Source organism: Coturnix japonica, chromosome 2, assembly GCF_054131305.1.
Source record: "Coturnix japonica strain WE chromosome 2, WE-NBRP24, whole genome shotgun sequence".
Classification (NCBI taxonomy): domain Eukaryota; kingdom Metazoa; phylum Chordata; class Aves; order Galliformes; family Phasianidae; genus Coturnix; species Coturnix japonica.
Genome location: NC_140664.1, coordinates 31,522,779 through 31,666,957, shown reverse-complemented (window position 1 = coordinate 31,666,957; position 144,179 = coordinate 31,522,779). Strand labels below are relative to the sequence as shown.

Genomic DNA, 144,179 nt, shown 5'->3' with positions numbered 1-144,179 from the left:
TCTATTCTTTTCAAAATATCTTTGAGCCTAATGCAGTAGGTACCCTATGGCTGACTACAGCCACTAGGACTTTCCCATCTGGCCTGCCATCTTGTCTGTAGCAGACAGAGACCAGATGTTCAAGGAATTAAATTCCTGGGGACAGATGAACTTCTTCCCATGCCTTCCCAGCCTGGTATGGAGAGAAACACATCACTACTGTGCCCATCACAGCTGGTGTGAGAACAGGAGGGTTAATAGAACTGTTTCTGCCCCTGCCCTGGTCTGTTCATTAAAATCCAATTTAAAATCTTAAACGCCTCCTTGCTTTCTTATTGAGCACCTAGATACATAAGCAAGATAAGGACAGGGAATAAAACACAATAACTCCTTGAGTGCCCTCTTGCCTCAGGCTAAAGCTCTTCATCACATAGTACATCAGAAGCAATGTATACAAACCCACATTTAGCTCAGGATGATTGTATGTAGCCGCTGCATGTAAACAGGAAGCTTACAGGACCCAAATGCAAATGTGGTATTCCCCTACAATTTATTCTTTTGTTGATACCTTGATGAGTAATTCCAGGAATTGCAGGGCATGGTGAACTGTATCTGACTTCTGACCCGCAGGCCCTATGGGTACAGCAAACTATAGACTTTTCTCCTTGATGGAAGCCTTTTGAGCAGGAGGAGCTTAGAGTAGATACCAGTAGAAAAGATCCCTCAGGCTGCCCAGGGAGATAATAGAGTCACCATCTCTGGAGGTGTTCAAGAAACATGTAGATGTGGCACTGAGGCACGTGGGCTAGTGGACATGGTGGTGGTGGGTTGATGGTTGGGCTAGATGATCTTAGAAGTCTTATCCAACACTAATGACTCTATGATTCTACAATTCCTTGGTCCATCACAGAATCAATCTAAATAAGCATTGCAAAAGAAATAATGTACATTTTTTTCCAAAATGCCAGAGCACCATATGAGTGATACAAACACCATAAAGGTGTATTAGGAAGGTTGAGGAAAAGTATTATTTTAATTGTTAAAGGGAAGGTGGCTTCAGGGAGGACTCCCTGATCACCAGTGCCACTGAGGTCAGCCGTTGGCACTTAGCAAAGCCAGCACTATTTGTGCCAGTTTACCAGTGGGTGTGATTGATTAGAGCTAGTTGAGCTTGCTCTGTCCAGAGCAGGTGCAGAGCAAATTTGCCCTGACTCAGTCAATTAACTTTATCAGAGAATCAGAATGAACAGTATGAATATAATAACTGTGTGCTACTATGCCTGCTCTCATGCTACTAGCATAGTCCTGAAGTCATCACTAAAAATGGTGCCCAAATCTTGCAATGTACGGACACTTCAGCTCAGGTTCATCCCATGTGTGGACAAAAGATTTGTGAGCTCACTGGAGCTATGTTCCACTGAACATGGGTTTCATTCAGTATAGAGAAAAGAAGGGAGATCAAAATAGAAAAGCAAAAATTGGACCAAGAGACCAGATGTCCAAATGGCCAAAGGGCAAACCTGGTATGTGCCAGGTGACACAGAACACTGTGTCACATGGGTGACAGGTTTACCTGAGCTGAAGGCAGTGCTGCAGCATCCATCTTCCATACTTCTGCCATTATGCCATGAAATTCCTACAGTTTCCAGTGACTAGAATTAGTAGAGGGAGACCAAGAAAATCCCATGCCTAAAACACAGGGACCTTCAAGCAAGCGTCCTCCAAGCCTGATGGCCATTCAGTCTGGTGTGAAGCTGTCTTCAACTAAGTCTTCTTGTAGGCTGCTTGTTTTGTTTTTGGTCCAACCAGTACATTAAGCTGGGCTTTTTTTCATAGAATCATAGAATTAACAAGGTTGGAAAAGACCTCCAAGTTAATCCAGTCCAATCATCTACCTATCACCAATATTTACCCACTAAACTATGCTCCTGAGTACAACATCTAAATGTTTCTTGAGGACCTCCAGGGATGGTGACTGCAACATCACCTTGGGCAGCCCATTCCAGCATCTTTCAGAGAAGAGATTTTTCCTAACATCCAACCTGAATCACCTCCGGTGCAACTTGAAGCCATTTCTTCTAGTCCTGTCTCTAGTAAGCAGGAGAAGAGGCTAAGCCCCACCTTGCCACCATGTCCTTTCAGGTAGCTGTAGAGAGCAATAATGTCTCCCCAGAACCTCCACCTCTTCTCCAGACTACACAATCCCAGCTCCTTCAGCCCCTCCCCATAAGAGTTGAATACACTCCTGGATCTCAATGTCTTTCTTGTAGGGAGAGGCCAAAAACTGAACACAGTACTCCAGGTGTGGCCTCACCAGTGCTGGGTACAGAGGGATGATCACTTCCCTGCTCCTGCTGGCACCATTACCTCTAATACAGACCAAGATGCCATAGGCCTTCTTGGCACACTGTGCACACTCATGATCTGATGAGAATCAACCAATACCCCTAGGTCCATTTCCTCTACACAGTTTTCCAGTCACTCTGCCCCAAGGCTGTAGCATTGCCTGGGGTTGTTGTGACCAAAGTGCAGCACTTGGTCTTGTTGAACTTCATCCCATTGTCCCCAGCCCACCAATCCAGCCTGTAATCCCAATTCTTGCATTAGGAATTTCCTGCATTATTTGCTTGCATTAATTTCCAGCATTAACCCAGTGTGATGCTGTATGTAGAGGCAAGCACAGGGCTGAGATATGAAGCAGCCGCCTATGCCCTTTCCCTGAGTGCCTTAGTAGCTCACAAGTCCTCAGGTATGATCTTATATGTTCTGTAAATTAGGTGTACCTAGTCTTTCCTTAGGCCACGTCATTTGTTTTCGTGCGCATTTGAACTCAAATAAATCAAATTGTTGTCCAAACGGATGGCCAGCAAGATAAGTCAGACCATCACGGACTGAATCAGTCTGAAATATGTTCAGATCTCACTGCAGACTTGCCTCTTGAGAGATGACTGTCACCTTCGTGCATTCAGCCTGAAGGTCTGTGGAGCCCCTTGCCTCCAGCAGCCCTCTCCTGGAATAATCCAATAACTCTGCATAGGAAACAACAGTAAGTCTCTGTGACAGCCCAAGGAGGGGCTAAGGATGCTAAATGCTTCTGTCAGCCCTCAAGCGTTGGCTGGTCACTCGTCCTTACTCTCAGAAAGGAAGTGGAGTGTCAGCTCCGTGGTACCTGGGCTTTTCTGGGTATTTCAAGCCATGCTACAAAATGCTCTGAATAAGCCAAAGTTTCTCTAAAAGCTGAGCTGTATTACTCTGGGATTTTTTTTTCTATGGAAAAGGACTTTATCCCAAAGGACTAAACTACCAGCATGGTGAAGAGCAACACTAAGGCTTCCACCTCACCTGCCCATGCCTCACTGTTCTTTCTTCATAGAATCAGAATCATAGAATGGTCTGGGTTGGAAAGGACCTCAACGATCATTTGGTTTCAGCTGTGGGCAGGGTCATCAGCCACTAGTCCAGGCTGCCCAGAGCCACATTCATCCTGGCTTTGAATGCCTCCACAGGAATGGGGCATCCACAGTCTCATTGGGCAACCTGTTCCAGTGCGTCTCCACCCTCTGAGTGAAAAACTTCCTCCTAATATCTAGCCTATACCTCCCCTGTCTTAGTTTAAAACCATTCCCACTTGTCATTCCCCCTCCTGTTTATACACTCCCTTCAAGTGCTGGAAGACCACAATGAGGTCTCCCCAGAGCTTCCTCTTCTCTAAGCTAAACAAGCCCTGTTCCCTCTACCTTTCCTCACAGGAGAGATGCTCCAGCCCTCTGATAATCTCAGTGGCCCTCCTCTGGACCTGTTCCAAGAGCTCTGCATGTTTCTTGTGTTGGGGGCCCCAGGCCTGGACACAGTACTCCAGATAGGGCCTCACAAGAGCTGAGTTCAGGGGGACAGTCACCTCCCTCTCCCTGCTGGCCACCCCTTTTTAATGCAGCCCAGAACACAGTTGACCTGCAAGCACACACTGCTGGCTCATGTCCAGCTTCTCATCTACCAGGACTCCCGAGTCCTTCTCTGCAGGGCTGCTTTCAAGGGTTTCTTGCACTTGGCCTTCTTGAACCTCATTAGGTACACACAGCTCCACTTTCCCAGCCTGTCCAGGTCCCTCTGGATGGCTTCCTTTCCCTCCAATGTATTGACTGCACAGCTCAGCTTGGTGTCATCTGCAAACTTGCTGAGGGTGCACACAATGTCAGTGATCTTTCCCTTGGTGTGGCTGCAGTGAGGTGGGATCCTCCAGTCTGCAGCAGCAGCTTTCTGCCTACACACATGGCAGAAGCGGGGCTGAAGATGGCTGATCTCATCCCTGGATCAAATTGCAAGCTCAAATCCCATTGTGATGGTTTGGCTCAAAAGCACCATGAGCTTGTGTCACAGCGCTAATCAGAGCTAGGCACTGTTACAAGGAGCTCTCCTCCCGGTCGTGATCTCTGCTGTTATTAAAGGATGTTGTCACTTTGAAAACAGGGTTGTTCCATCTTGTAACGAAGCATGGCCATATGGTATATGAAGAATGAACACAAGGAATCAAGAGAGCAAAAGCAAGCAAGGAAGAGAAAGAGGGGAAAAAATACAGAAAGAAAATGAGAGACAGAAGGACAGAGACAGACAGTCAGATACCAGTGAGATATTAGTTCCTCTCTTCTGTTACATGCCATTTCCCCAAGCCAGCCTGCATCCAGAATCACTGCATTGTCCTACAGTAAAGGAAAATAAAAAGAGTACCCAGGAGAAAAAAATGTGATATGAAAAAGGGAAAAGTTCCTCTACCTCAGATTATGTGCAATTCTAGGCAGTGTAACCATGAAACATGGGCTGAGGCATCCCAGTTTCTGTGAACGTGCTATGTTTTAGAGGATGTTACTCTTGGAGCTTCTAAACTTCATGATATAAACAGCAAACCTAATTCTGAAAAAAGCACCTACCACACCTGATTACCATAACCAGGAGCTCACACCTTTAAATCAAAAGTCAGTTGAGTTGGAAAAGGTTTAAGTTTTTTCAATAAATTACTTTTTATAATGACTATAAAAGTTATATAGCACACAGAGGCTTGCTCGAGGTAGATACTTTACTGTACCCGAATTGCTGGGAATACTTCCCGAGACATAAAGCTGACAATCAGACATCTGAGTGTGTTTGAAAAACATCATCTACCTGGAGATTAAAGTGTGAATTCAGCAAAGTAATCCAGAAAGGAAATCTTTTGTTCTTCCTTATTACTTCGCGTGGCAACAGAAGTGCTTAATGGGAAAAGAGCTTATACCTTCATTCAAAAGTAGTTGAAATACAGCAAGAATCTGAAAACTAAATTATTTTTCTCTCTTAAATATATGGATTTTTACTCTTACTGAGCTGTATTTCAGCACTTCTTCATACTTTATGTCCATGATAACTTATTAAACATATAAAATTACCTTATTTATAGAGTAAAACAGAGTTTCTAGCAGTAGTGCCTGTATTTTTCAGCACAGCTATGTAGATGTGTATAGATTGTAGATGAGCTTTTAATTACAAGGGGAAGGGAACTGCTAGGAATAAAAGATGTTTGTTGTTCTGTGCAGAAGGGAACAAAAGGTGTGATGATGCTAAGTTAGCAAATACACTGAACTGTTTTTTTAAGCGAAATAAAGCAGTCAGGAAAAAAAAAAAGCCATGTAGTAAGAATTGTTGAGAGAAGATCATAAGGAAGATTGAAGGGGGAAGAAACCGAGTATGTGAAACTGAGCATATCCTTAGGATGTGCCTCATAAGGAGAGAAGGGAATTCACTAATGAACTTATCCAAACTACTGGCAATTATTTTAAAGCATTTCTGGAGAATTAGTGAGCTCTACGAGGTCTGAAAAGAAAGGGGAACTTGTTACTGGTCTTTAAAAATGGCAGGGGAAGAGGAAGAGAAAGAGTGATCCTGTCATCTACCATCTGGTAAGCCTAACTTCAGACTGCAGTAATATAGTGGGGAAAATATTAAAAGGTAAAAGTCCTGAGCAGTTAGGGGAAAATGGATCCGCAGCCAATAAACAGCATGGATTTATAAAGAAGGGAAGAAAGGCACACACAGGCATTTTTTTCTTCCTATAATTGCAAAGTGGTGACTGAAGGGAACACAGTAGGTGTAATATACGTGCCTACCAGCATATAGATTTGGATGTATGGGCTTCAGTAAATTAAATAAGATCCAGTAGTGAGACCAAGGAAAAAAAAATCCAATGTAATTTTTGGACCTGTAACACAGAGGCATCGTGTCATATAGCCAGGAAGTGATAGATGTCTCTCTCAGTACACAATACTGATGAGATAGCACCTCGACTGCTGCTTTCAAATTTAAGTACTTTCAGTACCAATAAAAGTGAACTGGAAGGAGTTCAAGAAGCATGGAAGGGAAGGGAAAGGAAAGGAAGGGTCTATTGGCAATGAAATATTAACTGAAAATAAACTTCTCTAGCTTGGCCAAGTGGAAGTGAGGAAGGTAAGCTCAGTGCCACACTTGTTAGAGTGGAAAGATTCCAATATAAAGAAAGTCGGACTGAGTGTGAGCATAGAAGATGGACAAGGAGTAAATATCAACTGTTCATGGCCAGTGCTTCAGCCTCTACCTTTGCTGAAACCCATCCTGACATTTCTTGAGAGTGTTTAAAAGGGACAGAGAATAAAGACCTAGTGATTAGATAGATCCGATAGGGCAGAATTCAGGCTGAAACAGATTCATAAGCACTGCAGATTGCTCTTTCAAATCCAGGGCATATTTGCTAAGGAAAAATGCAGTGGCAAGTGTGGTTTCAAGGGATGGAAAGAGGATAGGAAAGTGGAGAGAAGGGAAGGGGAAGGAAGGAAGGAAGGAAGGAAGGAAGGAAGGAAGGAAGGAAGGAAGGAAGGAAGGAAGGAAGGAAGGAAGGAAGGAAGGAAGGAAGGAAGGAAGGAAGGAAGGAAGGAAGGAAGGAAGGAAGGAAGGAAGGAAGGAAGGAAGGAAGGAAGGAAGGAAGGAAGGAAGGAAGGAAGGAAGGAAGGAAGGAAGGAAGGAAGGAAGGAAGGAAGGAAGGAAGGAAGGAAGGAAGGAAGGAAGGAAGGAAGGAAGGAAGGAAGGAAGGAAGGAAGGAAGGAAGGAAGGAAGGAAGGAAGGAAGGAAGGAAGGAAGGAAGGAAGGAAGGAAGGAAGGAAGGAAGGAAGGAAGGAAGGAAGGAAGGAAGGAAGGAAGGAAGGAAGGAAGGAAGGAAGGAAGGAAGGAAGGAAGGAAGGAAGGAAGGAAGGAAGGAAGGAAAGACATAGCATTTATTTAAGATCTTTTGGTCTTTCCTCATAAACCTTAGGATAATGCCTCAGTGTGTGTGCGCCCAGTGCTGCCTCTGAAACTGGAATACCACCAGGCTCTTCTAGCCTATTTCAAGTACATACATTTCCTGATGTGAGACCATGTAAATGTTTAGATAAAACTTACAGAAAGTCTTTTGACTCTTACCCAAGCCCGTCTCTTACTCCCCAGGGTCCAGCTTCCAAAACAGCGCAGCCAGACGGCAATTCCTCCCGGTGCCCCCAACCCCACGCCGACCTTTCCTTGCAGCCCTAAACGAGCCCGGAGCCTCGCAGGGACCCTGCACTGCGCCCGCTGCCCAGGAGATGGTGCTGTGGATTTTGGATCGAGAGCGCCGCGTCGGGACCGGGGCTCTGCCAGTTGTCTGCGGGAAAGGGGTCGGTTAAAGGCAGGGGTCTCCCCAGGGACCCTCAGCTGCCACCGATCCGGCAGACTTTTCATTCCTTACTCCAAGGGCCGCCCATCCCTGAAGGAGCGGGATCGCACTCCCTCCCCAGTACGTTTCATCTGTGCCCCGCTATAGATTCGGCTCCCTGTGCAGCTCTCCCTTCTCTTCACAGCTCGGGGATGGGGAGATGCTCCCCCCGCAGCCCCTGCCCCGGGATGTCCCGCCGGGCCGGGGCGGAGGGGAACGCTTTTCTTCTCCCCTACACGGAGCTCCTGGTGGGATTGCGCTGTCCATGGCTAAATAAATAAATAAACAAATAAAAATAAGAGAGAGAGAGAGAGAGAAAGAAAAGAATGAAAAAAAAAACACCTTGCCAAGCTGAGAATTCACGGATTTCTGCGGAGACGCCTGTGAGGGCTGCTCACTAAGAGAGGATGAAGCGGGGCCGTCGTTTGCTTTATTTTTAACCCTTTCTTTTTCTTCACCCCGAACTTACATAAAGTTTGTCAACGACTGTGTTCACACGCAGGGATCTGCTGTGAGAGGGCAGAGCACCCCCCCGAGCCCCGCGGCTGTCCGGTCAGCCCGGCCCCGGAGTGCGGGTTTGGAGCCGGGGATGGGCGGACCGGGAGCTGCGTGACACTCGGCCTGAATCCCACCTCAGCAGGGCTTCTCTCCCCTCCACCCGCAGGCAGAGCCGTCAGACAGCGGGCGGAGAGAGACAGCGGTCGGACTTCTCTCTGCCGGCCGGGCCCCGATCCTTCCTGCGGCTACCGGCCTCTCCTGCCCCAAAATAACGCGCAACCAATGGCAGAGGGCCACTGTGCAATTAAAGCAGGTAACGAGGAGCTGGACAGATGTGTTTTCATTGCGCTGTAAGATAAACGCGATGTTAAATGCCTGACAACTTCCCAGAAGCAATCAGCAAAAGTTTACGAGTGCATAAACCTCAAAGACCATTCCTCGGTATTTTTATAAGCCCCGCATTTAGAGTTCCTATAAATTCTTCTGCCCGCTCCCAAACTCAAGTTCCTGAGACTACAGAACAGCTCGGGCAGAGCGACGGGCGACGGGGCGGGCAGAAAGCTCGGACGGACGGAAAGAAACAGTAGACGGGGAGAGAGCACCTGGGGGAGAGCGGAGAGGAGGAGGCCGGGAGTGCCACCGGCCCGACGTTGCGGACCCTGAAGGGTCAGGCAGAAGGGAGGGAGGGGTAGTGAAAGCGATGAGTGAGGAGGGATGGAGCCGGAGAGCTCTGTCTTCAAAGCTGCCGGCAGTGGAACGTTCCCCTTAGCCGTCACATCGGAGTAACAGCGTCCGTCATCCTCAAGTGACCGCCTGATTTTCATAAGTTGGAGCTGATTAAATATATATATATATTTTAAATAATAATAATAAATAAAATACTCTGAGGTAATAAACGCCTCTGTCGACTGTCCCAAGGAAAAGGAAGTTGCTAAAGGGGAAAAAATTATCAAGGCAAAATGCCTTTGGATCGCTAATGATGGAGGTTAAAGGGTGGCAAGGGGTGGGCAGCTCGGTGGCCGCTCGCTTGGCTGGGGACCAGGGACAGGGGCCGGGCTGGGGCAGCCCCTCCTACAGGGCCCGTCTCGCATGGCCGTGCGTGGCCTGGGGACGCGCGGTGCCGGGGTGTGCATTGTACGGTCCGCATTGTAGTCCTGTCCTCGCTCTCTGAAATCTCAGTCAATTACTCGAAGATCCGCAGCTTGGCTCCTTTTCATTCTTTCCAGGTGAAAATTCAAACGTTTGCTGTTGTCGCCTGCTCCTTTCTTCCCTGAAACAAGGCACCCAACTGTTCCCATATTACCATTCAAAAACAGGTTCTGTGGCGAAGCTCATTTGTGAATCTATTACAGAGATTAATAGATTATTTCTCCTTTTTCAACTAATTCTCAGTGGGGAAATTTAACCATATGGTAAGGAGAGAATTAGAATTTCATCACATTAGAGCAAAATGTAATGAAAAGAGTCCAACACCTGGGGCCAACTCCGAAAGACACAATTAAAAGGTTTTTAATGAAAGCGGGGAAACCAAAAAATTTCATAGCCCTCGGTAATTCTGCCCCATAAGGATGATTTAGTGGAAGCGTTGGGAAATATTGTTTTTACTGATGTCGCCGGAACGAAAACCCGACGCTAAATAGTGGGTGCTCCCTGAGCGCACCGCAGTGGAGAAGCAGAGCGGCTCTGAAAGGGGAGAGGCGGACGGAGCCCGGCGGGAGGGGGGATGGGGGGTGCGGGGTCCCGGGCTGCCAACGGAGCGAAGCTCCAAGGGAGGGACGGAGAGAGGAAGGGCGCTGTGAAGAGTTGGGAGATCGTCTTTAAAAAGTTTAGTGGGTTCGGGGCCGTCTTGGTAGGTTCGGGTCTTACTTGGTGGGTTTGGGGCTTTCTCTGCCCTCTCTCCTCCCCGGACCGAGGTAAACGCCGGGGATTTATCTTTCCACAGGGACACGGGAGATAAGCATTAGGAAGCGGCAATCTGCTGCTTGGAGAGGAGGGGAACCTCCTCGCGGTTCGGTCTCTCTCTGTTAGTGGGGGTGGAGAAGGCTGGGACCCCCCCGCCCCCGCCCCCAGGAGCACCTCAGCTCAGGCTGGGCCGGGGCTTCCGAATTATTTATTTATTTTTTCTTTTCCCTTCCGAATGGGGGGGGGGGAGGGGGCTCTGAGTGGATGTAAACGCGGGGGGCGGGTGGGCTGCGGGGGGGTGGGGGGGGGAAGAGGGTGTCCCTCCGCCCGCACGGCCGAAGCAGCGGGAGTCGGGCGGCTCCGGCGCGGCGCGGGGCTGCAATTTGCTGAAGGAGGCAAAGAACATCCTTCGATCTAAGTAGGGCTTTTAGTGTGCTCATTGATGAGTGAAAGTCGCCACACATGTCAAGCTAAAGGCAGTTGTTGGGTTACTAACAGGACACAACGTCTTGCAAACATATGCGTTAAGCTGTGTATACAGATGGCAGCGAGAATAATGGAGCGGGCGCCGCTTATAAAGCTCGGGCTGCTGCCTGCCTGCAGACCTGGGAAATGAAACTATTCAGACTCGGGGCCAGATAGCGCCTGGGATTGTTTGTTACCGTTTTAATCCTATTAATTAAAACGTTAACCTGATTGGGTAGAAAGCTCTGTCCCAACAGGCGACTCTTCTCCATAATAACCTACTCTCCGAGATAATGATGTAAAAGACTCCCCCGTCTGCGGCGGCTGCTGGTTGATGGGTCCGGAAATCTCTTGAAGGTGAATCCAAGCAAGATAAACGGTGGAAGCGGCGCGGCTGGCAGCGCACAATGCCCCAGCGCGGCGCCTGCTGAGGGCGAGCCGGAGCCGGAGCTGCAGCGGGAGCCGCCGCCACCGCCGCCGTATCACCGCCAGCCACCGCCGGAGCCCGGAGCGGAGCGGGGCCACCGAGAGCGGCGCAGCCCCGCCGGGAGCCGGGAGGCGCCTTCCGCCTGCGGGACGCCGGGGAGCCGCCCGCAGCGGCGCGGAGAAGCCTTGGAGGAGCGGGCCGGGAGCTGAGGGGGGCGGAGGAGGCGGAGGCGCCGATGGAGCGGGCGCTGGGGCTGCCCGCCGAAGAGGACCTCTTCCACAAGAGCCTCGCCGCCTCGGCCAAGCGCATGGAGTCCGCCTTCCGCTCGCCCCCGGGGCTCGACCTCTCCCACCCGCGCGACCGCCAGCCCTCGCCGCTCGCCTGCTACGAAGCGCCGGAGCCCGAGGCGCTGCTGCAGCCCGGCGTCGGCGGGGACCCGCTGGCGCTGCCGCCGGGCTCCGTCTGCGTCAAGTACGGAGAGAGCGCCAGCCGCAGCTCGGTGGCCGAGAGCAGCGGCGGCGAGCAGAGCCCCGACGACGACAGCGACGGCCGCTGCGAGCTGCTGCTGCGTGGCGCCGGGGGGGACCCGCGCGACGCTTCGCCGGCGGCGGGCGGCGGCGGCGGCGGCCCGGGAGGAGGGGGGGGCGGGGGGCTGAAGGCTGCCGAGGGCGGCTGCTCCAACGGGCACGGGCACGGCGGCAGCAAGAAGTCCAAGGAGCAGAAGGCGCTGCGCCTCAACATCAACGCGAGGGAGCGGCGGCGGATGCACGACCTGAACGACGCGCTGGACGAGCTGCGGGCCGTCATCCCCTACGCGCACAGCCCCTCGGTGAGGAAGCTCTCCAAGATCGCCACGCTGCTGCTGGCCAAGAACTACATCCTCATGCAGGCGCAGGCCCTGGAGGAGATGCGGCGCCTCGTGGCTTATCTCAACCAGGGCCAGGCCATCTCGGCCGCCTCCCTGCCCAGCTCCGCCGCGGCGGCGGCGGCGGCGGCGGCCGCGCTGCACCCCGCCCTCGGCGCCTACGAGCAGGCGGCGGGGTACCCGTTCAGCGCCGGGCTGCCTCCAGCCACCTCCTGCCCGGAGAAATGTGCCATCTTCAACAGCGTCTCCTCCAGTCTCTGCAAACAGTGCACGGAGAAGCCTTAAGCCGCGCCGAGCCCCGCCGCCGCCGCCGCCTCCTCCGCGGCCCCGGGGAGATGAGAGGGAAGGGAAGGGCGCCGGGGGGCCGCGGCCGGGCCGGGCCGGGGGTCGCGGGGGCGGCGGAGGGACTGAGAGCCGCCCGGGTCCCCGCCGCCCTCAGATCCGAGCGCTCCGCGGGCTCCGCCGGGACGGGACGGCCGCGGGTGGGGGCCGGGGAGGGAGAAGGGGCGGCGGGGGGCGAGCCCTGCAGCGGGGAGTCGCGGGCTGAACCCCGGCGGGGCCTCTGCGCGTCCGGACAATGGGGCGGCTGAGAAACAGAGGCCGGGAGGGAGACAGAACGAGGGGACGGGAGAGCGGAACCGCGTCCCGGCCCGCCCAGCATCGAGCGGTCCCGGTGATGGGGAGCGGAGGTGAATGGGACAAATCAGAGAAGGGCACGAGAACGTAGGCTTTTTCTTTTTTCTTTCTTTTATTTTTTTTCCTTTTTATTTTTTAGTTTTTATTTTTATTAGCATTATTATAATTATTCTGAGCCAGGAAACAAACAAACTTGAAATGTAAACTTCTTATTTAAGCGACTCGCAGAAACAAAAGAGAGACTGGAGCGTTGCTTGTTGGAAGACTTTGGTGCTTTTGGAGCGTCTCGAAACTTTTGATCCCGTGCAAATGCGCAAAGTTTTGGTGAGAGTGATTGAAAAAAATATATATATACCGAGAAAGATATAAAGAAACAATGGGAAATAAAAGAAAGAAACGATCCTTGATCCGAACCCGTCCTCCGTGTGTGGCTGAAAAGCACCGCGTTTCTGAACGAGGGATCTGTGCGCACCTCGTCCTCCCCACCCGCAGCGCTGTACAGACGGGACGTATTTATTTGTTCTTCTTTGGGTGACCCTCCCGCCCTGCCGGTAGTTCTCATGTGTTAAGGTCAGGGGTCTTTCTGTGCGGTTACTTTCTAATGCTTCTAAAATTCTGTTTATGGATGAACTTTAAAACTGTGTGCCAAGTGTTGAAAGCGTTTCTTTTGCCAACACCGTATAACCGGAACTGTTGCTGTACCCGAGCTGCTGAGGTTTCTGAAAGGTCATCTTGGATTTTATTTTCAGTTGCATCATCCCTGTATTTCAATTGAGCTTTAATAAATCGCTTCAGTCCAAAAAAAATAATGACAGGAAAGGTGTATTCTTCGTGGCTCGGCCACTGATTTGGGAAAGGGTTTTGCGTTAGGGCAGGTGAGGGTCGTTCCCTTTGCCCGGGCGCAGAGCAAAAGCTGCTACGCGAATATCGCCAATGTTTCCCAGGGCGCTGTGTTTGCAGAGGTGTCGTTTGGACCGCTTATAACGCGTACGTAAATGATTCCTTCCGACCGTGGATGATATTCTTGAAGTTGAAACACTTGAAAATACTTTGGGCTGATTTTCCGAAGCGTGTGGAGTTCTTTTGTTTTTCGGGGGGTGGGGAGGGAGGACGGGGTGGGGTTGTGTTTTTTTTTAATGGGGGGGGGAGGAGGGGAGGGGATGGGGGGGGAAAGAAAGATGAAAAGCAAGAAGGAGCTATTTCCCCAAAGTGAGCCTTCCGCTTGAGTTTGCATGGCTGGGTGCTGCCTCTCTGCCAGTTGTAAATCCGGATTTTGTAATTCTTCTTTTCTTTCCAACCCCGACTCCTGCTATTTTCCACTCCTCGCAGATAATATAAATTCGGACTGTCAGGTTGGATGGCGCAATGGGAGCCGTGATGGATCTGTTGGCAGGTCACGGATGTGTAAAGAGTGATATATATTAAATAGGTCAATCAGATGATGACAGCAATGTACGATCGTTTGTATGTGTATCTATGTCGGAAAGAATCTTTATTAAAATATTTTGAACAAACGTTTGTAATCGTGCTGTGCTTTGTGTTAAACATTTACCTCCAGATTTAAGGAGGTGTACGAGGTTGGGGGGAGGGGGTATGTGGAGGGATGGCTCCTTTCCTTTGCTCCCCAGTGCCCCCCTCCTCCCCCCAACCCCCGGCAGCCCTGGGGTGCCTCCGGACGAGGGACTCCTGCTCGGAGCGCTTCCCCCTTCCGTCGAGCCCCGACTGCCACTCCGGACCCCCTTCTTCCCGTCCCTAGCGAGTTTTGGGGTCTCCCCCGCCCCCCATCCGGCCCGTGTCCTCCGTACCTCCGCTTCCGTCGGCAGCCCCGCATGGGGGAAGGGGGGTAGGGGGGGAAGGGGATCAATCTTTTCCGCTCCACTTCCCATCAGAAAAGATTAATCAGAACCTGTAACTTTTCAGGAAACATAACTGTAAAGTGCCACGGAGCGGTGGGAAGGCGGCCCGGAGAGGGTGGGCAGCTCAGCCCCCAGGCGCCGGGAGCAGCGTCTCTCAGCATTTGCGAGACAAAGGCTGGGTGCGTCTAATTATGATTATTAAAACAATTTCCATGACGATGTCTAATATTATGTTAATTTGAAAACAACTGTGTATGAAAACTGTCGACTATAATACCTAAATTCATTTAATGAAACACATCGTTAAGGCAATTAAACCTCCTGGATGTGATTAAGGAACATAATTACGACACTGTTCTGCGCCATAATTGGGTGTCTTTAATCAAGGGGTAAAGTGATCAGCAACACAGCCATTAGTTTGTATTGTTCCGTCTCTGCTGTCCATCATTCTGATTAGGAATTAACCACCGCCACCAGCTTGGCGTGGTGCGTGCCCGTGTGTGTGTGTGTGTGTGTGTGTGCTCACAGCATCGGGGAGGCATTCGCCTCAAGACTCAGCGCTCGGTACCTCTGCTTTCCGAGAGGGCTGCCTGCGGCCGTCCCTTCGACGGGGTCACGTCGGGGCGGTGGATGCCGGAGGAACACCCGAGCTGGGCCGGAGGCTACGGGGGCTGCGGGGGCTGCCACTCCCTATCGGGGCCGGAGGGGTGACAGGCTCCCACCTCCGCTCCTTTAACCTCTCTTCTTCCTCTCCTGCAGATGGACGTGGCCGAGGTTTCTCCCTCCCGCTCCCCAATCTTGGCTCCGCCGGCGGGGCAGAGGAGGGAGGAAGAGGAACGCCAATGCTTTGCCGTCCAGGCCGGCCCTGGGTGTTCTCTTGTCTCCTCCAGGCTTTTTCCGAAGGGGCAGGGAGGTGAGGGGTGCTGCCACCCCCCGTGCCCCCCTGCAGCGTCCCCGGGCAGCGCTGGAAGAGCTTCGCCCACCCCGTCTAACTCCTGGCTGATAGAAAGCAGCGTGGCCACTTCCTAAGAGCCCCCCATGTCGGCAGCCGCACAGCGCCGCATCTCCCCTCTCGGGACCCTTCCCCGGTCCTTACCCCGGCTCTGAGCCCGAAATGGTCCCAGCATGAGTGACATTGGCTTTCCTAATGTAATGACTTATGAAAGATATAATCATGTGTTAAATTGAATCCTCCGCTTAACTGTTAATGGTGTGCTCTGGGCACATTTACGTATTAGATGCTATGGTAACTAATTACCACTAGAAGAAGGGATAATACACTTTCCAGACTTTGACAAATAATTATGAGTGTTCACATCCCTGCTAGCAGCAGTGGCGGCGGATCCGCTGGAATGAGTAAGTGACTAAATGAATGGGTAAGTGAACTTGTGTGCATGGAGGGACCGCATAACGGATAGTGGTCAAGTGAGTTTTCTTATTAAAACCTTTAATGAAAATGTGATTTAGAGTGGAAGGGGGGGTTGGGGTGGGGGGAGGGGGGGAATGCGACGCTGACTCTAAATGTAATTAAATCGCGTAATATAAACATCGGAAACATAAATAAGTTTGCTTTTAATTAAAACGCGGCAGTCAAAGTAAATTATTCACGTGCTCGGAAACTTTGCAGCAATTAACACTCGGGTTCTGGAGAGGGGATGTGGGGGTGTAAAATCAATGGCTCGGGACCCCGCAGCTCTTTCTCCAGAGTCGCTTGCGTTCCCATAGGCCAGAGGGGACGGAGGTTCCCAGCAGAGCAGCTCCCGGCCGGGACTGGACAAAACTTGGGGCAGCACAGCTAAAGGGCCGAACCCAGAGTTGCGGGCAGCCGCACGTCGTTCCATCAGCCCCGTATCCCTTCGCCCGCCCATCAGATCCGTGTCCTCGCCTCCCTCCCCCCAGCCCCGTGCCCCCGCGCCGCCGCCCCCACCGGCCCGTTCGGACTCTGCCCCGACGCGGCCGTCCCGCAGCCTCGGAGGGGTTAATTCCTTCCCCCGCTGCCCTTGTCCTCGCAACCCGACTCCGAGACGTGTCATAAAAGATGAAGTGAATTGATGGTCTGTTTCGAGCACTTTACTGCTGTGGTTTTGAATTCATACACGGAAGAACTATGATCTGTGGATAATTTGAGATGCTGTAGGAAAATGATGAGGTTTACTTCCAACACAACCGTTTGCTTACCGTTTGAAAATAAAGAGAAAGGCGCACTTAGAACAGAGACAAAGCTGAACGTCTAAAGACAGCCATAAACTGCCAGACAGCCATAAATTAACGTCTTCATCAAACACTGAGGGGATCAGCGCTTATCTAAATCAACAATTATTTCTTCCAAGAAGTTGCCGAACAGATTGCCCCTCTAATACTATTTTTAAACCCCTGTAATTGAGGATTAGGGACCAACAATCGCCTTTCCGGAGTAAACCTCCTCTCCGTCGGCTCCGAACTCACCCAGCGCTCCGAGCGGGCTCACTCGGGAACCTTCTCGGGCTCCCATCCCCGTCCGGGCTGCTTTAGGAAGGGCGGCCGGCGCTCCCTGCTTATTCTCAGGGGCTCAGGGGAGCGAGGAGCACCGAGAACCGGCAGTCGGAGAGCAGGCAGCGCGGCACGCACGTCTGCGGTCAGACGGGCTCAACCCCGGGGCGATGAGCGGGGTCTGCGGGAAGGGCGCTCCGCTGCGAGTTCGAAGCGGCTTCGTAAGTCCACGGAGGCTTCGGAAGTCTCTGCCGGGAAGGATTCCTCCTTGGGAGGAGATGGAAGACGCGCTCCGCAGCCGGGCGGTTCACTGGCTGGCAGCGTGGGAATGTGCCTGCGGGAGGCTGGCGGCTGAACTCTTGGGAAGACGGGGGTAGAGGGAAAGAGGAGCTGATGCAGAAGTTCATCGGCAAAAGTCACCACGGGGTATTTCCTTACTGTTCCCTTAGCAGCCAGAGCCCAGACTTGCGATCAACTTTCTTGTGATAACAAGTGTTGTTTAAAGGAAAAAAATGTATATATACATACAAGCAGTGTAACAAAATAATATGGCAAGAGAGAATCCTGCAATGCTTATAGCAGGGACAGACTTCTTTTGACTCTATTTTGGTGCAAATAGTTGGGAAGACAAGCACACCAATTCTATTACAGAAAGTGTAAGACCACAACATCAGTACCTGAGGTCCCAGGTCCCAAACCTGAGGACCTGCTGCACATCACAGACACAGGACTGAGTTGTACGAGGATCGAGATCCCACTACGTTTTAGTTCTTTGCTTTCACGTGAAAAAAAATTGTATTTAAAACATCTGTAGATTTGCATCTTTGTATGTAGCAAATGCTTACTTATACTTACTAGCATTTATGAATATAGCCATTAAGCATCATCGTACAGGTGTAGTTGTAAGCGGTGCTTTTGTAATTAGACCATCTTCCTGGTGTGCTGCGGGTATTAAGACACGACTGGCCGTGGTACACACACATGTTCAGGTAATGGGCAGGAATAGACTTCACTTGCTGTGGTCTGACAGTTGAAATAGCTCAATTCATATGAATTAAGTATATGTCATGAACAAATTGATGTCTCGATTTAAAAATAAAATGTGATATAAATAACATCAAAAAAGCTCTTGATGTCCAGACAAATATTAGACATAATACAGTATCAGGAACTGCTATAATCCCCCCCCTTCCCAAACTGCCTTTCATATCACAAAGAAAAGCTCACGCAGAAACGTGGCCTTCAGGACACCTCAAATAACATCGCTTTTTATTTCTGAACGTTAATTAAAAAGTTACAAAAAGTGTAGGAAATGCAGAAAAAATGCTGCAGGTCCCTCTTCTGTGCAGTGTATCTTCAGCAGTCCTCACAGATACACCTCACACACATTTCTGCATGATGGAATGAAGGAAAGGGATCTCTTTAGGCTGTGTACGAAAGAGCTACTGGCAGAATTTATAGCGACAGTGCTGCTTAGAAAAGCCAAGTTGTGCTTTGCTGGTGCAGTGCAGCACACTGGAACAATTTTCCATCATTTCTCCTTCTAAAATGAATGATGTAAGAGTGCAGAGTATTTAATAGCAGGTAGGACTTCGACTGCACAGAGGTACGGCAAAAGGAAAGGAATAGGAGCTGTATTTGGGAAGTAATCTTTATACTGGGAGTATATATCTCTATTCTGATTCTGGATAATACCCTAAGAACATCCGAGGTCCCACATTCCTCTTGATAGGAAACTGCTTTAGTTTGATAGGGGGGGGGGGGAGGGTAAGGGAGAGGTGATCATTTCCTAAATTCCAAGAAGATGCTCCATGACAGAGTTGAATTAAATGCTGTGTGCTGACTGAAATGTTTTACAATGAAAGCAACAGTCGTGTATCTGTGAGAAAAATGCAAATGCAAGGTGGAAAAAAATCAACACAGACACTCATTCAGTAGTAAAATAGATACATTTTTATGTGTTCTTGAAATACAAAAATCACTTCAGATGTTAGATTACTAAAATAATGAAGTTTCATTCTTGCTTAGAAATTCACAACATATCTTTTTTGACCTAAGAGCCTTAATGATGGATATTAACTATTAGAGTAAAGCCTAACCATTGTCCATCTATATACAAAATGTCAGTTTTGGCGATTAAGAGCAATTCACAGTCTTCTGAATGGCAGAAAGTTCAATGATGATGACATAAAATATCATTTATAATTCTACAAGGGAAATTTACAGATCAGCCATCACTCAAAACCAAAATAAAATAAAGAAGGAAAAGAAGTGCAATGCCAAAAACAGTGACATGCATAACACTCTACTCTTACACTCTGACATAGTTTTAGATTATTACATTACGACCTATCGGCAGAAATGTGGAAGTCAAACTTGCAAGGAGGTGCACAATAGAGCAGCACGATCCTTTGAGACACAGGGCGGGTTAGTGAGTTGGTGGTGGGTCACAGCAACAGCGCACGGCGGTGCAGAACAAAGTGTAAATTAAAAGAATAGTCGTAAATAAAATCACATTTCAGCATTTGCATTAGCTTATGATGAATTCACCTTCCTGAACAGGTGCTACAAATGGGACATGCTGATTTAATAAACCTATTTTATGTCAGAAGATGAGTCTACCCCCCTCCCCTTAACAGCAGATGACTGTATCAATATAACTGTATGCAGTGATAGCCTATAACTGGAGACCAGTACAGACCAGCATGGTCACTTGTAACACTTAGGAGCGGGCTCCCCATGTCACCCAAGGCAGAGTGGAAGCAGCCCTGGCTCAGCAGAGTCCTTTGGCTGGTCCCACTGGTCAGCAGTGAGGCCAGCCCTGTATGGCTGACAACTGACCACCTGCCAATACAGCTACTGCATGTTTCTACATCAGTGATTTAGCCATCACAGTGCCTGAGTGACCAGCACCAAGCTGGTGCCTCCTGGGTGCTGTGACCAAACACACAAAGCTGGCCCTCTTCCCTGGGCAGCACACTCTGGCCATCTTGGCTCCAGGGATGCTGCTTAAAAAACAGAGATACCAACACCAGAGAGCTTGTTCCCTGCTCCAAGGAGACCAAGCTCCTCCCTATCAGCTGGCTGCTGACTCATTGGGTCACTGCTCAGCTGCAGAGTATGTGAACTAGCAGGATGACCAGGCTTAATGCTTCCTTTCTCCTGCTCTAGCACTCTGACTTTAAAATGATGAGCCTTACCATGTCTGCAAAAGGATGCAGGTCCCACCTCAGTGTTGCACAGCTCACTAGCAAAAGCCATCCATCAGGAGCATGGATTCCCAGGGACACAGCTCCAGGATGAACTGGGCAGGCCTTGTAGATTTCATACCACGAAAGCCCTGTACTCCTGTGTGGTGTGAGATGTGGTATCCAGCTCTGAGGCACAGCTTCTGAGTGCTCTCATAGTGCTTTCCTTCATCTCCCGAAAAGACTTTGATACCATGTTTCTTTCTTTTTTCTTTCTTTCTTTTTTTTAATGAAAATGCGAGCCCTGCAGCTTTAATTCGCTGGTTCAGAAACAATCCAGACTTCCTTTTAATTCCAAGACAGATACTGTACAAACTGATTAGCAATTAATCTGAAATTACTAATGATTTGCATGTACTTCTGGCACAAAAGTGTCCCACTAAATTATGCAGCAGCCTGTGATATACTAATTCAAAATCCTAACAATAGATTACCATTACAAAAAAAAAGAAAAAAGTCTTATTTTAAAACAAATACCTACTGTTATTTCTGCAGTTGCTTCAGGTTTGTTTCAAAGCTGGATGCCAAAGAAAGATTTATCCTAACTGTGGCATGAGGCATTCCACAGCTTACATTTAAACAATAATGTAATACAGTCAACAGTGTAATGACATCAGCATTTCCTCTCTCAATAAAATAGGCTCTAATGTCCAAACTGGATTGTGAGCTATGGCTAAGTACGGAATAGTTCCTATTGAGTAAGTACAGCAGTAAGTAACCTGAGTGCAAGAATCTCTCCATAAAAACAAATTTTATTCTGTGACAAAAAGCAATAATCAGCTTCTGGTGTTGATTAAATGTTGAAGCAATGTTAAGGCATTTAATCAACTGCAAAGCCCATTTAATGTAGCTGTTACTCCAACACTGCAGACACTGTTGATATTATATATGAAGAGAAAATATTCATTCAATGCATCTCACAAAAACACCATTTCCTACTCAGAGGATTTGGAATGCGGCTGTGCCAATGTCTAAAAGCCTTTCTTTTGATGTTTATTTAGGATATGTGCTTTACATGAATAACAAAACAGTCTCCTACACAAGTAACAACAAATAATACTAAACCTTAGCATGAACATAGTTGTTTCCATCCATAGGCTATCAAGTGCTCATGAGACAAGTAAAGTTTCTGATTTTGGAAGACATGCAAGATTGAGACACAAGAGATTTCAGCTGAGTGTTCTCAAAATGAACCAGTGGCTCTAATGCTCTACCAGGAAAAGATAGATCCAGCTGAAGTTTGCATAACTTTGTGTCTTCTGCATAGTGTCAGGCAATTTTTTTGAGCATCATTAACTCTGTCAGAGCAGGACACTCTGAAACACAGGAATGCAGACAATGGAATACTTGAGAAAAATAATCTTTTAAATGCTTTGCCCTGCACTCACTGAGAAGTTTCTACAATGCAGCCGGCAGTTCATCCAGCAGTGTCCAGACAAGGGTAACAGTTCTGTGGTTGTTTAGTTATCAAGTTGCAGATTCTGGCACAGAATAGATTAAGGGTTTACTGCACAAACTAACCTGCACTTGCAGCAATTATTCATCTTCCTTTCACTCTGACTTCTATGTATGAAGACGGGACACTTGGGAGCATCACGTAGAGCACTGTTATTCAACAGCTGGCAATTTGGGTGGAACTTAGGCTGGTGTATCTCAAACAGAATTTTTGGGGAACATGAAGCAAGGCCAACAAACATGGCTGGTCTTACATTAGGGTTATGTTCATGGTAAATGGAGACTGGACAGCCACTAGAATCCTCCTCCATCCTGAAAGTGAGAGAGGATCTCACTAGAGAGAGACAGGGTCTAAAATTTTATATTTTGCATGCTGTGCAGCAAAAAGAACTAATGTTTGAAAGAGGATCACCCAGTGGAGCAGGTTGTGCAGCCCACCTACAGTCAATTACTGTGTCAACCTGGTGTTTTCACTTGCTCAGATTTCAACCCCAAAGAAGAGCCTGTTTTCCATCTTGCAGAGAGATAATTTTGTTTCCAAACAGAGGTCATGCTAGTCTGCCCGTGCACAGCTTAGACACATTGAAATACTATTAAAAAGCAGTTTCAGACACCACACTTGTCCTTGTAGCCCTCTCATTCTTTTGCCTTTTTGGAGAAACTAACAAACACAATATATTGTCAAACACAACACACAGATATGCTACTAGTAAAACAGTAAGACAAACATGTGGTAATTTTTGAGATGATGGAATCATTTCAAATAGGCTCATAAATTTTCTCCCTGAAGAGTATACTTTTTTTGGCTCAAAAACCCAAACATAATTTCAGCTTGATCCAGAACCTATTAAAATCAACAGAACCTCCTCTCTGACTTAACTGGCTACAGGAAAAATCAAATCACCTCTACTCCATATAGCTTCCATTACATCTTCCAGATAAGGACTAAGACACTCATAAAAGGGAACAGTAAACACAAAATTAGAATAATTATCTCTAAAAAATCATTTCACCCTCTAGAATTAACCTCCCCATTTCTCACTATTATTTTTCTACAAGCAGATGCAGTCATGCTTCCTGATGATGGATGACTTCTCAGTCCAACAAGGGGGAACCACATGGCACAGTGATGGTAGGAGGTCTTTTGGTTCTATCAGTGCGCCTGCCGTATATCTGGACTGCCAGGTTTCTGAAGAGTTTGAGTATTTCCCTATATGTTTCTACTAAGCCCATTTCCAATATGGTGGCCTGGATTCAGCTTGACATCATCTTCCCCCAAACCCTACTCAACTCACGGCCAAGAGTATGGGGATCCTTCACATTGGGATGGTTTACTCAACCAAGTTCTTGTCATCTCACCTCAGTGAAACATGGGCAGGACAAACAGAAGTTCTTATGTCACTGTGTCTGTCATTTACCTCCAGCCCAAGGACTTTTCTTCTTGGAAAAAAAAGGAAGGAGGTGAAAGAAGAGAGGGTAAAAGCAAACATTTCCAAAAATACAAAGCTGAGTGAGGAAACAGAGCAAACACTGAGATTAGTAGAAGGCACAGAGGCAACTGCTCAATTTCTTAAGGACCTCAGCTTGTAACGAAAGGCAATATCAGTGTCTGGCAGGAGGATACCAAGGCCCATACGACCATTATCAAGTCTGACATCTTTGTTTTCCCCTAGTTCTACATCAAAATGAGCCAAAAGTAGGAAAAGAAACATCTTCATCTCATTCATTGCGAGGAACCTCCCTGGGCACATGCTGATCCCAGAGCCAAAGGGCATTAGGAAATACTTCAGTTTTCTTCCTGCCTTGTAGAATGCAGTCTTCTTCTTGCCATTCTCTATGTAACGATCAAACTTGTACTCCTGAAAATTGAAGAGAAAGAGTGAGCGAGAGATATCTAACAAAACGGTTGCATGAGTGGCTTTGTTTGCTTGTCAGCAATGCTTCTTAAACCCAAAAAATAAGATAAAGAGGAAGACAAGGAGCTGACAGCTTTTCCTTTTCAGCTGGTTCCCTCAAGTTTCATTAACCCACTTTTGCTTCCCTGCAAAGAAGACTACTTAAATCCACTTACTTAGCTCAGACCTTTTATATCAAGCTCCTTCACTTTCCATGTCTCATTCACTAGAGTGTCTGGCCTGTATTGATTGCAATTAGATTTTGACTGCTTTGTAGCAGGGACAATGAACCTTAGTGAAAGGACAATTTCTTGTAAAGCATCATAGGCGCTTGGTGTGGTACATACATCATGAATAAGGATAGCCCACAAATGCTTGTGCATTGCACTGAACCTGTTCTTGCAAGGTAAAGCAAAATCCGTCTTTTTCTTTAATTTTTATTTATTTATTTTTTAATTATTTTTTTCTTTTTGCTCCCTGTGATGCACATTATTCAAAAAGCAGACCCTGTATTTTGCAGCCAGTTTTCCCTTCAGGTGGGGTTGCTACTGAATTTGCCATATCTGACCTTCACATGGCTTGCTCCAGAAGCAGTGAGCAAAGCTAGGCAACTGCCAGGGACTGACCATTATAAAGAACGTGCTTTCAAGTGAGGCTTGAGGTTGGGGCTGTAACTTGCATTCCATAAACTGAACATCTTTCCGACTATTTTCCAGCAGCAGGATCACTGTTTAGAGATAATTCATGTTTTTGAATGAAGGAGATCTGGCACCCTCACTCAGTCAACGGCAAATTAACCACTTACAAAATCCTCCTGCATGCTTTGAATAAAAATGACAGACACTTCTTGCTTATGGTCACTCATTAGCATTTGTCCTGCTTTGCATACATCTGCTATAGCAGCAGCCATTTGGAGCTGGCTGGGAACAAGTCAGTCAGACAGAAACCACCTCAACTGATTAAAAAAACCCAAATAACACAATGATAAAACACACTGATACTGATCTACCCATTAACAGCTCTGGAAACCACACACTGAGGGTCTGGTTGTCAAGAAAAACAGCAGCAGGGGAAGTGGCCTATGAGAAAAGGACAAGGGGAAGGGAGGGGATACAACTTTGGATGTTGATGACCAGGAGCCTTTTTCTCTAAATGGCAAGGGCCTGAATTTCCCACAGGGCTAAAGTGTTTTCGCTGGGAAGTACTTTTTAGTATTTGTGAAAGGAAGCATATATATATATATATATATATATATATATATATATAAACAAATATATATATATTTGTTTAAATTACTGCATCATCTGAGGGAGCACAGTAACAAGTGAAAGCCCAGAATACCCCCTCTTCCTTAAAGAACAATCCCTTCCTGAAATATAAATCCCAGTGATGTAAAAAAGCACTGTCAGACAGAATTGTAACTGTCTGAAAAGGAAATCGAAACAGGAAAAAACAAAGCTCTTCACAGTAGTATTTCCACAGAATGCGTTCCTGGTGTCGGGAATGATTGGGAACTGAGGCACTGCACACATACACACACTGGGCCAAGCCTCACTGCTTTCTTGCAATCCCAAGAGCTACTTGAAAACTGTAGTTAATTTTATCAAAAAATAATGTGCTGTGTAAGGAACTGGAAGAGCAGAAAACATGAGAGCTACCAAACTCAGGCTTGTGTTGTTGGGGCCTCTAGGCTGTGATAATTTTTACAGAGCCTGTGAGCTTGCTTTTAAAGAAAGGCTGTGTTTTTTTTTGACAACAAAGGGGATTCCAGCCATGCATGAGGACTTCTTGGAAGGGAAACTGGGAATCATGGTGAGGAAAATGTGAAGAAACTGGAAATAATGTTTTCTGTGAATGGTCTGCTCACTGTATTAGGAAAACCGAGGAATCTCCTGTGATTGATATAGGACTCACTGTCATGTCCTGTACTTAGCTTTGTTTGGGAAGCCACTGTGTAGGGTTTCCTGCAAGGTTTCCTTTTCTTTCATTCTAGGGAATCTGCAGAGTTCCGTTTACTGAGCTCTGTAATTTAACTGTGCTATGATTTGGAGGTTTACTTATCCACTTTACAAAAATGGACTCGTTTATTTAGACTTTGAGTGGAGAAAGAGGTCAACAATATATGCTTACACATATACAATATGGTGCCAAAGCAGAAGATAACTTGATAGCTCTTAAATTTATGTATCCAGGAGAAAAGCATTGCTATAAAATTATCTCGTCAAGCTGCCTGTTTTCCCAGGAAAGTTTTCCCTAAATACATGACAAGCTCAAGACTGCACCTTTCAAAAAATTCATTCTCCATTTCTATCTGATCCTCAGTAGTTATTGTTGAAAGCACACTGCATATTTTAAGAACTAAACAGAACAGTGATTTCCCCACTTTTCAAGTGGGCCCATGTGCTGAAATCAATGTACTGCAATGTGTGGATTGCTCATTCACTATCAGAAAGATAAAATATATGAACTAAAGCTGTACTGTGAAAGCTGAGCAGAACTGATACCAAGCAGATATATTCAAGGAATGGAAATATGGTAATGTATTCTTACAATTATTGAATAAGGGAGGGGCACAGCTACCACTCTGATGCTTTAGTCTAGGACCTAAACAAACAGATGGACTTTTGACAAATCAATAATGTTCTCCAAAATAAAGTGTTAAGAATAAAATGAGAAAAAGCTTATTTGTTAGCTGTGACTTTTTAAGGATAGAAGTATTAATTATTTGCCAATACATGATTATTTTTTAAAAACACTTATTTTCTCAGCAGTCTTTGTCTTCATTTTGGGTGGGAGCTTACAGCAGGGTCCTACTGGATATTATTTCCATTTTCATGGCTCTGGTGATTATACCTGTCTCTACATCCTGCTCCTTCTATCTCCAACACACACCACAACTCTCCTCTGTCTCTGGCAGGGTTCCTACACACCACAATGCTGCCCTTCACCAACAAGGCATCTGAATCTCATCCTTCCTCTGCAACCCCATGTATACATCTTTATCCTTAAACTCCCCAAAAGAAGAGCCGTGGGGAGCAGAACCTCCAACATGGGTTTTCTATATTGGGGAGCAGAGCCTCTAACATGGGTTTTCTATAAACATGTAAACATGCCCAAACATGGAAATCAGCATGGTAGGGAGATGGCAATCTACTTAGGGAAAGGGGGATGAGAGTGATTCAGGAAAAGCTCCTATCTGTAATGCTGAAAAGAACCGACTACAGACAGCCTCACTTCATACATGGCACCCTGGACCACGGACAGCGACCGAGTGGAATAACCTACTGCAGACTCAGACTATTTAATTTGCATGCAGGTGGTGAACTTCTGAAGCCATATTAAGGCTGAGGCAGGGTGGATTAATTTCGAGTCTTTGATATTCATTAACTTGAGCGTCAGAGAAAAATACAAGGAGATGACACAATTACCCTCGGAGCTTCGCTGTGGAGCAACAGCTTTACAGTCTCAAGTTCACAACGCTATACTAATTGATCGAGAAGGGGTGAATCCCTATGAAGAGAGGTGAAAAAGCATAAGGCTTAAGTAAGTCACTGCTATTATAGGGCTTCAGAGAGTCAATGATGCTTTGGGGGCACTTAGCTAAATGGCCCACATTATTTGCTATTTAAACCACCTTCTATTATTCAGCCCTCCTTGGGTATCAAATGATCCACTGACAAACAAAACCCACATTTAGTCTAAAGTTTATGGTAGTCAATGTGCAATTGTCAATTCCTTTGAAAGCAGTAGCAGTCAGTCTCATCACCATATTTCTCTCTTCAGGCCATGAATCTTTTGACCTGTAGGGCCCTCGAAAATACATCTGAAAGTCAGAAGATTTGTTCCACAAGAAGGAACAGCAGGAAAAAAAAAAAAAAAAAGAAAGAAACAACAAAAAAACCCTAACACAAAAGGCCTGGCTGCTGCAATGTGCCTGAAGTAGGAAGAGCAGCACCAGCTGAGCGTTTACCTTAGGATCTTCATAGACCTCGGGGTCCATGTGCAAAATCTGAGGGTAAAGGGCTATCCAGTCTCCTTTCCTCAAACTGACTTCCTGATCTCCTTCGAGCTTGAGAACAAAATCCTCCTGGCTGATGCGAATGTTCATGGAAGATGAGCACATCCGTAAACTCTCGTTTAAGGCGCTCTCTGTGATTAAACAAAAGCGGAGGGGGGGAAGCATCAGAAATATGGGAGATGACTGCAAGTTATACATGGCTGCAGCTGCTGCATCTCGACAGGTTTAGTAGGGCAGGCTAAAGAAGGGGGGGGGGAGGAAAAAAGGAAAAAAACACAAACCACAAACAAAACAAAACATGAACCAGACACCAAGAGAAGGTACTAAACAGTCCCGCAGGGCGGGGGCCGCGGCTCTGAGCACTGCGATGTGATTCTCACTGATGGTTCTGAGAAACTGTGTCGACTGGAGGCAGCCACGGATTTTGGGTGGAAAGTCATTATTCAGGCACCATGTTGAAAACAACACAATCAGAAGACATGAATGCTTTATGCATTTCCTTTCATTTTGGAGCTTGAGAGCAAACACCAACGAAAGCATCCACTGAGCTATTCAGCTTGTCTTTCAGAAGCTGTTGGGTGTAGAGGCACAACTACATGCTAGAAAAAACACTTTGCTTGTTAGTCTGAGGATTTTTAAATTTATTTGCTTTGTTTTCAGTGTTCAGATGCTACACTGCCAAATGGTAGCATCTCTTATGGTCAAAGTGAATGAAAGCAATTCATTATCTTCCTTTGAGTTTTAAGAGAGAAAGACACTTTTAATTGTCAAAGAGAAAACAAAACACAGTCCTTTCAGTACAGGGGAAGCTCGGTTTCTGTCTCCACCATCACATCCTGGAAGGCTCCAGAAGCTGAATGTCCTTGCTTTCCCAGTGGCCTTCACCTTTTGCTCCTAGCACGACAGATTTTATGGCTAATTTCCGGCAATTTATCCTGGCAGTTTGAGGAGGAATTCCTTTGGGAATAATATGCATAATTTGCATAAATCATTCTGATAGCATGTATATCAGCATGTAGCTCCTGTCTAAGGCTGCATCTCTCACTTAGTAATCAAAACTGACTATTTTTCCACCAGTGTGTATGGGTGCTGTTATATGTGACTGGATTCCTTCTAATCGTTAGCGTGAAAAACAGCCTAAAATTGGGTTCCATTTTCTCATAACAATCCATTTGTGCCCATTTTTATGTTTGGGGATATCAAATAAGCCTTTCCTAAGCATTCACCAAGGCGCTGTAACTGCTGCACCCGAAAGGTTAGTTTATTAGAGACAGGAGCTACCCAGTGTAGATGCAGCTGAAAAAAATAATAACAAATGCTCTTTCACTAAAAATTAAATCTGGTGCAGCATGCATAGCAAATAAAGTGGCCCTGGATGCTTTCTTGCAAGAGGTTTTTCCTTAAGCATGCATTTGTCTAAAGAAATGAGGCTGCGGTCAGCTTTGTGTGGCCAGCACCGTGATTCAATGTGACGTACAGTGAGTCTGTGCATATTCTTTTGGACTGCCTTCGTTACTATAATCAGGCAGAGTCAAATCGGCTTGTTGGTGACGAAGCCAGAGAAGAACCCTGGTTCCAGAATATGGCCTCTACTGCGAATAGCCACAAGGCACCTGACACGATAGATTTCAACTGGCAGTGCTCTGGCAACAAAACTTTGCGTGGTACAAAGGAAGGGTCCAGCCTCCATTCCCAGGCTGCCCTCAGCCTTCAAAATGCACAGCTCGGAACGCCGTGATTTTGGAAACGGTGGCGACACATATGGCAACACCATTCACCCAGGAAATCAAATGGGGTGGGGGTGGTGGGGAGAGCAAAAAAGGAAAATAATTATTCCAGTGCTGCTGTGAAATAGCGGGTCTGTGTTTAACTCGACCAGCACTGCAGTCACATCCTATCGGGGGCCGTCTTCCCGCAGAGCGCGGCAGTCGGTGCCCACCACCGGATCGCAGATGACAATCGGGCAGCATATCTTATGCAGAAGTTAATCACAATAATGGAGCACAAAGTGTGGCTTAGCGTTCAGATCGTAAATGACAAATCTGTTTTACCTTCCAGTACCAGTTATGTGTGGAAGGCGAGCTTGGCTCTAGCTCTGAGCGATCATGCCGATAATCATTAGATGACAAAAGTAATGAGTCACATTATGATCAACAAAGGAGGATGGAAGCTTATACGGGTTTGCAGGCAAACATTAAAAAAAGAGACAGTCAGCTTTCCCCAAATGCCGGGGCTATACATTGGGAGGAATGACAACTGCACAATAAAGCTGCAGCCTTTGCTTGCAGTTGTCATAGTTGAGCAGACACCAGCCATCGCCGCTGACAGACCAGCTGGGTAGCTTGGGAGGCCTTCCATTCTGCACCATGAGGTACAGTAAATTATCCAGCGTGGTAGAGCAACATCTGTTTCTGTGCTTGTGCCGAACAAACAAGGCAATTTAAAGCATACCAAGGGATAACCAAGCAGCAAATGAGCATGACCCTCATTTTTTTTCCCCTTCTTACACACATGAGATGCTAAACTTTGCCGTACACACTACATAAAGAAGCCAGGCTGTTGTTTGATAAGGTGTTGTCAGAGAGATTTTACATATTTTCGAGGGAGAGAGAGAGAAATATCTCATAGTATTGTTATTCTTAGAATCCTCCCACTTCTCTCTTCATTCCTCTTATACTAAAGCTAGCACTCAGTCTCCAATTCATTCTAGATTTTTTTTTTTAAACTGTTTCAATATACTTATAAATATTCAGTCTTTAAACCCTAATTTGCTATACTTAGTTCACATGCCTTCAAGCATTTGTCTTCCAATTTCCACTGAATAAATGCGTACTAATGAGAAATAGAGCAAGCTGCTGAGGCAAAGCTGGGTGACTTGAGCCTGGCCTGCCACCAGCTTGTGATAGGCAGGCAAATTGAGTTAAAATGAAAAGTCTTGTCAGCTGAAATACAACATGGTAGCCAAACAGCAAGCTGTCAATCATCCAGCCAAAACAAGGGACTGCAGGTAATAAAAGGTCACAGTGAATCATAAGTGCACTTGGCTTTCATAGGCAAGTTAATTTTAATTAAACATGATCTCGATCTGTAAATGTTTTATAAAACTTATTGTGCATAATGGACTGTTAATTTTACACTAACAGCAGGTAATAGGGAACTATAATTATTAGAGTGCATTATAGGAAAAAAGCAATTGGATATGCAAATATTTGGGGGTGTCTCTAGTTCACGTGCACAGTGGTGTGTCTACATGCACAACTGCAAACAACTACATCTGTATCTTCCTGAGAATTACATGGTACTGCCCAGCTGCCTGCAGGAAAAATATATTTATTTACCTCAACAAAAATACCTGAACAACAATTTAAATGCTTATTGCTTGTGTTACAGTTACACACTCTACATTAGCTCTTTTGGGGTTCCTGCCATTTTGTCTATACAAAACGATTTTTCAAGCTGTGCTTTTTTTTTTTTTTTTTTGCAGGAAATCTCCGGGATTCAGCAGTGACCTGGGGCAAGAATGCTTCACAATATAAATGAATGGACTAATACCGAACAAACAAACTGACTAAACATGCCTAGCGCTACACATGCACTAAGTATTTTTCTGCTCTACCCTTTGCATTTCCATTTTAACCATAAAACCCGACAGACCGTTCTCATGTATCGTTTACCGTATTAGAGCTCCATTGTGAGTCATAATGACTAATAATGTATGTTACTCTGTGCACACAAGCACGCGTGTTTTGGTTGCTGGAAAAGTCTCAAGCAGACAACACGAAGTGTGCTGCCCCAGAAATGCCATCAAAAGAAAATAACCAGGGCCACAATGTGTGACAAGAGGATTGAAAGCTTTTTATTTTTAAATCACATACCTGTGTTTTGAATTTAGAAGTAAATCGGGACATGTCATTCCCTAGACCCAACAAATGTGGCCACAATAACAAAAATGCCACTTGGAAAGGCTTTTTAGCAATTCCTGCTTGTTCCCCATAGCATGAGGAATCCAAAAAAAGGTTCTTGTTACAGTAGGCCTAAAAGAGGACGGGGAATCAGAGCGCTTAAAACAGGAGAAAGAGATGACAAGGTGATAAATAGATAAGAACCCCACCTGGCTGCCTTAACCAGGAGCAGGGACACAAATTCCCATTTTTCTGTGCTGCAGGTCAGTACAGGGGGAGAGGGAGGAGGACAGGCTCCTTCTCACATGCCATGGCCAGAAAGCTGTAGCTACTCCAAGTGTGGATACGGTTGGCCTTTTCCACACAGCTGCCAGCGGAGATGGGGAATTCTTGCTGCACAAGCAATGAAAATTTGAACCTTTGTTCCTTCTATACATTTACTAAGAAAACATACTTTTCTCCTCTCCACTGAAGCATGAATTTAATTCTCTTATGGTACAGTTTTTTTTTTCTATATTATTATTTTATGGGACAGTATCCAGCCCTTTACGACTTAAGTGCCAGAAGAATTGAAATCAAGCTCCTTTACATACCACATTATGTTTAACACCATTATAAAATTTAATAAAAGTATAACTTGAATACTACAAAGTTAGATGTAGCATTTTCCTCTTAACAGGTATATCAATGATACTGAGACATTTGACAGTTTCAAGGAGCAGCAAGAGGATGACACAGTCAGTGTTGGAAATGGTTTATCCCATTTTTCACCAGGTGATTTTAGTGAGGTCTGTGCTTTTATTTTCCTTAATCCCACACTTTTGGGGTGCTTTTGTTTTTCCTTTACCAATTCCACCTCTTTCTCTGATTAGAAAATGAATTTTGTCTTGATCACCATAGGAAAAATTTCTTCTCAGAAAGCATGGTGAGGCATTGGAAAAGGCTTCCCGAGGAGATGGATCAGTCACCAACCCTGAAGGTTTTGAAGAAAATGGCAGATGTGGCACTTAGAGACATGGGTTAGTGAGCACAGTGGGGTTGGGCTGGCAGATCCACAAGATGATCTCAGAGGTCTTTTCTAACCTTTATGAATCTATGATTTTGTGATCTTGATGCTTGGCAACTTTTCTTCTCTGTTATCTTTTGGTGGATGCTAACTCAGATGTCAAACAATTTTACTTGTGTTCCCATGTTACACGAATTGCTCAGAATGTCATGTTACACTTGTTATTGGATATCTTCCCAACATCAAATGCCTTCTTCATCAACTACTGATAAATCTGCATAAAAAGAGCTGTAACTCCAGATGAAACCAATTTACTAGATCCACGCTATATATAGTTAACAATAATGCCTTAATAAAAAGTAGCTGAATCAAACTCAATTTCTGTGCTAAGAGAGACAACTGAAATTGACCCACATGCTCTCAGTAGATGCCATATTGGAGAATGGCAACCTTTATGTAGATGCTCACCAGGTGCACTGACCCCATACTGCTTCACCACCCCATCCATCACAGCTTCATTTTAGAGCAGACTACCAGGTCAGTACAGGAGCTACCAAAACACATACTGCTGAGCTCAGCTTTATTAGGGGGTTGCTGTCAGTATCTAAAACAAAAGGGATATTCACCCTTTATGCCTTTATACAGCTCCTGTCTATCCTGATACCACTACCTATGGGGATTTTCAGATGCTTTGAAGCTAGGCTGCTCCCTGCTACACATACCTACGAATATTTCCTTCTCTTCTCCCCCAGGCTAATTTCAGCATTCATCTGACCAGTGTCTGTGCACTATGAAGTGAAGTGAAACCACTGGGCCCTGAAGGCTCATCCAACCTCAGAACACAGCTTCCCACCATGACTGGTCAGAGTCCTTCTGCAAGCCACTGATCTACAACTAGAAGACCTGGATCTCCCTTGGAGCTCTCTGTTTTGAATCAAGGTACTGCTTTCAGTACTGAAAATGCCATTTCTCATCTGGAAATCTTTAGTTCTTCTCTTTAGTTCAGAGGCATAGCTATGCTGAAGCCTGCTTTAGAGCTCTTTTTATCATGTTCAGGAGAGAAAAAGAAAGAAACCGCTTGTGAAAAAATTACATTTCCAGTTTAAATGCATTACCCTACTTTAATTTCAGAAACGGGTCTTTCTTGGCAGTACCACGCAGAAGTATTTGAAATGCATTAACACTTCGGCAGATGCTCAGAATCAAGCAACTTAATAGGCATCAACTTTTTTCAAATAATTGCAAAGCTTCGATTTAGCCTTTTGCATACCTTGCATAGTTAATTACCTAGGCTTTAATGTTTACATGCAATGAGAGTATCTACAGCTATAAACTACATAATTTATAATTGATGTAAATGGGTGTTATTATGTCAATTAGGCAGCTGTGTCCTCCACCTTCTCAGTAAACAGAAATGAGTGATAAACCCGGTTTGCAGGGAGAGACCCTCTTCTCTTGCTAACAGATAAAAATAAATTACCCAGGTAGACCAGGTTGTCCAATTGTTCTCTGGTGAGGTGGATGTTATACGTGGGCCCTCTCTTCTGACCTGTTGACTGCAGCAAATGGTCAATCTCGTCACGCACCGCTGCGAGAGCTTCTGGGTGCCGCAGCAGATAATACATGGCCCAGAATGTAGCTGGAATCGTGTTTCCCACAGAGGCCCACAGGAAGGCAAAATGATGTGCTGGGAGAAAATAAGTGAAAAGGAAGATTAATAGCGTTTATTACACTGATTAGATTTGCAGTGTGCTAATTAAAAGATGTTAGGACACAGACCCAGCCAAGGATCAGTGAATGCTAATGAGGACCAATAGGCTTCTGAAGTCTAATTTTCTGCTTAATGAGAATAGTTTGAAATGTAATGTCGGGGGGGTGGGGGGAATAAGGGGAGTAAATGCAGCTCAGTTATAATCTTTCTCATTATCACCATTAAGTATCTTGTTTTACCACCTCATCACAAAAAAAAAAAAAAAAAAAAAAAAAAATCAATTATCATAGAGGGTTGTTTCAGAGTAAAACATTTTATCATTAGCCAATTAGAAAGAACATAAAAAAATCTCAAGGTCGCCATTTTGCCTTTTTATTTCAAAGGTCTATAGTAAATTATTTTATTTTAGACAAGCTATCATTCATAAGTTTCCTACCTGCTTTGTCATAATCTCCAAGCAGCTCATATTTCTCAAATATATCTTGTCTGGCTTGGACCACTTTTGACCCTCCCAGCCATTTTGTCATGTTCTGAAGTAAAAAATGATGTATAAGCTCCTTCCGAACCTTCTTGGTAGCTCCTAGCAACTCAATTGGTATGTTTGCAGCTAAATAGGGAAAGCTGGCATCAAACTTGATAAATTTGTCTCTGATTTCACTAATAACTTTGCGGCCATCTGCAGCAGGAACTCTTCCATATAGTGTTACAAAACTGGCTTCAAACATTACAGAGCAGCAGAATTTGTACATTTTTTCTGTTTCCCAATCTGTTGCTTGTGAGCATTTCCATTCAAATATATCCTGGAGATTTTTCATCATGTGGTCAGAAATTATTTCCAAAGGCTTGCCTTGTAGATACTGGTAGATTCTGTGCAGGTTTTCCTTGAGATCAGGGAATTTCACATTTGACAAGGCTGGGTAGTCAAAAGTTTTGGAAGCCATCTTATCTGCAAATTCATGGAACTCAAGTTGTTTGCTATTTCGGATGACGTAAACATATTGAAATGGGTCCATGATAAAGGTAATATATCTTCCTGAATAGAAGAGAAGAAAAAACAGAGACACGTAGCTTTATACTCTGAGGCTTCCAGAAGTAATAACTGAAAATAAGCACCATCAACATCTGGAAGAAGAACACCAAGAAAACTATCAAAGAAAAGATCTGCAAAGAAGAAGAAAAAAAAAAAAAGAAAAAAAAAAAGAAGAAGAAGAAAAAAAAAAGAAAAGAAAAGAAAAAAAAGGAAGAGCCAACATATTGTATTTAGATTTGGAAAACACAGTACTTACTCTCCTTGAAAGGATCTCACCTGCATATAACTTCACAGCACTTCTAAAATCAGCATGAAGACACATTTCAATTGCGGACTGAACTACTGGTTTGGCAACAATACTGCACTTTGGAACAAATCAGTTACTATCCTAGTATGATTTATGAAATGTAATGTAGGATCATAGCATTTTGATTTATTATTTATTTATTATTATTATTACTATTAATAGAAGTAAGATATTTCATATTTCATTTGCATAGAGGAGAGTGGATGAGGGAGGCTGAAGTGGAAAACTTGTTACCTAGGCAGATTTTCTTCAAGGAGATGGCATCTAGACTCAAAATCTGCTGGCAGTAGCTTTAACTGCAAGCTGTAAAACCCCAACATTTAAAGCCACATCTGTCTTTTCCTTTAATTGTGTCTCAGTTTCCCTGCTAAGAATTTGCTTAGTATCACTAAAATGACCACAATGGAATCTGATTTTGAAGCCCTGGCTTATAAAGGAAGATCTTATTCTTACAGTGCTTTCCATTATGGGGTTCACACTGACCTGGCACAGTCATTAACTGTGTAAAGTGCACAGAAAACCTTCCAACCTTCTTGGTGCACCTGAGGAGCAGTACAGCAGGTTCTCCAGCTGTGGGTACTAAGGTACAGCACTGCAGTGTACAATGCCTTTTGGAGTTGCCTATACCAGAACAAAAATCTAAAATTTCCCCCAAATTTCAAGTCAACTAATAAAGGACGTTTTGGTGAACTGTCATGAATGCAAACGCTAATGCTCACAAATCTCAACTAAAACTTAACTCTTTATGGGTGATTCCCATGTTAAGTCTAAATTTAGAGCTCTTGATTCTTAACTTGCAGGGACAGGTGCATTTGGGAAAAAAAGGTACCCAATAAAACGTGCACACTTTCTGTGACATATCCTAGCCATAAACCCAGAAAACATCAAAGCTTAGCATACTTACAGTCTAATTCTGTCTTACTAGAAGGACAAATCTCCTTTGATTTTAATGGGAACACTACATGCTTAACTGAAGGCCAAATTTGGCTCTGTGACAGATGTCCTGAGATAAAGTAGTCACTACCACTAAAAATGTCAACTAGTATCCATGGTTACCACGTAGTGATATTTGAATGATCATAGCTATTCCATATCCTGACTTGCACATACACACACTGCTCTGTGGCAAAGATGGGTGCGCTCTGGACATTCTTTGCAATAATAACCAGCTGGCGAAATTTTCATCCCATTTATATCCCCTGCAATTCCAGTGAAACAGTAAGGAAACATGAGGGACAAACAGAGACAGAATTTGACCCCCTTCTTCTCAACAATGTGCAAAGGTGTCTGAGGTACTCATGGAGTTTGCTTTACTGTAAAATAATGAAATACAGATATAAATCAGTTTTAAAGAGCAAGAAATCAGCCTGATAAAGTGATCCTCAATTCCCAGTCCTCTTCCCTGACCATTTCTTCCTTTCCAACCCACATACGAATTTTTAGCCCCTTAATTTTTTTAACTCTTGCAGAATCTTCCCAAGCTCTCCCTGCATTCCTCTCACCCCAGCTTTCTCACACTTGCACACTCTTCAATGAGGCCACCATCTTTGTGATCAAAGCTTGGAAAGAATGCCCACTGGAGTGATTTTTAATAAATAGACTTGGAGTGCTATTAACCCTAAAGATGAAAGCTGGCTTCCTAACTTTGCGTTTACAGGGTAAACAATTTAAGTTAAGATTTTTAATTAATATTAATTTAAACCATCTGTCCACCATCTGCTTATTTCTGATGCAAAATATGAGTTTCTTTGTGATCTTTAATCAGACTCTTAGCAAACACACATCAATTCTTATCATTTTTTAAGCAAGAAAATAATTTTCAGCAAATGGGTTTTCAGACAAACAAACTATTTTAGCAATAATTTTAAATCAAAACCCTCTCAACATTAGCACATACTTTGGAAAAGAAAATCTCTGACAAATAGAATAGCACAGATCCTTATTTTTATTATTCTCCTCAGGTTCCTGGTAGCAAAAAATAAGTATGTACCAAAATATAATTCATTCTGTAGAATCAGCTTGAGCTCCAGACCATATCATTGCAAGTTGGCGATATATATAAACACAGAAAACAAAACACTTTGTTACTGTATTTATGCGGTGTCTCTGTAGTCAGAATAGCGGAACCCCTCTATAACAAAGGCAGCTTGTGAATGTACCTCACAGGGGATCTAATTTTAGATCTCTTTGTTAGAACAAGACTAAAATGTACAACTAATTAACTGCAGAGAGAAAGTTTTTGTTGCAAGAGGGCTTTCAGCCATTAATATCATGACCTGCGCACAAATGCAGCACCACAGGTTTGCCCCAGTGCCTTCTATCCAGTAAGAGACTGATGATAACTACAAAACCATGCTCCAGCATCTCGACTACCCGAAGCAGCCTTTGAGAACTTAACAGAAAACTACCAAAATTTCTGATCTCAATATACCATTTTGAGTTTTTTGAGCATCAATACTGCCATGATTTTTTTTTCAGATCATTTTGTTGAGGTCTCTTCCCACTTAATATCCCTGGTGGTGTCAAATACCAACAAATGCAAAGTTCTTCCTCAAGTTTCTTGTTACTCTGCAGTATGTTAAAATGCAGCTGCCTCCTCATCTCCAATACCATTCCATTGCAGCTAATGCCAAGAACTACCTCATGTAGCAGTCTTTTCTAAAACAATACAAAAATACTGATGCTCATGATTTTCCATCAGAGTACCGGTAAATGACAGATCAGCCAAAAGTGGAGGCATGCCACATGCTTTCCAAATTAGGGAGCTTTAAATATTGAACATATTTATAAAGAAACCACTGGGGACAAAGCCTGTCCTTGTTAGAATACAAAAAATTCCTTTGGCACAAAAAAGCAAGTAGACTTGTCCATACAGAAACGCTACACTGAAAATCCCAACAGTTTAAGTCACAGAGATATTTTATTTAGTACAATAGAAACAAGTCAAAATAATAGATGTATACTTGTTTCTGTAAAAAGCCCTTTGAGTTATTTTAATACGGATACAGAAAATTTATACTCCTTGTCCAATCCTTCAGTTTGCATTACAACCGTGCTGCAAATAGCCTGGTTATCTCCATTTAGTTTATACACTCTCCTAGAAATAGAAGATTGATGTGGAAAATATGAAAATTGTCAACTTTGGTAAATCTGAGCACAGAAGCCAGTATTTGTATGATAGTTAAGAAATTACTCTAATAATGCATTCCGGAGCTTTTTAATGCTAATGATGAAAGACAAGCGTTTCATATGCCATATAATGATGGATGTTATTTCAGTAATGCTTGCAGCAGACTTCAGTTTTGTAAGTTCACGGAAATTACCTTTTGCCTAAGACAGAAAAATGTGGTATGTTACTGTAGGCGTGTCACGATTTAGAAGAAAAGAACGTCTTATTAGCAGAATTTAAAAAGGCCACATGTGCTTAACAAAACCACCAAAAGACAGATTACTTTATTAAGATTTGAGCCAGACAGTCTCATAGATGGCACTGCAATGCCCACTGTCATTTCTAATAACACATCAGGAAAAGGAGACAAAGTTTAAAGCCGGGAAACTGACAAAACTGCTTCAAGATTGTTAAGTTCTTACCTAGCTGCCTGCCTACGCTGCTGATCCTTAACAAGCAAGAAAGGCTGGGCCAGGAAGTACTGCCATCTAAAAACAACAGGCTCGGGAGCTTTTTCTCTCATCCTTTCCTTCTTCTTTTCTTTTCTCTCCCTCTCTTTTTCTTTTTTGAAGACTATCGCTTTTACGTAATCGTCCTCTTATTAGGAAGATTCTGCTGAACTGCTGACAATGATGTACAGTAGTGCTTCGCCGGTATGACGTTTGGGGAAAACGATTCTGCTGCACCACCACACAAAACCAATTAGAGAACTATTTTCTGCGACAGGTCAGGAATTTACATTGTTTCTCATAGAAAGATGTGCTTTTTAATTTCTTTATTAAGATGACATCCATGTCCCTTGCGACTTTTAGGTATGACAATCATTTGCTCATCACATGGGAAAGTACAATCAGCGAAATCGCATTACCGGTACGGGGCAATGCCAGAAACTCCAAGCATCGTTCCACATTTTCCAAATGAACTAGTTTGAGAACCAATAATTAGAACAATACATATTGATAGGATTTGTTGACAGGACCTGTAGTCACTCACCAGGGGGGTAAAGCAATGATAGTACATACACAGCCGGCTACTTTATGTTTGCTGAACATACAAACATCATCTTTGTCAAATCACAGAGATGCACAGAAAGCCTGTACGTCTCAATATCAAGACAAGATACAAGCTACTAACTAGCTTCATCTTCCTTTCTGAGTTGTGGCTGACAAGCTGCTTCTGCTTAGTGAAGTCCTGATGGTCAGTATTTTTAGACTGGAAAAAAGAGAAGCCTCTTAGCATCTCCGATATGACCAATTCACAGAATCAAGGATTTCTCTATATAAGGTTGAAATGACATCCATAACTCACTCTGTTTGCTTTAACCTGTCTCAACAAAGGTTTTCTCAGAACACCTAACATAGGGAGATTAGTAGAAAAGGAATTTCGTTTGCTGTGCAAACAGAAATTTGTTAAAATAAATTGCATCCACAGATTGCCTAAAGACACAAATCTTTAAATAAAAGTATAAACAAAACAGTACAAATAAATATTTAATTAAACACATTTTGCATTCTGAAGCATGACTACATTTGCTTTTATGAATGCACTAAGAGAGCCTTTGAATAATTGCTATTAATTTTGACTTATAAGAAGCCATTACTGTGTATGGTATGAATGTACATCAACAATAAAAAAGACAATATTTCACAAAAAAGTTAGTGTTGTAGATTAACTCATTTTCAAGATGCAGAAATACCTGAACACACTAGTTTGCAATGGAGAAAAAAACAAACACAGATGAATGAAAAAGCCATAGTTAACAGCAGTAAAAATGCTCTTCTGAAAGACAAAGAACGCAATAAGAGGAAGTAAAAAAATGTTAATTAAACAAACTGCAATTTACTTCATTTTTGAAGGAAAAAATTGTATTGCAAAATACAAATTAAATGGAAAACTAAAAATAGTGTCACCGTTAAAAATTACAAAGCAAACTTTATACTTTCACTTTTCTTTGAAACTCTTTAAAAATACAAGGATAGCTAAAAGTGGGGTAGAGAACTCTGAGTAATAATTGATGCAGCTATAAAACTGATCATTTGAACAAGGATATCAGCATTCAAAGTGGCAAAACCTTTATTCTACTGACCCTCTCAGATAACAGTTTATCTTTTTCTGAACAAAGGAAACTACTTGATTTTAAGTTGATTTTAGTAAAAAGTGTGTGTGTGTGTACACACACAAGCATATATGTACATTTATATATTTAGGTTTCATTCAAGAATCCAGCTTTTTTCCTTGCTTTCCTTATGATTTAAGCATCTACGTGAAATCACTCAAATGTTGGTATTCAAGCTAGAGTAGTAAAGCAGCTATAAATATAGAAAGCAGCAAGGTTATATCATACTATATTATATTGTTATTTTCGGCAAGCACAATCAGAGTAAGAGACTGGCAATGGGAAGTTTCTGCGTTCTAGTCCTGATTGTATCACTGAGTCAACGTGTCATTCATTCCCTTGTGTTCCTGTCAACCAGTTGTAAAATGTGTGAGAACATATCCTGCACTTTTTTTCTAAAGTGTTTTCTAAATTTAATCTGATATTTTTTCTGTGCAGTGTCAAGATGATGTTAGTTCTGCCTTCCTTAGGAAAGAAACAATACACGTTTAGAGGTTTTCCTACATTACACATCTACAAATTCTGCTGATATGCATGTACACCTACATCTATACACAGATACACGCACTCATAATTAAATCCTGTGGATACTTAAATGTAATAATACATTTGAATTTAACACACTGCGCTCTGTGCTGCAGAGGAATGTTTTCAGTTATATAAGAATCTAAAGTAAACATCTGAATTGCTATTTAACACCACTGATGGAAAAATTAAGAGAAATAATAAAATATTTCTCACCAGCAATATGTACAGTGAAAATATCTCCAAGTTTCTTTTGCTGATCCAGTAAGAATTTGAAAGCATCTTTTCTAAAAATCAAAGCCTTCCCCAGGTAAGGAATCCAGCCATTTATTAGCGGGGGCTCTCCAGTCTTCCTGTTAAAAACATAAAAAAAAATATCTGGAATGAGCTTTGTCGAGAGAGCAACTCATCTTTATATCTATTTATATATCACAGTTAGATCTAACATCTACGCAATGTATAATACACTGTACATAAAGTTCTTTAGATATGACAGCAGGTTAAGCCTAATCACACCTCTGAGCACAGAGGGCTCTGTGCAGTGATTATGAAAAATAAGAGGGAGAAATTGAGACACATCTAACTACAGGTCATCCAGTTATTATCAAAAAGTTATGAACATGGAAAAATTACATATTGACGAAAATCTCAGAGAGAGAAGTCCTCTCATTTTCAATATTTTGCATGTCAAAGAGAGGCATTTCAGAAGGCATTTATGACAGATTTAGGTAAATAGGACGCTGACGTACCACACAAAACAAATAGCCTTACAGATAAGGTTTTAAGAATTCCTGTTTACCAGCATACAAAACAGCTACCATTCTAACTAAGTATCTTTAACATATAGAATAATAATAGAGGCTGAACATTCACCGTAATAAATCTCAGTCTCTGTATATTTATAGTCTGCTAAGCTAGAAACCTGCATGGACATTTTAAGATGAAATTCTAGATAACTATATGTAACCCATCCTGAAAAAGCAGCCACTCTGCATTGGTTATGTTTGCAGAATAGCATAAAATACCTTTCAAGATTCTATTAAGTTATATATTTCTCTGCAAAGGAAAAGAGCTTCACACTGTCCTATTCCTAACTGCAAGTAGACGTCTTTCCTCTGTGCTGGTCTTTACTTGCTTCAATCTGATTTACAACAAAGAAACATAAAGCATGCTTGCTCTGGAAAGGATTTAAACAAATATTCAAGAACAACTCTGTTGCTACATCCCATCTGTGAAGGTGACTTACACTACATGCAGAACAACTCATTCTGATTAAACACAAGATATTTACTAGCTCGGATCTAATCAAAGATCAAGGGATCACAAGCTTTACTACTATCATACACAGCATGGATTTTTCTGTAGCTGGATTAACCCTATCGTAGTCACATTCTCCCATGAACTGCTCACACAGAAATAAAATGTAAACGTGATAATGTTGAACTTACATTTTCTATTTTTCTAATTAAAACTTTCCAAGGAGCAACTTACAAGCCCGTAATTTGCACTTCTACTGCAAAAAGTTGTTACAAATTCAGTTAAAGACGAACAGCTGTAGCCAAACCACACTGCACGCCTTGAGCCACTTCTGTTTCACCAGCCACTAATTACAGATGTTGGTTTTCCAGAAAATCATTTTGCAAACATGTAATTCTTGTAGCAACCAGAAAAATTTACATTCCACACATTTGCACTGCCTTTTTGTTGTTGTTGTTTCTTGGAACTCTGTGGGTTGGGGTTTTGTTGTTTGTTTTGCAGTGGTTTCTTTATTATGGGAAAGGTGCACCCTTTCTTTTTCATACCTTGCATAAACCAAAATGTTATGCATGAGTTACTACAGTGAGGCAGCAAACTTTGTACTGCTTAATGCTATGCTCGGTGTAGACAAGACAAGAACTAATCTGAGATTACATGAGAGGGATCACCAGCACTGGGAAGTGCAGCAGCCTACTCGATATCCTTAATTATCCCCTCAAAGCCTGTAACAAATCTGGATGATTTACCAATTTTTCCCCCCGACTATGCAGTCCCACCAGTGGCCTGCTTTCCTTTCCTGGTGACACCCTGTTCGTAGCCCTGTGACAGATATTTAGATAGGCTTTTTGTCATATTCTAATTTAACGCATCTCATTTCCCACTCCACGTTCTGTCAGTCGGTCAGAAGCTGTATTCTTCACCAGCTTTCTGCCGGGTAAAGAGGACACAGCTCAGAGATCCAGGGGGAAATTAACTTAATGCTCCAAGTCCGTGGGATCACATCAGGGAGACATTTTGCTATTGCCAAGACGTGAGGGTCATCGTTTGCCTCAGCCGCGTTCAGCTCAGCAGCAATGAGCTCAGTGCCGTTAAACACCAGGGCTGGGCTCCGTGTGCTTGGAAGGGAAATGCAGCACCACTTCAACTTACGACCCGTAGCAGGCTGCTCACAGAAATGTGTCTTCATTTCCATCTTCGCTGCTCTTTTGGAGAGTGAGGTCATCTTAATGACTTATAGTCCGCCAACACATAGCACGGCACAGGTTTTCCAGCTCCCCCAGACATGCTTAACTGCACACATATTCAGGCAGTGCTGCTCACCTTATCTGAGCTGCCTGAAACCTGTGCTAAAAACTCTGCAGCAGCTTTGGGGTGCTGCACTGCTTTCCCAGCAATTGGTCTGAACCACCAACAAAGCCCATGCAAACTTTTCCCCTCCAATTGAATTTGTTCACAAACTTTAACCTAGGGTTCATGCTTTACAGCCTTTATAAAATGTGGTACTTAGACCAATAAATGTTAAAAAATGCTAAAAGAAGCCTTCCAGTTTTTTTTGCATTAAGTGTAACACATATCTAAGTTAACAAAAAACAAAACAAAACAAAACAACAAAAACAAAACAAAAAGCCAAAAAGAACATGAAGTGTTTTGATGGCAATTTAAGATTGCAGCTTTTTAAATTCAAGCATTGAGAACTTCCTACCTGACAGTTCCGTGCACGATGACACTCACATCTAGTTTAATCACTTAAATCTTAATTCACCTAACACACTTAGTGTCTCATAATATTTATTCCATGTTCCATTTAGTTTTTTGGGGCTTTTTTTCTGCATATTGGCTTGCTTTTGCATACATACAGAATACTTATTCCTTCATGAGAAGTCCCTTTGAATTCAGTAAAACTTAATGGTCAGATTTCTCACATATGTCTGAATTGTACGAATAAAGCATCAGCAACACAAAACTGCAAAATCTAGAAGCAGGCAGATCACTTAACAAGTGGAAGGAAACTAGCACAACTGTATCACCCACCATTGGTAAATGGTGGACTCCAAATGGAATTCTGCAAAAAATCATCCGGCTGCAAATATGGTGCACACACACTACACAGACTGATATCTGCAATTTTTCTTTGCCTTTGTTTGAAAAGGTATTTTCTTGCTAGTAAATAATGAAGTTGTAATTCTATTCAAACAAAGAAGTGAAGCTTTGGAGTTTGCTTACAGTTTCCACAAGAGATACATTTGAGCTCACTTAAAAAAATCAAGTCACTAATTCAGGTATGATTATTTAGTTAAGAAGCTGAAGCAGCACAAACAATGTGAATGTTGTGTCCATGCTGCAGTGATTAAATAAAAAAGAAAAAAAATGGGCTGCAACATTAATTATGTGAAAAATAGATGAAAATATTTATTTTTTTTATCCCAGAGTTCTCTAAATATTATTTTCTATTAGCAAAAGTGGGAAATCCAAATAAAGCCATTATTTCTGAAACTCTCTAACCGTTAAAACATACAATTTTTTATAATTCTTCAGGAAAAAAAAATATAAAGATTCACAAGAAAGCAGACTTTGCCAACACTGATCTCTAGTAGAAACGCTATTGCTTATAGAAGTATGCAGGACTATTCTTTTGCTCGTTACAACACCCTGGCTCCTGTGCAGTGCAGGGCATTGGATCAGTGTAAACGAGAGAAGAATCTTTCACTCATTATTTGTATTCCTAAGGAGCAGATGTCTTCCAAATTATGCAAAAAAAAATTTAAAAAAATAAAAAAAAAAAATAATCCACAGAGCATCTAGTACTACAGCAGATGAACAGGTTAATTTTTCTCTTTGCACATAATAAATCATAAGTGCTTTAACACCCATAGTCACATTTCATGAACATAAACCTTCTGTTTAATAATGTCTGTTTACAACTAGAATCAGACATACAGTAATCTCTTGCCTGGGATAAACATTAATCCAGATCTGTCTAGAAAAATTATACAATTCATTACCATAAGTAATCTCTATTGTGCCCTGTGCTTAACCTTCATCTTTTTTCCTGTCCTATAATCTTGCAAATCCACTGGTGGTGTATGATTGGCATCTGGTGTGAGCGCAGCCATCGCTGCACAAAGAAGAACTGAAAAAGCTATGCATGGCAATGTCACTTGGTGGGGGTACTGCCGCTTCACCACAACTTTCACCAGCAGGTGAAAGAATCCTCAAGCTGGGGAGAAAAGACTGGATAATATCATTTGCCACAGAGGAGCCATTTTTGCTTTCTAAATCGCTGCCATCCACCAAAATTAAAGGTATTGGTCTGATTTCCCCATAGCACTTTTAGTCCAACTGCCACCTTCTGTGTCAATATTGGAACAGACCATGCTGAGGGACCTCAAGGAATGGAAATGTATGGGTGCGGGAGTAGAACAAAAGCTATTATGAACATGTCAGAGCAGTCTGAGATTATTCACAGGCTCGATCACAATATTTAAGCAACAAGACATGACAGACAGTGTCTTTCCAGGGGCTTATGAGCACTCTAACTGTGAGGAAAAGAATGAGGCCAAAGGCTTCAACCCCAACAAAGGTAATCCCCAGAAATGTGGTGTCTGGAGTGTCTTGTTGTATTACAAAAGAGAGACACGGGAAACTTAGGACAGGAGAAAACCAGCAAGTCTATCTTTCTTTCTTTCTTTCTTTTTTTTTTTTACATTCAGCAGTTAGTTTCTCCCAGACCTCTTCACAGCATTAGGTGTTCTGCACCTACATGGACAAAAAAACCACACATTTTCTTTCGAACATTTGATCACAAAAACATTATTTTTTTTTTTTTTTTACATATTAAATTACATATGTCTTAAATATGTCATCAAAATTACTTGCTTCCATGATATCCTGGAACTCTTAAGTTTTCTAGGCTGAATATATGCAGTATTAAAAAGTATTTCCTGCAGAATTAGATGGACAAGAGCTCTGGTATTATAGTCTTTCACCTTTGAATTCCTTGCTTGAGCACTTCCTACAGAGGTAAGGACCAGCTGTTGCTCCCATCTGATCAATATATGGAGATCTGTGTAAGCAAATGGTCTGTAGACCGGCAGGACGATACAGACACGGATGGACTCACTGAAGAAGCTGACTCCTCAAGCATGGAAATGAAAAGCACACTACCCACTGCCCGTACCTCTGTCTAGGTAAAGTGCAGATAACCTCCTCTCTTCTGGGAGGGTGAAGATCACTCCTAACGAAGAGGAAAAGAGTTCTAGAGGAGATGAATCTCTTGCTGTCCTCTGTTATGGCTAACCCAGGACAGAGCCCTCTCTACGGCTGTAGTGCTCAGTGCCGCCCAGTGCAGTGCCTGCTTGATGTGCTGTGACAGCATGCCAACGAATGGAGAACACAGGGTGATTTTGCAATGCTGTTCACAAGATTTCAGCTTAGAAGATGTCAAAAAACAATGGCCACACCTGGGAAATACACCTGTGAGGATATCAAAGAGAGATTTTGTTTGCTTTTCCAAAAAGAGCAGGTTGATGAAAACCAACAGATGAATATTTCTTTTGGTTTTTTTTGTTGGTCTTTTTTTTCCACACAGAAAAATGCAATCTTTTTGCTGACAGATTTTTTCGTGAGGGGCAAAAAGTTCTGTTGTTTTTTTTTTTTAAACTAAAATACACCACTTCTCTAAAAGCGTACAAGCTTTTTGTTTGCACTCTAACTTCCATTGCAAACAGTCCTTCACTAGAATCTCTTATTTTATATCTTTTTTTTCCCTCTTCTCATTTGGATTATCCCCCAAAATCCCCCAAATACCTGTACTCAGCAACATATTCAGCAGCTCTGAAATACTGTTACCTAGGAAGTGTTTTATTTTGCTTGGGTTTCTTTTTTTAGGTTACATTATCTAAGCAGCTCTAGGTTCACATTGCACATATCACCTCTTCAAAGTTCTGCATTGAAGAATACATCCACAAACTCAACCACTACTTGTAGTGACTAGTTGGAGCATTGCCTAAAAACCCCGAAGGTGGGAAATAATCATTTTGAGAAGTAGTTTAAAAACAGAAACCTACTGGAAAAGCCCTTCTGGCTTAGGCTTATCAGAGGCTGAAAATTCCCAGAAAGGTTCTACACAAAATATAATGTGAAGTTCCATAACAGCCAGAATTGGAGTAATGGAAAATACTCAGTTAATACAAAATTAGTTCACAGTAATAGAAATTAATACTGATTTGGTGCTTATGGCCTTGCCTCCAAAATTCTTCATTGTCTTTGCTCTGGGTGAAGTCATTAAGAGCAGCCATAACTGCTTAGCACATTCCCCAGTCAAACCCATGGTTATTTTATTATGTCTTACATTTGAAATCACTTGCCCCATCCAGGTGTTTTCCTATCTTAGTTCAGCTTTAACCAAATTAAAATAGGTCAAGCTAGGAAGGGATCCAGAGCAGGTATCTATTCCATGACTAGTATTCCAGATGATAGGCTACTGTATGCCAACATCCTTCCTTATATTCACCTATGCTGCTCTTATAGATACTCAGTAATAAAATTTCCCATCTCCCCAAGCAATCTGCCCTTGTCATCAGAAAATTTCCCCATGTCTACTCTTTACCTTCATGCTGCACTTCAAGTCCTCTATTTCTCATTTTGCCTACAGAGAATAAGAGAAAAAATAACCCCCTTCACTTCTGCAGAAGCACTTTATATACTCAAAGGTATTTATCATGTTCTCCTTTAGTCTTCTTTAGGTTAAGCAACTCCAGTTTCTTACAGTATTTCCTCACAACTGTTTTCTGCACCCCTATGCTCTCACATTCCTCCTCGTTTGATTTTCTGAGGTCAGCCCCCACCCCTTTGGAAGTGCCATGCCCGCACCGAGCATTGCACAGCAATTACCTCGAGTATCTCATGGGCATCTGCATCCCAGCAAAACCTCAGCTTTCCATGCAGTATCTCTATGATGTTGAGAAAAACCCAGGTTAGGAATCATTACAGCCTTCAGCCTTTTCCCAAAGAAAAGATCCTGGTCCTATCCAGATGCTGCTGATTAGTCCTCTATTTTTTCAGTTTGCCATTTGGAGCACTAATCCTTTGCAAGCTTGCAGCCCCTTCTCTTAATATTATATATATATATATATATATATATATATATATATATATATATATATATATATTTTCCCCTGCACTCCTGTAAGAGGGACTGGATCAGAATATGAATTTACCAATACTTCCTTTTAGCACTATCAGGAACATATTTACACTGCACATTGATTGACTTCACCCAAGAGAACCCAACAACTCTCATCTGATATCTATCTTTTCCATAATCCATTTCTGCACTTTAATATATTGCCTTACTGCAACACATGTTAAAACTGTACACAGTAAGTAGCTCAAAGTAGGAAATCATATTAACCGTCTGGCCTAGAAATGACAAGTGAAGTGTGGATAAGAATGTCAGCACTCCACACAGAAATATATTCAAACATGCAGAAACCATTCCTTATGTAATAAAGAGAAAACAAATACATTCAGGCAATTTAAGAAACAGTGGCGGGACTTTATCACGTTTAAAAAACCATGTTAACAAGGGAAGGGAGGAGAATATTACACAACGATACTGTATCTTCTGTGTGCATCAACTGTATTTTCCTAGAGTACAAAGCATAGAGTTTTGGAAGAAAAAAAAACCTGATAAAATCAACTATTATTTCCCCTGAAACATTATGAGCACTATGTAACATAGGATGCTCATTTAAACAAAGCAGGTGTTGAAAATATAGGCTTCATTTCATGTAAGTGAGCTGTCCAGAAGTCTGACATCTTAGTTAAGCTGGATATCTTGAAGCAGTCTATTACCAGTAGACAGAAAAGCTGTGGAAGATTTTATGGAAGTACTGGTCTTTATTAGCAACATGCATAGGTTAGGGCAGCTCACCTAGGCAGCAGCAGATGAATCCCCTACAATTCCCAAACTCTTCCATGTCTGCTCCCACGCTTGTTTTTTCACTCAGTTCCCACCCTTCATCCTACACACTTTTCCAGGTCAGTTTTCCTGGCCCACTAATTTGCTGCCTCTTTCCTCCTCCCCACGATCCCTCTGCATCCTTCCAGCCTCACTGCCCATCCTTTCCCAGGTTCCTCAGTGGACTTGTCCACACCATTTGGTCCTTTGTCCTGCCACTGCTACTTTGCTTCTCAAACCAAGCTGCTACTCAGATCTGGAGAGCCTCCAATACACCCCTGGTCCTACTACAGTCTACCTGGCTTCTCTTCCAACTCATCTTCAATTAAATCTCTTCTTGAATCTTGAACATCATCATAGCTACTGCAGACCACATCCATAACACACACAGAATCCATAAAGCAGTTATAAGTCTTGTCCTGTTTCTCCACTGTGGCTTCCTATCTGCCTACATCCACCTGTTGCCTCTTGTCTTTGCCTGATACAGGAACAGCCCTTCTACAGTGCATTCCTGTGCTCTACTTTGCAAAGCTGATCTTCACTTGGGAGATGGACCAGCGTCAATGAAACATTTCCATGTCCCATCACAGGCCACCAAAGGAACCCTACAGAATGCTCTTTTCCCACTTGTTCTGCCTACCGTGCACGACTTGCAAATACCAGTAGTCCACTCCTTATTTATCAGGGTAATTAAGGTAGGAAAACAGTGCCACTTTCTCTGGCTTGAAATCTGCATATTCGCAGCTGTATATGAATTGGGGAAAAAAAAAAAGAAATTGAAAAAAAAAAAAAAAGCATTTAATGTTTAAAGAAGATGAAAAACAGCTAGGAAGTTTTTCACTAACAATTCCATGACTTCCACAGTTATGGCCATGCAGTCCCCACCTGTGTGCCTCATAGCACAGGGAGACCTAGAAGTAATTGCTCTCCTCTCTCTGGCAGATACCAGGTATCTGTCCCAGATACCCTACTTAGTCCACCTATTTGCAAATACAGTCAAGATGATGCACTGAGAGAAGGAGATAAATCCTGTCACTAACACATACATTGCAGGAAAACATCAACTGAATGCAGTACTGAATGGTTCAAAAACCTTAATGCTTTTCAGATGAACATATAGTATCAGAAGGTCATGTTTTCTTTGCTGTTAAAGGATTATACATGCTTACATTCCAGATCCTTGTTTTTTCCTCTTTCCTTTCTAGTTTCTCAGATCTATTGCAGTTCAGAATAAACAGCCTTGAAATTTAACTCTGCTACAAATTCCTTCTCTTCTGCTTTACTTCCCTATGCTACCAGCCTCGATTAACATCTGTTTCTCCACCCAAATTGATGCTGCATTTGAAATCCCAGCTATCTTTCTTCTGTCATCTTTGCCTCTCTCCACGCACTCTCCAACCTCATTTCTCTCAGCACAGAATATAGGAAATTTATTCAAGAAGAAAGCAAGTTGCAATCTGCACTCCACATCTACTCCTCACCAGTTGTAAGAGGTATCTCCTTTTGCTCCCTATCCACAGATGTGCTTCTGTGTTCTTTCCTCAAATCTCTCTTCTTCCAAAAATTGCCTATTTCATTCTCCATCTCCCTTGAATCTTTTCCCTCCAACTTTTCCTTCCCCAAATTCCACTCTAGCTCTGCCCAAGCATACTAGACCAATTTGGTCCTTTCCAAGAGAGACTTTCTCATAGTCTGATAAATCCCATCCATGACTTAACAAGCTTTCACAAATTAGGGGGCAACAAACCTGATTATTTGCAAAGGATGTTCCTTGGGCTGTGCACTGATCCCTTTCATATGGCTGTATCTATGAGAAGCACCCTTCTATTACTTGAGCTGCACACTCTATAAAAGCGACATCATCCAGCCTTTCATTTGGTCTGACTGGATATAAAGTGCAGCCTTTTACTCAACAGTTAGGAGTACTATTAGCCTGAAACCAGAACTCTCATTGTGAGCGAGATTCTAAAATACCCTGAAACATTTTTACTTTTAATTATTAAAAACAACAACAAACAACACAAAAGACCCTTAAATATATTTCCCACCAAACAGCTGCACATTGGTTTTATTTAGCAAACACCAGAATGGGGGCTTCCCAGCTCCAGCAGGACCAGCAAAGGGGCAGTGGTTCCCTCTGCTCCTGGTGGGGTTCTGTAGGGCTGCCTTCAGACACCCTGCAAGCCAGGCAATGGGTTGGGCGGCTCACAGACAGCCCCCCCTGGCCTCCCCATGGGGTGCTTTCATCTGCTTTTCCCTCTCCTGAGTCTAAAACTCTGCTGAGCCTGTAACAGACTTAATATGTATTAATTGATGGGCTTCGGTGTATTGCCTGAAAACAATGGTTTGATGCTTGGGACATATATTCCTTTAATTGGTCTGCATGTTTCCTTTTAAAACGTTTAGCTAAACTCTGTTGTGTTCAAGGGCACAAGGGCTAAATCTCAAAGAAGTTCTTGGCTTTGTACTTGTTAAAATACAGTATCCATGTCAGTTTTAGGTAACCCAGCTAATTCCAATCTTACGTAAATTGGGAACATATCATTCTGCATTCATGGAAAGCTAAAATATTAATTAGAGATTGTAAAATGGAACAATAACAGGAACACTGCAGGTCTGAACATGTTTCAAATCCTTCTGCTGTGAAAGAGGGAGTAGAAAATACAATTCTCAAGTTTTTTAAATTATATTGAGGAAATGTCAAATTGAGAACTTAGCAGAGGCATTAAAATGGCAAATAAATAAATAAATAAAATTGCTTCACTGCATGAAATAATCACAAAATCACAGAATCACCAAGGTTGGAAAAGACCTACAAGATCATCTAGTCCACCCATCACCAATAGTTCTCAATAAACCATGTCCCTCAATACAATGTCCAAACTTTCCTTGAACACCCCCAGGGTCGGTGACTCCACCACCTCCCTGGGCAGCCCATTCCAGTGCCTGACCACGCTTTCAGAGAAGTAGTATTTTCTAATGTCCAGCCTGAACCTCCCTTGGCACAGCTTGAAGCCATTCCCTCTAGTCCTATCACCAGTTACATGAGAGAAGAGGCCAATCTCCAGCTCACTACAGCCTCCCTTCAGGAAGTTACAGAGTGCAATAACATCTCCCCCTGAGCCGCCTGTTCTCCAGACTGAACAATCCCAGCTCCTTCAGCTGCTCCTCATATGACCTGTGCTCCAGACCCCTCACCAGCTTTGTTGCCCTCCTTTGAACATGTTCCAGGGCCTCAATGTCATTCTTGCAGTGAGGGGCCCAAACTGGACACAGTACTGGAGGTGTGGCCTCACCAGAGCTGAGTACAGGGGCACAATCAGCTCTCTGCTCCTGCTGGCAACACTGTTTCTGATGCAAGCCAGGATGCCCTTGGCCTTCTTGGCCACCCGGGCACACTGCTGGCTCATGTTCAGCTCAGCATCAATCAATAACCCAGGTCCATTTCCTCTACACAGTCTCCCAGCCACTCTGCCCCAAGCCTGTAGCACTGCCTGGGGTTGCTGTGGACAAAATGCAGGACCCAGCACTTGGTCATGTTGAACCTCATCTCATTGGCTTGGGTTACAAAAGAATAATCTTTCTGAGGAGTCTAAGACTTCACTGTTCTAGATTAACTGGAAAATATATATGTGTATATATATATATATATTTTAATTAAAAAACAAAACCAAAAATAAGTGCCATCCAATTCCATCATTTTATTCTCTGGTTCAAAAAGTATAGGATAGATCCAAATTTCATTCAGATTTAGATTTGAAATTTGATAGGTCTAGTTTTGCATGGCCATGTTCAATCATACATTTACTTCAGCAGGCAGAATCCAAACACCACATCCAAAAGGCACTTTTGCAGATTGTGACTTCCTATCCCCTGTCTTTCTTGGATCACTTAACATGGAAATGATTTAAAATGTCACCACCACTGCCTTTCAACAGTGTAAAATTTCCAACTGAAACCTATTTTCTAATTCAAATTTTGTGACTTCAGTCAGCTTCTGATTAATATACCTCCCTGCCTCTAAACTGCCTGGTGTATAGAGTAGGTAACAGCAATTTACTCTTCCCATCAAGAAAAAGCCTGAATTTGAAAATTAGGAGTTTAATTTAAGAAACATTTAATATTTTATAAGCAGCTATTTCAGGTGAGCACTATTACACCTGTTTTGAAGCCCCACATCATTAAATTGCTGAATACCAAACAGTTAATGTGGCAGCCTATACCCAGAACACAGAGTTCTTTAAAGTAGCAAAGATTCATAAATCTGACAAGTTTAGAACATTTCTGCTGGGGAGAGAAGTGTTACATATTCTAGTGCAAAGCAAATGGATGCAGGCAAAGAAAAATTCAAGACACTTTATACATCCTTACAAGGAAATGGATGCACAGGTGTGAGTCCAGCCAGGTTGCTCATCCATTCATCATTCTCCTTGCTGAACAACCCCCATGACTGGTTGTGGGGCCACTCATCAAGTACAGAAAGCCATGAGTGTGAGCAACCTTTTAAAGTACACTCTCCCATATGGTCCTTCTCATTGTCCCAGTATTTGAAATTCACTAAAGTTCAACAATTTTTATTTACTTCAGCTGAAAGCTGTTATGTCTTACGAGTACAACGTTCACCAAAGGGTGGATATCAACAGCACTGTAAACTGATGGAGAAACGTTCAAAATGTGGACTTACTGAAGTCAATTTTTCATTCTTCAGAATAACTGTCTTGTGTCATGTACTGCGCTGCAAAGTCAGGTACAGGTTGTGCTATGAATCCCCTATTAAAATTGTCACTGTGTCCTGTTGCTCATAAAAAAATGGTGCTGTCATACAGATGATGAGGAGTGCATCTAAAGGGATGGTCAGATCCTGAGTAACTGGTTTCCCTGGCTACAGGAAAAATCTTAAAGATACTTTTGTTATAAATATGAGTCTTTACAGAAGGAACTGGAGTTCCGCTTTACAAACAACTGTTCCATTTCTATGCTGTATCATGTACCTTTGACTTTATTATTTTTCAATTAGAAAAGAATCCTAAGAAAATGAAAATTAGAAATGAAAGGTTATCAGTAACAATTTTAACATTTCAATTCCAAGCATTTGCGCCATTCTCATCCAATGTAGCCTTCTGTTAATGGTACATCTGTCATTCATAGACACCCCTAAACAGCTTTATTCTCTTTTCTAATTAAGAGACAAAGCTGATTATGTCAATCTATGAAGTGACATCTGAGTGCTGTTGTTATAATGTACGAAGCAGTGAATATGACTATTGTTATGCTAAAACAAAAAACTTGGGAATTTGAACTGAGAAACTCAAGATAGAAAAATATGGAATAGCTAAATTAAAACAGATTCTTCCTATTAATGCAAAATGCATGTGTGATTGTATTATCTAATTAAATGAAGATACTGTGTGAAAAATTAATTTTCAGTAATAGGAAACATAAAGCAACAATGATAAACAACATGCCTTCCTAAAATATGTGAGTAGAGAAGATCATAAACTATCTCAAATAGATAAATGACAGGCTAACTCATCAATCCTCAAGGAAAAAGAAAATAAGCTATTAAATAATCTAGAATTTTTGCATGCAAAGACACAACTTCATCTCCATCCTGCTGTTAAATCAGATACCTGGTAAGGGGGTTCTCCTGTGCAAGTGGATATATTCTGGAAGCACTGTCCAGCACTGACCCACGTGTCAGCTGGGAACACATAGAATAAGCAGTTTTCACTGCCTCCCCCAAGCTACCATAAATGTTCCTCTGCTCTGTTAAGCAGAACTAGCTGCAGTGACTGCTCAGCCTGGTGAACTGATTGGTGCTTTATGACAATACTGAATGAAATGATGAAATGCTCACTATAGTGGGAATGTCGTCATGTTTGGATGGATGCAAGAAGGTACTTGAACAACCTCCCACATGCCTACATTAATTGATGTTATCTGTGTTACCTGAAAAGGCTGCGGAGAAGACACCAACAGGCAAACGACAGAATCAGAAGATATTCAGTATTTTGGGATGTTAACAGTTTTCAGACTTGAAGATAACATTAAACAGTTTTCCCCTCAGTTATGACTGAAGGCAACAGACAGAGGTTACATGTCTCATCTGACAGCACCAGATCCTCAGTACCAGTGCCTGTGCTGAACAACTCACAGTTGAAGCTGCTGGCAGGGGAGCACAGAGCCCTTTCCAAGGAGCTCGACTGCCTCCATGCAAGGGATTCCTGCAGATGATGCTGGCTGTCCTCAGGACAGAGCTAAAAGTGCTGCAGGCTCACACAACTCTCTTGGCACCCACTGAGTTATGTGAATTTGCACCCTGAAGAGCTGACTATGTCAGCCAGTGCTATAGATATATTTTTGGTTTTTCCTTTAAAAACTTGTATTCTAAATTATCAAAAAAAGACAAGACTTTATAAGGTACAATATCAACAGAATTCCCATTAATTACAAATTACAGCATCCGTGTTCCCTAACTTGCATGCTGCACTGCTACTTCCAAACTATTCTTTTACCACTTGCTAGTCAGAGGATCATAACCTTTTCCCTCAGTAATTAGGGGCAGCAACTGATTGAATGTCTGTGCCCTCACACTGGAAAAAAATCCTCTGCCTGCACCTCCACTGACTGTCAGTCAGTTGGGAACACACCTCCTCAGAGGTATATTCTCTCTCTCAAGCTGTCCTAACCCAAACTGTAAATATCTGCACTTAGAATTACCAAACAAAAAAATTACTGTTGATATGTGGTATGTTTTTCTCCTGATCTGGGATACATGTTTTGTTTCTAAGAGCAGGTAAATCAATAAATTCATTAAAAAACAAATCAATTTGTGAGCTCAGCTCAGTGGTATGAACCCACACTGACAGATTCATACAATTTATACATTGCTGTGGCTAGGCTAAATAATACCAGGTAGGTAATAGTGCCAGATTAACACTGGTGCACAAAAACCCACAGGGGCAGCACCTCCCAGCAGAACAGCACTGTGGCTGCTTCCAAGCCTTCCCTGCTCTCCTCTTGCCGACCCCCTCCTGCCAGCTCCCCTAGTTGGGCTGGAGGACATGGCCAAGGGAAGGGAAGTGCAGCCAAGGCTCTGCAATGCTCCAGCAGCTCCGCGCTACTGCAATGGGGTCATGGCAGACAGGATGATTTAGAGCAGCCTTCAGGCTGTTCTGTGTTACTGTGAGGGACCCGACTGACTCACTGCTGCTCCAGGACTGTGGGAACATAAAGCTACCTTAGAGCCATTTGCAGACATCCTTGCTTCTGAGCTATTTCATCTCTGCAACTGTAAAAGAAATAAGACCAGAGCCTGCTTGCAAGTCTTGCAGCTGAAGCAACGGGATGACTTTGCCTTTATTTTGCTTTCATTTTTTCCGTCTGTTTGGGTTTTGCAGGTAGCTCTGGGTATGCACACAGCCCCAAGTCCAGCAGAGATGGTGAGCTGTGCTAGCCCGTGCCTCACTGACTGGCCATACAAAGCTGAGGTGGTAGGGCTATAGGGTTCTCAGAAGCCACAGTAGATGGGAATTTGCTGATCTGAAGACACACAGCATTCTCCTGCTCTGCACACTTGCCCTGCCCATCAAGAATAGTTTTTTAATCTTCAAAATTTCAGCTGATAGTGACAGACTAAACTGCTTCATTTCAGTGCTTAGAAGCTTAGATTTTTACTCCAGAGAGGCTTTGGTTTACTGCATTAATAATCTATGTTGTTAGTTCACAGAAAATACCAAACTACATTTATTCCCCTAATTTCTGTGCTATCCAAGCACTTACTGTATACCTTCTGTTTTCCCTTTATTTTTAAATTCACCACTTTAATGTATTGCTCCTGACTGTATTTTTTCCACACCCTCTCTATCCTTTATTTATTTATTTTCTTCTACAGTATCTTTATTAAATCCAATCTTTTTAGAAAAAAAAGTACTTCCATTTTTTAATGTTATTGCTTCTTCTCTATCACTATCTGGGTTTTACGTCTCATTAAGCAGACAGCTTTAATTTTACTTTTCTTTGGCTGCTCCTTTGATTAGACTGTTTCTTGTCTTGACCCTTTCATTTTATTTTCTCTTTTGTAATTTGCTTTTACTCTGCCTAACCAATGCGTGTCTCTTTTCAAGTGTGCTTCTATTCCATGCCACTCTCCTTTTGACTTCGTTGCTCAGTGCTGTCAGAGTTCTTCCCCAGTCCCTATGAATGACAGTGACAGCGCATGAGTGGTAGCTGGCAGATTCACGCACAAGAAATATCTGTCTGAAAAAGATTTTATTTGGTTTTATTTCTGTTTTGACCATAAAACCAGACCTCTCAAATCCTAGAGCACCAGGGGGCATTGTTTCATTTAGAAAATAAATATTGTCATGATAGCTATTAATTCCACAACAAGTCCATGGCAATACCAATCAGATCCAAAGGGGGAAAAAAAAAATCAAAATGGAGCTATTATGTCAATTGCAGCAACCAAGGTGGGTTACGGGTCAAATGTTTTTATTGCTTAAATGTTGGTATTATTCTGAGAAGCTGCTCCATGGTAAATCAGAAGTGTTGCACCTCTGACCTCCATTCCTGTACACCTCAATGTTCAACTACAGCATCAGAAGGGAAACCAGAGACCAGAAGATGCAATGACAACTTCCAACCAGAAACGTGAACTGAGACAACAGTGGAAAATGCTGACTGGAGTCTTCAGAAGGAAAAGGCAATGATGTCCAAGGAAAATTACACAAAAACTGCCCTTAAAATGAATGGAAATGTAGAGAAGTAAGAATAAGTGTTGGCCAGAATCGAGCCCAGTGGCTGCATTTTGGTGAAGTTATCAATAGGTGCATTTCATAAACAAGTGCATGGTAATAACAATAGTAAGTGCAACTTCACAGCTGGCTACACTTGGAATAGCAACAGGCAACTCTATTAACACTACTGAAACAATACTGTTTGCCAAAGAAAAAGAGAAAAACAAGGCAGCAAAACTGCCTACAATTATGAGGGAAATCATCTATGTAACAACTTAACTAATGCCCAGAAGCTGAATGACTCACAGCATTAAGAAAATTGGACAGGGTGCTCAGTAGTATTATATAATTCAGGGCACGTACATTAGAATATTGCAGTCTTAACATACCAGCAACAAATTTAAACACTGTGCTTAAATGTATGGCTCCAAATCCTGCAGAACATAAGCAGATGCTTAATTCAAACTACTCTGTACAATCAAACACATAGCTTTGACTGTTGCTTGTTGCTATGGGCAATTTTTTAATTTAATTTGGTGTTTGGGTAGCTTCAAGAGTTTTGGCTCAATGACTTGGGCTATCTGTGTGTTTGTAAGGAGGAAGAAGTGTAATGTAGGTAGGTACCTCTGAACCGTTTGCTAGAACTAATGAACTCCTGATGGAACTGACTGACATCCAGCAATGTGTGAAACACTCATTTCTCTGCAACGACAAGCATAGCTCAAACCATAATGACCCAAGTTCAGGACCAGGACATGTACAGACCACACAAACAAATTAAGAGCAAGCTTCATGTCTTATACCTCATCTATAAATCTGGAATTTTTTCCATACGTGTGTGGGAAAAAAAAAAAATAAAAAAATTGGCTTTTGCTGCTTTCAATTACAATAAGGGGAATCACAGCCTCTCCTGACCTGCTAAAGCCCACTGGAGATCCTGTTTGACCGGCAGGTATAGATTTCCCTTAGGGAGAAGGCAGAGACCTGGAGGTGCCAGCGCTGCCCCAGTGGGAAGTCAGTTGGAAGGTCATGCCAATCAGATACCAAGTTCAAAACTCCTTCAGCAAAGTTGTTACAGATAAACTATCCCTTAATGCCTCCAATTCTTTAAGTTGCCTTCACCTTCAGAGCCTCCATCAATGCAACTCAACAGCAGAGCACTGCTTAGAACAGCATGTTCTTCCTTTGGATGGTGTATCAACTTCTCACAGGAATGCAAATCATACAGTAGACGCTTTGTAGTTTGTTATAACTACTTAACTCTTGAGAAACATCTCTATACATAGATACAAAGAAGTCACCAAACAACAAATGAAAGACAAATACTTCCTATTACTCCTCTATATTTTTTGCAAACATGTTCCTACTATTTGCAATAAATACATTGCTTCTTTATTTTTACAAATAAAGCTCATATTGATTGATGCATATTCTTTCCAATTAATAGAACAACAACAAAAAAAGTGCATACATTTACATCACACATAAAATCATGCACATTATTATACACACATTGGCAAAGCTAATACCATACCAGCAATTTGCCTTACTGTGCTGTATTTTCACTTGCTGGTGTATTATCACTTCACTATTACGAATGATAGGATTTTAAATGCTTATTTTCTTATTATATTATAAGCAACCTGTCGAAATCTAATTGAATACCAGACAAGTAATTTAATCTTGAGCTTCTACTGCTATCTGTAATGTTAACAAAATACTGTATGTAAATTATATCCACATACCCAACTGGTTAAGAATTTACAGTTCTTCAGCAAAAGGTTCACCACAACAGCTTGCAGTAACTCTGTGTATTAATTTCCATTCTATTATCAACCATATCTTTTATGTATTTTCCTGTAAATTTGCATTTTATAAATTATTTATTTTTGTTTCCTCCATTAGTATTTGTTTTGGAAATTAGGCAAAATTAAAAAGATATTGTTTGTAATTGAAGAAAATTTATTTTCAATGAATGCTTACTTTTTGAATAAATGACCATATAAAAGTATAAAAGGGCTGGATGCAGCATCACTGACCCACCATCCTGATGAAAATTCACCTAGGGAATTTGGAAGCGCTGTCACAATGCAAAGCCTATAAATACAATTTAGAGTAAGTCTTATAATATCTCTAGCTGAAACATCCTTTTATGATACATAGAGACATATCTTTTATTAATATCTATGGATTAATACAGATCCACATCTTCAAGAATTACTCTGAAATCTCAACTTAAGCAACTCTGTAGAGCTGCAGCTATATTACATCTGTCATTTCCTAGACTGTCATGATGAAGAGAATGTTATTGTTAATTTCAATTTAATGTGTGGATAATACTGTCCCTAGGCACCAACTTTCTAGCAAGGAGGTTAGATTATTACAATATCCACATAATTAATTGCATTATCAATTTTCTTACTTTTTAAACATTTGCTTTTGGTGAGAGAAAATCGTTGCATTGTTTCTAAAAATATCTTTATAAAACTAATTATCTTTCAGGGCAGTATACAACTAACAAATGGATATTAATCATATAGGACTTTCTCATAGTGCTGAGATTATTTCATTTTTAATTACAGGTGACACAAATGGTTATGAGCTCAGTTGTTTACGTAAGGAATGTGGCAAAATATTTACAGCCTCTGTATTATGCCATTTTACACAATGTTCGGTCCTGTTACTTGTTTACATAAAATATTCCAGTCTGCTTGGAAAGGCTCTTTAGCCTTTAACATAATCTGTTGAGAGTTTCATCACAGCAAATTAACTTCAGTCATCAGAATGGGTCTGCCTTGCAGCCAGTAAGTCAGGGACTACTTCCTAGGAGTTGCTCCCTCCCAGACAACATGCAGGAATGTGAGCACCTTGTTTTAAAGAGATCTCTGACATATTAAAGGCCCACATTCTTGATTAATTAGAAGCCCTTTATGACTCAAAACTTGAGCTGATAAGTCCACTAAAATATTCATATTCATATTCCTAGCTGCCCAACATGTTCAGTCCTGTGCTGGTATGATTCCCATCCTCACTGGCCAGTTTGGTTTAATAAGTGAACAGAGGTATGCTTGGCTGTGATGTGCCCCAAACATGGCTGGACTTGATGATCTCTGGAGGTCCCTAAGGGCTGCCCTACAATTCTGTGATTCTGTGATTCACTGTGAGTTCTGCCCATGGCAGTGGAGTTGGTAGTAGATGATCTTTAAGGTCTCTTCCAACTGAAGATGTTTTATGATTGCACGATTCTGTATTTCTCTGATCCAGTACTCAGCTAGCAGGTCCTGCCTATATGATGCAAATGCACAGCAGACATCTTCCCAATGACCCATGATGAGAAGAGCTGTCTGAGATAAATTCACTGAGAGGGATGAAAGGATGGTGAGAGAAACAGAAGAGTCAAGAGCAAAACAATGAAGAATATCAAGCTGAAAAAGAAAGGAATAGATCTAGAAGTCATTCAAAGATCAAGGAAGTAAGAAAACAAAAAAAAATGATAAATGCTGAATTCTAAGGAACAAGAAGGCAATATCTTAATCAATCTGGTCCAGATCCTGTAGATTTTAAAGGGCTGTCCTTTCTGCAGTAAGAACTAGAGGGCATTAAATCAGCTTGAGAGGGTGTCCGTGGTAACTGCTGTAGAAACTAAAAGTTTGGCACATTAATCAATTAAATAGAGAAATCTATGGATGGAAGTTTAAAATTACAATAATGTCGTTTGTAGGTTGTAAAACCACTGAGTTGCAGTTTCACAGAAACTAGGGGAAGCAGAAGAAGGCACCTCTGTGTTTTGCTTCTGCCATGTCAGTCAGTGATGCATACTCACTTCTGGTCACTGAAGTCAACAAGAAACCAAACCAGTGAGCTGTCTGACTCATCTGACCACTCTTGGAACCTTATCTTTGAATGTAGCAAGGTCTGCTGTGACAGGACAAGAGGAAATGGTTTCAAACTAAAAGAGGAGAAATTTACATTGGATATTAGGAAGAAGGTATTTATACTAATGGTGGTAAGGCACTGGAACAGGTTGCCCGGATAGGTGGTGGATGACCCATTCTTGGAGATATTCAGGGTCAGGCTGGACGGGGCTCTCAGCAACCCGATTGACTGTACGTGTCCCTGATCATGGCAGGGGAGTTGGATCTATATGGGTCCCTTCCAACTTTAAGAATCCTATGATTCTACAAAATGACAATCAGGAAAACAAAAGTTCCTTGTGAAAGAAAAATAGTAGATAAAAAAGCATACGACACTAAATGATTTTTAGTGAAATTCTCATCTCACAGCCACAGTGCTGAAAATTGTCCTGCTTTGTCTTTGCTCACTGGACTGCTCACAAAGTTACTTCTTACATAAAATCATTGCTACCTAGCTTTTTATGTCATCCTTTTAATTTTTAATGGAAGCTTTAGCCATATTTAAGTAACGTTTCATGGAATAAGATTTGCCTTGTTCTTTTCTTTCACAGAATCATAATCACAAAGGGTGGAAAAAATGTCTAAGATCAACTAGTCCATCTGATCACCTATCACCAATGTTGCCCACTAAACTATTTTTCTTAGTACATTCAAAAAACATTTACATGTTTTAAGCAGGACCCCTGCTGGCTGGACCTGATCCCCCAGTTGTCCTGCTCATGCCATATGATCTCACTCAAGATAATCTGTTCCATAACCTTCACTAGCAGTGAGGTCAGGCTGACAGGTCTGTACTTCCTTGGGTTTTCCTTATGACCCTTCTTGTAAATGGGAGTCACACTGGCAAACCTCCAGTCATCTGAGACCTCTCTGGTTGATTAGGAATGCTGATAGATGGTGGAAAGTGGTTTAGCAATCACCTCTACTAGGTGATTGGGTAGATCCCATCTAGTCTATGGACTCCTGACAGTCTAGACGGAGTAGAAGGTCTATAACTGTCTCCATCTGAATCATGGGGGCTTTATTCTTCTCCCCAGAATTCCAGGCCAGGGGGTGGAGTACCTCAAGGGTGACTGGTCTGACTATTAAAGGCAGATGTAAAGAAGGCATTGAGAATCTCAGCATTTTCCTTATCCTTAGAGGTTACATTCCCCACCACATCCAGTAAAGGATGAAGAGTGTCCTTGACTCTCATTGTTAATATATTTTTTAAAAATAATTTTTTTGTCTTTTACTACAGTAAAGAACACTGTTACTACAGAACACGTTGAGTTCAAACTTGGTTTTTGCCTTTCTGATTTTTTCCTTGTGTATCCTAACAACTCTCATTAAGTTGCTGCCTGCTCCTACAACTTCAAGATTTCCTTCTTGAGGAGCGTCCAGCCTTCCTGGACCCTTTTACCCTTCATCAGGACAGACTACAAAGGGATTCTCCCTACCACTGTCCTGAATAGTTTGAAGTCTGTCCTCTGGAAGTCCAAGGCAGAAGTTTTGCTGACCCATCTCCTGACTTCACCAAGAACAGAGAACACTCCTGTTTCATATCAGTTTCTGTGTGAACATTTATTTGTTTATCTAAAGATTAAAATCAAGCAACTTGTGGGTTATAAAAGGAAAGACCATTAGATCTGGCTAATACTAGTTTTAATTACAATTAACTCTAGCGCCCAGCATTCCTGCCACTCAGACCTGCATCACCTCAAAGAAAAATTTCCACAACTCACCTGAGAGGGTACAGTAGACTTTCAAACCTGCAAACTGCTTTGTTTTTCTCAGAAAGCACCTTTATCTTTCTAATGCGAGCACTAGAAGCAGGACAAAAGCTTCTGATTCTTACAGGTGATATCAACTGCAGTTGTTCTACAAAAATATGGACAAATCTCTGCCCAGCAATTTTGTTTCCTTATGCAACCTCCTTCATCTGAAGTAAATGAATACGGAGGGGAATATGACTTGCACTTGTAAATTTTTCCCCTGTAATGTATTGAGGTTTTCTTAGGTAGAAGAAAAGAACAGAAAAAATATTGCTACAAAAGAAAAAAGGACAGGAGACAGGGGGATAAGCAATGTCCATTTAATGCAGCAAGGAGCAGAAAAGAAGTGCAGACTGTATTTCCAAGAGAACTCAAAAGATCATCCAGAAAGAGAACCTGCAAAGTCAGTACAATCAATCTGTTTTCACAACACGTTGTTCTAATGAAAAGAAAAACTCTGGGCAGAATTACTCTCCAGTTAACTATCACAAACAGGTTCATACAATATTAAATGTGCTAACTGGAATTTAAATTCAAAGCCTACATCTCTTTCACAGTTACTATGGAAGCGCCTACCCTCTGTATATTTCAGATTTACAGGCCTCTCAAAGCTACTGCAAATACTTCAGTAAAGACTCTGCTCCTCCTTCTTCATTCTGACCACATTATAGCTGCGCTGTTTTGGTGGGGGCCAGGGAAGGAAGCTGCCTTGTTCTTCTGCTTTCTTCACTCCTCCATATCAGGTGCAAATTGTTTTCTCTAATGCTAAGCCTCTTCATGGCTTAGCTTTGTTCCAGGGAAAGAGGCAGCTAAAGTTCCACTCTGTCAACAATGCTCCCTCTCAAGGCTATAGTATGCAATTCCCATAACACTACAAGCAGTTGGGAAGATCCTATGTACCCAACACCAAGGATGATGGCACCTGAGAAAACAGTGTGTACTTATCCCCTTTATTTTGGCAGTTAGTTATACATATTCCCATACAATTTCATATGGCTACACAACACCTGACCAAGATTTGTCTGCTCCTGGCTTTCACATATGGCTATTTTCTCATTCTCAGCCAATGACAGGCAAAAGTTTCAGCTATTTATTGGCTATTGATAGCAGGGTGAAATGGATTCATGGCTCATTTCTAGATGGTTCTACAGGCCGTCTCCGTCTCTGGGTTAACCTCAACTTATTTGAGGATAGCACTTGCTGAGGGCAGAACTGTATTACAGTGTAAGGTGACGTCTCCTGAGATCTTTTCCACCATGACATGACCTAGACCTCAGGAATTTTCATAAAGGTATACAATCACTCTAACACTGTCAATAATCACCAAATGGTCTCTGGAAACAAAAGACTGGAGTGCAGACTGCCTACCTATTATTGTCTAGAACAAATTCAAAAGTTCCTCATTTTTTTGAAACAGCAGTTCCAAAAGTTAATCATCAGTTACTCAAGGAAGACAGGGAATTAATGATCTTACTCGCATTTCTTTCATGATTGCTTTTAAGAGAAATATCCAGAGATGCAGAAGTAGCTGTTAGTCTTTACAAAGTTACTCTTCACAGGACTACATAGGATAGACATACCAGAGAGCGTTAGATAACGTTACTCAAAATAGACAAGAGCTAAATATGCAGTCTATGCTCACTTTCCAAACTTTTTTTTTAAATGCTGACCAAGCTCAGCCGGGCAAGACCTGCTTAGTGTAGTCATTTTCACATTCCCACTGAACATATCAGCTCTGACAATATATATATATTTTAATCTCAACAGCAGAGCGTACTACATATTTCCCTCTAACACAGCCAAGGAAAAAATATTTAAACTCAAGAATCTGAAAGTACAGATCCAGTACTACATTAAATATCACCAAATTTTACAATGGTCCAATGTCCCTGATATTTTTATCTTAACACATCAAGGGTGATAGAAGCTTCTTTTTGCTGTCAAAGTGATCAAAGAGAGGTTGAGAAAGAATCTATAAACAGATGCTGCCCAGTGACAAACCTTAAAGAACAAGTCTGTGGGGCCAGATGTTTGAGTGACCTTCGGACTACAGAACATGTTGGCATGGTGTTGATTTAGATAGTTGTTGGCAGGGGCTTTCAATCCAGCAGCTGAAAAAAAAATCTAAATTATGGAAATATTTTTTCTCATCTTTCCTCTAACTAAAAAAACTGAAACTACTGGTCAGTGAGGCTGATGGCTGTCAAAGAAGTTGAATTCACCACACAACCCTGCCAGTAGGTATCACATCAAAAAGGAGTTAGCTGAATGAACAAGAACATCTTCAGGCTGTGCCATTTTGCATCCCCCTCAACTTTCAACAGCTGTTTCTTGAGTGAATACAGATGCAAAATAATTATATGAAATGTTTTACATTTTCAATATTCTATCTAACGTATATACGGTACCTATGGGTACCTATTGCTGATATAACACAAACCGCCATCAGGAAAGGAACTGAGAAGTGGAATAGGAGAAAGAATGATAATCAGTGATGGTGACTTTCCTAAATTATGTTCTTTTTGTAGAATTTCTGTCATTAAAAAAAAAGAAAAAAAACCCATATTTGATCATATACATATTGTTTATGTCAAACATTAGAAGACTGTGGAAATTATTATGAAACATTAGCTAAGCTGCACTTTTCTGGATCTCAGACTCAGCAAGTCCTTTCATTTTTTATCACAGTGTGTATTAGGAAATATAACAACAAACAAACAGAAATTGTTCCCAAACCAAAATTCCAACAGATACTCAGGTATGAACCCCTACACATTACTAGAACAAACGAAGAAAGCAGAAAAAGTCTTGCTTTGTAACATTAAATGTGATTGAAGACTGTACAGTTCTTCTTACGCTTTTAGACGTTTTGTCACTTTACCTGGAGAAATATACACTGCTTATTCTGAATTGCTGCTGATGTCCAGCACTTGTCAAAACCGCTATCTGTCAAGCACTTCACAAAGTGTTGCAAAATGACAGATCAGGATGTCTGAATAGATGGAGCCCCAGGAAAAACAGAACAGATAGAAAATTCATGACTCTAAACTACATCAAAGCGACTTCTGTCAACATCATGTCAAAAGAAGGAAAAAAAGAACTGTTCATTTTAGAGGGTTTTTTTCATTATATAAACACTTTTTTTTTTCTTTTTTTCTTTTTTGTGTATGAGCTAAGTGTAAGGAAAAATTAACTTGGTGTACAGTATGATCATTCAAATGTGCCAAAAATACTCTTTAAATAATCCAGGAATAAGGAAAGTTCTAACAGTAGATACTGTCTGGCAGTTAAAACCAATGACATCCAAAAGAAATGCACGAAGATTCTATCAGCTTAAAATAGGACAAACCATCTGGCTCCAAAGAAATAAAAGTACTCCTTTCTGCATGTTTGTTGGGTTTGCAGAATCCTACAACTGGATTAATTTTGTATTCTCTTTCCAATCGGTTTTGATCATCTCTGCTTAGTCTGTCAGTTGTACAATACTAATTCAATGGTATATTCCAGGCAGCAGATTTAGTAATATCAAGGCATTACTTTAATTTGAAAAAAGAAAAAAGAATCACCATCAATATCCCTGGACCTTCCATCACAGATAAATCTTTTAAATAGTTCTTTCAAAGGAGACAGAAAATAAGTGGGTTATGATTCATGACTGTACTCATTCAAATTATACATAATCAAATTTCAAACAAGGATCACATTCTCCAAAAGCTATGACTAGCACAGATCTAGAAATGCTGGCTGTCTCAACCACTGCAGGCAATTGCCTTCGGTACTGAATTCAAAGAAGTTTACTGACACTGTATAGATCTCTAGAAATAAACAGGCTACATGGCCACGTGCAATGATTTAGGTGGCTTGGATGCCACTGGGAAATATGAAATGCACACAAGCTTGGAGAAGGGAAAGCAGTGCTCCATGCACAGTTGAGTAAGCATTAGCAAAATATGGCAATCATATTGAGTTTGGAACTCCAGATTTTCCGCATTTACTGTCTCCTGTCTTATCTTTGCTTGCTGGTATTTGATTCCTGCCACTCTTCACCCACTTTCTGAAACGGACCTATGAAGTTGCTGCTGCTGCAGGCTGCAGGACACTGGCAGCAGTGACCACTGATCCAGAAACCAGCTCTTGCTCAATGGTGAAAATATGCTCTGATTTTCCTCGGAAAACTTGCCTGCCTGTTAACTGTTGGCCAGAAAAGTTTTGTTAGCTTCAAAACACATGCAAGACAGGAATGAGTCTGAAAAACAATAACGCCTTCTGGTCTGGAGACTAGAAACATGCCTTAGGATGTCCTGTTGAATGAGCAGACGTGGTTGGGAATTGCAATCTATTAATGCTGGAGTACAGTGGAAGGCATGCCTGCTCCTTATTTCAGGCACAACTCAATATATCTTGCTTCCTACTTATAAAAAGATGTTTATTACCTGTAACTGTACAGAGGTGTGTGCTTCACAGCAGCAGTGATTGGTAATAAGCCTCCTTTTCTCATTTACATTGATAGCAAGCATTAGTGAAGATATATGCATTTCATTTCATGGTTCAGAAAGAACAAAGTATATGTATATGTGATAGCAGTGGGTGGTTAATGAAATGGTCTGACAAACATAAGCTAATACATAATCATACCAGAATGTGGACTGGAACACCTGTTCCTGCTTCACAGGCTTACAATTCTTAAAGAAAAGTTACTATGTGCAAGAACTGAAATCACTACTATTTAGACATCAATATGCTCCAAGGAAATTTTAGTCATTTTTTGCATACACTAAAGGAGGGGGGGGTTAATGATATCAAATCTCTTTTGCTCGTGTCCTAAGAGTAATGAAAACTTCACACATGCATGAAGCTCCAGTAATTATTTTAAACTGCCTTCTGTTGTCCCCCTGAGGAACACGGTGGTATTTGTTTGATGCAGTTTAATTAGTGTCAGGGTAATTAATGCTATGCTATCTACATGAGATCAAAACCCTTTCTTTGTAACACTCTGGAAACTAAGAACTAAGAAAAGGAAGTGGCATGAAAACGTGGAAGAAGCTTGGCAAGCGAGGTTCACAAACAAACCAAGTTGCTCAAATCTGCATTTATGCATCTGAAATATTAAATGCATCCAGCAAAGTCAGCACCTTCAAGTGTGATATTGGGATCATAATGCATTAGAACTGCATGGTAAGATGGGAGACCCACTGCCTCCCATGTAAGTGAAATTCTTTTTCTATGGATGTAATCAAATTAAGTGAGACATTCATGGACACCATGCACCTTGTAAGGAGTTTAAATCCTTTAATAATGAAATTATATACTTTTGCACAACCAGATCACCACAGTTATTTATAAGCAGCATGTGGTGCTACCATGTGCTGATATATTTTTCTAAATAAAAGCATCATTTGTGTTTAATGAATGAATGTGATTCTGCTTTAGTGTCTGAATAAAATTTGCATTTAATTGAATGTTCAGTCTCCACTTCAAAATAGTGCCCTCTACTAAAATGACCAAGGAGATATCAGAGTACAGAAGTTCCAAATATGCACAAGAATTCTGGACACACACGCCGCATGCAATACATAAATCCTTTCTAACTGTTTCTTTGGTAATAAGTAACTGCGGTATAAATCTCACAGCACACAAACTCAGGCTGATTATAGGCTTAAGGAAATAGCTACAGTTATCTTGACTGGATAAATTATTATATCCTAGAGGTTATTCTATGTTATTTTTTTTTCCTAATAAAGCTTCCTAATGAAGGAAAGGGAGGGATGGAGGGAGGGAGAAAGGAAGGAAGGAAGAGAGTGAGGGAGGGAGGCAGTCAGGAAGGAAGGCAAGAAAGAAGGAAGGCAGGAAGGAAGGCAGGAAGGAAGGAAGGAAGGAAGGAAGGAAGGAAGGAAGGAAGGAAGGAAGGAAGGAAGGAAGGAAGGAAGGAAGGAAGGAAGGAAGGAAGGAAGGAAGGAAGGAAGGAAGGAAGGAAGGAAGGAAGGAAGGAAGGAAGGAAGGAAGGAAGGAAGGAAGGAAGGAAGGAAGGAAGGAAGGAAAGAGGGAAAGTTAAAGAGAAGAAAAAAATAAAGGAAAAAAAGAAAAAAGAAGAAAAACGAAGAAAGAAAGGAAAGAACAAAATAAAGAAGGAAGATAAAGAAAATAACAAGCTTGAGAGTTGTTTTTTTCTTAATCAATGACACTATGGGCTTGCAGTTACATTTTTGACTCTATTAATGTGAAGAACAGAAAAATGTTTAGAGCCACATACATGGGGGAAACATTTTATGCAGTACTACAGAATTTCTGTGAGGTTTCTTGCAGAAAACAAAACACTCACTTGAAGGCAAACAAGGTAAATTCTCCTACCTTGTTTGCCTGCAAATCTAAGGGAACAAGCAGTAATCTCCTTGCTCAGGAACAGCAAATATTCTGCCAAAAAGCACAAGCACACTCTGCAAATTGCATTGGTATCCATCACCATTAAATTAACGGTTATCTTTACAACGAAATTTCACCAACTTCTGTTGGTGGCACTCCGCAGTCCAAGCTGCTCTGCTAAACACTGCTTCCCGAGGTCACCCATGACCAAACACCCGCTGGGATCAGGTGACTAGCAAAATATGCTTTTTCATATCTGCAGTTCTGCTCCCTGCAACTTGGTTGTTTATCAATTAAAGTGATAAATACAAATGACTTTGATAACACAAGCAGCACATTATGCAGTAAAGTAAGCCCCAGAAAGCCCGCTGTAAGAACTGCACGCAAAGTTCAACAACTGTGAAAGAACTATTAAAAAGGACACACAAACAAGTGACCTTGACTGACAAGCGCACTTCATTCCAGCAATAAACAGCGGCAGTGCTGATAAGTGTTCATTGGCGCAGAGAGTAATTACCTATCTGTCAGCGTTGCTGGTGTGTGCGAAATAGTATAAATGAAACATACATAATGTACAGCAATAATATCGGGCATGCAGAACCTAATGTATTATCATCATTCTCAGGGCTCAGGTTTATGTGGCTGCCACCACTGAGTAAATGCCTTCTAGCCATGATAATTTCATTCTAATCTCTGTTCCATATTATAATTTTCATAGCTAAAAGATACTGAGGAGCAATACGTTTCAATCAAGGGCTAAATAGAACACAACCTGTAACCGGGTATTTTATACACCTATATATTTTTTTCTTTCAAAAAAAATTTAGTCAATTTATGAATAGACTGAAATAAGCTGTAAATTTATGGATGACAAACTCTGTCTGTAGCAATGTCACAATGTCTGGAGACAGGCTTTACATATCTTGTAAAAGGGATGCCAGCTTTGTCTATCATATCTCACAAAGAATTCAACCCTCTGGAAGAATAAAGGCTTCTATGTCCCTTCCTGGTGTATTATCAAACAAGGTTAACTTTTAAATGAACAAAAGAAGGGTCCTACTGAGTTAAAAATAAAACAGGCTTGTAGACAATGCGTGTTCCTATTTTAAGTGCTGTTTAAAATTCTGTTTTATTGCATAACCTTCACAGCCAGACCACCAGCGCGGCAAAAAAAAAAATAAATCCGCATGCTTCTCCATTAATACACATTTTAAAATAAAGTCTGTGTATATTTGAAAATTATTTTGGAAATCTTTATGAGGGAGAACCACAGTGATTTGCAGGCATGCTCAGCCTCCCCTCCCCCCGACACCATGAAAAAGAGAGAACAGTGAATGCTGCTTTATCCAAGTACTGTTGACTGTATTTTAGTATCGGGGAAAAGTGAAGTAAAATGTGCGTTGGAGCCTACACGATACCAGCAGTGGGTGTCATGTGGATGACAAACTGTTGCGCTGCTGGCACCCTCCCAGAAAACAGAACCGAGATGCAGACCTCAATCATCTGTGCTGAAGGAGCCTCCAAATGGGCCTCCAGCTGACTGAAAGCAGAATGTGTGCGTGCTCCAGCTGGCTGCGTCCCGGCAGGCAAAACGGTGCCACTGGAGGCTTTTGGGTGAGGGCTATGGGTGGTGTGTGGGGAGCAGCCCCTCGCTAGAGGAAGGGGAGGAAAGAAGAGTTAGCAGCCGGAGGGCAACCTCAGCTGAGGCCAGCCTTCTCCATCCTGGTCCCCCACAGCGGTCCTCATCCTAGCAGGCTCTAGAGGGACACCCAACTACCTCCTATGACCTCAGCCTTTCTGGAATTCATTACATCAATAACATCTGTCATTAGATGAGCAATGCACATCCAGAAAGACAGGCAAATTTGAAAATGCAAAGAACAGGGGTGGGAGGTACAAGCAAAATCCTTCATTTTAATTTCCATCAGGAGCCCCTCTTATGATTTGCTTTCTTGACCTTCTACCTAACAAAATCTCAACCCTGCTCCTTCTGTGGGATCTCCACAGATGCCTGCTTAGCACAGTGCCAGGCCTCCACTTGCCTCCTCGGGAGAGCAGATTTCATGAACCACCTCCTTGATAAACCCGGACCGTACTTCAAGTGGTATGAAAACCTGAAAGCTGGCATGTTTTGCCTGGCTGGGAGTTTCACTAGAGGAATTTCACATGGCTCTAAATATAACTCAACAGCAATATTTATTTTATTTAAATGTTTCAGAACATTGCATTTGACAGAAGACAACAGACTGGAAAATTGCTTATACAAAATGCAAGAGGTGGTCGCAGTATTTCCTGGCATGTGGCATTCCTCCACACTTGGCTGACAGTCACATCACCTGCCAGGCAGCACTACAGCCTCTGTGTGCCTATCCCCAATGCTTGGCTGCTGGGTGACAGAGCCCAGCACAGGGCCATGCTTTCCGGGTGTGCCAGCTCTGCTCTCTGCATCCCAATATTGCCCTTTAGATGATGCTCTTTCAGCCATCTGCTGGGAAACTAGTCTATCAGCAGATGTGGGACAATGTTTTAATGCTGAAAGTCGTATTTTGATAATATTCTAGTAGCTGAAAGTCAGAAGGATGAAACTTTCAAGCAGCTGGACCAGATGATCTTTGAAGGTATCCTCCAACTGAACTACTACTATATTTTAGGCTGAAGTTTTGTACAAAGAAGGACATAGCTAAAATATATATTGAACTCAGACTATAAACGTTATACTGGTGATCTGCCTCATAAATTTAAATATAGATTTCACTTCAGGGAACAAAATGATACCAAATATTATACATTTCTCCTGAGATTAAAAAGGGAGCAGAAAAAGCACCAGGAAGTTTTCCATATCCACTATACACAATTAAAAGCATGGCCCAAAACGCACTGTTACCATGTCCTGATTTACAGCCAAAAAGAGTTTTCAGACAAACAATGATTAGAAACAAAGGACTTTTTTCATTTGTTTTCAACAAAATGAAACTGGCTCACAGAGGGCAAAATAATAATGGCAGCCTTTTTCCCTGAGAAATGAAGGGAAAATGAAAATGTTTTTCAGCTCAGCTCAGAGCACTGGTGTAAGCAAAGCAAACACAGAGCTACTTCATAGCTGTGACATCCATTTACTGACATGAACTAGAATTGTATCTAGAACACAAGAAGCCTCTCCGAAATGCTGGCTGACATGCAGATGGTATAGAAAATTTAGTGTTGTGCTCTTGAGTAACACTTGCAGGTGCAATAAAAAGGAAATACAGTATGCTCCAACACAGCAAGAGGCACATTCCCCATTAACAACTGCCTCAGCAGAGTCCTCTTTGTAGCATGTGTGTCAGCCCTGTGAACAGCAAAACAATTAAGAATGCAAAAACTACTGAGGCTCAATATACCCTGCAGTACAGCCCCAGCCTTCAGTTCAGGCTGTGTCCCCAACTGTCCTCCATTCCTTCTTTGTTTCTTTTTAAATCATGCTAGATAGGGCACCGTTCAAACGTGATGTGCATACCCCCTGTAATAGCTGCTGCCTACAGGATAAAAGGCTTATTACGCTTTCAGCTAAAGTTGTTAATCCCCTAACAAGCTGAAACAGCATGTGCTGTAGTCTTAGAGGCCCAGGGTTCAATGAGTGATCATCGCATATGTAGGAAGTTGTTGCTACAATGGCAAGCAACATCATTCTTTCTGGCTCTCAAAAAATACAAAGGAAACAAACAACCTAATGGAATTACATTTTAAATCTCAGTTAAAAGTATGTTGCTTTATCAAGCATAATATGAAAAAGTACCAGAATTAAAGCTGCCCTGCTACACCCTTATTTTACTTCCTTTATTTTTATATATTATGCCCCACTCAGTGGTTACAAACTGGCATGTGCTCTCTTCTTCCATGGCCTCAGTGCATCATAAAGATCATTTTCAAGGAGCAAATTAAGACTCCACAGTGGGCGAGGCTGTTTTCAACAAGATTCCTGTCAGAGGTGTTCAATTAAGAGGTAGAGATAGGGAAGTGTTACGGAGCCAGAGAAAAACATCACTGTGATCAAGGGAGGTGAATACCACCAAAACAAACCCTGTGCCCAGGGCTCTCAAAGATATATTATTTCACACATGGCAGAACCTTTAAGCCAATTTTTTTACAGATGTCTTTGCTACGTATTCCATTCTTCAGGTGCAGAATTTGTGGTGCCTGGAGCAGAAACTGAAGCAGGCCTGAAGCAGTTGCAAATGTCGTAGGTACATGGCAGAGGGCCACACAGCATTCCTGGAATGGTGTGGCATGGAGCAGTGGGGGCTGCATTCTCAGGAGGGCTCACACCACCATCTTTGTTGCCACAGTCCTTTGCCACCTGAAACGATTCCACTTTCCCCATTTGCAAAGTAGGACTAACAGCAAACTTTATCTCCCAGAGGAGCTATGAGGATTAATTAAATTCATATTTAATGTCTCCAGAATACTGTACTGATAAGTATATAAAAAAAACTGACTAACTCTGGGCTGGTTTCAGTTGCTAATGCTGTGAGGCAGACTTCCAAGAAGTTCTTACACCGTCCTCCCCCACTCTAACACAAACTAACTCACTACCTGAGGAATTAGAACTCAGACAGTGCTCAGGTGGCGATAAAAAGCTCTTTGTTGCTTACTGAATCTGATCTAACCCTTCTAGGCTTGGGCTGAGGAGGGCCATGAGAGCCATGGGGGCTCCCACAGCCTCAGCCCTATCAGCCCAGCCTGCCTTATGTGTGACATAGAGACTCCATGCGTGAGTGCGCATTTTGGAGAAGGTAACTTGAAAAGCCAGGCAGGTAGAGCTGAAGCCCTGTACCCCTCTTGAGCAGGGAAGCCAGGAGTTAAGCTACCCTATGTTTTCAGGATAGAATATTCGAACTGCTGTTTTGCAGTAGGCCTTTATATTTATTTTTTGGTCTCTGTGTGCGTTTTTTTAATTATTATTATTGTTGTGGTTGTTTTTCTGGTAAAAAGATTCTTAGCTGTTTCCCTTTTTGTTCCTCTTCCCAAATTCAGGCTCTACCCAGCACATGGCCAAAGCAGAAAATGTGACTCTTTGTTAAAGCACTGTGATACATTATTAGCTCCCCCCAGGCCTAATCAGCCAGAAGGACTCTACTGTTTTTATTTAATTATTAATAAACTCTCCAACTGTTTGTATGGCAGAAGCAAATAAAAGTCCAATTAAAATTTGGAATCCCTTGTAGTAGGTGCCACCATACCTGCCTCCAGTGTCCTTTCGTGTTTCTGTCAAACGCAGAATTTCCCCCAGTATACATTTTCCTGTTGGAAACCACTGGCATCCTCCCTTCTAAACAGCCTTGTCAGAGAGTGGACTAAGGCAAATTACATTGAAGCCAAGAATATGCCTATTCTGGCTATATACTTATTTAAAGTCAAGGACATTTTAAAGAGCAGCTCCGAGCTACTGCAGAGATGCCAGCCTATGATATTTTGTGAAGTATGTCTATGAAGTAAATAAAAACAATAATAAAAATCCTAACACATTAAATAATCTTTAATCAGAAACATAACCCATAATACAATAACTCTGAAAACCTCTGTGTACCCTAGCTGTTACTCTGCAAATAAAATACAATCCACCATAATTAAAATGCTCTAATATGCATTATCCATCCCCAGAGATGAATTATTTAAGAAATTACAAATTGGTACTTTTTCACTATGAGCCTCGTACTGACATGTGAACGGTTCTTTCTACTGAAGTAAAGTGAATTACTCAAACAAACAAAAGTGGAACATTTGGGCTTTTATTAACAAATATCTATGTTTCACTAATTCTCATGAAGATCCATTTCGTATCCAAAAAGGCTGTGTTATGCAGCCTGCTGAATGGTAAGGATTCCTGACCGACCAGTGAGATGTTATTTTCTTCCAGGAGAGAACGATTAATAAAATACTGCCTGAGCAATGAGAGATGATAATACATTTCTAAAATAAAATAAATACATAAAATAATATTTATTTCACTTGGTTAGAGATACCTACTGAAAGTTGTATCTCATCTTGTCCAGGATATAGGTGCTCTGTCACCCATACCATATACCAGATCGTAATCGCAACAATGAAAAATACCAGAGCTTTTCTCCCAATTTTTATGTAACATTATTCAGATCTTTGTAACTTTCCAATAGAAGAAGACCGTATGCCACAACACAACATATACACAAAATGCCTGAGTTATGGAGTGTTACAGAAACATAAACAGGGAGCTGTTTCACTTTTATGAATTTATGACTCAGTATCATTTGAATGTATGTTTTATGGTCTGATTTTTGAAAAAGGCCTCACATAATCACTCATTTCGCATCCACAGCTTAACAGTGTTAAATTCAAATCTGCACCCATAGTATGCACAGAAGTAGGGTTATCTTATCAATATAGCTGGCTGAGCTTTCGTAGCATATGTTGTACTGAACATCCAAATGACATTAGCTACATCCAAGTCTAGTTATTATACAGAAAGGAAAGATAAAGGGCTTAAGGTTTTTAAAAACAGACAATTCTCTTCTTTAGTATTTTTATTATATATAAAGAGTATGCATACTCACATATGTACATTAACTCTTCTTACAGAAGGGAATAAAGCATATCCATACTCCTATAAAAATGCCCATACACTAAAGCTGTCTCAGCACTTTCAATAGTTCTGCTTTGAAATATTTCCATTAAATTAACAGTTCTAATAACAGTTGTAATTGATGTTGAAAATGCCTCAGTTTTGTAAAATCACAGTGTGATAATACCATGTTATAAACTGCAATGTAATAGAAAACCTTTTCAATTGCGGAGAGGTACACATAAGAAAACATGGCCATGCCCTACAAAGGATGTAGTTTAAATCACTCTGTTTTTATCAGCTTGCAGCTTGGCATAAGTATGAACCCAATGGCTGGAGGTGAAAAATCTCCTCACTAATTTACTGCACAACTGAAGTGCTTCCTAATCCTTCCTATGACTCCAAATGAGTTTAAATGTGTACTTTTCCCATTGTGTCCTAGTATATTCAGCAGCAACTTCTATGAACATGGGAGATTTCTCCTCCTCTATAACACAAATGGATGTCAACAACAGCAGCATTTCCCATCCAACACCAGACTGAATCCTCTGGATGTGAATCCAGCGCATCAACCTGCACACCCACAGTAACACAGGTTGGAAGGAGGAGCTCACCGCCCTTCAAGTCTTTATATAGTTTGCTTTCAGTCCCTGTTTTCAAAACCTCTGAAATCCTTGCACAGCATTCACAGAATACAGCCTCCTCTCCTTTAAACGTCAACCACTCGTGACAGCTCTGCCCCTTGGGAACTACAAATCCTGAAGGATGAATCTGGTGCTCTCACAACAGGGCTCTCTCGGTACCCAGCTTTCTCAAAAATAAGCTGCACATACAACCTGTGAGCATGCACATGGGGAGGCAGGGGAAGCTGGGGCAAATAAAGTGGACTCTGCTGCTTTAGAGAGGATTACCAGGATAATTTTACTTTATAGATACAAAACAACTTCTGTTCCTCTATTTTGTTAAAGAAGGCAGATACATATACAATGAGTTATGCATATATATATGTATATGTGTATATGTGTATATATATATATAAAATTAATGCTTTATCTAATTTATTTTAATACCATAGTCTTGGACACAGTCTGGAAATGTGGAGTAATACTTTGATTTCTGTTTCTCCTGGAGCTTTAGGAAAATTCCTGATGACAATCTGCTTTGAGCTTGGTAATAATAAATCATTGTAGCAGTCAAAAAACTTAACAACTTTGTAATTAGAAGCAGCAAAAAAAACCAAAACAAACTAATCCCATGCTGCAGACTGCCACGGACTTGGGACAAAATGCTTCATCCAGTCCACTTTTTGAACGCCTCCTTCCCTAAATCTCTAACTGTGTTCTGAATTGATAACTTATTTTATTTTGTTGCTGTGGGGGAAGATGACTGAATTGAAATGGGGATCTGTTTACGTTGAAATGAAATGTCTCTAAGATACATGTGAGTGCAGGGCTTCTAGTCCATCTTTAGGATAGGTGGCACTAGAAACCACCTAAAAGATGTTATGGCACAAAGGCCAGAGACACCTGAGATAGTCTTCTGGATTTTTAGTTTAATATGAGGCAGCCACCAATCTCAGCAAGCAAATCTCTGCAGTGCAAGAGAAAGAAAACTTCACTCCATAGGGCTGATTCAGTCCAAAGCCCCTTCTGCGAAGACCAGCCTGCAGATGACCTTCCTACTCAGTACTTAGTGGGGTATGGACTGTATTTGGATTTTTCTAAGGGCCTGAGTCTGCAGTACCAATAACCCAGAAGTAATGGAATACGAAAGGCAGTGAAAGACCTATGTTTATCTTAGAAGCAATAAAGGCAGGTATGAAAAGAGCAATATTTGTGAGTTAAGGCAGGATGGGCTGGGTCTCCAGCAGTACTCTGCTGATTTATTCTGCTTGAGGTCAAAGGAACTCCGCTAACTTTCACCAACAGAGCCCCTGTCCTATTTATCTAAAAGCACTCTGCATCCAAATTTTCTGCACACTTATTTCAAGTATACATCCACAAGACTGTGTAAATGAGTCTAAGGCAATCTGTTTACATCTATTCAATGTGCATGCACAGAAGAGACAGCAGCAGAGGGTAAACAGACATGTTAAAGCTCTTCCTATTATTACATCTCCCTAGAAGTGATCAAGCCCTTAATGGTTTCAAAAAACACAGCATTTTGGTCAGATACAGGAAATTTTAAAGCTTTGTGGCTTTTCTTTTTTTCTTATTGTCTCTTGGAAACCTACCTCCCAGATTTCAGCACCAGATTATGACACAATAAAGACTGTCATCACTGTCCTGATTTAGGTTAAAAAGACACGTTTTATCATATCCAACAGCCCATTGCTGAGGTCCTTCTGATAAAAGAGGAAAATAGGCATCAACATAAGGAACAAAGTGTCTATTTAATCCTTCTTCCTCCGTTGCTGTGTCACAAGGCAGATCTTTCCATCACACCGATCCTCACTGCACTCAAAGCTATTGCAGAGAGCTTTAAAATGAGATATATGGGCCATTCTGCTCAGCTCCTCTGAAGTCTTTAGGGCCCTGTGTGTCTGCCAGATTATAATTTGCCTCTGGCAAAGAGGCCTCTATTTTTTTATTTTTTATTTTTTGCTGAAAATAAGAATCAAAACTGAAATCAGTGTGTAAGAAACACAGGAGTCATTTTCTAGGTAACTATTCTGGTAATGTCTACCTAGTCAAAGGGTATCAATGAGAAGGAAAATTAGGGGAAAAAAATAATCAAATGACAGTTATTGAATTTAGGATTTCTCCTTGGTATCCCTGTGAGGTTGTTTAAACAGAAGTCAACTTTAAATGCAGTCAATTAAAAAACATGGCTTAAAAACAGCTTCAGGGCCTGCCCTCAAGCCAATTTACCAATTCTGTGGGTTTGCAATCAGGTTTGTGTATTTTATGTTAAATTAGAAAACAAAACAAAACATAACACCAACCTTCTTTCTGTATCGAACAAACAAACAAATGGCAAATCTGACTAATGCTTCACTGGCTTCAACAGGCTTTGCATTCTCATCGTTTCCTTCAGGGAAACACTGTAACAGTTTATAAACAAAATACTATAAAACATAAGCAAAGCAAAGGGAGAAAATACATTTTCCTTTTTTTTTTTTTTTTTCTCAAGTCAGTAAACTGATTTGGAACAGTAGCGCAAATGAAGTTTAAATTGCTGGTGGCCTTTATTTTTCTGTTCTGTTGTCCTGAATCATGATGGAAGGTTTTAGTTAGCAATGTACTTACTTTATAATCTCAGAATGAATTATTTTTACTTTGAAATTCACGTGAATTTAAAGTAATTGCTTGCAGGTAAAAAAAAAAATGACATAACCGAAGCTATTACAGCTAATCACAGGAATAACCCGCACTTCATTATTTTTGGGAGTAAGTCTGTAATCTAAAGCATAGATCAGGAACCTACTGAATTAGTCACTGCATAAAGCCACAACAATTGAAGAAAGCAGGATCTTCCTCAAAGGTACTACTTTAGACAACAGACAACTATTTATAGACAGAAGAAAATAGCAAAATGGCATAGGAAGAGCACTGAGTTAACACTGATTAGCAGTCATCATGACACATATGGGGATAATTTTTTTGCGTAATCACAAGGAAATGTAAGCTCTGGAAGTCATCTACCAGGGACAATATCCTCAAAGATGAACTAATATTTTGGGCAGGTAAAGGACAGCATGCAAATTTTGGATGCTATATGAAAGAAAGTTTAGGATGATCCATGAGAGGAGAGACCATGAGAAACTTCAAGAATGAAGTTACGTATGAGCATTTTATGAGCCCCATTGGTCATATTCCGAGCTGAAATGACTGAAGGATAACAGAGCAGGTAACAGAAGAATCACACTAAATAAACAGAGACAAGGAAGGTGGTATCTTAACGATACTTCTGGAAAAATATTTTGTAGGGTTTGAATAGAAAGACCAGAGCAGACAATAACGACATCTGCATTACATGCATGATTTGTAGGAAGTCTCGTGGCTGGGAAGAAAAGGACAGTAAAAACAATGGGAGATGGAAGGCAATGTTTCTTTTCACAAGGGTGGAAATGAGGAAAGGAAACATCCCAAATAACAGTAAGCATCTGTATACTTACACTTTTAAATAAACTAATACAGTTATGTTACTGATACTTAGGTTGTCAGGAGCTGGATTTGATTACACTGATTAGACAATTAACAGCTGCAGGAGTTTTGTTCCAAAAGATAAGCTCTTTACTGTCAAAAACATGTTGATTTTTCATCATAAGACCAATTACAAACACTGAAGAAATAAGTACTTACTATATGGCAAGTAAACTCACAGTGAATTTACAGAATCAAATGCATGCTTTCTTCAAGGATAGTAACTATCAGTTGGAGATTGTACAATATTCTGCAGAAGCCAGGGCTATCTACGTAATAATATGAAAGTGATGTTTGAAATGTTTTTTTATGCACAAACAGTCCTGACCTGTGAAGGTGAATTACTTGTGGTCAAGAATTAGCAATAGCTTGCTCAAATTCTAAGGATAAATTCTTATAATACACAGAAAAGTTTGTTTCATCCTTATCAGAAGCTGTTTGAGATGTAGCTGAACATCAACAAATGAGTTGTTCATTTTCTAGCGAATGGAGAAGGTGAAATAGCTCCTACATTGCTCAAGGGTCAAAAATCTGCATCCAAGCAAACTGAGCATATGCATGTCTTGACTCCACTAATTTCATGGAAAAAATGTACAAGTCAGTCCACAATGAGAACTCAGCCCTGGGGTTACACATTAACTACCTAATTGACTGCTTCACTACTATTTCCTACTTACCTAGAGTTACGAGCAACTACCAGCTATCTTGCACATTTCTAGCTCCTTGTAGATGTAAATATTCTTTTCCAAGTTCCTTTTCACAAACATGAACAGCATTAGACACAAAATACATAAAAATAACAGTTCTTAAATTTTTGTAAAACGCTTCATAATGTATGCATTTTGTTTTTTTGTTGTTTTTTTCATCCAAGGGACCACACAGTTGATGAATTCTCATCCAAGGCAATAGTATTTATCATAACAGAGACTGGCACATCTGGGACCAGTGTCAGTGATACTCTCTCTTTACCAGCTGTAAGTCATGTCAGAGTTGAAAAATTGGTATAAATCCAAGTGGATGCAACATGTGTTCTGATGATACATCATATCATATTATAGCAGCAAAACAAACATACTCCCAATAACAGTATACTTTTAATACTGCTTTCAGTTCCTTCAATTATCATTTTCCTTCTTAAATTTTCTGATCTTGCTTTCCGTCTGAGTATACTTTTCTGAGGGAAGTTTAAGCATCAACAGATCAGACATCCACAAGAAGCGAAATAAAGTCTTGCCACAATGCAAGAATCATTGCTTCCTTGCTTTAAATAGCTTTCTAGTCAAGATGGCCACAGTTGGAGAGCCAGCATTTGGCAAGAAAATTTCTCTCAGTGGGAAGATATCTTGGCTTCCTCAAAGAAAAACTCGCTCTGATCTGGTACATTCTTCTCAGTGCCTTCTTAAAGTTCACAATAGAAGGTCTGCTGGAGTGAAATTCTGTCTTTGACTCATTTGATTTTGTACCAAGCCCTGGTAGCTACAGAGTTATTTGGTACATGAGCCTACTTGAGTGCCCTCAAACATACACTGGAAAAAATGGGGAAAGTTAGTGCCGTAAAATAGCAGGGATGCCAAAGCCTGGAGAAAGCTCCTGTAGTTCTCAGAAGCTCTCTTCATAAGTATTCCTGTCACCTCCCATGACTTGAAGGAGCTGTAATAGCTAAAGCAAGAGCTCCACAGCACTTGAGCCACTCTAAGAACTTGTATTTTAAGCATTACCTTGCATACAACAAAACTGATTTATTTCAACAACTCAGGAATCATCTGCTCAATAGTGAACAAAAACCTAACAATCTTTTCCCACTTTTTCCTTTTTCCTTCTTTTCTTTTCTTTTCTTTTCTTTTCTTTTCTTTTCTTTTCTTTTCTTTTCTTTTCTTTTCTTTTCTTTTCTTTTCTTTTCTTTTCTTTTCTTTTCTTTTCTTTTCTTTTCTTTTCTTTTCTTTTCTTTTCTTTTCTTTTCTTTTCTTTTCTTTTCTTCTTTTCTCTTTTTCCTTTCTTTTCTTTTCTTTTCTTTTCTTTTCTTTTCTTTTCTTTTCTTTTCTTTTCTTTTCTTTTCTTTTCTTTTCTTTTCTTTTCTTTTAACATTATTTTTTGTATTTCTGGTATTTAACCAGAAAAATTGTAATTGTGTGTGAGCAGTTTCAGCTGAATGGTCTATCTCACCCTGAATTTTGGAAACCAACCACCACCCAAAATCAAAGCTACAGTACCTTGAAAGCCAAGACTCCAAGAGAAAAGTTGGTACATGCTAACAATAATGACATTATCATACTGTGAACATCTCAGTACTGCATTGAGAGCCTGCTAATCTTCAAACTTCTCTATGTTTTCAGGCTTTGTCTTCTTGCATATCAGTGAGGCACTTTTTGCATCTTAATTGATTGGAGATGGTTATGCTTCTACATATTGCTGTAAGCCCCTGCCCAGACTCCTGTACATGTGCCTGCAATTATGACATAAAAAGGAAACCGTTCAGCAATGGTTTCTTGTACTGCCTTATGTCAGGACACGAGTCACCGAGCTGCAGCCCCATCAGAAGCCACAGAACCCTGTCTTCCCCTTGCCAACCCATCAGTCTCTGAAAGGAGCCACTGCTTAGATGAAATTAAAGCTTAAAATGGCTGCTAATGTTCTTTGTTTCTGGAAGACAAACATAGTGTAACTTCTTCTGATGCTGCTTTATCATCAATGATAAAGCCTCATCAATGCAGGTCACATAATTTTATGGCAGTTTTACTTCCCAGACAGAAAATTAGAGAGACGGGTTGTGCTGCCTATAAATTTCAATTCTCATAATGGAACTAAGCCTTTCCTTTAAGGGAAACATTCTCCCTAAAAAGAAAGCATGAGATAGCTGGGATTTGCCCTGGACTTAGAGGAATAACTCAATTTCATCACTGGACTACTGAATGTGCCTGCCTATCACAATCTCCTATTTTTCTACCTTTAGCCTCCATATAAGCATATCATATCTCTTCTTCCCCTCGGCGTGTCAGACTGCCAAACAATTGCTTTGAGACAAAAAAGCATTGAGCTTTTCTTTCAGGGGAAGTATTTTTCTATTTTTTGTCCCAGTACATTCATGGAACTAACTTCATATATTACACATCAACAAGCACTCCAAATAAAAGGTGGACTTACAAATCTTTTATAAGCATAAAAACATTTGGACCCAATGGAGTATAAATCAGCAAGTTTTCACAATCTGGACCTCTGTACAGAAAGCAAGCTGCCATGCCCAGGAGCAGTTTCCTTACAATTAATGCTGGAATGGTGCTTCCATACTAAAGCAGTATGATAAATATACATCAATGTTTTTTAAATGTTACAATGTATTAGTATCTTTCTCTGCAGTAGCTTGCAATGAAATCCAGATCACAGTAGAAACTGTTTAAAAAAACCCAACAAACAAAACAATACTCACATTATAACTGGGTGGGAAAGATGCTTTTCTGTTATCAATATACTAAACCCAATAGTATATAGTATAGTCAGGCAGTAGAATCAAACAATATCTGAACAGGCTATCCGTCAAGCCAAAATTAATACTTTTAATGGAATAAACTAATGTGGAGTTCAGGAGATAAATACAAGTTAGTGTCATTAATTATTGTCACTATACAAATTCAGGCAGAATATTTCTAATCATGCAGATTAGAAATAACCACTAACAATTGTGATTGGAAATACACAAACACACCTACATCTTTAAACTAAAGAACTCCAAAATTTACTTTTCCTGAAAAGGTCAGTGATAATAAACTTTGAGTCTCTGAACAGAGCAGCATTTAGTGTTGGAGTTGGTCATAGAATTGTAGATTGTTTGAGTTGGAAGAGGTCACCTAGCCCATCTCCCCCGCAATGAACAGAGACATCTATAGCCACATTCAGGTTGCTCAGAAGCTGCTTGAAAATGGCCTGATGACACCCCTTGGATGTCCTCTCTTGCCTTTCTACTGAGGTAACCTGGGAGACAGGGGAGGAATGAGTGGGTGAGGAGGAAATGGAGCCTTTCCAGCATTACTAAACGGGTTTTTCTGTTTCCCTGGAATACACAAGCATGAACAGGGACAATAGACCGTGTGATTTTTAGGGGGAAAAAAAATAAGATAAAAATAGCCACCTAGAACATTTATATCATAGGTTCAAGCAGAGCCTGCAAAAATAAAAATCTGAAACAAGAAAGTCTGACTGTCCAATACTACTTCATAGTACAGCATGTCATTGTAAGTGACTGTACAGGTATTGCAGAGTGGTAAGTTAACAAAAAGACATCAGTCATGTTAGAATACTGATTCAATCACATGCATCCTGTATTTAAAATGCCTTCTGATTATAAAATTCAGAGTCTGCATGTTAAAGAAATTTCACTCAATTTAAGCCCAAACTACCTAAGAACCTAAAGATATTAAGATCGATTTGAAAAAAAAAGAAGAAAAAAGAGGCATTCAATTTTACATTAATAGTTTAAAGAAAAATATGTTGTTATTACTGGAAGTTATTTTGTTGAATAGTTTATGTGAAGAATACAACCTGCTAGAGGATGCCAGAGTTTAAACTATGAAAAGACTGATGTTGCTCTAGTAATTAAGTAGCCACTAACTTCACTCTGTATTAGGAGAAAGTTACATGCCTAACAGAATGGTTTTAGAAGAGTTTTCCATGAATCCTGCCCAAATAAAATCTTGATTGAAATCGAAGTGGCAGCACTGAGAACACAGGGTTGACAGAACAAGTGCCACAGCCAATATGAACAATTATGAGCCCAAATCTGCCATCATTTACATATACATATGATTCCAGTTGGTGAGCAGAAATTTTGTATGCACAACAGACAATACTTCTCTAACTTCGAGTTTTGCAAAAAATACAATGGAAACTCAAGTCAATAACATTTCAGCAAAATAAGAGATACTTGAAGGAATATTTTTTAAATTACATTTATTCCTGTTTTTGTCCTAAATGCTGCAAGAATTTGATCAGTATGAGGTCTGACAGCCAAACCACAAAGCCTGAGCAGAAGAGGAACTTCTGGTGGGTCAGCCGAGCCCAGCACGGCTCTGTACAGCCACAGAAATATCAGCCATACCACCACAATGGCCACCACAATCAGTTCTTTGGTTGTCTTCCAGATGCCAGTGGTTTTCAAAGTGTAATCCATGAATCTCTAGTATTGGCTTTTGGATACCTGCAAAGGTCAGCTGAAGAAAGCAAGCCTATTGCAAACCAGAGAGATCTGCATCTCCATCGGAGCAAAAAATGACCACAGATTAAAATCTCTGCAAGCATCTAACAGCTTTCACTGCACAGAGCCCAGCAGGCTGAAAGTGTTCAGATGAAGTGGTCCTTTTCAGTTTTCATGACAATAAAGTGAGGAAACTGATGACCTCGATGATCTTTGAGGTCCTTTTCAACCCAGGTCAAATTTCTTGCTTTGTCCTACACCTTGTTTCTTTCATATCTTCCCCCTTCTTTGAAGATGCGATAATGCCATCTTTGGCTCCTCTCCACTAGTTAAACTGAGACATCACAACCTTTCCAAAATGAAATACTTAACTTGTGAAAAAAAGCCAGCATTACCTAACCTGTGGCTGAAGATCTAGATAATATTTTAAGATTCCACAACTGTTTCCTTATATAATTCATCTTCTCTGTGTTTTTTCCTCGATACTAATATTACTGTTATTGTTCTGTAAAAAGACTTTTTCTCCATAAAAATAAAAAGGAAGCTTTCTTGTTATTTTGTTTGTTTGTTTGTTTATTTGTTTTACTAAGAACACATACTTCATTCAAATAGCAAATGCTGATTTAAGTATTTTATTTGAAGGGGATCAATTAATTTCTATCTTTATCTACAAATTTCTATCTATAAATGTATAAATCAACCAAAATACTGTGTTACAAGCAAGATCTAGGTTATCTGATACTTTCTGAGATCAGTGTGCAACTTTATCTAGACAAGCCGGGCTCATTGCTGTATTCTTCCACTTACGACACATCCTTCTTCTATTCCTTCTATCAAACACTGAGCGTTTCACATGAGAACAACTACATTATAACCAGTCTGCATTTAACGATCAGCTGTTTTTCAAGAAATGGGCTGAACAAGACCTGACCAAAAAATAATCACTCATCTCACAGATAAGGGCTGTAGCAGAACGTAGCGCATAAAACTGTAAAATAAAATACAACTGACTTGCAGTGCTATAGTACAGCAAGCACTTGCTCTTTTGCAAGTATACCTAGAAACATATATTGAAAACACATGGTGCATTTGACCTTACTGATAGTAGCACCAGAGGGAATCCTGTGTTGTTTCAAACCTGGTAAACCTGTGTATATCATCAATAAAGTGCAATTAATTTTTATTTATTTATTTATTTTTTAAAAAGCAGACACTCCAAAACCAAATAAAAACCCCTACAATGAAAATAAATTAAAATCTATTTATTTATTTTTTTCCATCAAGCACTGTTATTTTAAAACATGTTTTGTTAGTTGATATACAGTGACATTTTCTGGAAAGGAAATAAGGAGTTGGTTGACATCATGAGGGTAAATTAAGTTTATGCATGTGTAAATACAAATGACAAAATACTATGTTTATGGTGTGATATGATAAATGAAACCAACCTTGCATGATTCATAATGAATAAATTTACTGAACTCTATTTCTTACCTTATGGGCACACACATTAACCTATGAAAAGAAATGATTCCTTGGCACTATGCTACTTTTAAGAGAAAGCTCCTAAGAACCCCCTCCTCAAAGCAAATAATGCATAAAACCTGAATAGTGGGGCAACGGCGAGGAGGCTAAACAACAGTGAGGGGCAGATAGAAGCAAGATGTAGAAAGATTTTCACCCCTTCCAGTCAACAAGGGAGTGTTCCAGCTGACATATGCAGCCTCTGCTTGCCCTTTGTCATGTATGTGTTTCACCTCAAAAACTGTCAGTGACTTGTCAGAATCAATCAGAAAACCTAATGCAATTCTGCAATGATGTACAAGTTTGGACAGCATGACATCAAATTTCTGGTAGTGTGTGTCAAGTACCATATGAAAACAGATGTCCTCATTACTCCACTGCTTTGGTACAAAAGAGTACATCTTACCTTTTTGACCCATATCTGGCAATTGCAAAATTATAATAAAGGACAGCAAGCAATTCAGCCTCTAGCTAGTGCTTTTATCATATAAGTCGAATTATAATGTTCCTTATCTTCTGGCAGAAGAAGTTTGCTTTATCAACTACAGTTTTCCAACTGAATATTGCTTTATGTTCCGCGGGTTTAAAAGTCACCGTGTCAGAACTCTGTGGACTGCCTTGCTTAACACAATAGGGTCTTCTAAAGGCTGAGACATCAACTGCTGCCTTGTGAACAGCAAATCTAAAAGCCTCTCATTGGGAGGCTGTGCAGCTCCTGGCTGAAGCCTGTACTCTGAGCATGATGAGGGACCTATGAGGCAGTCTCAGTGGGGGTTACTTACATCTTAGTCCCCTCCTACAGCCAAAATGTTTATTCCCAATACATTTTAGACTCTTACCACCCAGGATTCTTTTGCCCAACTTGTAACTCCTGAATCTGGGGAAATCCTCAGATGAATTACACAGTCCAAGACAAAATATGGATTTACCATCCTTCAGGACACCCTTGGGGGAACAAGCAGATTCTCTAATTCCACTGGTACTGGACCTGAGGGAACCCTATAACCCGCGGGGTACCAGTAGGTAAAAGAAGCTTGATACAGAGCAGATTTAACTGTAAAATGAATAAATTTCTATCGCATGTAATTAGTAGGAAAGGAATACTTTTATCTCATGAGGAAAATGCAAGCACGCCTCCCTGTGCCAGATAATACCCAAGAATAGATTCATAATTAGGTGCCTCAGGAAAGAACTGAGCTCTCCCTACTTGGAGACAAATCTGAAATCTGAATCTTATAGAATTCTCTTTGTGTTAACAAGAAATGGCTAAGTGGGTCTCTGAATGACTTTGCTGTTTGTGTCTCCCACTCTCCCACTAAGCACTCTGGGGCAGTACAACCTGCTGCTTTTGAGGATGTCTGTGCAGCCAGAATCCCTCTCTGGAAAACAAGGATAGGCATCAGCAAGGGAATGAAGCTCATCTGCAAGAGCTCACATTGCCTATTCCTCAGCAGAGAGATATGCTTGCACAAACCCACTCTGAACAACATAACAAAGAAATATAATACAGTAATGTCCAGAGTTCTGTATAGCTATTCTTGTGCAAATCTCTATGCATGTTATAAAAGAGAGACAGGAACCAGTAAAAAGATGTGGAAATACATTATTTCTGCTTTAATAATAGATTGTGCTATCACCATTTCCTAGAACACAGTATTCAACAGCAGTGGAAAAATGGATATAACAAAGATGGAATTGCCATCACTTGGAGTAAGATGCAATTAAGCTCTTGAATCCTTCCAGTCAATGGCTTATCTACTGAAAGAACCAAAAGAATCCTATACTGTTCAAGAGATTAAGTTTTATGATTTCATTTGAGGTTGCAACTAGCACACTCACAAGCACCTGGACCATCCACCTCGAGTACTAAACAGCTTTGATCAACACTACATTAGCCTGATCTTTAATTTGCTGTGGAATTAGCTCTGCCTGTGTCCACTCCTTACAGAGATTTTACTAAGTGGCTTTCCTCCAAGTGTTTTTTGCTGTATTTCAAAGCTTCTTTTTCTAGGTTCAGTCTTTCCAACAACTGACATCAAAACAGTATCAAACACATCTTTTTCATCTATTACCATATCTAAAACACTTTGAATTAAAGCAAAAATATGGTAATATTAGCATACTTAGCACATTAAAAACATAAGAATTGTATGAAGACAAGTATTGGCATATTGCACTGCAGGAGTAACTTCTGCACTGCAGATCCTGTAAAATACCTTGAGCACTTGATTCAAAGTCAGTCCTTAATGCTGAAATGCTGACTGGTGCACAGTTTGGATGCACCACAGCTACAGTCCAGAGTCCTCTGGCATATACCGAGTGGACCTATTTGACCTCCCACACTTTGTACATTATGGCTATTCCATGTATAGGGGTGTTAAGTGTAAGTGCTATAAGTAATAGACTAAAAGCCAAATCAAAGACATTTTTCCAGTTGTTTAATTCCTTTTTCTGTACTGCCTCTCCTCACAAGCCCAACTTATTCTAGAAGATGGACAAAACATAGGCCTTTGAGTGAGTAAAGTAGAAAGCATTTTCAGCTCCACCAAATGTATGAGTAAAGTATGCTGAACAGTGTTCTGTGCAGTACCAATTATTAAAGCAGATGTCTCAAATACTAAGATGAAGTAAAAACTTTTCTTTGGACATAATAAGCATAAATCAAAAAAGATTTGCCTACCTTCCCCATCTACTGTACATGGGCTGATGTTCCTTTGACTACCACTGCAGATTAAAAGCTCATCCATTTCACTTCATTTGTCACTGAAAGATACTGAGTGACGAGGAAAAGTAAGAACCTCGGAGGGTGAGAAGGGCCAGATCTGAAGTCACTTTCCTGCAAGTGGTCAACAGACATTCCAGGAGAAACATCTCTGTTTCCCTGCAGCCTCACCTCCTCCCTCCTGCTGTTCCTCCCAAGGGTACCCAGCATCCCCTAGCTGGCCAGGGTTCACCTGCCTCTTGCTGCAGGCACCAGCAAACTCCAGGACACACACGGCAGCCCTACAGCCAAATATCTTTCCCCATATCTGTGTGACACGTCCAAAGCGAGGCACTGTCACTCACTGAAATTCACTTATAGCACAAAAAATTAACTGTTTTTCTCCTTAAAATTGAAATGAATGGCATTTCTTCTCTAAATACACAGAATATTTTAATTTATACTTGCTCTTTTGCTCACTATGATCTCCTTGGGCCAAGTGATGAACAAATCAGCTTGTCTTTAAGACTGCTTTATCTGTAAATTCATTCTCATTTGTTTCATTTGTTTTTTCAAACACAAAACCTTGTTTTAATATTCTGATTATTTGCTTTACTGAATATGGGTTTTTTTTTATGGTTCTTTTGTGCTTGTGGCTCACTTTTGTGCTACCACAAACATATTTTACTCATTATCTCAAACATCAGCACAGGCTTATAGCTGTTGATATCATATTTACTTTGTTAAAACATGATCAAGGACAGGACTTCTGCAAACATCATGTTTTTATGATAAATCAACAGGGCAGCAGATATATGCATTATGAAGTTAATGGTCTGTCAAGATATTAACAGTGTTGATTCCTGAAGAGAAGTCTAGAATTTAAAAGACAAAACTGGGTTTATCAGATAGGACAGATTGCTGCTTGTCTGACTGACTTAGTTTGTGTGACAGAGCTATGAGCTGCCTTTGGGTTCACAAGTCCTTCAAAACCAAAGATTCATGATAATAGAAAGCTTTTCAGCATAAAACACCCAACAATCAGAGTTAAAGTTTTATTTATTGGCTCTGACCATCTACTTCTGTTATCAACCATAAGGGCCCATACACTTCATCAGCTCCCAACAATAGCTGCAAGCTTGGACAATCTGTCTTGTGTCTTCATCGGGTAAAACTTCAATGGAGCAGCATCGATTAAAGGACAGCTCACGCATAAAATGGAAACTCATTAAAATAAACTTTCTCAAAGGGGGAAGAAACTTCAGTTCCAATTGAATTGAACTGTTTTTATTTCAGAGATGAAAGCTCCATTACCCAGCTATACATTCATGCGCTCCTGGCTTAAGTGCTTTTTATTTGACTTAAACTTTTGGTTCCTTCCCATGTCTTTTTGGAGGCTTGAGAAACATAATAGGAATTCAGACCTTATTGAGCTTGATTGGAACACAGTATCTGTGAACCTCATAATAATACCTCCTGGACCTTTATGTTGATGGTCTCGCTGTGGCCTCTTTTGTGTGTTTTCCTGGCCTTTCCTCCAAGAACAACTGTGTCCTTTCACACGTATTTGCAGAGTCGTTTTTAACGCTTTAAACATTTTTAAATGAGTGGCCACAAAATAATGAAGAACTAAAAATAACGTAGGTGTAGTCATTTACATTATGGATGGAAGGCTGCATAAGCTGCTGATGTCAAGATAGCTTTTCTGAAGTGTTTATATGAAAACTGACTTGCAGCTTACTGCCTGAAAACCTCACCTTGAACTTATTATGAGGGCAATAATAATATGAAAAAATACAGATGGTAACCAGTGCTATATGGAAACTTCACTTTAAACAGAGCCAGCTTAATACACGGTAGATTACTCATTTAAACCAAAGTTAAGCAATAATATTCCAAATGCTTTGATTTTAGATGACTGAACACTAAATGAAATGAACTATATTCTCAGTTACTTACATACACTGAATGTCAACATAAATTTGTATAACGCTGTGAAGCTATACAGAAATATTTGCCAACTGTGGTGCCAAACACCCTGCATTGTAGAAAGTAAACCCATAAATGCTTTAAAAAATTTCATTATGCCATGTGCTTTTGTCTTCATTTATACTTTTAAGAAACAAAGCAATCCAATTCCTTCAAAATATATATATATGTAGACATTTCTTAAATATTTCTTCTTAACAGCAACACACAATTTAGAACACATTTAACATACAGAATATGAATGTAAGGTTGTGCTTCAAGACCACCATAAATACTTTTTTTTTTTTTGGTCTAAATTCTGGTTTTGAATGAAAGAATCTAATGACCTTTTGTTTCAGTTAGACACAGATGCACGCAAGCATAATTCGGTTCCTTAAGTATACATATGACTACACAAACAATGAGAAAACACAAGGGTCTATTAACAATCATCTCCCTGGAAAACAAAAAATGTACTTCATGCAGCATATTATTTAAAAACAAACAATGTGTGGGAATTCGACAGATTTAAAACCTGCATTATTCTAAATTTTTGCATAAAGACTCAGTGTTGATTATAAATTAGTTTCTCTTATCAATGTGTTCATTCTCACACATTTAATTTTTCAGGCTGATAGACGTTAGTCTAACACTTAGACAAGGCAAGGAGAGTCTGAATGCTCAAGAGAGCCACGCAAATCTGGTAATCTGGGACTTCCACATCTAATCATAATCCTGCAAATCCTACATTGGGTATGTCCTTAACATCTGCATATTGAAGGAAGGGATGGTTCACAGCCTAGCTACAAAACCTTCAATTAGCTTTCATCTTGGTCCTCTAGACAATACTCTAGACAATAACATTAGTGAAGATATACCTTGGCTGCCCAGCTGTGCTGCCACAGCTTCATGACTGTTTGTTATTATCGTTTTCAGGTTGATGAAAACCTGCACGTTGATGAAAACCTCATCTGTTGAGCTGACAGACTGATTCCTTAAGAAATGGCATGGAAAAAAAATCTAGAGGAAATCCTCCAGGCCTCAGCCCAGCAGAAGATCCATTTGTTCATTGCCTGCCTCAGTTTCCCCAGCTGTAAATACAGCCTGCTTCACAGAGACACTGTGTTAATTGCTTAGTGCTGGCACTGACCTGTGTTCTCAACCCAGTCAAGGCATTACACGGAGATCAGTTTTCAAAAACATTTCTTTTAATGAATTCTGCAGCTTTTTTTTCCACTACAAAAACATTTACTTTACCCCTCTAAAATGTCTCAGCACTAGAAAAAAATATTTCACGTATTTCTTAAAATCTTAATGTAAAAAGTCATTTGAGAAAACAACTTCACACTGCCCAGTTCAACAGAATTGACACACAGCCCTTTTCTGCGCAGGAAGTCACCACAGAGCAGGGTCAGATATGGGTACACAAGAAATGTCAGTCTAAGTATAAATATGCCAGCTTGCTTTGCAATGCAAGACTTTTTAAGCAAAATTCAAAAAGCAATTTAGAAATAACATGAAAGGCGAATGTCAAATGTAGAAATGTCTAATTGGCAGTATCAGTAATAAAACAATTAAGCATCGGTGAAAAACATAGCATTGTTAAGCGTGCAATGAATATTTTCACATTTCTTGATGCAATTTGCAGTTCAAATATACTTATGCCTGAAGTTGAATACACAAACCAAAGCATATGTCCATAAAACTGAGCTACGCTTCTACACTGCTGTGTTCCTAGAGTTTATGTTCATTGTGTGCTCAACTATCATCACTCCCCACCTCTTTCAAGACAACCTGAGAGCTTTAAAGAAGAAAGCAGAATTAGAAGGAAGCTGAATACAGAAATCTTGATTACACTGTCTTCACAGGCCATTCCATTATTCCACACGTGGCTGCAATCTGTTTAGACTTTAAGAGGACAGTGTTAGACACAATCACATTCAAGTTCAAAAGTGTCTTTTATAGCCTAGCACTAAACTCTGGAGTTTAAAAAATAAAATTAATATATCCAATTATTATTAAATCTCCTAATTTAACTCAAGACTATCATTTTTCTCTTGCTCACACAGAATATAAATTTTCACTTCACACATGCACACAAAAAAGACTGAGAAAAGTTTGCCTATAGTACCATTGTAACTGCTGGCATGGAGATTTATCCCAATTAGACATTAAAGAAATGTACTGTCCTATAATCTGAGTGTGTTTTTGGAGGTGGCAATCAAAGAAATATTCTAACATGAACAAGTGTTTCTAAGTGCTAATTATTCATGGTATCACTTGCTGATTGGTGCCTGCGGCCATGAAAATTTATTTCTAGGCTGTATTTACAGTAAAACCAAAAGTGCTTAGTGGCAAGTAGCTTAATCAAATTTAAGAACAGCAGACAGATAACATAGGAGATTTTTTTTTTTTTCTGTTGCTTTAATCCTCTCATTTGGTTTTGAAACATAAGGCCCTGTTCACTTCATTTAAGTCTCACAATGACTGGAAGCCTGATCAATCTGTCTTGTGTCTTCTTAGGGTGAAACTGCAATTGAGTGGAAGCAACAGATGAACAAAGCCCACATTCAAATCTGTAGCTCATTAAAATAACGTTAAAATAGGGTAAAATCGCAATTGTAAGTGAATTGTAGTTGGCTTCTTTCAGCTACATACATTTGATTAATAAACCATACATTCATTAGCCATGAACCACTGGTCATTAAAGTAAATTTGAATGAATGACCCCGCTGTTTTGATCTTCAGTCAGTTTTGAAAACATTTATGAAATAAAGCTTAAAAAAATAGGTCAAGGGCTGTTTCCTACAGGCCAAAGAGCTAATGGGATACAATCTGTCAAATCCCATAATCAATTCACATTCTGATACAGAAACTTAGAAAGCTGCAAGTTTACAAGAGACATATTGTAAAACAGCTTTTACAGAGGGGAAAGAAAAAAGAAAGAAGCATTGTTAATTTGCTTTAAACTCACAAGAAGTCCAACATTTTCAAGAACATAGTTAAAAAAACACTGTAATGAGTCAACCTCAATTAAGGTGATGGCAACTCAAAAAAAAAACACAAAACATGACAGAAACCAACAACAACAACAAAAAAACCAACAACAACAGAGAAGAAAAACCAAGAAAAAAAGAATCCCCCAACTCAGAGATTAATATTTGATGGTATTCACAGACCATCCTGTTCAGAAAGCCAAAGAAGGATGCTTTGTGCTCAGAACAAGGGTAGGCACTAACCTAGGTGTTTTTACATTGATTTTCCCCTAAAGACCACAACTTGCATTGATCAGAACTGCCAAGATTTCCCATTCCATTAAGCCTGAGTCTGCAGCCTCCTTGCCACCATCACCATCAACCCAGGCCCTGCCGTGATCTCTCACAGGCAAACGCAGGGTAGAACGGCAGTACTTTGTGTTGCGATAATCAATATCTCCCAGTCCTACTTTGATTCTTAGCCTTGACAAACAGTTGCAGTTAAGTGTGTAAAGGGTAGTCAGACACTGGAATGCACTGCCCAGGGAGGTGGTGGAGTCACCGACCATGGGAGTGTTCAAGAAACATTTGGATGTTGTGTTGAGGGATATGATTTAGCTGGGAAGTATCAGTAATGGTTGGACTGGATGATCTCTTAGGTCTTTTCCAACCTTGATAATTCTGTGATTCTGTGATTCTGTAACTCAACTCACCATCACAGGGTTGGAAATACGGTAGAAGGAGCTGTCCACAGTCTGAAACTGACTGCAGGATCAGAGCCAAATTTCTGCAATAGTTACTCCTTGATTGCAATGGGATAGTCAGACTTCACTTTTTAATTTTATTTTACTTCTAAGAAAAGGTCTTCTTCGTGTTTTCTAGAGAGAAGAAAACAAAATTAAGAACACAGCTTTGTCTCACAAATGGAAGTCATTTTTAGAGTATAAAAAGAATTATCGGGAACTGCTACTACAGCACCTAAGTTTATTCTAGGGACACTTCAGTATTCCTGGGGAATTATCAGCAGTTCCTCCTTCTTTCCCACTGGAATAATCCCAGTTTTCTGTCAATTCTCTTTCATGAATTCTCAGTGGAAAAGACATAGGCTGGAGGTCCTGCTGACAGCTGGGATAAGTCATTGCTAGTACCATTTCTAACTCAAAATCACCAGCCTGTGCTCTTAAAGATGAGCAAGGAAATAATTCCTAGCCCAAACTGAACACTCAGTTCAGTACCTGAGGCTGCCAAACACCAAACCTATATGCTCTCTGTCAAACTCCGCTGGCTATATTATTATACACTTTAGGGGCCCTATCTGAAAATACAACATGAAATAATTTAGGTCCACATTAATGCCCCTTAAATTAAAGTAAACAGTATGGATCCTAAACATCCTGTATATCCTATACAAGTAATGGAAAGTATCGCTCTTGATGCCAACTAAACTGTGGAAGATCTGAATTCCCCCACAGAGATATCTGCTTTAACTCCCTTGGGTGCACAGAGGGACAAAACTAAAGCCTTCACTTGAACAAGCCAGATAAAAGAATTTAGGAAGGGTGAATACACATCTTCACATTTTATTTAGACATAAGTATGCACCATAATAGCTTTTGTTTAGTAGAGAGCAGCATCCTACTTAGAAAAAGAAAAGCATTCTGCTTTTGGCCACATTCAGGGGATTCGATTTTAGATTAGATAGATGTATGTTAATGTAGGTACCTAAAAATGCCGTATTCGTATCAGTAGTCAGTGGAGCTCACACTGATTTCAGCTCAAATAGACAAACAGGGCTCAGATTGTTGCTTCAAGACAGGGGACTACGCAGTGCTATGAGACACTCAGTGGTACTACACATTCATGTATTTATGGCAGGTGTGACACTACCACAAAGGGAGCACTGCATCCTTCTGGACTCACAGCAGGAAGCCATGCATGACAGACAACTCCGTTTAGGAGAAGGCACGATGCCCTTTATGTATTCATTACTGCATTGGTATAAATGATTTCCACAACACCATCAGTGGAACCTCAAGATAGGTTCCTTCTAGGGACCGAACTGAGGACAAAATAAAACTGGGGCAGCTCTGAAGGCCTGTTTGCAATCACCTGAGGCTCAAAGCAGTAAACAAACCACATTATAAATCCCACCAATCTCAAATTAGGGGTCTGTCTATCTATTTCACCAAAGCTACAGTTAATGCTCAATTAAGCATGGCTGTACTTTGTAAAGAAGTAATTCTGATGCCTGAACTCTTTAACTACAGGGGAATAGAAGAAAAAAAAATCTAGCAACCCAAGTAGCAACCAGAAAATGAAAAGCAAATTAGTAGAAGCAAATCTCCTCATCTGCAAAGCTTTTGGGAGGCCGAGGTCAACTGTCAAACTGCCAATGAAACCAAATCCCAGGGAGGAGGCGTGCTCAAAATTGGACATCACATGGAGACTGAAAGATGAGCATTCTCACTTCCTCATGGACCAGGAGTGAATTTATCCTCCAGAAAAGCAGGAATTTTTATTTGTTTTTTTGACAATATCTGAATAGTATCAGAATTAATTTTAGCAAAAGTTACTGCTAAGCATTTTTGTAATTTTCTAAACAGTTTTAAATTTTGACAGATATTTATTTTAGTGCAATTACTATTCATTGTTTATACCTGTATAGAAGCCATCACTGTGCTATGTTACTACACAGTATTTTACATATATATTTTACATTTTATTTCTTGTGTGTTCAATATTGGAAAGACATTGGCTTTAAAACAGAAAGGACTGGAGGTAAATATCCATCAGTTAACAACACAAGGATGGTAGAAGAGTATTTTTAACCTACAGTACTTGGTATACTAAAACAAAATTGAAATTTATAATCTTTCCTGTTTATTTTATGCATAAATTCAGTTTATTTAGCACCGTTACTACCATCAAACTTTAATTCACTCATTGCTGGAACAAGAGAGTTAATGTGTCACTTAAGAAGAAAGCCTTCACTTTAAGTTGAAAGCAGATTCCTCATTTGATGCTGTTTAATAATATTCATGCATATCAAGGACTGGATGTGCAGTATTTGTCTGCAGTGAGTGCTGAATATCAAATCTGTTAGACAATGTAGGTACAAAAATTTCTGTCAAAAAAGCTATACCTCCTACTTTCCCAATTTAAAAATCCACAGAGGAACCGATAGGTCAGTCAGTGATTTCTCATAATAAAACATAAGAAAGCTACTTGAGAACCATCCTTGCTTCAGGAAAACACATATAACTTCCACTCTGCTGCTGACCAGCCCTGCTTTAAAGTCTGACCCCACTCAGTTACATGAGAGGTACTGCAGTGCAGCAGCTCAGTAGCTATTCTCACTGTTTTGGGATTTAACTATGGGCAGCTTAGGATATGAAATAAAGGTAAATAATATTAGAGGAAAGGTATTTTCTGAGACTTAAATATGTGACAGGCCTTGGCAGAATTTGATGAGCATCCTACGGGATTCCTATGGGATCTCTAATTACCATAAACAGTCTCATTTTTTAAAATTCAGTTGCAAGACAGTGGGATAATTTTTCTCTCAGTATGAATGGATCCATATCTGTTGGCTCATGCTTGAAAAGAATCTGGAAAGAAACCTGTTGGGACTAACAAGTTTCTGATTAAAAATAATTCAGAAATGATCATTCAAGGTGATAAATTGCAGTATGTATCTGTCTTGTGACATTCAACATCCATAAAGTGCAAACAAACTTCATTTCCAAAACTTGCAAAAGATTACAACACAAGAAGAGGCTGATTTGAAAGACCACTGAGCTATTTCTTGCTTGAAATAAACTCAGTATTCAAACAAACCAGAAGTTGCAGTGTACAGCTATACTCATTTCTTTCCAATGGTAATACAAAAGAAACATAGAATCATAGAATCCTTAGAGTTAAAAGGGACCTTTAAAGGTCAAGTAGTCCAACTCCCCTGCAATAAACAGGGACATGCGCAGCTATCAGGTTGCCCAGGGCTTGATCCAGCCTTGCCTTGAAAGTCTCTAAGGATGGGGCACCAACCACATCTCTACACGACCAGTGCCAGTGCCTCACCGCCTTCACTGTAAAAAACATTTTCCTTATATCCAACATAAATCAACTGTCTTTGAGCCTGAAACCACTTCCCCTTCTTCTAACACCACAGACCCTGACAAAGAGTCTGTCCTTTTCTTTCCTGTAGCTCCCCTTTAGAGACTGAAAGGCTGCTATCACATAATCTCTTCTCCAGGCTGAACATTGCCAGCTTTCTCAGCCTGTCCTCATAGGGGAGGCATTCCATCCCTTGGATCATTTGTGTGACCAACCTCTGGATGTGTTCCAAGAGGTCCATGTCTCTCCTGTACTGATTTCACCAACAAAGTATTAAGGATTCTAATGAGAACATGTAGTTGGGACTCAAAAGCAACACAACCAAAAATCACAGAGGAGAAATCTGGGGTGATAGTAAAGGAAATCGAAGATTTCTCAGGTGGCAATGAGAAGTCACGCACTTCAGGACAGAAACAAAAACTTCTGCTAGGTGCTGGGGTTCCAATACTGAAAACATAGAGGAGGATGAAGGACCTCCATCTAATAATTTCTTCTATTCCAATAACAATGCACAATTGATCAGAATGTTTTCCACAGAAATGCTTGTATTGCCTCCAAAAAGCCTCCCATGAAACATCATCTTGAATTTCAAGGAAAAATTAGTGTCCCATTCTGGATGTTGGATTAAAAAAAAAAAAAAAAAAAAAAAAAAAAGAGTGAAAGCATGTCCTTTGGACATCAGAATGAAGGAGACATATTTATTTAGCACAGCAAAACTACTGCTTCCTAAAAATATAATGGTATAATGGAAAGAAGTAAAAGGTGAAAACAGCAGATTTATTCATGCTAGAACAAAAACGTTGGCATAGAAGTATGTTTGCAAATTACATGTGAACTCATTCAGGTTTGAGATGAGAATTCGAATTGTTTTTTAAAGGTTTTACTTCATTCTCTCTCCTTTCTTCCTAAACAAACAGAAGAACGATGCTTGGGACCATGAGTCAAGGAACGTGTTTGTATTCTTAAATAGAAGATGAAATTGTTATTCCACCACAACTTCACGAGTTGAACCCATTTAAGAAAGACATAAAACAAGAAAAACAATCTTCCCAGTGTTCTGACACTCACAATGAAATGACAGTTTGCCACAGTAGGAATCAAAATCAAATTTCTGCAAGAGAAGTCCTTCCACGTCACAAATTAGGGTTGATAAATTAGATGCCTTGTCATAAAAGTTTTGAATTTATGTGCCAAATGGGGGATAGCAGGCAGTCCTGATTTCTCACAGTGGTGAAAACCTGTCTCTGACTGAAATCATGGGTGACGTGAGGATTCTTAACAATCTGACAGTTAAAAACGTGACCCACCTTCAAAACACAAGCATATGGCTTTCAGCACCCAATTCTGACAACGTTTTGTCCTTATTCCAATTTTGTGCCAAATTCTTTAACTGTACTACATTTTTTGCCTAACATACTACTCACCTCGTGAAAGGATGTGAAATAGTATCATTGTCAAAATGTTTCTTTGGGAACAAGTTTTCCTTTCAGAGAAGGAAATTGCTTCAAAAATCTTTATCACAAGAAAAAATGTGAAAACAATATTTCCATTACTGGGAAGAAAAGAAAAAAGTTTATTCAGATGTTTATACTGAGAAGTCTAAAACTGTAAAGGAAATAAAGAAAAACAGGCTTTGTTTCTGTATGCTCACCTCAAACATTATATATATATATATATACACATATACATACATACATATATATTTATATATATTATATATTATCATAGTCCTGTCTCCATCAGGATTTAAAAATCTACATTATTTTTCACTGTAAAACAGAAACTCCCATGTTTATTCTAATGAAAGGACAGAAAAACAATGCTAATAAATACATACAGAGTACTCATAGCTATACGTCATAGCATCGACCTCTACGTGTGCCTGTATCAGGATATCTTCATCAGGCTTGGAGACACTGGGTTGACCCAGCAGAAGGCCAATTCAGTCCAAGACCACACACGAATAATTCCTACCTGATACTTGCAGCATAAAGCCACAACACTACACCTGCAGCCGATTTCATCTCCAGATTTTATCTGATGAAAACTGGTAATGGGAGGAGGTTAAAATGCAATACAGTAGTGATGTATTGTTTCCAAGGCCCTGCGTTTTGTGTTCTTACGTATTTATAGTGCTCATCATCAGAAGTGCTGTAACCAAATGATAAGCTTCTGCAGCTCCTGCCTGTGTAACTGCATCTGAAGTGTATCCAGGAATCACGCGCAGTAAAATCTCTGGATTTGACTAAACATTCATTGTCACATAGCCAATATTTGATAAAACTGAATAGCTTTGGAAGTAGGCACTGGAATCAATCACTGGAGGCATACTAAAAAAAAGGAGCATAGTAAAAGCCTATGTCTGGGAAGTTGCAGGAGAACAAACAAAAGCTAAGAAAAGAAAGAAGCTGGTAATGCTTCCAGGATGGGAATGAGCCTTATCAGTATTTTGTGCAGCGTGCTGCACACAGCTGAAAGCATCCTTGAGCAGGTGACTTTAGCCTCCATCACAAGACAAGATGAACACGACCTGAAGTCTCACAGCAGTAGGGGAAATTTGAGCAGGTTTTCACAGAGGCTACAGAGAAGCACCAGGCAGTGAACAAAGATTTCCGTGGCTCTTTCACCCCAGCCTTTCTGGGAAGTGAAGGCAGCAGGTGCCTTGGCTTCTGCTCAGCCCTGAAGTTCCCCGGTGGTGCAGCTTCTCCCTCTGTCTCTCTCCTGCTCAGAGGTTTGGTCCTCTGGCAACCAGTGAGTAGGTGTCTGATACGTTTTCTTCAAACTTTATGGCAAGGATTTCACTTTGTTAATACTGCCAGACATATATGATAGCTGTCAAGATGGTGAGTTATTTTAACACTTACAGAACTGGCTCTAAAACAGTCAGGTAGCAAAGTGCTAATGAAAATGATAAGCAAATGAGACAAATTAAGCATGCTGCACTGTCTGTCTTAGCACCGCTTGTTATGTCTGGAAAGAAAAATAAGTCTTTCTACAGGCTGTGCTTTTCCAATTTCATGTCTCTACTGCCCTTGTCACTGCCCTCTACTGCCCTGGTACCCAAGTGCCCACCTGCAATTCATGAACTGATGTCTTCCATGAGTGCCACACTTTCTCCCCTACTCCCTGCTGGGCCGGGAGAACTGCACATACAAAATAGTACTGATAGTACTGGTGCTTTTATTCCTTTTACCAATCCACAGTTTTGATTTGTGGAGTTTTTTTCTGCCAACTTTCCAGAGCTTTTCATATAGATAGACCTACATTTGCTCAGAAGTGCAAAAGTTTCTGAATAATATTATTCTTTATTTATTATGCAGTAGAAATTGGAGAGAAACTATTGCCTGAGCACCACATCATTCAATGAAATAAAGTAGCATATATTTGACATATGGAAGGTTTATTAGTTAATTGATAATTTATTATTATGTACTGACTAGACATTCATCAGATGGCGCATTTTGAAGACTAAGGTAATTCAGACTAGAATGAAGCCAAAGGAGGAAACATTCATATATTCTAGTAAGAAAATGACTCACAGAAGTTAATAATGCAGGAAGAGCAAAAGGACGATGTTCTGAGTTTTACTTACATTTTTCACATCTTACATGGAGGCCACACAGAGCTGACACTGGTTTAATAATAGGTTAATGTAGGGTGGGATGTCCCTTCATAAAATTATGCAAGCAGTCTGAAAAGGGAATAGATTTGAAAAGCTACTCTGTGGCTGTGAAAGGAAATGTGTTGCAGCTGGTGCAGGTGATCATCTTTTAATACAGGCTGCCGTCCTATTCTTGTTTCCTTCCCTCCTACACACACACATACCATTGTTAATATTAAAAAGACATACTCTTTAGTTTATTCCCTGTGAAATTTCTTTACTATCTCATAATTTTCATCTGTGAAACACAAAGAGATAGAAAAAAAGACTCTTACACAGATTAATATATATTAAGCTTTATGTGACTATGATGATTTTGAAAGAACAACCACAGTTGTTGACAATTGCAATACATTTACTAAAGCATAATGACGACTCGATTGGAAGTTTAGATTTTGTGGTATCAAACATAAACAAAAAAGATGTATCTGTGTATTGTAATTGGCTGATCATACAAATACTTATTAAATATAAACACATATGCTTTTGTAGATTTGTTAGAAAGATTCGTTAATTGCTTAATGAAAGATGTCTTTCAGATACTAATTCCTTCATTTAGTTCGACAGATTAAATTTTATATGAGGAGATATTAGCATGCATGCAATGAAGTGACAAGGACAACTGAAAAGCTTAAAATGTTAATGGATGAAGTGCAGCATTCTCAGTTACTCTAAACTAAAATCTATAATCTTCATTACATGCACTGAAGATCATCTTTTCCTCTGCTTTCTGAAGAGATAAGACAGCTATATTTAACACAGAAATGAACACCACAATATGTTTCAATTCAGCTGCTATATTTTCATCATCATAAATAAATTATGAAAACTTTAAACAGTGCACGAATGATTCTGCATTAAAACAACAACAACAAAAATGCAATTAATTTTTATAGAAGAGAAAATCGATAGCTGACATCCAAGCCAATCATTCCTATATTTCACTGTGGTAGCTTTAGATAATTATCTTTCTGATAAAGTCACTTTGCAGCATGCTTGCAGAAAAGAAAAAGAAAAACAAAAATTGACTTTAATTACTAAGGCACTAGAGGGTTAATGTCAACAATTGCTGTAAAAAGCAAATTACTAGCAATACCAACAGTCCAGAGCCTTCATTTTTGCTGTAAACTAGAGTTCAATCTGGCAGCATCTTTTCTTTTTCCCCAGTAGGGTGCAGGGAGCCCTCTAGCTTCCATGTGGGTTTCCTACTGTGGTACATATTGGCCAGTATACAGCTGCTCTAAGCAACTATTTGCATCTACAATGCGGTCATCCCACCACCTCCTTTTCAGATCAATATGATTGGTACAAACAATAGTTTGATTTTGATTGCTCTATAGTACGCTTGGGTAGAGCCTCTGAATGCGAGCGGATCGCTCCGAAACAATGGGCTGGTTCATCATCCAAAGGGTCCCTTTTCAAACAGCTGCCTCTGCCACACTCACCCTGACAAACGTCCAGAAAAACAGATGGTTTCAGCATTCATGGGCAGTGTAGTGAAAGCCCCAGAGTCAACTATTCAAGACATTTTATCATCTATCTGATAATAGAGCATTGCCGGATGATAAAAATTAAAAATACATTTAAAAACTCTATTAATTCACACCCACACACAGCTCCCTGCACACGCACACAAAACAACTTTTCTGCATCCTACAGCATTTGGAAGTGCGAACACTAAAAGGAGCTTCATTCTTAATTCCTTCTGTGGGATATCCACGTTACTGAGAGAAACGGCAGCCAGCGGGTAATCTCACACACTCCATATACTGCAATACCCACAAACAAAAGCAATGAATTACTAATTGAATGGCAAGTTCAACTTCGAGCTGCACGGGTTTTGCTGTGGATTAAATCAGACCCTATTATTTTGTGTGTATATACATCTGAGAGAGAGATTTTTTTTGATCGCTTTTTCCAGGCAAACGAGAATATTTTTGAGGCAGTGTATTGTCAGGAAAGACAAGGAATAAGGAGTGCTACAGATTCTGCTAGCAACTATAGACAACTGTATAAATTGCACTCCAGCCACAAGTATAACAGTCTCAAAGCCACAATTCTCTGCACAACAGAGTCACGGGTCTCCTTGAGGGATAACATTCAATGAATGCCATGATGCAACACCATGCTCTAACTCAGCATTAAGGACAACCCAAAGCACAGCCATGACCATGGCTTTTCAGCTCCACAGGCTGCAGATGTGACCTAAGGACACTGAGACAGCTCAGTGCTGTCTCACCCCAATTTATCATTCACAGGTCGCATGACTATTTCCACTTGTCCCACAAATCCAGACAACTTTGGGGAAGCTCAACTCCCTCAGCTGACACTGGAACAACAAACTGGTGTGACAGCATAGGAAAATCAAAAACAAAAAGGAATTATATATATTATTCCTAGCTTAGCAGCTTAAAGGGTTTTATTATCTACTGATCTATTAATACTTTGTTGGTGAATACATGTAAAAAATGGACAATTTCTGCAGTAGGCATATTAACACACAAGCCATACAGTTATAAGAAAAGCAGGAAAGTAAGAGCCATTGGCAACTATTCTTGCCAATGCCTTAATATCTAAATGCTGCTAATCAGAAGAGATATTTTGAACTGAAAAATAAACACCAAAAGAAAAAATAAAAATAAAATAAAAGGAAATAAAGAAAAATCTGCCCAAACACTGTAAATGTGTAGTTGTTTCCTCCTTAAAATTCCTTCTTTCTCATTCTCTTGCATTTCAGTTCAGGAAAAAAAAATATTCCAGGTCCAATCAGAAATCTCCACCGATGGAAACTTTACAGAAGGAAAACTCAGACTGTTGAAGGTACCAATCTGTCAAAACGATGATACTGAGATGCATGTTGTCACACAAAAATAATAATCACATACCAAGTGGTTTTTTTCCACACTACTAATGATGTCAGTTTTGAACACTGATTTCTTTATTTCCTTATTGAGATACTGACACAGAGAAATCCTTGTAAGTCACGCTGAGTATCTGTTTTCTCTTTCGGATCTTTTCTGATGCCCCTGTTATGACATCAGCTAATCATGACTTAGAGGAATATAAGCGAGTCAAATGGCCGAAAATGCAGATTGAACTATGAAAAAATTGGACCAGGAGAGACCTCAAGAGACCGTCATGCCTCATGAAATGGATAAGGGGAATAAATATTCTAGGCAAATCTATCTCCTTCAACCTTTCCTTTTAAATCATGCTTTTAAAATTCTTCATTTCCTCGTGATTTCTTTTGGAAACTCTCCAATTTATCTACATCTTTCTTTATATGCAGTCCCCAAAACTGGATTCAATACTCCAGCTGAGGCCTCACCAGCACCATATGGTGCAAAATAATTACTTCCCATGTCTTACACATGACACTCCTGTTAAAGAATTCCGAAAAAAGAGGTGCTTTATTTGCAATAGCATGTCCTTTGTGAGTTATATTTCACTTGTGATCTCCTAAAACCCCAGACACTTATCTGCCTCCCAATTACTTTTGCATTTTGCCTTTGTGCATTTACCATTTTTTTTTCCAAGGGCGGTATTTTTGTACTTCTTTACTGAATTTCACCTGGTTGATTTTTATCATGGCCTCTTCATTTATAAAGATCTTTCCGAACACATTCATTCTTTCTTAGGTTTGCAAACTTCATCTCCCCCTGCATTCACCCCTGTAAAAAGAATAAATGTGTATTTTCTCATTAACAACTGAATGATGGGCCAGAGAACAGAACTTCCCTGGAAGAGACTGATGAGCCTTTCCTCATGAGCTGCCTCTGCAGCTGGAAAGAGAACCACCCATAACTTCTCCTGGTGAACATTTATTTCAGCTGCTTTGCAGCCACTTATGGCAATTTCATCTAGGCCATATTTTTCAAGCTTGCTTATAAGAATGTCATGTCGGACAGTGTCAAAAGCCTCACTTAAGTCAAGACACATCACATCTCCTACTTCTCTGTTATCCACTAGGTCAGTTACTTTGTCAAAGGCAGAAATGAGATTGGTTTGACACAATTTGTTCTTGACAAATTCAGGCTGGCTGTTTTTTATCACCTTATTATTGTCTAGGTGCTTATGTATTGTTCTAACATCTCTTTGGGAGAGCAAACCAGGGCCAAACTCGATTTGGCAACTGGAAAAAGAAGTATCCGTGGAACTGATGACAAGCACTAAGCCTAACTTTCTTCAGCCCTGCTAGAATTCTTCTGTTTACATCAAACATACTTAATTCTTTTAGTTCAAACAAAGCCCAGACACCTTCTACTTAAGGGTCACTTTGTATTTAACCACTGCATCTGCAGTGTGCTGTAAGAAATAAGGAGCTATTTAGACAGACTTGGGTCAAATCTGTCCCAGAAGCTGCAGAGGTAAATCCCTACTCCCATTTTCTTCACTGAGACTGGCATTTTGATTATGTGCTGTGGGATGAATTACTTCAGATTTCTGCTGCTCAGATGTTCAGAGCTGTCTATACATCTCTTAATGATGTGCTACTGCAGAATATGGACACATACTTAGTTTTCTAGCACATTTAAAATGTTAATCTTAATGAAAATCTTCATACCATTTGCAATGAGTTTTGTATCATGCTTCAGAACAAAAAGTTTATCATCTTTTTTCATGTAGTCTCTCTCCCTGAAAAGTCCTGATTTTCTTCAAGACTTGGAGTTATACTACAACAACACTAATAAATACTATGGGATAATGAGAAGTTGGGAAATCAGGATTCTTAGCCAGAGCCTAACAAAAACCATTAAACAAAAGACTACCAGCTATTTGGGAGCACTGTTTCCTAAATAACAACAACAACAACAACAACAATAACAATAATAATAATAATAATAATAATAATAGTAATAATAGTAATAAAGAAAGCCCCTTCCCTCTGTGTTTTGCTTCCAGTTCAATTTTTCCCTGTTCAGCCTTCGTTTTTACTTTGCCAGTGTGCAAATGAGGTAGAACTTCAGGTAGAACTGCTTATACAAGTGTCTATTAAGAAATGTTTTTTCTTCCTCCCTGTATTTTGTTCAGGGTTCCCATTACCTATTTTCGTCTTTACCTTTACCTCTGTCTCCCACAGATTCATTTCTTATCCTATCATGCATTTTTATTAGACTTACCACACCTTTTCTATTACTTAGTTCTTTACAAGTCTTCTTAACCATAAAGACATTTACACAGGCATTCAACTAGGTTTTTAACATCATCCCATGCTCACACCTTGGTCACCTCAATTCAACACTGATGCTATTTCCACTGTTACCTTCCACAACACTGAGCTTACAAAGAGAAACAGTGTAAGAAAGATGCTGGGAACAGCAACTTCTGCACCTCTAAAGACAAAAGTATGCAGATAGGAAAGATATCTCATGTTTGACTGTGGTCAGATTTTTTTGACTGTGGTTAAATATTTCTCAGCTTTCCTTAGATTAGATGAGATGAGACCTCACATCTATGGAGGCAATGCTGGATGGGTTATATATTGCCTCAAATAAATGGCTAAGCTAAACAGAAGTTCTGATTTAGTATTTTAGGGGATACTGAAGTCATTCAGCAATGCCTCATAACAAAACTACTAGAAAAAAAAAATCCCTAACTATTGAGTAGGCCATTCTGTTTCATCTCTGCTTCCTCTACAGCCATCTGTCTGTCTTGTTTTCAAGACTCAAGCTCTTGAAGGAGGAGTTATTACTATGCTCAGCACTGACGTAATAATAAACAGTCCAACACATATATGCAAAGGCAATAATACAATTAGATTCCCTAATCTCTGTTTACTACATGCAGATGGATTTGGTGTAAATAATTCATAAAATAATTTGTGTAAAAAAACCTTCATCTGTTTCATTACTACTCTGCATAAATGTATTATCCCCTTCTTTCATTAAAGCCTTGCAGAACAATGCAGAAGACAGACATCATTAAAGAGGAAAATATAACTGCAGAATTACAGAAACTGGCAAGGTAACATAGAAATAGGAACATTTCCTGAAAGCACTAGCTCTTTTTTTTATGAAATGACCAGGATTCAAGTTGATGTTGTCAGTGCAAGTAATGTTAAAATTTACACTTACAGCAGTTTGACTACCGCAAGTCAAAGGCAGGGAGTTTAAATGAAAAATTCCTTTTTGAAAGTTTATGCATTAAAACTTTGAAAGTCATTTGTTAGCTTGATGAGTGTTATTATCTACAGAAATATCTGTTTTTTTCCTTAAGACCCATATGGCTAAAAACACTTTGCTGCATCATCACAACAATCAAGTTTTAGTTTTTCTATCTACCTGAGTGCTATGAAATCCAGTAACCTAAGCACTAGTCCAGAAGTTCCCTCTTTTGCATTTAACACTTCATAGAAAATATAACGTTCAGGGGTTAAGCATGGGATTAGAATAAGTATATCCTGTAAATTTTATCTATGATATAGCCTGCATATGGACAGTTCTTCCATCTGCCTTGATGACTACAACAGAGATACAAGTAGATAAAATTGCAGTTAATTTAGTAACATGTACCCACATTACAGCAAGTCCAATTTTGATTGAAATCATTTGAAGGTTCTAACATTTGCATCTCTTCAATCAGCTTTCATTTCTTATAGAGATTCGTACTCTCAGTATCTATCTGGATTGCATGTAAATATGGACTTCCATTAATTTCTAGAACAAAAACTTGAAACTAATCCCAGACACCATCTGGAAGGTATGGGTAGCATAAGAATTCATCTCCTTGCCTGTAAGGCCAAAAGGAATGAAAGTAATCATACAAACTTACTTTATGTTCCGTTACAAAAGTAATTCAAGGTCCTCTCTTTCCCCGTCACACACCTTAAACATAGTTCTAAAGAAGGAATTGGGGTTCCCAGAAGTGCAGGGTTTATGAAGTTGGAATGGGGGGGTGGGAGGGGTAGCAATTTTTAGAGCATTCATTTCCTCTAGTAGCTGAAACAGACATGAAAGGCAATAAAAATATTCTTTTGGTACATAAAGAAAGGGCAAACTGAATAAGAATCGTGTATTTACAGAAAAATCTTCAAAACACTTTTGATCCTAATTAAAGGTGTCTATGTGAACATCTTGACGGAAAAAAATCAAACTGTCAAACCACATAAAGAAATGGTAGATGACATAAACTTTGCCTCATACTACTATTACTTAACTTACATGTGGAGCTTCATCGTAGCAAGTTTGATCACACACATAAATAAGAGTTTGTGGATGCATACACAGGTAAATCTAAACAAAAATTTCTAGGTTTTGTCATAAACACATATGTTATCTGTGTTCTTTCTCTTCAAGAATAAAGCTCACTGCAATAGTTTAAAAGTTGTGTGCCATAACTGTATTAGAAATGTGCTTATATTGATTAGTTTCCTGAGAGATACTGTCTACATTTTGTTTCAGTACTAAAATACACTTGGGGGAGAGTGTTCTCATTCAAAATAAATGCTTCTTTAAATCCACTTTATTTTTTTTCTGTTGAGTTAATCAGATATGACACTGATTTTATCCTGTATTCAGAACCTGTTAGGTATTCTGTCCAGCTGAAATACAAACACTGTTTCAATTACAGAGGAAGGCAGGTAGAAATTAAAAGAGGCATTGCTCCTTTAGGTTTAAAGTCACTTGGATAGCCAGATCTTCAAGAAGAATCTCCGTTACTGAGCTTAAGATTTAAACAATCATGACTTTCAAGAGTGTGTTTCCACCCCATTACTGATATAGTAGTTCACATCAGAAAGAACTACTGCATTTTACAGAATTCAGCAGAGAAATGATTCTTCTCTAGTACTCAGTAGCAGCAGTATTTCAGGTTTTTTATGCCACGGTTTTTACAATCCAAACACAGAAATTAAATGCCTGTAGTCATAACTCATATCCTCCAATTGCTTTAAAATGGACATTTAGCTCCTCTAAGGGGTTGACAATGTCTTTTTAAATTATAACTGCTGATTTATATCACTGTAATATGACAAAGTAGACTTACACTCCTCAACTCTGAAGATAAAACAAATATTCTTTGCACACAGTAGTGGGCAAAGGTTCTTCAGAAATAAAATATGCCTGCCCTCTACTGACCATCTAAAAAACTCTTATTTTCCCCTAACATTTGCACCACCATTTTAATTTTTTTTTTTTATTTTTTAATCAAAATTCAACTGTTTTTCTCATTCAAACACTCTCAAAACTTCATTTCTCCAAATCAGATTTCTAGTGTTGCATCCTCCAGAAAGTTGAAAGCCTGTTGGTTTGCACAACATGTCAGAGGCATCCAAGGATTTTTTTTTTTTTCATTTTTTTTCTTTATTTATTCACTGTCTCTTGAGAAAATCAGAGATAGAAAACCGAGTAGCCCAGAGTTTAGAATCTGACTTTCTGCCCAGATCTGCTAATAAGAAAGATTCCTTTGTGTCAGCTGTTACAAATCAAGAAGCAATTGTACTTTGGACATACACAGAGAATGAATTTTATCCTCAGGAGAGCTTAGAAAAATAGAGAACTGTGTACAAAATTTAATGGATACCAAATTTCCAGATTATTTTTGATCCAATGTATAACATTGTGCACATATGATCTCCAAATGGCCAATTTTGAAGAGTAACAACAGAAATGAAGTCCTGGCTAGATGTGTGTGGCCATATTTGCTGAGACATACAAGGGGGCTTTCTGGTTCCACTTTCGTTCCTCTTGTCTTATGGAGCGATGGTCTCTGGTTTGACATTTGGATGAGCCATCACCCACTGTTAAATTCCAATTTGTCTAATCTGTTTTGGACTCAGACGAAATGAGATGAATCATGCTGTAGTAGGTCTCCCTTCTCCCAAATGCGCACGTAGTCAGACGAACCCCAAGGAAGGTCCTCTGCCACTTACACGTTCATATTTATGCTCCCCACAAGCAACTGCAACCCACAGTGAAGAATGGCAGAAACAAAAGGAACCGATCCTATCACAGCAAATCCAAGGGCACAAGTTGCTTCATAACATGAGGAAGAGTTCAGTCCAGCATAGATATTACCCTTGGACTCCAGGTATAAGTGGCATTCAAGAGAGTGATCTTACCAACATTTCTTTTGGATCAGGAGGGACCAACACAAGCCAGGACTAACTGCTGCTGTTTTCAAAAGCTTTTGAAATTTGCCTGAGTAGTGTCAGCATGAACAGGTTACACTTTTATAATTGCACACAGAATGGTTGGATCTGGTCACTTCTCCCTTCATGAACAAGGAAGCAGACAAAGATCAACACCAGATAATTCACCCAGAATGTTATGGTCAGGTTCTCCAAACCTGAAGCTGATTTCAGCAGTGGTTTCAGTGTAATTCAGGTCAATTCAAGTGCTACAAAAAGCTGCAGACATTCCACATAGTCTACTGCTTTTGTCACTGAAAACCCAGTTACTCACCAAGCATAGCCCTGCACTACTGTAGGACTAACACTATATTTTCTGTGCTAATCCTACAACTTCCTATATTCACTAACAAGTGGATCTAATCCAGTTCATTGCTTCACCAGATTTTGGAACCAAGAGGGTAGCTTCAGATACCATAGATGGATTTAGGTATGCAATTCTAAATAGGTGAATGAATAGCAATAAGATAGATGAGTAGTGAGCTGAAACACAAAATTCCATCATGAAAACAAGTTTCCGTTTTGATGTATGCAGGTCACTCCAGAAGTAATGCCTCCTATTTATTTGCATGGAAACTGCAACAGATACAAACAGCCCAATAACACTATTTGATAGAGCCAATTCTCAGCTACTAAACATTATTCTTTCAACATAGTCACCACCATCAGCTATGCATTTTCACCATCAATGAACATGAGGTTGCATGCTTGTCAAAATCCACACCACTGGAGCAGACATACTGCCATGGTCGGCCCTGCTGAAATGCACCACCTACCCCTCACTGTGCTCACATCCCCTGTTTGGTCTCCATACACATTCAGCAAGCGTCACTGAATGTCAATGAGTGCCATTTTTTCCTCATGGAGGAATTCAGTTCCACACCTTTGCTTCATACGCATTTCCATGTCAGACGCCATTTTGTCAGATGCCATTTTGTCAGACTGCCTCTCTGCTGCCATCTGTCACACAGCAACATGTAACGGAATACTGGTGGGAAGGTTCTGCCTCTACTACCACTGCACCAACAACCACCTCATACATCACAGATCAACGTAATAGGTGGCATTACTTTCAGAGCAGCCCTTGTATACCCAAAGCTAAGCTCTGTAAATAACCTGGGAAGAATAAAAGCAACAGAAGTTGTATGTTTTAATTAGCCATGTGTCTAGCTTGCCCTTTCCAGAATATATACTTCTATATATGGTATACAAATATAGAGAGAATACGTTGATGATATATATATTTTCCCCCAGTAAGAAAATCAATAACTGTATCTTTACAGAGACGTACAGTAATGGTGGTTCTGCTACTGGTGCTAGACAGTTGCCTAATGCCTGTCTGAACCTGTTTGCAAACAACTTTCCGTAGATGAATAACAAGAAAAAACACTAGAACTGAGAATTTAAAAACATATAGAATCACCTGTTCATGAGTCAAGATCGAGCAAGAGCTTTTAGAATCAACTCTCCATCTATCTGAGCAGTCTAATAGTCTCCTATCACTGCAGTTCCCAGAGCCTTTCTTTGAAGAACTCCTTGGCTGGGGAGCTGGGGCTCCTCTATGGAACCACACAGCAAAGAGGCGAAATGACACCAGCACTTGGTCCCTGGAATCCAGCCCCTGAAGAGAGGAAGGTCAAAGGAGAAAACATACCACCCATGCTTATATCATCTGTTTAAAGATGAGCTTTCAACATATTAAAAATACTATAAATCTAGTAGAATCATAGAATCACAATGTTGGAAAGGACCTACAAGATCATCTAGTCCAACCGTTCTCCCATCACCATTGCTACCAAAAAATAGTGACCTGGTGTAATTACTACATAGGAATAATACACACTATGTTCATCTTGCTTCCAGTTCCTGTATCAAAACTGATAGTTTGTAACTAAACAGGAGTTTCAAATAACAAAAAAGTTTATTTTGATCAAAAACTGATCATTAATAAAGTGAACATAATCCTTCTCGCATATAACTGAAATAATTACTTATCCATGTGGAGAGAACAGGCAGCTGTCTCTCAGTATTTATAGATAAATTTACAGATAAATTGCTCTGAGAAAATTTCATTGTTCTTTCCTTAAGAATAGCCACAGGCAAAATAGGTTACCCTGCTATCCTACACTAATATTAATCACAGCCTGCTGGAAAACCAAACTACAGCAACACTGAAAAACAGAGTCCAGGGACATCTTCGCTATCTATTTCTTTTCTATAAACTTTGCTATAGATACCACCACAACAGAGACAGATGCACAGTATCAAGAAAAGCAGTTCTAAATGCTGCCTCTGCCAGACTATTGAGCCTCACAATGTACATAAAAAAGTGTTACCCCTGAGGCAAATAAACATAGCAAAACACAGTCCTCCAAGAAACACGACACAGCATTGGAAGTGTTATGGTATATTTAAATCCCGTCCTCTCATTTTAATAAAGAAATATTGGTACTGCAAGAGGAAATTACTCTTGCTGCTAATTTAAAACAGACTGTTGGCTTTTGCAGTAGGACTGCTATGTGTGCTCTTAAGGTTCCCCTAGTCCCAAATTTATCTTTGCAAACAGAGGCTGAAGAGAGCAGCAGGTCACAGTTCTGCTGTCACTGGAGAAGCTTTCATCCCCTTGCTTTGGAGACATCTTCCTGCACCTCAGTGCAGAGACGGGCTCCTGGGACAGTGCACAGCAAGGCAATGTGGGTTTTCACAAGCAGAGAGGAGTGTGGTCCCAGAGAAGAGCTGGGTAGTGCCAACAGACACCACCTCCTAACCAGACAGATACGATTAAACAAGGAATGCTAATCTGTACTCTGTAGTTTGTAGTCGAACACTTTCTAGACAAAAACAAAATAAAGTTATCTCTTTAAAAACATTCTGAGTGCTTTCACCTTCCCTGGATGCCGGGTTATGAGACTGGTTGTTGTAATCCCTCATCTTTAAAAGAGAAGATCTACCATGGTGGCTTACACTTAACGTTACACACTACAGTTTTAATCTTACATTTCTTTCTTCTCCTTCTTCATTTCAGCTTTCTGAAACCATCTGCTTTCTGTTAAGATGATTTCTTAAAATCCTGTGAGCTGCTCATACGAAGTGAGTAAAGGTTGAATCTTCTAAAAGAGGCAGAGATTTGCAATGTAAACAACCTATATGCAGCTTATATCTTCATTCAGGTTTGTAGCAAGTGGGCGGATACATTGCATAACTACACTTCAGATGGGGTAATTAGGTGCTGAAATGTGCTTTTGACTGTGTAGTGAGCCAACTGCGCTGATCTATACAAGCATGCATATCTTTGTGTCTCTGTTCCTTCACCTTTTGAAAATGTGATCTCTTATGAGAATAAATGTTCAATATTATAAGAGCCTACGAATTCCTTCCTACCATTGCTACAACTTCTAAGCTTCGCAGTCTCTAGTTACTTTTCATTGCTTAGGAAAGTACAGTGAAAACATTTACCATGTGGTCAGCTCAGGTTGATAAAGTTTATGAGAAGCTTAATAAATACTGAAAAAGAACAATACAATAAATGCATCTGATCTGCAGCCTTTGGTAGGCTCCATTGCAAATGAGCAAGCCTCAGCACAGAAGCAGCCCTGCTGAGGGCGCAGAGTGAGAGCGCTGTGATGCACCTGCTCAACTTTATATGCAGGTTATGGCCACATCTCTGTGCAAAGCATCACATGGCCTCATAGCTCCTCATCGTTTAGACAGCAGTTCTGTTCTGTTGAGTTGCTTCTTCTTGATTAAGAATCTAACTGAGATGGTCTGCAGGTCACATTATTATGACAGAAAATTAATAAACGTTCAAATGAGTCCAGCTCCCATCCTTGACACAGGATCACTGCTTCCATGGATCCAGCTCTGTGGTGGCATCCTTAAAACCTGTATCTGTGCCTCAGAGGTAAAGAACTTACTCAGAAAGGTCATTTCAGCCTTTAATCATATCCATGTCTTTTGCTCTGACACATTACCTTCAGCCTACAGTTAGTAATGAAGAATACCTTCAGGTAGAAGAACTCTACTAAGACATAATTCTGAAGCCTTTTGCACTGAAATACAGACAGCTGTTTGCCCTCCTGAAATGTGTGAATTACATTTACAATATCATTTGTCTAAGTCTGCTCCACAGCACTTGGATCACTTTGGCTTGACAGATCTCAGTGATGCTACTAAGTTCTGAGCAAAGGATAAACCCCTCTGCATGTCTGATCTACAAGTTTGGACTGGTGGTAAAGGTCTGACCAGAGGGCTTAGAGCCATGGTTTTGTGGAGGGAACCCATTGCCAAACTGCTCCTGCTGCTGGTGGGACATGGAACCCATCCCAAGAGCCTCCATCACTTCAACAAGGAAGACAAACAAACTTATGTATATATGTATGACTTATATGCTTTTTGGTACTCCTTTTAACCTCAATTAGCCATGCTCACCAAATCCAACATATTGATGGACCAGTAAGAAATAGACAATATACTTTCAATGATTAAAAATGTCCTTAATTTCAATTTTTTGTATGATTTTCAACTTACAGTCCAGGTGCCTGTAGGGGACAACAGCATCATTCTCAAAATCTGAATTAGAAGGTTATTATATAATCAAACACCTACATGGAAATACGTGCCCTGTTTCACAAATGTTGAGCACAAGCAAGTATCATGAAAGGAGTGAACACAAAGACTGACAGCTGTAAGGAGATAATGCAAGCACAACACTTTCTATCCAGAAGAGAGCCCCAAATCCCCAAAGGTGATATAATCTAATGGATTCTTAACCCCATTTAGAGCTGCGTTATACATAAACCCCAAACAAACATACAGGGCCTGAGTTCTTAAAATGTCTATGGTGTGAGGCATCTCTGGAGACACTTGAGTGGTGAAGAGTTTAATCACTGGGCAAAGTGCTACTCTCCAAACTAAATGGTCACCAAAAGCATGGAAAACTATATTCAGTTTCAAGGAAAAATGGGAGAGAGAGCATTAATAAATCTGCCTTCTGATGAGGCTATTCTGTTATAAAAACATTTCTAAGTGTATTAACCTCTAGGAAAATTTGCTGATGGGTTACAAGAGATTGTTATGGAGGTCTATTAACTATGAGAGAGAATACTCACAACAAATAAAGGGGGAAAAGCACAAACGAGCTTATGACTAGCTATGGACTTTTATCTTTTTCCATTGCACCAACAGCATGCAAAATGGTATACAATAATATGTGACAATACTTAAACTTTGTTGAATGTTTCATACTTAAACTTTGCACCCATTTTTTTGTTCAAAAAAAAAAAAAAAATCCACAGAAAAACACAACAAAACCCAAAAAGCATCTTTTCCTTAAATTTATGTTTTTAAATTATAACTATGCACCTTATGTATGTACTTGGTAAGCTAATACATGACTGAAGAACTAGCGGGACTGTAACATCAGAGGTCTCAGCCCAAGCAAAGTGCAAACATGATTTTTAACTGCACTTTTGAAAGTCACTTTTCATTCAGGGCCAATTAATTAATTCACTCTAATTATTAGTTTATAACAATCAGAACAGACACTACCTTATAAAACATGTCTTATATAACTGAGGTCCCTGTGGTGGCATATTTAAGAATTCCTGAAAGGCAATTTTTAAATACAAATAGCTCAGATCCCTTGCAAGTATTTGATGGAAAGAGAAGTAGGAAAGACTCTAGGAATTCAAAATCTGTTAACAGTCACTGCAGAATGAGAATGCTGCAAAACACACGTAAAGGCAAGCTTAAAAAATACCAGCTGAGGAATGCCAGACCTCGCACTACTGAGATTCTCCAGTATAAACACAGACATAATGAAACATACATTGAGCAGGAAGAGAGTCCAGTGCCATAGATCTGATCCTAATGGCTCAACTAACTAACAGGGTTTTTAGGTCCCAACTTGAAGACAAGGCTTTAACCCTCAATATGCTTCCAGTGACAAAGACAGCAGTGAACAGAGAACTGGAAGGCAGCTGAGGTACTTCTGACACTGAAGTCTGTAAAACACTAACATCACTGCAAAGGCCAATTCTCTTGCAGCATTGGGAGTCCCTGCAGCTTTTAATGTCTTTCTTCTAGATTTGTAACATCCCTGTGACATTTCCTAAAGAAACACCCAAGTTTGTCCAGAGCAGGTTCCTCTGCCAATATAAAACATTCAGGAATTTTTGATGTTTGGTGCAAACAGATAGAAACAAGAAACAAGCTCAAAATAAAGTAAGAAAAATCCCAGCAATAACACCTCAGATTAACTAAAACTCTGATGGAAACCATAATACTTAATATGGCCTTTTTCTTCTTTTTTTTTTTTTTCTCTCTTTTTTTTTTTTTTTTTTTTCCCCTAGGGGAGAGTGAGAGGGAGCACACACGGTCTTTTCCCCACCAAGCACAGATAGCTGTCTGCACTAAATATGAACATCCTCTGACCAAGCACTATATTCTGTCTTCTCCACAAGCAGAAAAGAGATGGAGAAATGCCATTCCTCATGGAAGAGATCCAACTTCAGAGCAGCTATCAGCAATATCTATTGAAAGGAAGAAGGCGAATCATTTCTTGCTATGAAAATAACATGTTTCTTTGCTACAAATTCCTTTGTTAAATCAAAAATTCCTTCTTTTCAACCTTATCAGCAAACAAAATACTCATGTGTTTTTAGGATTTGCATAAAAGGAGACCTCTTGGACATACTTCATCAGTTCAAAATATACAGTTTACACCCATGAAAATGCATCAAAGCCACAAATGCTTTGGTCAAGAAGTTTCACCCCTCTTGAATTGACTGATGATATCATATGTTCTAGGAATATTTTTATCATCTGGCATGTTGCTCGGCACCATATGGCACAGCACACTGACAAGAGAGAAAGGACTAGTTTTAAATATTATATATATAGGTAGATAAAAATAAATGTTACACTTCTATAGAAGTATAAAGACACTATTGCACATTTCTGCAAATTCGTCTTACAGTAGGGGATCATTGCGGAAGGTATGCCTTTTGTCCTCACACCAGTATACAAAAGTACAAACTAGGGAAGGAAAGTGCAACATAGTTTCAGAACAAAAATAAATAAATCAAAAGAAAGAAAGAAAGAAATGCAATGCCTTTAAAAAAAAAGAGCTTGAACTAAACACGACACTTATTTTCTCACTTAGGAATGCTTCTTTTTCCAAGAGTTTGTAATCATTATAATAATGATATATTAACCCATTCTGTTGGAATTTATTCCCTGCAGTTAAGTTGGATGGATAGATGCATTTTACAGTTACTTATAATTTGTATAGGAAGCAATACCTCCATTTCTCAGTGCCAGAGGATGAGCCTGCTGCTTTTTTCAAGAAAACTTTTAAAAGATGTGCTCGTGTCATTTGGCATTAATATACAGATATATTGTCCCAATTTTCAATCATTGTTTAAGATAAAATGAAACTATGAATTGTATGAATGCTGTACTAAATATTCACATAAGTTGCTCCAAAAGAAATGCCTTCTATTTATTTCCACTACAACCAATACAAAGCGCAAATTCTCAGCCATTTCACGTTATTTTTCACAACGTCACCAATATTAGCTATGCATTTTCACCACCAATGAACAAGAGACTGTATGCTGCATTTTTAACAGCCTACACCAGTGTAAGTGATCCAATGTCCTTATTATCTCCCACTGCCTCGCTGTCATCACATCCACTGTTTGGTCTCCATACACACTCAGCAAGCATCATTGTACATCAACATTAGCCATTTTTTCCTCATGGAGGGATTTAATGACACATATGCACTTCCATGTCAAAAGCCATTTTGCCTCACCGCCCCTCTGCTGCCATTTGTCATACATCAAAAAAATGTAATGGAATATTGGTTGGAAGGATCAGCCTGGCACTGAGGGACGTGAGTTAGAGGGCATGGTGGTGAGGGGTTGATGGCTGGACTAGATCTGAGAAATCGTTTCCCACCTTAATGATTCTATGATACAATATTTTTCAACTCTGTTGCTGTTTGAATCTTTACTAGCTGGTCCGTGCCCAGAAGTGCTAGCCCACCCCACATGTTGTGTTGCACTCTCCTCCTGCTTGTTCTGGCACTGGCATTTTCCTCATCCTTCCCCATGGTCTCACTGCTCTCAGTGGAAAAATAGCTACCAGTTCCAGATCTTGGGAAATGTCATTCAGACTTCTCATCAAGTCTCCACATTACTTAAAAACACATGAAATCACAGTGTTTGTTTTTACTTACAGTATTGTTCCTATTGCATGATATACTACCTTAGTAAAGGATAAAGACAGCAGAAAAAAATAAACTGGTTATGATCTGAGTATTCTTATAGTGTTGTCTGCTTATTAGAGATGAAATGGGATTTAAAATTCTTCAAGATCACAAAGGTATCTATTAGCTGAAGTGTCAAAGCTTGCAAAATTACACAACGTGGGTCAGTGAAGAATGGAGGGCAACATTTACTTATAAAAAGTAAGAGCAGAAATGGATGTTCTATGAATATAACAGGACATATAATTTTACCTTAAAAAAGATATTTGCTGCCCTTCACTTCTAATAAGTATTCTATTTTCTATTAATGAATCTTCGTAAAAAACTCTTTTTTTACATGTGGTTGATAGAACTGAGAATAATGAGAGAGATCAATATCAGAAAAAATAGAAATTATGAAAAGAAGGAAAAGTGTGAACTTGTAAGAAAGAATATTGGCTTGCAAATTTGAGTAAGCATTTGTAATAAGTCTGGAGGGACTTGCATTCCAGCTCTCAGACAATGATAGGTTTTTAACTCAACAATCTCTTACAAAGGCACCATCTCTAAAGTGGGAAGCAATCAATACAGCAAGAGTACTTCCAGGAACTGCTGCCCACCACCTTGCTTTGCAGGGCATCGTCGCTACCCTGTGGTAGTAGTGAGCAGCTCTGCCCACTGCTCACTTCCATGCATACCAACTGAAGCTGTTTCTCCGCAGCTGCAGTGTGGGACCCATGCATAGGAGCAGCTGCAGAGGGGTCCTGCGTGACCTGGAGTCGCTATCTGAGGCTGATTAGGAGAAGGAAAGTTTTCCAGTCCAACAAGAGAAAAACAAGTCAGAAGAACAGAACCAACTACATGGCATTTGGAGGAAGAAGCTTGTAAAAACTCAGTAAAGTCTTACATGAAAAACTGAGCCTTAATGGGCTTCTAGTCTTGGAGGAGAAAAACATAGTAATTGCCAATGACTAGGAAATGATATATCCAGGTTATATGTCTGGTGCTTTAAACACAAAAGGAAGTGGCTACCAGGAAAAATGAGAGCTGGTTTGGAAGATGTTTGTTCAGTAAAAGAGGCATTGGCTTGACACTGCTAAGAGAGATACCAAAGTTTACCTCAAGCCAAGGGTCTGTTTATGCCCTTATGCTCTCGGATTCATAATCAGGGATTGTAAAACTGAACTGAAGATTGTAACAGGCCTAAGCACAAAAAGGCAGCACAGAAATATCTCCTCAACAACAGCAACTCAAAGACAAAATTGCTCTGTCATTATTTTCAACTTACTATTTCCTGAGTCCTCTCTCCCTGCCACCAAGCCCACCATTCATTTCATTTCATTTCACTACAACTACTAGATTTCATTAACTTTCAAATCTTTGTTCCTTATCATTTTTTTCACCAGCTCTACAACACGCCCAGGCCTGGGCATTTTCATAGGTAGTTAAAATGCTGGAGTTACTGAATGGGTTCCAGCCACCATCCAAGTTGACACTGAAAGGGACACCAAGCTTTTATACACACAGCGCAACACAATATCAAAGGTAATTCTCAAAGTCTCACACATGCATTTGGAGAGCAATGGAAAACTGGCCAAATTATCCACAAGACTCTTAATTTCTATCCACAGGAACCTCAACTTTTTATTTTAGCATTTAAGGAAGGATTCTGTACCCATCAACTGGATCTCATTAGGCTTAGCCAGCTTGAAAGTCTGACCTCTAAGGTTTATCTTTTCTATATCATAGAATCACAGAATTACCAGGTTGGAAAAGACCTCGAAGATCATCAAGTCCAACCACAGCCTAAACACAGTAACCTAACTCTAACAACCCTCTGCTAAATCATATCTCTGAGCAAATATGGGGCATGTTGACATGGAAATTAGATCTATTTACTGACTGCTTGTTCTTAAGTACTTTCATGTAAAAATTAATATCTGGAAATAACCTCCAGAAGTACAGTACAGAAGAAATTTGTCAAGGCAGTTAGTGAGTGAGAAGCCTGTCCTCTAATTTTTACAACTTCCTTTAGCACAGTTACGTAATGCTGGTGTGCAAATGGCTACATCTTCTATCCACATCTTTTTCCTTTTAAACTCTCTGGAAAAACTTCATTTTGACACATAATTAATCAGGCTCAAGGAGCTGTATTGATAAACACTACATAAAAAAGTTAATGAAGTCTGTGGTACATTTTTTTTCAGTGAATCTAAGTTCAAGTGAGTGGAAACCTACCCATTCAATGAAGTGGAGGACAGATGCATGATAGCTAAAACTCCATGGAATAATCTGCAAATCTATGGGTATATATTAGCAACAGAATAAACACTCCCCTCCAGCTTCTGACAAAACTGAAAACATGGAAACAAAGATGTTATCTAAACAACCCCTTCTGAAGAATGCTAATTAATTTTTATAGGTTACATTTTCTTGATATACCGAAATCAAAATGACACAGCCATTTGTTTTCCCTGGCAAAGTCATGCACATCACTGATTATTCAGGTTTTCAAAACTGTGTATAATACATACTACCACCTACACAACAGCACAACGCTGACATTTCAGTGCAGAACATGGTGAAGCAGTATTTCAGTAGTGGAAAAAAAGAACAACTAACAAAGACATTTCCTAGAAGGTATCCATCGAAGAGATGAGAATAATGTATAAAACATGCCTTTTCTTGAGAGCCTGAGGTTACAGATGCCTTTTACACCACATCATGTTCCCAACATAACAAATCTGGCAGAAGCACCAGGTTGAAAAAGAGAAAGGAATTTTATTTCAATTTTGTGGAGGAAAAGATGCTTATCAACATTTTGCTGTATTTTTTGCATGGTAGAGTATATTTAGGGGAGTAACAAAAAAGTTGCTTGAATGTCTTCGTTTCATATTTTCTTTCTTTCTTTGAAAATGTATTAATTATGGCAGTCACCACTTTAAATAAGCCAAAATGAAATGACTAAATTCCTCATACTTCGTCAACTATCTTCAGATATTCCTGCTTACGTGAGAGGTTTTACTTCTCATACACAAGGAAGTCTCGGCCATCCTATCTAAACACCTATCCAGGTAGCCTTCTAATTACTCAGAATAAATGCACAGAGCTTCCTTATTTAATAGGATGCTCATTGCTGATCCAGGGAGCTGCTCCCTGCTCTACAGGTATAGACAGGCAACATTCAATTCACTGCAGCAAATGAGTGACATGAACAGTCAGTGAAGTTCAACAGACCAAAACAGGTGAAAAGGACATTGAAAGCAGATTGTATCCTCACAATGGATCTGCCTTCACTCCTGGCAGAAACATGTGGGTGGAGTAGCAATGCTTCGTAGTGAGTAGTATGCACCATGGGATTTCACACACAGTACAGAGAAAACAAGGCAGATAACCCAGAACAGGAATCCTGACTAACCCCTTGCTGAACTTCTTGTTGATCAGACTGCAAGAAGAGGTCAGAACTTTTGATAGCAACATATGGCTATGGCTCTGGCTGAAGCTTCCGATGAACTTCAGTATTGTTATTTCAATGAGGTCCTGTCTAAGTAACAGTGATTTGAGCCACAATGTGGCTACACTGCTGCAAGCGCACAGTGAGGACAGCAAAACCTCAGCATACTCAACCACAGGTGACAAAGTTTCAAGCTATCCATACAGCACACATCCAGCATAAAGCATTCAGCTACAACAGCACAGTCCCACTGGGGCTACAAAGTCACAAATATAAGGAATGCCAAAGACTGATGGCAGCCTGGTTCCACTAACAATTTCTTCATTATGAGAAAATAAATAAACAAACAAACAAACAAACAAACAGTAAAAGGAAAAAAAATGTAACTTCAGAAGATCACTTTTGAACTCAGACAACTGTTTTCAACACATCAATATCTAAAGTTGGGTTTTGCTTCCAGTTTCAGGCTTCAGATTCAGCTAAAGATAACCAAGTATGGTAGTTCACTCTAAAGAAAATAGCCAGAAATATAAATCAGTTTTAAAGAAAAGTAAGGAGTTCCTTTTCTTTTAAAAGCTAGAGAGGTTGTAGATTGACAAGGTCTGATATTGTTTTAAAAAACACATATCAAGAAAGTTGTATCAAATTAGCAAAGTTCAAATTTTGACACCAGACAGTACAGCTAAGTGAATATAGAGAAAACGTGAAATCAAGTGTACGAAATATTATTTTCAGGAGTATTAAAGGAAAATTACTTATCACCAAGCACCCATAATCACAGAATGACTGGGGTTGGAAAAGGCCCCTGGAGGGAATCTAGTCCAACTCCCAGAATATACCCATTGTGATTAATTAGTGCAGTGTTTGTAGTCAAATGATTCTTTGTTTTTTTAAGGATTTACCACTTGCTTTTACCCCAGTTTAAACTAACTACCCTACACTTCCACTTTTCTACCATATACAGGCAGTTATCTTCCATATTGCTTATAGTCCTCATTCATTCAGAAAAACTGCTTGGCCAAAAAAGGAATGATTTAAAGTAGAGGCAGAAACTTCCAGTTTACAATTGAGATTAGGATGAGAAGTGATACTTGGCATACTAAGTATAAACAGAAGACAAAGGACATGGTCTCTCCATGACCATAACTGCACAAATACGATAGATGGAGGCAAATGTCCCTTTATTTGAGGGGGGAAAAGAAAGAAATAAAAAAAAAAAAAAAAAAGAGAGAAAGAAGAAAAAAAGGAAAGGAAAAGAAGCTCAGTGTGGCTAAGCCTGTGAACATAACAAGAATCACCTCCTAGGTACTCAGTACTCCGTACTGTTCACCCAGTGTGTGTATGCTGGGATTTTCCTCAGCTTCCCTTCCTTCTCCCCTCCCATCTGGTTTCTGTGGGAAGGAACACGTGCACGTTTCAGAACAGAAAAAGCTCATTATTTCTACTAGACACAGAACACCCGTGCAACCTGGTTTACCTGTGCAGCCTGCTGTAGGGAGCCTGCTTTGGCAGGGGGGTTGGACTCGATCTCTACAAGTCCTTTCCAACCCCTGCAATTCTGTGATTCTGCAACATTTTTTTTCATACTAGAAGGAACTATCTCATACAAAAGCAACATGAAGAAATTCTGGAAAATTCAGTTCTGAGTAGCTGAGGGCTACCAAGCGCAATTCTCACGTGACAACTTTCTTAGAAACTTTGGACAGATTTGGTTCAAGAAGTAGCTCAGTAAACTCAAGTAGCTCAAACTAAACAAACAAAAATACTACGAAGTCACGAAATCTTTGTGGCTCAAAAGCTCTTTCATCACTTTTAGTGACTATGTGATGAAGTTTGTCATCCCAACTGAAGTAAATTCACATACTATGTGGTCCACAGCCAGAAGACAGCCATCCTCAACTGTGTTCTGTATCTTACATATAGCATACAAATGAAAAAACCCTTCGAAGGCTTATGCTCTTGAACATGGACTTTGATTGAACTTGTGTTAGTCAACAGAATTAGAAAAGGAGATTAAAATTCAGATTGCTTTAAAAACATCGGTATCCTACAAGCTTGCCAGTTTATGGAAAGAAAAATAATAGATGAGTTACATGACCAGAAGACAGTGAGTGTTCTAAATCCAGCTAGTGGCACAACTGCAGGTGCTGTGGACCCAAGAAAAAATGAGATAAGTCACTGTTTCACAGTGCTAGGAATGTGAAAAAAACTGTCTAATAATCAGGGCCATGTGGTCAGAATGGATTATGGCATCCATACAATTTAAATATACATAGAATTTTATTTGAAAGAAAACCCAAAATTGGCTCCAGCTCTTTAAAGTGCTGGCCAACGTGTACATTCTTATGGAAGTAAAAGTTCCACTTTGAAATATCTTCAGTTGCCAACCAAGAAGTGGTCTCATAACCTACAGACTTTTAGGAGACAAGAACTGCATTCTAGATTCTGAAGTTTAAAGGCTTTCTAACTGTATCAAAACTGAGCTTTGAAATCCAGTTTTGAGCGTAAAGTAGTACCAGATTTCCTTCCTCCCCCAAAATCAGTAACACTAAGGTGAGGGAGTACTGTTGCATATTTTACATCATACTACCAAACTAGAAATTCATGTTTGTCTCAGTAAGAAAGTGCTAATCTGTCAAAAAAATTTGAGCTTCTGCTCAGCTTAGCAGCTCAAATCCCAGTAAAATCAGAGGCTATTCAAAGGCCTCAAATCAAGCCCTTGCTTCAGCAGTTTGCAGAATTTCTTAGGAAACCCAACTAAACTTGCAAGTATTATCCCTAACATTCTAGAGGTGGAGAAGATGAGATCAAGCAGAAGCAGAACTTGTGCATGGTCATGCTGCAAGTCATTCACATCAGCATTTAATCTCCCATGGTGCGTTCTGCCATGCTCATCAGAAAATGCCATGCAAGCAACCGTGTCTATAGCAGCACCACTAAACTGGTTCCTCAAGCAGGTGAGCTGCCTGGGCAGTTTCACCCAGCTGCCTCAGGGCTTCTGCAAGCACAAACACCTTGGTGAGAAATGAAGATAGACGAACCACAGTGTTCTCCAATACAACCATGTTGGCAAAACATGGTGCTTAAAATGGAATTGAGAAATTAGTAAAATTAGAGACCTAAAGGTTATAAAAATGCCACTTGTAGTAGATATTTTGTGGGGCAAAGATAAGCACATTAAAAAAAAAAAAAAAGAAAAGAAAAAAAAAAAAAAGAAGGGAATTGAGGTAAACAAGGAAAAGGCTAGGCTGAATGACAGAAAAACTGCCAGAAAAATCAGGGAAGACTTAAATGCACTAATTTTTACTCTGTCTAAAACTGTTTAAAATCAGTTTGATCAGCCAGTCAAGAAGATTAAGCTGGTGTCATAGCAATGACAGAATTATATAAATGAAGAGCACAGTGACTGCTCTAATCCCTTCCCCAGATGAAAGAAGGAGTCCTACAGAAGACAGATCTCCTACAAAAGGCAAGAAGCTTTCAAGCTACCCTTGATCAAGTCAAAGATAAGAAGGGACTATAGGATAACTCAAAGGCAAAGTTTAAAGCTAGACCAAAAAATCCTGGTGTACCTTGATTTAGCATAAACCTTGAGAAATTCATAAGCATCAATAATTATAAATTAAATGGTTCAATAAACTCCATCAGGATGGATTGTAAATTTTGTTCAATAGCCAGAGCGTGGGTCTACCTGTGACTCACTGAGGCAGTCCACTCCACCGACAGCTGCCATCTTATTCTTGGGGCTTGACATTCCAAGCAACCATATTTTCTGAGAACATTCATAAAACCTATGGCACTTCACTTCTTCCTACATGCAGACCTAGTTTTCAGTCCTTATTTTCTCTTTCTTTCTCTCTGCTTCTAACTGGAGATGTATTATGGCCAGCTTGCAGGTTTCATCCCATCAGCTGAGGGGTATAAATCCTACACAAGGAGATCAGAGGGGAAATAAAGGGCAATTAGAGGCAGTGGACGTTAAGAAGACACTCATATCCACTGACAGCAATGTTGAGGATCCAGAAGGAATTGCCAGGTGACTTACCAACAAAAGCGCTTAATTTTTTTATTGTCATTTTGTCTATGGAAAATCCCCTTACAGGTTCCAGTGTGATAAATGCAATTAGCAAAACCTACTCAAATGAAACAAAGAAGGGTCTCATTAGCCTAGCTTATCCCCTGAGCAGAGCAATGGGAATTGATGAAGACAGTTCCTATTCAATGAAGTGAATTTTGTGAACAGTAAAAAGGAAAAACTGAGAAATCGGGAAAAAAAAACACCCTAATACCTGATGGTAAAATGATATAAAATGCAAAGCCTGCTGAAAAAGGAAAAAGTGACAGATAAAGACATCATCCTTTACTGACATAAATCCAGCATTACTCACCGTCCAATCTCTGTATTCAGGTTATAATGATTATCAGCTGGATTACTGTAGGGCCCAATGACCTTGTTTATACTATAGAATTCAACTTGCTTTCCATATACAGAGCAGTTTTGAGGAATTTAGCATGCAAAGACATGTTTATTGCAGTAGCTTTGACCAGACCAACACTGGAAAATGTAATGGATGACCAGATTCTGTACTGACTTACACAATTCATACTTCAGCTGAGATGCAACTCATCTGTCCCTTCTATGGTCTTGAGAAATGAGCTGACTAGCAGGGACAGGAAAGACTTTCCTTATTGCTTTTAAGGAGATGACTCCATGTATGCCACAAAGAGTAAAAAGAAGTATTCAGTGGGGTTGAATCTGTAGCTACATCTGGTTGGAGTGGCTGATATTCTAAATAGGATATGATCAAATGATCAATGGTAGCAAAAGCAGGGGTCTTGTCACCTGGAGCATTTGTTCCTGTCCCATGATAAAAGCTATGGGAGATGGCCATGTTGTGCACGTGTGGGAATCCCAGGGCAGCCTTCACTCTGGACCATTACCACAGACCATGCAAGGACTTCCATCTTCCTGCCATCTCTAACAGTTCAGTCCTGTGCTGAGAACGGAACCAGCTGTGAAATCTTTATTTGGATGACTACTAAGGGACCAAAACTGTGCCTGCAGAGGACTTTCCTAACGCTGCCAATGCTATGAAAATATACAGCTGTAAGTGTACTGTTGTTTGGGATTTTTTTCACGTGGTCTGGTAATAGAAACCATCTGACATTCCAGATCACCACCTTACATTCATGCTGAAAACAATTAAAACAAGAAAAAACATATTAAGCTTTCACTTTGGGGAAATGAACCAGAGCACTACAGTTCAAGTTGCTATCCCTTTCATTTCTATTGAATATCACGCATTTGGAACTCTAGAAATGTAAAACACATATTCTTGGCTCCTAAACAATACTCTCAGAGGCATTATTAATAACAAGATACACTGAAATAGAGTACAAAACAAACAAGACCTTTTAGTATTTCAATTTAAAAAATGAAACATTCGTTCATCTGGTCCCATCTGAATTGGCTCTGTTTTTTATAGCTTTGGTTAAGAAAACTTAATTGCTCTTCTGCTTTTCACCAAAACAAGAAAGCATCCAGTGCAGAGACCACAGACCAGCAGCAGGCAGTACAGGTAGAGTGATCCATACGAATGCCCTTGGAATGGGGAGAAAGTATACACAGAAATCCATAATAACTTGGTAACATGCCAGGGGGACCCGTCTGCACCTATCAGCAAGAATCACCATGAAATGCAAACTATTTATTTTTAACAGCAGTACACAGTACTTTGAACAGGATATGGCCCGAAATACTTGCTGGGGCAACCTTAGGCCTCTTTCACCTTTCAATTAAAACTTTTCACTATTTAAAAGGACACACCATCCACTCATGATACTAGATTCACCCCTCTTTCTTCAAGTAAGGAGAGAAAGATAAGGTTAACCAGCAGCACAAACTGTGGGATGAGCACTGGACTACTCATCAATCCCAGGGCTTTCAGGAGGAAAAAATAAACCAAAGAGGCCATCTTCCCATACACAATTTTGTTTAGATACAGTTTAGTTTAGCTGATGCAGGAGTCGCAGCAGTTGCTTAGACTATGGAGAAAGTGAGACTGGATGAGTCCCAATAACTGTTTTATTGGAAGCCTCTTTTTGAGTGCAAAATACAAAGCAATGTCCTACTCCTCCAAATGAGATCACCAAGCTGGGAAGCTCAAACTTTCCCTTGAGCCCATCAGATTCTCAGCACTGCCTGTTTTAACTTCTTAGCATGGCAGAGCCAATGGAAGTGATACACGCAGCTTTATTTTGAAGTCTTTATAATAACAGTCTTTTAAGGCTCTAAATCTTTCATGTCTGATATGGTTCTACCTGAGGAAATCCACAGGTTATGAAATAATTCTTTCTCTTCTAAGTAGGATCTAGCAGCATTTTCACTATATTGGATGCAAGAAACCAAACAGCTTACAGAAAAAAAAAAAATCGCTCTTTCACATATGCAAGATTTCTTTTCTTGAAGCTTAATTACCATTTTTTCTATCTTGGAGCAGCAATGCCAGAAATTCAGCTGTCTGTTCAACCACAAACCAGACATTGCGCAAGCAGCTGTTTCCCAAGCCACTGAACAGTGACACAGGCAAACTCTCTAGTCCTGCTGTGAGCAACTCTGTTGCTTCTTAGTGGTGACAGATAATTCAACCCGGCTTTAAAGGATATTAAAAGCAAGCTGCAGGGACACAGACTTCAAATTTCCCTCACTGAGTCCTCAAGAGGAGTCCCAGATCTGAACTCTCCTTGCTGCACTTCAGAACCTGGAAATTAGTCATTATCGGTCACACACACTGTAATAGCAACTGCTACTGAAAGGTCCCAAACATCTTTTACATACTATCGTGCACAATATTTCATCATCACATACACACAACTACGCCCTGTTGCTACTGAGTACCTCAGACATACATTCTAGAGGCAAAAAGATCACCAAGTATACTCCTGTCCTCCCAATACATTCATTCTTCCTCCCCCTCTTTATTTTTTTGCCCAAATATCAATTCTGCAGGTTCATCACATTTTACAGTTAGTTCCTGGATGAGTCCCGAACTGAGAGACATTTTCACTTCTTGCACAGCTGCTCCTTTTCAAAAAGAATCACATATAAAAACCATAGTGCAGGGTCTGGCGACATGCCTCGCCCTCAGCTGTATGGCTGAGAAGTCAGCAATTGAAGTAAAACATTTATCGGGCTGAATGCTAACAGATATTCAAAAATCTTTTAAAAACTTGAAAAGATTCCATCCAAGAACATAACAGAAGTTTTCAAAATGTATAAGGAAGAAATGTAGCGCGCTGGATACTTTTCACAGGTGATGATACCAAAACAAAAGCAAACATTACACAGAGAGGCTTTTTTGGTCTGAATGAAGTATAGGTCTGAGATGAGTAAGTATCACAGATCAATACTTGAACAACTGAAGGAAAAAAAAATATACCTTGTTACCAACTCCACCATTTAAGCCAGCTTCAGAGAAGCTTCTCTAACAAGAGTCCTGAAGCTTCTCATACTGAAAAACTACCTGGTAAGAAATAGAATAGCTGTGACCTACCTCATACCAGAAGCTCTGAAGTGCTACTGTAACCTCCAGAACCAGGCCAGCGCTGAAGAGGACATCAGGAAACAGTACTTTCCAGCCACAGAAGCAATGACCAAATGCTACTGTAGCATCAGTTGAGTGGACAAAAATGTTGGGTAGCACAAAATGAGATACAGGAGGTTGTCCTTCCTTTGGCCAGCATCTTTCTTCGGTTATGCAGAATAGAGGATAGAAAGTATCTGAAGTTACAATCATTTTCTTTGGAGCCCTATTAGAATGTTAGACACCATCTCTTTGAAGTATTCAGAGACTAAAGTATTACACCATGACAAAGGGGCAAATCCACCCCCATTCTGGCACGTATACAAAGGGAAAGTACAAAAAGACTGAAATACTGACTTCTCAGGAACTTCATTTTAATCACAAATTCCCTGCACTTTCTGTCTACTTTGCTTCAGCAGCAGCAGTTTCTCTCGTTAAGAAATATGCAGGCTCCTTTTTTTTTTTTTTTCTTTTCTTTTTAAGCTAATTACTTTCAGAGCTAATAACTGCAAAATTCCTGCAATGCTCACACAGCATTGAAACGAGACCTTTTTTTTTACTAAGTACTTCATTACTTAAGAAGGTAATCAAAGTGTGGCAATTTTCTGTGATCTTTTTTTTTTTTCCTGTGTCACTCAAAAAATATCCTCTCTTTTTAGTTGAGGCCAGTGATTCATAACAACCATTCAGGAAATACCTGGGGATGGGCCTTCTGAAAAGCACAGAGCTTGGATGAGGAAGGAACAGGCCAGTAATGAGTTTGCTGGTTTGCTGGGAAGCCACAGAAGATTAGATAGGCAACCACACTCAGCAGTGCTCCCTTCTCTCGGCGACCAGGAGTAGGTGGACTCAAGGAACTCCATGAGTGCAGAGAGAGGCTATCAGGAAGGAATACAAGGAGCTGGTGGAAAAAACACCCATACTCACTCTGGCAGAATGCTGGGATGTCACAGAGCACCAAGGAGATGCTTTGTCAACTTCCCACTGTAGCCACAACCATGAAGGATGCGGTGTTGCAATCTGGGTGTTCAACACAGCATCAGAAAGGGTCAAACATGAGACTGAGAGGGATGCTATTCTAACATCCCCATGTTAGCTTCATTGTGCCCATCTGTTCTTCCTTCACCTGCCTGCGCAGGGCTTCAGCAAGGCACCCTGCTAAGGCACCATGCAATATTCTCCCAGATAACAGATACACATCCACTGCGTTCAGCTAGAACCTCCTACTGCCAGGCCTCCAGCATGGAAGAGAATTTTCTTTCAGAACATTAGAATATTGATTAGGAAACTACAACATTAAATCACTAGAAGCACAACCATCGGATTTTTTTTTTCTTTTTTTTTTTTTTTTTCTTTTTTTTTCTGATTTGAATTAAGAATAGAAAGTACGAGCAGTGAGGAGGAAACAAGATATGTTCTATATAAGAGCCAAGATTTTTTTTCCTGACATGTGCCAAACAAAGAGAAGAAACAGAAGAATCTGGCACCATTAAAAACAGTTTGTGGAGAAAGGAACTGAATATCTACAGCCAAGCTCCATGTGGTTTGTAAAGAGGAAACTTTTGTTTTATGGGACTCTCAGGCAGCCAAAATTCTCCCAGACGGCGTGCAAATGGATATTAGCCTTAAAACCTACACGCATCTTGTAGAAGAATCAGTAAATGGATGGGAAAGAAAAGGAATACTGCTAAAGTTTTAAATCGGAATTCAAAATCTGCCTTGTGGCTTATAAAGTTAGTTTACCAGACAGCTATAATGTCATATATGGTAAGTGTGTTGGAAAGGAAATGCAGGAAGTTAAAACATGAAACTAGAAGTCAGGAAAATGAGTTCCAGCCCTGGCTCCACTACCAAGCAGCTCTATAAAGCTTGGATAAAAGAGAAGAAGATTGCCAACTTAAATGTGAGATTTTCCTTAACTTCTCATAGTATATTAACATTGCACTAACGCTGCTTCTTTTAGCTTCTATATTTTCCCCAGCTCCACAGCATTCCTAGAACTAAGCTAAAGAAGTGATTTGCCAGAGCTCTAAGAACAGTTACATTACCTGAACAAAATAAGCCTTGTCCAATTTCTTAATCTGAGTACCTGACCGAAATATAAATAAGTAAGTAAATAAATAAATAGAATGATTCTCATAACTGAGCAAAACACTTAAGCAGCTGACATGACCCAACAGCCTAGCTGACTATTCTGACAAAATATAGCATTTCTGGCTTACAATAGTAATTAGAACTTGTATCTGAGCATACAGGTTAACAGGAACGGACAGGCAGCAGTTCTTTGATACATATTGAATGGTTATACCATGGAAGAAGGTTTTCTGCCAAAAGATTCTTTTCCAACAACAACCGGTGACCCATGTGAAGCACTTGGCTATGCTATTTGTAAATCGAGAGGACAGCACGCTGACCTCCAGCTTGCAGTTGAGGTACTGAGGCAGACCGGCAGGTTCTGGACACATCCTGGTCCATACATCCCACCGAAAAACATTCTCACTGCAGGAGTTAACAGGCCCAGGAGGCTCTGTGGGTCTGGGCACACACCTGCCTTGAAGTAGCCAGAGAATAGAGATTTCGACTTGTAATGCCAATGATAAAAATGCATTAGGCGGCAGTTTTCACCATCATGCTTTAGGGAAAAGCAGTTAATACCTTCTGTAAGGGGTCCTGGATACCCTGCTCTGAGTGTCATTGACAGAGCAGGGGTTGGCCCAGATGGCCTCAAGGTCCCTGCCAACCTCAATCTCTCTGTGGATCTGTGATAAAGGGATTAAGTTTTGCTCTTTTTTTCTTTGCTTTATGTATAACATTTCAGCTAATTTACTAACTAGTGTTGGTTTTCCTTCTCTGAGTATAGTAGTAAGCCTGAATCGAATTTTTGAAGCAGTCCATTTTGCACTCTGTATTTGCTTGGATTTGCCTTGTAGGCAACTTCAGGGTTTAGTTGTTCGGTACTGCCTGTAAGCTAAGTGCAATTCTGTACAGTGCTCTAGATGGATGCTCCATGCTTCATATTTCACTGGAATAACAAAAAGAACTAAAATCAGTTCCCTTTAATTCACACACTTCGCTTTTATTTTTTCTAAACAATAATGAACAGGAGAAAGCAAAACTGAAAAAGAAACTGGGGAAGAAAAAAAAAATGAAAGAAAGGAAAAGATTATTGGCATTTTCCACAAAAACACTGGAAGGAAAAATCGTTGAAAAAGTGAAAACCACTGCATGTTAGAAAGAAATCTGAAGCAAGCAGTTCTGACAACCACTGAATATATCTCTGTCTTTCCACCCCATACATTTACCAGAGTGGCATCTATTGATGCACTCTAGACACTAATCAAGACCAGACCAGGAACAAACTAAAGCAGAACAACCCCTGACAAAGTAGGTCAAGAAAACTGGGAGGGAAGAGAAACTGTTGCTAGGTGGCAGTGTACCTTAAGCAAAGAACACTGTAAATCATAGATTATTGAAAAGTTGGTAGTCTGCTAAAGTACGTGTCATCTTCAGTGTCATCTTCAAAGCCTTGGCTGGAAACAGAACCCAAAATGTACACGCTACACAGACAATGTTTCAAAGTAGTGCTGGAAAACACTAAGAAAACCTGTCTTGGGACACACTATTATGAAAGACCCACTTGATAATGGTTCTCCAGGTCAATAGTGCAAGCAGAGAGCTCAAAAGCCAGTGAACTGAGTCTTGTATGCCTTGAGAAGACAACGGGTTTTCTGACGCCATTTTAATCAACCCTTGCTAACTTTAGACTGAAGATAAAAGCAGAGAAATTAGCTTTTACTACAGAGTGGCATGGCGGTGAAGTCTATGTAGAAAACCCAAGAGCACTAGAGAGAAATAAAGGTCTTTTTTTTTTAAAGAAAGGTTATTTTAAGTAACATAATTGCTATTTTTTTCCCTTGAATAGTTTTGCTCTTCAGTCCTAATCTTTTCAAAATGGAAACAGGTAAGAGTGGGCAATGAAATTTAGCAAAGAGGTCATAAAACACATGCGCTCTGTATAATGCTAACAAGGAGGATGGAGGAAAAGGTCAATGTAGAAAGCCAAAGTAAGAAAGGAGAAGGTACATTTTTCTGATATCCTATCTGTCCTTCCTGATGTTCTCTCCAACAGAAAACTACCTTAACATATTGCCTAAATTAGCAGAAGTGGTAAAAAAGACAGGCTGATGACATCTTGTGAACTACAATTCACTTGGTAAGAGAGCTGTTAGCAAGCTCACAGCTTGTCACAGAGAAGGATAAGATGTTCTTGAAGGCAAAGATGGAATCTACATTCTTTTTGACAATAACTATATGGGTTCAAGAGAGCAATTAAAAAAAAATAGATGAATATTGCAGTATGTATTTGAGGTAATTAAGAGGACAGAATAAAGGACAGAAATGAAAGACATCTGACTCCAACAAGGCTTTAAATCCATAGCTCAGACGGTGACAAAATTCTGTCTGATAAATTTATCAAGTATTTCTTCTCACATTAGGTCTGATCTACTATATTTTCAAGGTTTTTAGATACCATGTTCTGACCCAAGCAGCCAAAAAAGTAGGCATCAACTCAAGCTAGAAGAAGCAGAACCCTTATGTGTGACATTTGGAGCCAACCCCTGTTGATCTTAGGGGTGCTTCCCTGATTTCAGCACATCACTGCTGGAAGACAAGCAGGAGCTGCCTTCACCTGCGGTGCCACCTCCCACTCCGTGAGACTGCACACAGTCAGTGCAAAAACAGTTTGAAAACAAAAAAGCAACATAAAGCTGAAGCTGACTTAGCCACTTCATGAACATAAGAGGGAATAATTTGCAGGCTAGGATGCCGACAGGTTTTGCCATAGCAGGAATACTTTCAAGGGATGCACAAAAAGGAAGCTGTCTGGAGGAAACACATCCCCAGCAAACAGCCTGGATATGCCCTTCTTAATGAACCAGTAAGAGGGAGATCTTTTTGTAGCACACAGAAGGCAATGAGCCTTAGCTGACAGTGAAGTTTAACTCAAAATTTTCTGTGATTAAGGAAACTTTTGTTCTACTTCTGTTTCTTCGCCATCTGTGATACGAAACCTGGCAAAGACTCCAATTAGTTCCCTTTGTGTTATTACTGCCACCAGCACTCAAATGATAAACATTTATGCAAAAGGAAATTCCTCTGCATTTCTTTCTGTCTCTAAACAGTGGATGTAAATACTTTAGTAAGAAAACTTGTACTGAGCTCACCCCTGAAATCTGGTAACACTGGATTACACCAAAGGCACTGCAGATAAATGTAGTAACAGGTTAAGACAATACAACACTTCTCCTAACAAAATCTTTGGTATAGTAATGAGCACACAGCCTGAAAGTGAATGAATCTGAAACACCTCATGCCATGAAAGATGAAATCCTGTGATGCCTACTGAAGGAATCCAGGGACTGATGTGGGGAGTTGTGTTCCTTGAGACACACAGCCCCTTGTAATGCTCTGGAGTTGCAGCTCTAACAGCCTCATCAATTATTCTGCCTGTCCTGAGCTGAGCAAGACTGAGACATCATCCTGCAGAGTAAATGTAACCCAGAGCTCTAAGGCAAGGTTACACTTGGCTGTGTGTATGTACTTAAGCTATCTATTTATATAAGTGTTGTTTATATATACACATTTGACTACTGTAGTGAACCCAGGTAGAAGCCGCACATAGGTGTGGCAAAGATGTTAAATTTGATTCTTCTGGTAATGTTTGTCTAGGTACCTGAAACATGAGAAGCAATCCCATTACACAGAATGAGTATATCAGTATAAGCACACCAACATTATACAAGATATTCAGTTTTATAATAATACCTGCATAAGTGAAGTAGCAACATTTTCTACAATGTAGGCAAGCTCTGCAAAACCAAATTGTTTATGTCTCAGTCTAAGTGGGTATGTTCCATGCCAGGGCTACAGTCTATGCCTTAGGCATTTATTCATGCATTATTTTGCCAACAGTCACCTCTTCTATGTCGACAGGTTCCCAGGTATCTCCTGTGTATGCCTGAGCAAGAGGGAGACAGCCCAGCCTGCTATTGGGATTAGTACATTCAAATATGAGATAAGGAGAGAAGAATCTGACAGTTGGAGGAAATGTGGAGGTAGAGACACAAATAAATCACAGAATCATAGAACAGCTTGAGTTGGAATGAACACTGGAAGGCCATCTAGCCCAATTCCCCTGCATTGAACAGAAACACTTAAAGCTACATCAGGTTGTTCAAAGCCCCATCCAGTCTGACCTTGAGTGTTTCCAGAGACAGGGCACTTACCACATCTCTGTTTCAGTGCCTCACCACCCTCACTGTAAATAACTTCTTTCTTATATCCAATCTAAATCTCACTTTTAGTTTGAAACCATTTCCTCTTGATCCATCACAACAGACTGTCTGTCCCCTTCATCCTTTAGATACAGAAAAACCACTTGATAGCTCACCCCAGAGCCTTCTCTCCTCCAGGCAGCTCAGGGTCAGACACACACAAGGGCAAGCTACAAAACCGCCCTAAATCCGAGGTGCACAAACTTAACCTTGTCCCCAGGTTTTAGCATACTGCAGCCTTAGCATGCTTTTCCATACTGCAAAGCAGAAGGCAGCCAGGCTGCTGACAGGCATCTCTCAAGACCACACACAATTTCTCTTCTTCCCTCATGCTAAAAAGGAAAAAAAAGAAAAAAAGAACATCTCCTTGGGGCAGGACAGCACTGTTAGCAGCAGTGCCTTATGCCATGGATTGTACTGCACAGAGGTTGATGGGTTTTTCCATGTTTTATTTCCAGTTGCTTATGAGCTGTTGCTTTGTATACTTGTTAGACAAACAGCATGGGATTTACATGATTACTTTATTAATCACATAGCCATTTGGTTTTCAGGGCAAGACAGCAGGCCTTCTTGCTGAGGCCTCCTGTATAATATCATTTTGTTGCGCAACAAACATCCAAACAATTGTACTACAGACTCCATAGAAATGACTTCAAGAACTCTATAAACACTAGGGTTATGAAAATAACCCAAAATGGGTTCTTTGGCTCTTTTTTACCTACCATCCACATCTGTCTGAAAACCTAACAGTAAGGAGCTTCACCTGCTTCCATTCCCAAAACTTCAGCCTATTACAATTCTGCTAGCATTTCTATGAATAGCAGCATTTCTACAAATGTTAGCAGCTGAGTCGATGCGACAGCACCTAACCCCAAAATATACCCACTGCAGTTTGCCATGACCATGTCTTCACTCCCGTGCCAAGCTCGTTTAGGGAGTTCAACCTGCAGAAAACTAAACCTGTCAAAAAAATGAAGAGCTTTCTGTTGGCTTTCCTTGCAGAACCGGCTCAGGGAGGCTGAGAGAGGCACAGGAGATGACCCCACTCTAACGCTCAGAGAGGTTTCTTCCCTGCACACTTACAAGATGGGTTGGGCTCCCCATTTCAAAGCAGAAACATCATGGCGCTAACCCACCTCTGTTACACTCAGTGACCAAACGCCTTCTGAGCTCGACATGAGAAAATTCATGATTTCAATATTTCCTTACAACACACATTCCCGAAGTTACACTTGGTCTAAAGGCTGCCACACTGACCTTTTTTTACCATTCTTAAGATGTATGACAACTACTTTTTTTTTTGCCCTTGTACATTTGCTACGCCTTCCAGAGCTTCTAATGACCTGAAAAAGTAACTATTATTTAAGAATTACATTTATTATTCACTATGAATATTATGTGATTAAAAAGAAGAGAACTCCAGACTCTCCATTCCTAACTCCTTCTCTCCCCAAGTCTTTACATCCATTTATTCTTCAGCCATGTGAGAGGAGCTGATGCTGGAGAACATCACTGAATCATAGAATCACAAGGTTGGAAAGGACCTACAAAATCATCTAGTCCAACTGTCAAATATGAGCAACACAAGGGACACATGGGAGGAGGTTTGTTATAAGGACTGGTCAGAAGCAGCTTCCAGGTCGTGTTTCATGCTCCCTCAAAATGTCTTCTGTCTACTTTAAGTATCTGAGATACTTGGAGATACTCTGAGATATTTGAGATACTTTGTCTCCGTGTAACTCCTGAGAAGTGCTGAGGAGCAAACTACAAGCAACACAGTGGGTGACACCTACAAAAGCCGTGAAGATGCGCATCACATCGCTGCTACAGCGTCACACAAAGCTGCCCTCCTCGGAGTGCGGCTGTTGCAATCCAGCACCTCGCTGGAGCAGATTAGCGCAGCGCACCTTGGACTCCGATAGTCCAAGAGCCGCACAGTCCCTTGTGCTACACAGGCCACACAGCGAACAACTTCTCACCACACCACGCACATTCACACTCCAGCCTCAAGGCCACGCGACGAGCTCCCATCCCCATCACCCTCAATCTCATCCCCCCGCTCAGCCCCACATCGCACCACGCGCGGCCGCCGGGCCCCGCCGCTCCCCCGCCGCCCACAGCCGCGGTTCCCCGCCAGGCGCTGATAGGGCTCCTCTCGGCGGAGGGGCGGGCGGAGGGAGCGCGGCCCAATGCGGGGCGCGTAGCCCACCCGCGGTGCCCGCCTCGCAGCCCCGCTCCCCGCGGCTCCCCGGCCCTCTCCCCCCGCTCCGGTTACCTTTTCCTCCTGCACAGCACGCACACGGCCCAGAGCAGCAGCGCGGCGGCGGCCGCCCCGCTGTAGGGGCCGAGCGGCAGCGCTTCGGGGCCCATTCCCCCTCGCTTCTCCTGGCGCCGTTCCGCAGCCCGGGAGCAAAGTTTTGCCCGTCCTCCCGCTCCGTGCGGGAGAGGCGCCCGGCCGGCCGGCCTCCCCGCCCACCCCGCGCCCGGGGGCTGGGTTTGGCTGCTCCCAGCTCAACTTGGCGAGCGGGCACGCCGCGACCCGGCCGGCTCCTCCCCGGGGAGCGTCCCGCCGAGGGGGAGTGGTCGCTCCCGCTCGCCCCGGTGGGAGCCTCGGCAGCGAGGTGGAGGCCGGGCCAGCTGAACGGGCGCCGGGGGGAGGTTGGCTCTGGGAAGGGCTCGGCTTGCCCGTAGGCCGGGCCTCGTGTCCGGCTGTGCCCCTGTGCTCCCAGTGCTGCGCTGGGGCCGTTCGCTGTTGGGGCAGACAACCGGTTTGTGCTCCTCTCTTGTTCATAAAACCTAACGAGGCCCACCTTGAGAGACACCGTGAGAGATGTGGGTAGTGAAGATGTGGCTCTGATGCGCTGCATTAGGTGCCGGAGCCAATTGCCAAGGTATCACTTTGAGTACTCCCAGTCCCACACTGCTAGGGGGGCAGAAATTTGGGGCAACTGAAGATCCCACCTTAACGAAGTGTGAGGGGTGGAGACAGAGTGGGCCAGAAGAACAGTCTGCTTCTGTGACATCAACACTGCGGCTGGGGCATGGCAGAGCCTTGGCAACGCTGGGCAGCACTGCTGTCTGTCTGTCTGTCAGGCTTAGTCAGAACCACAGACATGACACACGATGTGTCTGCAGTTAGACTGAATGCTGACAAGGCAATCTCAGTTGCACACAGTATTACAAATGGCCTCACAATATTCGTTGCTTCCTTACTTCTTGGAGGCATCATGTACAATACTAACTTTCTGAACTGCTCTGTTGTAAGCTTTATTAAAATTTCAGAGGCCCAGGTGTACATCAGCAGTTAAAAAAGGGATTTGGCTACAAACCCCTCCTTACTTCAGCAAATCTCAGTTATAGAGGCCTGGCTCAGATGGCTTGAACTGGGCAACGCTTTGTATCTAATTCCTCAAACATTCCCTTGGATTTTAGTGAAATAGTGAAAAATGCCATTCTGTTCTCTAGAGAAAATACGATTGTTGTGCCTCACACTGAAATAGCTGAGCACTGCTGCTTTGAACCGTCAGCTGCTCTTCCTGAGATCAAACAGTGCACTGCAGTTGGGCAATACAACGCACTGAGAGAAACTGTAAGAAAAACTAACATCTTACTACAGCTCTCTAGGGCTTTTTGTAGGAACTCTGAAATCCCCAGCTCGGGAATCCCAGTGGATTTCTTAGCAACTTATCCTGCTAATTCTTGCAAAATTAGTAATTTAAAACTGAAAGGCATTGCACAGTAACAAGTTAAGCAGTTAACAAATGACCGCTGCTGTGAAAATTCAGTGTTTCGCTTCACTTTGGAGAGCAATATCTGTTCACTTACGAGTACATAGTTACAGCAGCTAGAGTAATCCCTCATCGAGATTCAAAGCTTTGATATGTGACTGCAATAGTTCTGGCAGAGGGTGCAGAAAGGGTTTGGTTGCAACAACGTTTCTTTATTTCCACTGTTTGTTTTTGCCAGAGTTACTATCTCCAATTAATTGCAAATGGAGAAGGAAAAGTAAAACATCACGTGGAAAGAGCAAGATTATCTTTCAAAATGTAGCCTGAAGGATCTAAATAACCTAAGTGCTGGGTAGCCTTCTGTATCAACCTTTTGAAAAGCCCAAAGGGGTAGGTGAAATTCTCCTTTATTAGTAAAGGCCTACGAATTAGAAGCCCAAAGCTGCAAAGTTTTGTGCTTTCCAGAAATAGACTATCCCAGTGCAGCTCTGTCTGGATGGTATTTGCACATAACACGCACAAGTAAAATTATAATAGATATATTCATACAAACTGGCATCTCAGTGGACGGCATAAAGAGGGTTTGGCTGAATAGTTCATTTTAACACAGATGTAGCAGAAAAGAGATATATTCAATTTCCAAGAGGTGAAAACCTAGTCTTACAGTGATAAGGGCTAGTACTGAAAAATTATGCTTAAGAACTGGAAGGTTTTTTGGCTATTATGAGGTCTTTATGGAGCTCTCACTGCAACATGCTCATAAATAGGGAAAAAGGATGCAAATACCGTTACAATTGGAAAAGATTAGTATGCTTTTCAGCTAGATACAACTGTGTCCATTCCTTATCTTTACTCCTGGCATGTAATTGCTGTTCTGTGACTGCAGCGTTAGTTCTTTGGCAAGTGGCAAAATTTCTTCAAGAGCTGTTCCTAAGCTTACAAGGCTCAAGGAAACATCTGCAGCCTGGAGAGAGGTGAAAGTATTTGCAGTCAGTGGCAGGGGGAATGGAGGTGGGAGAGGTGTATGATTCATAAAATAAGCCCTGAGGTCTTTCCAGTTAACAGACACCTAAGATTTCAGTATGTTCTTAATACCATGGTAGTAGATCACGGATAGATGCTCTGTTACATTTCCCCTGTTTAAATTGTGAACATTCTGTACATATGCTACAGTTCAAAATGCATACTGTGTGTATGTTTCATACTGCCAATGTTGTAAGATGATATAGATCATATTTTTTTGTCTTATGAAAATGCAGAAGACTCAAAATAAACTTAGAACAGTATATACTGCAATCTGTACTGTATGTTACACATCACAGTGTGATTTTGCTATATGCAGCACATGGACAAATGCCTGTTCTACTGGGTAGCTTTTGTGTGCACGAGGATTTAAACTACCAGGCTCAGACAGGAGCAGATTCTACATCACTGAAACACTGCTGAGATATGTGTTATAAGCAATGGCAGGAGTGAGGATTACTATTTTCAGCACCTTACAGCTCTGCTATAACCATTGCGGTTGTAATATTGCAAGTCCATTATTGACTTCAGTATAAATGCATATGAGCTATTTCAGCCAAAACAGTCTACATATTTTTCTGAAAAACAAATGTTGAGGAAAAATACTCGTGTTAACACTGATAGTGATTCTGAGAAATTGAACTGCATCAGACCAGGTCAACAAAATCACCTCTGTATCAGAGATAAGCTGTCCAAATTTATTTAGGTTATAAGTCTCACAAGAAGAGAGGTTTTCTGTACTCTGCAGTGACCTGCTGGAACACAGTTCCATGAAGATGCCACTGGAACTGGGTCTGCTTCCAGCTCACAGCTCAGCAGCTGTTTTCTCTGAAAGTGAAGCTCTGAGCTAATAGGGATCAGGCTGAATTCAGGGCAACGGAACTCAAAGCCTTTTTGTTTGCTGCTCCCCGTGTCTCTTCCTGCTGGAAGGCAGGCCAAGGGAAGTGCAGTGATTCAAGCATAGGATGAAAAGGCTACAGACCTGTCAAAGCCCACTTGCTAAACTTAAGACTGATAGATTTCATTCTTGCCTTGTGTCCTTCTCCTTCGTGTTCCTTTCTTAGTGAACAGATCAGTCTGTGTTTAATACTTTTGTAAGCCAGCACTGCAGCCTCCCTCTGCTGATCTCCTGTGCCAGTCACAGCCACTTGGCGTGGTCTGTGGGCAAGACCCCACACTGAGAGGAATCGTCTTTCTCCTTCTGCCACCCATGCCACAAGTCATACAGTCATGTAATTTCCCTTTTGTTCTGCCTATCATGTGGTCACAGTATAAACTATCTAAGTCCCAATCTGACATAAAACTCCCTGAGAGAAAGGAATAACACTTACCAGTCAAGTCATGGATTCAGCTCCTCCTGAAGCTGTGCAGTCATTAGTTCATACAAAGAAATGGGGTAGCGGCCTGAGATGTGGACAACTGGAAAATGAGACATGCTACTATGAAACTTAAAGGAGTTGTGTTAGAAGAGCATGAGGAGTTTCAACCCTGGTGATGTTCAGAATTGTACTAGCATTATGCTTCTTGGGGGCATTTAAGTTTTCACCCCCTTTACTGATGCAATTTGAAGATAAATATGTATTTATACAGAAGTAATTTAGGAATTAGCCTTTACAGATAAATGAGCATTGTGCTGACAA

The 144,179-nt window shown here is 40.6% G+C and overlaps 2 protein-coding genes across 2 annotated transcripts; one reads left to right on the top strand and one right to left on the bottom strand.

The window, feature by feature from the left end:
• Positions 1-10,337: 10,337 nt before the first annotated feature.
• Positions 10,338-13,304, top strand: BHLHE22 (basic helix-loop-helix family member e22). The gene has a single exon (XM_015855769.3). The coding sequence runs from the start codon at positions 11,233-11,235 to the stop codon at positions 12,145-12,147; it is 915 nt and encodes a 304-aa protein (XP_015711255.2). The 5' UTR covers positions 10,338-11,232; the 3' UTR covers positions 12,148-13,304.
• Positions 13,305-22,792: 9,488 nt separating this feature from the next.
• On the bottom strand, positions 22,793-140,224 carry CYP7B1 (cytochrome P450 family 7 subfamily B member 1; the record flags this gene model as incomplete). Its single annotated transcript, NM_001323207.1, is given in 6 exon segments — positions 22,793-23,385; positions 27,392-27,570; positions 33,828-34,034; positions 34,495-35,091; positions 41,422-41,558; positions 140,064-140,224. Coding segments are annotated over 6 exon segments (1,512 nt in total). The 5' UTR covers positions 140,159-140,224.
• Positions 140,225-144,179: the final 3,955 nt, after the last annotated feature.

Coding starts and splice junctions, on each gene's coding strand:
- BHLHE22 (XM_015855769.3), top strand. CDS start 11,233: ATGGAGCGGGCGCTGGGGCTGCCCGCCGAAGAGGACCTCTTCCACAAG.